Source organism: Nesoenas mayeri (genome assembly GCF_963082525.1).
Source record: "Nesoenas mayeri genome assembly, chromosome: 17".
In the NCBI taxonomy this organism is placed as follows: Eukaryota; Metazoa; Chordata; class Aves; order Columbiformes; family Columbidae; genus Nesoenas; species Nesoenas mayeri.
The window spans coordinates 10071453-10188042 of NC_137565.1; the positions used below are offsets into that span (position 1 = coordinate 10071453).

At 47.0% G+C, this 116590-nt stretch overlaps 8 protein-coding genes across 12 annotated transcripts; 3 read left to right on the forward strand and 5 right to left on the reverse strand.

Moving 5' to 3' along the window:
* Positions 1-28641: 28641 nt before the first annotated feature.
* On the forward strand, positions 28642-30192 carry POP5 (POP5 homolog, ribonuclease P/MRP subunit). Its single transcript, XM_080355185.1, has 5 exons — positions 28642-28679; positions 28753-28895; positions 29008-29157; positions 29668-29751; positions 29925-30192. The coding sequence occupies exons 1-5, from the start codon at positions 28660-28662 to the stop codon at positions 30026-30028; spliced, it is 501 nt and encodes a 166-aa protein (XP_080211311.1). The 5' UTR covers positions 28642-28659; the 3' UTR covers positions 30029-30192.
* A 350-nt stretch (positions 30193-30542) lies between these two features.
* On the reverse strand, positions 30543-49482 carry RNF10 (ring finger protein 10). 2 transcript variants are annotated; one of them, XM_080355183.1, is made up of 17 exons: positions 48937-49482; positions 44144-44346; positions 42962-43161; positions 41883-41973; positions 40684-40868; positions 40468-40604; positions 38913-39073; positions 38223-38351; positions 37811-38069; positions 37484-37617; positions 36298-36415; positions 35866-35967; positions 35227-35361; positions 34360-34457; positions 34072-34132; positions 33747-33905; positions 30543-30757 (listed from the first exon to the last, which is right to left on the reverse strand). In XM_080355183.1, the coding sequence occupies exons 1-17, from the start codon at positions 49097-49099 to the stop codon at positions 30585-30587; spliced, it is 2508 nt and encodes an 835-aa protein (XP_080211309.1). In that variant the 5' UTR covers positions 49100-49482; the 3' UTR covers positions 30543-30584. The 2 variants fall into 2 exon arrangements, with proteins under 2 accessions (XP_080211309.1, XP_080211310.1); XM_080355184.1 differs by having other exon boundaries at positions 30543-32851.
* Positions 49483-53063: 3581 nt separating this feature from the next.
* On the reverse strand, positions 53064-55988 carry LOC308047232 (dynein light chain 1, cytoplasmic-like). Its single transcript, XM_080355578.1, has 3 exons — positions 55851-55988; positions 55072-55209; positions 53064-53755 (listed from the first exon to the last, which is right to left on the reverse strand). Exons 2-3 carry the CDS (start codon positions 55201-55203, stop codon positions 53618-53620), a joined length of 270 nt encoding a protein of 89 aa, XP_080211704.1. The 5' UTR covers positions 55204-55209; positions 55851-55988; the 3' UTR covers positions 53064-53617.
* Positions 55989-57130: 1142 nt separating this feature from the next.
* COQ5 (coenzyme Q5, methyltransferase) lies at positions 57131-62050 on the forward strand (the record flags this gene model as incomplete). The annotated part of the gene is made up of 7 exons (XM_080355061.1): positions 57131-57284; positions 57665-57814; positions 58275-58499; positions 59474-59580; positions 61153-61241; positions 61726-61837; positions 61949-62050. The coding sequence occupies 7 exons, from the start codon at positions 57131-57133 to the stop codon at positions 62048-62050; spliced, it is 939 nt and encodes a 312-aa protein (XP_080211187.1).
* A 1146-nt stretch (positions 62051-63196) lies between these two features.
* LOC308047116 (dynein light chain 1, cytoplasmic) lies at positions 63197-67920 on the reverse strand. Its single transcript, XM_080355376.1, has 3 exons — positions 67799-67920; positions 64676-64813; positions 63197-63396 (listed from the first exon to the last, which is right to left on the reverse strand). Exons 2-3 carry the CDS (start codon positions 64805-64807, stop codon positions 63259-63261), a joined length of 270 nt encoding a protein of 89 aa, XP_080211502.1. The 5' UTR covers positions 64808-64813; positions 67799-67920; the 3' UTR covers positions 63197-63258.
* Positions 67921-67925: 5 nt separating this feature from the next.
* GATC (glutamyl-tRNA amidotransferase subunit C) lies at positions 67926-71064 on the reverse strand. Of its 3 annotated transcripts, XR_013922980.1 has the most exons (5): positions 70908-71064; positions 70464-70630; positions 69983-70086; positions 68936-69604; positions 67926-68082 (listed from the first exon to the last, which is right to left on the reverse strand). XR_013922980.1 is itself a non-coding variant. In XM_080355374.1 (4 exons), exons 1-4 carry the CDS (start codon positions 71019-71021, stop codon positions 69549-69551), a joined length of 441 nt encoding a protein of 146 aa, XP_080211500.1. In that variant the 5' UTR covers positions 71022-71064; the 3' UTR covers positions 68851-69548. The 3 variants fall into 3 exon arrangements, 2 of the variants coding, with proteins under 2 accessions (XP_080211500.1, XP_080211501.1); XM_080355374.1 differs by lacking the exon at positions 67926-68082 and having other exon boundaries at positions 68851-69604; XM_080355375.1 differs by lacking the exon at positions 67926-68082 and having other exon boundaries at positions 68851-69604; positions 70464-70627; positions 70908-71058.
* On the forward strand, positions 71004-72376 carry TRIAP1 (TP53 regulated inhibitor of apoptosis 1). 2 transcript variants are annotated; one of them, XM_080355378.1, is made up of 3 exons: positions 71004-71274; positions 71700-71797; positions 72345-72376. In XM_080355378.1, the coding sequence occupies exons 1-2, from the start codon at positions 71128-71130 to the stop codon at positions 71781-71783; spliced, it is 231 nt and encodes a 76-aa protein (XP_080211504.1). In that variant the 5' UTR covers positions 71004-71127; the 3' UTR covers positions 71784-71797; positions 72345-72376. The 2 variants fall into 2 exon arrangements, with proteins under 2 accessions (XP_080211504.1, XP_080211503.1); XM_080355377.1 differs by lacking the exon at positions 72345-72376 and having other exon boundaries at positions 71700-72319.
* A 1012-nt stretch (positions 72377-73388) lies between these two features.
* Positions 73389-74736, reverse strand: COX6A1 (cytochrome c oxidase subunit 6A1). The gene is made up of 3 exons (XM_080355409.1): positions 74555-74736; positions 74128-74267; positions 73389-73634 (listed from the first exon to the last, which is right to left on the reverse strand). The coding sequence occupies exons 1-3, from the start codon at positions 74655-74657 to the stop codon at positions 73554-73556; spliced, it is 324 nt and encodes a 107-aa protein (XP_080211535.1). The 5' UTR covers positions 74658-74736; the 3' UTR covers positions 73389-73553.
* Between the last annotated feature and the right edge of the window lie 41854 nt (positions 74737-116590).

The window sequence follows — 116590 nt, forward strand, 5'->3', positions numbered from 1 at the left end:
AGCGCCCCGGCGGTGCCGCAGCGCCGGGAGAAGTTGTGCAGGGCGGGCAGGCAGCAGTGCATCCACAGCCCGGGGCGCGGGGGCTCCGCAACCGGGAGCCGAAGGTCTGTGAGCGGGCAGGAGGAGGGGGCGCGACGGGCGGGCAGGGAGGGAGGGAGGGGGTGAGAGGCGCTTCGCCCCTTACCTGGCCGAAGACCGAGCTGAGCATGGGGTGCAGCTGGTGGAAGAGGGGGTCCGCTTCCACCGACCGATCGCTGCCGCTGGACTTGGTGGAGTACTTGCTGCTGGATTTGGACAGAGGTGAAGCGCCTTCCGAGAGCTTCAGGGACTCTCTGCTGGACATCTGCCTGTGACTGTAGAAAAAGTCCTCCTCTGCCTCCTCCCCATCCCTGTCTGAGAGCTGATGCTGGTCCTGGGGGTGACCGTGGCTGGCGTGCGGCGGGAGGTGGTGGTGCCTGGATGTCCGCACCGGTTCCTTGCCGCTGCCTCTCCTTGGACCTCCTTCCGCCAGCTCCGGCTGGCTCTCCCCCCATCCATGTGACAGCTTCCCCGCGCCCCTCGCTCCGTCCTCCCGGGCGCCCGGGTGGCAGAGCGGCCTGCGGGCACTGGGCTCCCCGGGGAGCGGCTCCTGGCTCTGCTCCCTCCCCGCCTGCCCGCCTTGTCCTTTGCCGTCCCGGGCGCGGCTGCCGCGGGGCTGTGCTCCCGCCGCCCTCCGGCTCCCTGCCGCCTTCAGCAGCGAAGTGCGGGACTCGCTCTTCGCCATGGAGGAGCCGCTCATCGCGGGGCTGCTAGAGCCGCATCCCCGGCCGGGCGGAGCGCTGCCGCTGCGGGCAGGGCTGCGGCGCGCCGCTCACGGCATGTCCTGCGGAGACCCGCTTAAATCCCGCACCGCGGCCCATGTGACAGCGCAGACAAAGGCCGCGGAAGGGGCGCTCCGGCGGGGGCTGGCGAGCACCGTCCCCCCCGCAGGGGCTCCCCCCGCGCCGCCGCCGCCTCTCCAGGTGAGCCGGGGCCTCCCCCCGCCGGGGGCCGGCTCAGGCCGGGGCGCGCCGAGAGCCGAAGCGGCGCCGCCGAGGGGGTGCGGGCGGCGGCGGGCGGCGCTCCCGCAGCGCGGCGGGCGGGCAGGGCCCGGCGGCCCCGGGCCCGGCGAGGAGGGGAGGGGGACCGCAGGGCCGCAGCCCCCGGCGGGTCGAGCCGCGGGAGCATCGCCCCCGGCGGCGGCGCGGACGGGAAGGGCGGGGGCGGCATCCCGAGGGCGCGGGGGGGAGGCCTGACCGCCGGGGATCCCGCATCTCCCAGGGAAGGAGCTTCGTGCCTCCGAGGAGCAGCCCTGCCCCGTGGGGTGACCCTCTGCCCCCACGCGTGTCCCTCGGATGGTGCCTCCGCTCCCGCACCAGGAATTCGTATTCTGCGGGGACCGGGGCCCACCTGAGTGCTCGGCTGGGTGCTCAGCCTACCGAACGGGACCAGGGTGGATACTGGCTGTATAGGTCAGCACCTACGGTTATAACAGAGGTGATTCAAAGCCTTGATCCAAATCCCACGTTTCCCAAAGTTCAGGAGAGGAGGCTGGGTGTTCACCCTGGCCTGTCTGACATAGCCCACAGGAGAAGTTTTGATCCAGCCTTTGAGGTGGACATGCAGGCTTCCTTAGGGCACATCATAACAGGATATAAAACTGAAGGAGCTTATAACTAAGAAGCCGATTACTTAACATCTTTGTAATCAAACCCAGGTAATGAAGTGGCAACAGGTGGTTCAATAATGACGTTCTGTTTAAAAACAGTAAAAGATAATGGTGTCAAATCAGACATATATTCCCAGTAAGGAAAGAACCTGGTTCCTTCTTGCTCATATTCAGACAGTGATTGTGCCTCACTGCCAGACTTGGATACCTCAGCAGTTTATGTACCCAGAAAGATGAAGGTGCGATTATCGCATAATAAGCTTACTCATGCTAGCTCTGCTCTTGCTGGCACATGCACAGCAGTTACTATGCTGTGATGACACAGTCTTCTCTGCAACAACCCAAGTGCAACTACTCTGCAGCGGTGTCCCGTTGCAGCCGGTGCTGCTGTGCCCCCATTGCTATGGTCACACATGCCAGCCCAGGCAAAGCTGCCAGAAAAATTCTGCTGCAGCCCTGGCTTGGTGTGCTCTGACCCCTCAGCTGCGCTACCAGCACCAGATGCGCAGTCGCCATGTGCAGTTCCTGTACGAGGTGCCCTCCATCCATCCTCAGGATGGCAGAGAGGAGAGGCTGGTCCCTCTGCCCCCTTCCTGCTTTGGACACTTGGCAGCAGGTGTTGTGGTGGCTAAATGGGCTGTTGAAGGGGTTTGCGGTGGGGACATTTGTCAAGCAACAGTTTCCCATCCGTACCTTCAGTGTCATTTTGGCTCCTAATTATAGTCAGGGTACCTTTTTGTCGTTTTGTTTTGCTTGTGGTTTGTTTTTTGTTTGTTTGTTTTGGGAGAACAGGCTGGCCATGTTGGATAGCAGCTGTGCAGAACCGCTGCTCATGGCTGGATCAACACAAGCCCTGACTTTCCCTACTGCAGCTGCATTGCTGGAGAGGTGGCTGCTGCAGGGGCTCTTCTACCAGGCAGCTCAGAGGCAGCAGGAGGCTGAAGTGTACATTTCTCAATACCTCTCTGTCCCAGGGAAGTTAATTCCATCAGGATGTAACGTTGCTTCTAGAGAAGTTGCCATTTCTGGAGTTGCAGCTGGTGCTGACGAAGCATCGCTGTGAAGAAGTTCGCACAGATAAAAATTCCTGTCTAGCCTGACTAACGCTGCCCTCGCTCTCCTTGGGGTCTTTTGAGCTATTCCTGAGGACTGCAGTGACACTGCTGGCTACAGGTGGGCTGTCGCTCCTTGCCTCGATTGACTGAGCACTGCAGAATTTGGAGCAGATGTCTCATTAGTGAGAAGGGACTCACTAGTGCAGTTGTGATTCATCACTTTGGAGAGCACTTCAGGGATCAGGGCAAGAAACAGCTTGACTAACAGAGGCAATAACAATGCAGGCAGGGGCCATGTTACAGAACCGAGCAACGAAACAGCAGCAGCAGCTGAAAATACTATGAAATGGGACAGAGTGAGAGCACAACCAGAAACGTGGCTGTCCACGACACCTGTATTTGGGTTTCAGCTGTGAACAAACTCGGGCTGTTCAGAGAATCTGGAGTGCATCCTCCTCACAAATTCATTTTGAAGGTTCTTCATCTATCTCTTTTTCTAGACAAATCAATCTTGGGATCACAGTGGCTGTGTAGCATCCACTGCATACTAAAGAGCTAGCTACTCCGGAGCCAAATGCTGGGGAACAACAGCGCCCGGCTGTAGAGAGACTCACATAATTCCAGCACGGCTGAGCAGCGATATGCGCGGGGACATCTCTCCAGAGAGAGCGTGGCTCCTCTTCCATCTGGCAGCACAAAAGAGGACAGGCCTGAATCCTCAAGACATGAAGATTACATTATGTAATGTGCACGCTCACGGCTTCTGGAGACAGAGCTAAGTAAAAACTACTCGTGTGATTCAGAGGCCAAGCCAGAGGGAAGCTGCACGTCCCTCCCCAGACCTGCTGGGTTCTGGAGCGAGTGAATAGCCTGGGGGTGACAGCCTGGGGGAAGGTGGATCCAGTTCCATCGGGCAACGACAAATACGGCACTGCCTGTAAGTGCGAAATCCTGTGTTTCCTTCAAAGTGCTATCAAAAAGCATGCACGGTAGCAAATGTGTGACTGTTTTTGGGGAAGGAGTTTAGTCGATTCTTTTTGGCTTCACTTGTGTAGAGAAAAATTTTGAAAAAATTGAGAATACTGTTCAAACAAACAGGGGCTGCATTGGCTGCCCTCAATGCAGAAGAGTGTATTTTAATTTCAGTTAAAGACTGTGGCCTAGCAAAGGAGTTTGAGAGTGAAATGAGTGAGAACTGCCCATGGGAAAAAGTCTCCATGAAGCTGTTGACAGGAAGGCACAAACAGTCTGTGATGATTTGCAGCAGTTCTCTTGGTACTGGTTTCTTAGTATTTATTATTTCTGTCACCTGCATTTGCAAAAACATCATCGTCTAGGGTAAGTATGATATCATACAAACAATTTGCCAAAGCACTATAAAATCTGAGCTGGACTGGGCTGAGAATCAGGATACTCATCAGGAATCCATCCTGTAACAGAAGATGAACTGTCTAGCTCTCATTTATGGCCTTTCCTTTCCCTTTACTATCTCTCTATCTCTTTTAAATGGTTTCAGAAACATGCCATGTTTCAATAGTCATAAAGGTGCCAAGTATCGGTCTTCCGGCACGTTGTATTTGGACAGGCATGTGTCTGCCTCCAGAGGAAGCAAAAGCATTGACAGCTGGAGATTCTGTTCGCTTGACGACTTGGTATTGCTCTTCAGGTTTTACTCCACGGGAGAGGAATAATCCCGACAGCATTACAAAGGCATTATTGTTCTGGCTGTAATCCCCATGTTCAAATCCACCCTGGTTACTTGCATCCTGATTGCAAATGGAGAACTTCCCTTTTGGATTTGCCAGGACGAGACGGGCAGATGGATTGGAAGTCGCTGTTTTCTACAGTCAAATGGCATCGAAGCGGGGAAAGGCCCCAGTGTGATCCTGGAATAACTTATGGGAATGGGGAAAGGGGACGGAGGGCAATGGAACAGAAATAGCACTCCACAAGAGGAATGGATGAACTACAGGAAGAGCACAGTTGGAGGAAAGCAAGATAACACAGAGATAAAGGGACAGGAAAGTGGGTAGGGATAAAGGTGAAGCTCCCTATACATTGTAATAAAAAACCACAGAGCTCACCAGCAGGCCAGGCCATGCCGATGGAGCTTGCAGTGGGAGAAGCAGGTAAGAGCAATCATCAGCGTGTGTTGAGGAAGAAGAGGGGACGGTTCCCAAAGTGAAGCGACAAACCTTTTCACAGCAATATTCCATGAGGGCACAAACCTTGGCTTGACTCCGCAGCTCCACATTGTTGCACGTGAGAGGCCCGTCAGAGCAGGAAACCACACTTCACATGGAGATGATGCCCCAAACCTTTCTTCACTCGTTAAACCAAATAACATGAAAGAAGATGCAATGGAAGCTCTGGTGCTCAGCAGCACAGATATGGCTGAGCTTCCCGAGCTAACGTGCGTGGCCTAACTTTAGTCAGCTCATGAGAAGAGACCCAACCATCCCTACTCCAGGTGTCTACCAAAACAAAATAGTTTTCCTGGAATTACTCCTCACCCTACTTCCTTCTCCCACGCACTTTTTGAGTCTCTGTCTTCCAGTTCACATGGCTGGAATGCAATTAATTAAGCTGATACAGCTGGCTCAGCTTTGCAGTTTTAGTGCCCACAGCTGGCAAATGCCACCTCTTTCGTATCAGACATCTCTGCTGCCAAACTACAACTAACTTGACAGTCACATCTATGTAGAGAACACTGCTGTGCAAGGGGAGCTGAACCACGAGGCAGGCAGGTAGCACATTGAAGTGGAGATCCCAGTACAGATTATAGGAAAAAACATACTCTGAAAATCACTGAAGCAAAACTGGTGCTTCTCTCCATTTGATGCAGCCTCAGTGCATAAAACAATAATGCGCCAAAGAGTAAATAGCACAGGAATGCTCAATTGCTTGGCTTGTCTTTGGCTTGTATTGAAAGCAGCATTTAATATAGGAAGGAAAAATTAAATCACTTTATAATTTTCCACTTTCAGATGACCTGAGCTCTCCTAGATAAGAGCAAAGCTTTTTATGAGCCCATGCAGACGTTTTACAGTCACAATAAACTATGTGTGTGATGAAGTCATCTCTTTCTGAAACATGATCTGGACCACAGGATTATGGCTGCTTTTCACTGAGATAGGTGGACTCTTCAGCTGCATTAAAAAGGATCCCCGATTATCAGGTAAAAAGCCTGCAATTCTTTTTCTGACTAGGAACATTTAATCTTTGCCAATTTAAAAAATAAATAAAATAAATAAAAGGTTATTGATCAGCTGACTAAATAATTAGTTTCAGGGAACGGGCAGGAAAAAGAGCAGCACTGAAGGCCAGATACTCGTGGTCTGGTTGGCAGCAGTTCGGGGACAAGCTGAATGAATTGCTCTTGCTTGCTCTTTGCCTGGCAGCCTGATCTCTGGCCAGTCTCCTGGCAAAGAAAACCTCTAGTGTTTATTTTGGGAGAGGGCTCTTTCCACTGGGAAGGGTATTAAGGAGTCCAAAGATTATTGTACATCAGTCCTCATATTTTATTCTGCCACTATTGATGCACCTGGGAAATCAGAATAGAATTAGCTGCTGCTTTTCATCCTTTGACCCTTTCACTATCACCACCTAAAATATGAGCTACCGTCATGTGACAACTCAGTTACACAACATCAACTCGGTTATACAACAAACAGGCAAGAGTATGAAATAGCTACTGTGAGTTCAAATTCATTTGGGATCGGCTGGAGTGAATCACTTATTATCTCCAGGGCAGCTGTTCTCTCTCCATAGAGCTGCTCCCTCCCAAATATTTTACGTAGAAGACACAGATATTGGTATATAATGTGCACAGTTCTGGTAGAAAACAGCTCTGGGGAGACACGGGGTTTGGCACAGCTGGCTTGGAACCAGAAAGGACTCTGCATGAGCTGCAAAACATGGTCAGGTCTCTCATGACAGCCAGTAGTCCCTTTCAGATGAAAAATTATAGCCCTGGTACTGAGACAAGAGAAGAGGGTCAGGATCCGCGGCCAGCAGATGAAGGACACCTTGATTCAGTAGGAGACACCTTGTTTCAGCTGCTCAAAGCTCCTGTGCAAGCTGCTGAGCCAGCAGAGGGAGGAAGGGGCAAGGTGCTGCTGCCGGTGCCATTGGCACCAGAAACTAAACTAAAACTCTGACGATTCGTAATCTTGGAGATCTGGTTATTATTATTATTTTTTTTCTGCAAGAATTTAATAAAAGCTCTCATGTCCTGAACAAATTGCAGCTTAGGTAGTTACATTGTGCCCAAATTACGCTTTGATTTCAGAGAAAGTCATTTGTCAATAACACAAATAAGTTAGTTGCAAAACGCTTTTTATGCCTCATTTCAGAGGGGTGCTGCGTTTTGGTAGCTGGTGTGACAACATCTCATTAGGACAATTATCAAGTTGTATTGAATAATGTAGGTTTTTAGTAATTTCCAACAAATCCTGTTAAACAACTAGAGAAGCATTTCCGTTTCGTACTTATTAAAGGATCAAATTAACCCATACAGAATGAGCACTTTGTCTCATGCGGTAGCAGAAATCAGCTGTGCAGATTTCAGGCAGGCAGCGCACACTGGTCTATAAGCAGGGAGCTGGGTGTCCAAATGAGAGTCAACGACCACTGTGACTGCCTGGGCTTTTATTTGCATTTCTGAATGCTAAATCCTGACATCTGTCCCCCCAGCAAAACGTACTGACGGGATTTGAGCTTTTTGCACCATGCTGTGGTTACTTCCCATGGGAAGTGCAGAGTAACGCCTGTTTTCCAAAGGGGTTCTCAGCTCTTTGGATTTAATTCCTGTCCACGTACAAAGTAGAAAAGTTGCAACCTTCTAAAAATAATTTAATGCAACATGTTCAGAAGCTGGAGAAATCAGAAATCTTCTGCTTCTGGATTATTTATAAATGCAAACTGCAGACATGCGCTGGTATGTTCTTTATCTTTTGAAGTGGGATTTAAGGAGAGGTTCATATTCGCTATCTGAAGCTCAAGTTCACATCTCTGCTTTATCTGCTTATTAATAACATCAAACTCTATTAAAAGTGTTTGTTTCATGCATTAGTTCACCAGGAAAGCTCTCTGTTTACTCTTTGGGCTTTGTTCAGTCTGAGCAATCTATGTGTGAGCTGAATCAATCTCCTGAAGAAAATCTCCTTAAGACAAGTAAACGTGAAGGTTCATATTTTAAACGTGCCAGTTTGTTAGTTTTAAGTCTTTACTGAAATATATAAATGTTGGGAAAAAAACTGGCAACTGCCCGGAATAGCTGAAGGAGTATAAGAGGAAAAGGGATGATCATCCACAATGAATTGAAACCGTAAGAGCCATACTTCATTAATGCTGATTACGGATTAGCAAAAATGCTTCTCCTTTCTTCCTTTTCAGTGACTTCCTGGGATGTTCACAGTGAGGAAACAAGTAGTTCCCAGTTTCCAAGTGCTCTCATCTGTTTACCCAGCTCAAGAAAAGCTAATGCATAGTAGAATCTTATCAGCATTGGCACTTTATGAAATATCTTAGTTCTCTCCATTTCCTATAGTTTCTTTCACTTTCCAGATGATTTACAGCTGCAAACAAGGCTCCTAGAAGACTTTATAGAGACTTTGCTAACTACGTCATTGAAATGCATACATGACAGCAACTCATACTCTTTCTAATAATATCAAATATTTAAAAATATACATTGGCTGAGCTTTGACGTTTGAAACGTATTGTTAATTTCTAATGGGTTTTTGCATTAAAGGCATGAGGACTAATGACAGACTAGGCAGATCAAACAGAGGTTTTTCCTGACACTCCAGCTCTGAAGGACTCAAGTGTGGATAACGCTGTTATGTAAGACAGGCTTTCAGATATCACTGAAGTGCTTTACAATTAAGATGGAATATTAATAAAAGACTTAAACTGCAAACCTCCAGCTATTAGAAGGATTAGGACTTTGCAGTGGGCTAGGGGAATATACACAATGTCAAAGCCGTCTTCTTGGCGGTGATCAAAGGCAGAAAAGGCTCTGGCAGAAACAGCATCTTGAAGGGAGGTGAACAGATATGCAGCGTCACGTAATAATAATTGATAATAATAATCGCAACAGCAACAACTTGTGCAGAGATTGCAGCCCACAGCAGCAGAAGACAAGAAACTAGGAGTGCATCTCCCTGTGCCCTGGGACCGCGGGTGTCCCCGCGGCTGGGGAGAAGCTTCGCCCAGCTACACGATGTGGCCGTACTGGCTTTCTGGGAAGAGCGTGTGAGAACAGAATCCACACCCAATGCCTTTGTAACCCAGCGGCATCATCTGCTCCTTACACCTGTGCGCTGGCTGGGAGGAATGAGCACCAACGCTCACAGGCCTTAGCAGACTGGGCTTTATAGGATTTATTTTCTGCGGATTTATTCTTTTTTTTTTTTTCAAAAATAATCTCTTCAAGGAATTGTCCTGAAGGGTGTTTCCCTTAAGAGCCATGGCCATTTCCCTGTGATTCTTGTGGGAATAATTACTCTGATAGTTTCATTCTTTTCTACAGGAATATATTTTTGTAATATACTGTAATCAGGCAAATAATATTGACTGCATTCTGAATGTACTTATCAGGTATACTCTTTTTGGAAAAGAATGAGGACTGACCGCTCTGTCAAGGTGCCGTTGCCACACCATCCCTTCCGCTGCCTGGACTGCAACCCCCCCAAGCCCTGGCAGCTCTATCTAAAAGTGGTTTAGTCACCCAGGCTCAGGAACAGGGACGTGGCAAAAGCCTTCATGCTGACTAGAGACAGCTGGAAAAGTGTCATTAATAAAGAATAACTTCTAAAGCAGTTTGGGTGCAGAAGGATTAAGGAATGCCATATGGTATCAGGAGTAAAAAGATGCCAAAGAGTGTAACTTGAATGGAACAGAAGCAGCTACCAAGATGCCCAGAAGAGCTGAAGTCTGGAATACAGAAAGCGGGTGTGAAAATACTAAAATTCATGTGCATGTGCTAGAAGTCCTTCTTTATCTAAACGCCATATATGTCAGTAAAAGGCAAGACAATCAAAAGCTTCATTTTTCTTAATACTCAGCTTTGATGCATGTGAAACGTTTAAAAGGTTCCAGTATATTGTGGCAGTGAAAACCCCTTACAAATCCTAATACATTTTGTGATATTGCACTTCACGTAAAAATGAAGTGTAAAGGATTTTTTAAAGGCAAATATAAAAAAGGAAAGTGAAACTGAAGAAATGCATGTGCTTGGCCAGTTCTTACCTTTGCAAAGGTTACTAAGGGGTGTCTCAATGGAGATTTTGCTAAAAACTCAGATTATGCTCTGGCTTCTCATTAGGGAATTGGTTTTCCCTTGAAATTTTCGAGACTGATAGAAGATCATTAAATCTATGGTGATCATCCAGTCCAGAATTAAGTGCGAGTCAGACTGAAACACAATGAAAACACAAAATACACAAAGCAGGAGATCTGAGAGAGAGAAGCACATTAAGCTCAAAGATAAAATCATGTAGAATCACACAGGTGCTAAGACAACCAGGACGGAGCAAGACAATATTTGGTATATGGAAGAAGATGCTTCACAAATTTTGGAAGCAGCAGCAGAGCGTTCCTGCCTCAGATAAACTTACATAGGAGGAAAGTTCAGTGTTGCAGTGACAAACAAATATGCTATCGGCCTGAAAGGAAATGAAACACTTATTAAATTGGACAACGGCGTACTATGTATGATGCTAGAAACAGTCTTATGTCCAATTAAAACAAAACTAAACAAGCAAAACGCAAACACAAAAAACCCCAACAAAACAAAACAACCCCACAGAGAGCAAGGGATACCCAGGTAAAATTCAGACATCACACCGATAAGCCTGTCAACATTAAAGGATTATAGAAACTAGATATATGAGCAAATAGGAGATTAGGAAAACATTTCAGGGTAGTGGCCAAGAGTACTGTTTATGGTGCCAAAGGCGCAGCAAGCCCTGGGCTCGAGCAAGGGCAGCGCACGGGGAGGTCAGTGCAACATGGATCGGAAAGAAAAGCTTGATAATGGTTTTCCAGCCATATCTCTCAGCCTTTCCAGTGCAGAAAGATTTATTGGTCTCAGAGTCACCAACTAAGTAAAGGAGACAATAAGTGAAACAAAACACCCAACACGATGCTTTCCTGGGGTACTGACACCGTGTTCTGTCACTATCGGTAACTGTTAGTCCGTGTTATCTTCACTCCAAAAATGTGGTGGAAACCGGTATTAAAATAAGTTATCCAGTTATTGGCAAATACAGTCAGATGCTAATATGTATTTAATATTAGATAATTTGATCTACAGCAAGGAAATCCAATGGGTATCCAGCTGGATTCACACCTCGCCTTTGTCAAAAGGAACACACTGGTGACTTAAGAAAATGTTCAACCAAAATATTAATAAACATTATTAATAACACACAAGCAATCCAGAACATGGGCTGAAATGACAGTATTTAAAAACCACATTTTCCAGATACTTTTCTACTTCCTTTCTGTGGTGACAAAGCACAAGGTTAATGAACCATTTACTTCTGCAGTAAAATCTCCATGTTTTCCAGCACAAAGACGGAAATTTAAGAATTCTGGTTTTACTCACATTTAATTCAATTTCTTATCGATGCCCCAGAGAACGTCAATTAGATGTATGTTTTTACAATCTAAAGATATGTAAAAAAGGTATTGCCTATCCTGTTGCTGCAATAAGTAGCAGAAGCTTTCAGGCCAGACAGTATCTACTACTCCATAAATTAGTGTCCTCTTCTACCTAACAGACTTAGCATGATTTTATTAATGAAGTTCCAAATTTCATTAACATTCAATTTACTGCCCCTGGCTCAAAATCTTGTGGACTATTGACAAAGTTGTAATAAATATACAATTACAATCAAGAATAAGTGAATCATCCCATTACTGTATTTACAGCTAAAACTTCAACATATGCTTTATGTATAGTTTTGAGTATTTATAATGCAAGCTAATCGTCTCTGACACAACATAATAGAAAGCCACACTGATAAAACAGGGTTTCTCACCTGTAGATGATGGATTTAACACAACAAAGGATGAGAATTAGAATATTTATACTGAAAAAAAGTTAGAGGAAGTGGGGGTTTGCAGTAGTATAAAGAGACAGATAAACCAGAACAAACTCACAAGCTACACCTTGTAGTCCCTGAATCCATCTGCTTTATCAGCATGACACAATACACATTATTGTGAAAATCAATAGCTCTAAACAAGCATTCACAGGAGGCTGTGGACATAGGAGGTTGTCCTAGAAGACAGACATACGCTGGAGGGGAACACAACACATGTCCAACTCCAGGAACAAGGTTTTTACCTTCCCTGAGCAAGTGACAGCTTGGTAGCAGTTATAATAACCCGAAACAACTTAATCTAGATATGGTATCACCAAGTGGGCTTAGCGCACCCTAACAACCATAATTTTATACACTGAGAGATGTTGTCGACTTCATGCAACTCTCCAAATCCCTCAGAGAATGAGGATCTTTAGCATGCTCATGGTATTTATTAGAGCAATGTATTATAAGCAATTGCTTTGTTAATTTTCATTTAAGATGAAGATTTGGCTTGGATAGAAGGGTGGTGAGATATCAAGCATTTAAATACAAGAGTTTAGCCTCCCAGACACAGGAACTCTGTGGAAGAGGCCCAGCAGAAACACACAGTGGCTGAGCGACTGAAATTCTGACTGATTACTGAATACTGTGCCAGCAGAGCCCTCGCGCAGTTCCCTGCAGTGATTTCTGCTGGAAGGAGAGGCTGGAAATTGTAATAAAAGGCAACACTTCTCCATTACAATAGCAGTATGGTGAACTGTACGCGTATTCAAACAAGACGTTTATGGTAAAGTCTGCTGATTCCCCAGACAACGCTTCAGCCACTGACCCCATCTCTCGGTCTGTGGTGCTGTCTCCCTCCCAGCTAGACCTGGGGAATATGAACGTTTTCCCATAGTTATTCCCCCAAGCCAGTGCTATTCCTGGAAGCACAGCCTGGTTATATTATTTGAGTCCCCACTTGCAGCAGAAACACTGATCTGGACCACTGCATCCTGTACCTCTTGGAACAGCACATATTTTACGGGCTCTCCTGTGACCCAGGAGCCAGGAGGACAGCATGGGAGGAATCATCAGCAAGAAAGCCCGAAATGAAGAAATGAAATACATTTCCCTTGGAGAGGAGGCTTACTGGAGTGTAACGAAAGCGAGTCCCATCCCTCCTCCTCTGTGCTCACACACACACACACCCTAGAGGCTTTTGCAAAGCCACAGGAACGGAAATAATTTCGTTTGAATCCATCAAGCATTAAAATCCGTTCGCTGAGGGATTGAAGTGAAAAATGAGCCGGAGACAGGAATTAGAAGCTCACCGCCTGGGCTGTCAAAAGGGATTTTCCCCAGATAGAAAACAAGCAATTGGAAATGCAGGGAGGTAAATCCTTTCAGTCTCAGAGGTAGGCACACTCCTGGTTCCCCTCCTGGCCCTCCTGGTTCTGGGTTCGTGGAGCCGAACCTGGACACATCTCCCTGTGCGCTCTCTGGCCATAGCGCCCGACCTTGGGATCCCCTTCCAGGGGTTTGCTCAAGAGTGTCATAAGAGTGTCCCCTTGGGCAGAGGGAGGTGGTGAGACACGCAGGGAGCCGGGCACCACTTACACTGCACTCAGGTGCCAAAGGGAAGACAAGGCGGCTGCTGAAACGATACACCAACAACTCTAAGAACCATTTTATCTACCGTGCAAAATTTGCTGAAGAAAGAGGCGAGGAGCAAAGTTGCCATTAAAGTTGTAATCACTGCATATCTTAGTTTACCACTCAAAAAACCCCCCAACCACGGCAGTCCACACCCCTGAAATACAGTCTCTTTCTCTCAATACAAATACAACTATCTCTGCACCAGCTACATTTTGATGACGTTCCAGAGGCTTCTTTGGAACCAAAAGAGCCAGAGGTCTGCTTCTTCCAAAATCAAACTGAGATTCGGGAAAACAACATGGGGAGGGTTGGAGCTACAGTGCAGAGGCTGCCTTCAGTCCAGATTATGAGCTGAAGCACATAAGGTACGTCTCACATCCACAAAGCTCTGCAGTCTTATAACTGGGCTTTGAGAAATAAATGATCATCACAGTGCTCTTCGGTTTTATGCAGGGTGGGCATCCCCTTTAGTTGGTTGCCAAAACTGAAGGCGAGAATTATTAAAGTACAGATTCTGCATGAAGATAATAAACACTGTATAAAAGGCCTGTACACCTCTGTGTCCGTAATGCAGCCGAAAGAGAGAGCACCAAAGATCCCATGGATCTACCAAATGGCCTTAACAACCTACACAGGCTTTATACTCAAACTGTAAACCAGTGGTATGCCGCAAAGCGAGTCGTCTGCTCAGCAAAAACAGGTATGAAGGAAGAAGTAGAGAGAAGAAAATGAAGATGAAGGGCCAAATATGAAGCATTTAAACTATGGGAAGAAGTGTACAGAATGACAGGAGCCAAGGAGCCTTCTAACTGCAGTCCGGTTGCAGACACGTAAATTGGTTTAAGAACAGGGCAGAGGTAGGACCAAAACAAGGTAAGCATTCACACTGCAGGAGCCCTGGCACCATGTGGCTTTGAATTCAAAAGCCAGTTAAGGGAACGGAAGACTTGAAGAAGTTTAGTTTAACATAAAATTCAATAATTTTAATGTATGCTAATATGCTTCAAGATAAAGGCCACAGTTACCTAGATACAAAGACGTATGTATTCGTAGTAAATATTTTCTTTAACACATGCTGTCCTCGACTGTTGTGTAATATGCTTTCCTATTGTTCTGTGACTCTCTCTGGTAATAATACTACCACTTAGGTGGTGTTTCATAGCTATAGATCACACTGTGCTTAACCCAGGGGGTGTCATTATCTCTGTTTCACATATGGAGTCACGGAAGCACCTAAAGATGAAACGAGTCCATGGCAAGATCGAAAAAACAACTACAGTTCCATAAATTATAGTGTTAGCTTGTATATAAGAGAAACCTCAGGAGGTTTAAATAGGATTTGCTGGCAGCATAAAGACTGCTTGAAAACACCCATGCAAAGAGCTCATCTTAGTGGCAAGCCAGGGATAAACATGGAGAGAGACAAAGAAAGATAAGGTGACAATGCTATGGCCATGGGTCAGAAAGAATCAGCAAGAGCCAGCTTAGCAGCGACAGCAGAAGGAGTTTGTGTTGTGTTCACACTGACAATACAGTTGTCTCCCTGCTCTTTGAGGAGCTGATGAGTTATCAGCAGGATCTTACACCAGGGCCAGTGCGCCCAGGCAGCTGAGCTTGGGAAAATGGGCTGGCTGAAGCCAGCTGGGGCCCACAATATTGGGGTGGGGGTTCGATCTGTATGTGAAAGATCTTACGTGCCATCCCCATCCTGTCCCCCTCCTCCCGATGCTGCTGTGCTGAACCTGAAAGGTCTGGTTATAAATAGCTTCTCCCTGCAGCTCCTCAATGAGCCACTGAGGTGGAATGAGTCATCTCTGCCGGCTTCGTGGCCCCCCCAAACCGACTGCGTCAGGTTGGGAGCACGGCTGCCAACAGCAGTGGTACGCGCTGTTCCCTCTCAAAGGGCAGTGGCCTTGGGGGACAGGGACGCTAAACAAACCAGCTCTGCTCATTACTCATAAGCACCCAAAAGCCGCATCGCTTTGTGGATGAGAATAATGTGAAATCCATCAAAAGTGCTTAGAAACCGACCCCGGCACCTCAGCCCCCTCTGTCCACACCATTACCCACGCCGACCTGGTTCTCAACTGGACCTTCCAACCCACTGATGGGTTTATTATGGAAATGATCGAGCACATCTCTGAAAGTGAATGCCTCATTCCACTCACAAAGAACTTCTCCTTACCAAGGCTTGGTGACATTGCTCAGTGAATGGGCACAGCAACAAGGCGAGGTGTGACACCAGGGACACCTGTTCCCTGGGAGGAAAGAAGATGAGAATTTTAACAAGAAAAGTCAGGCTTCGATTTTCTCGTTCCGTTATGAGAGAATTCACCCAGGACCCGCATCCTCTCCTAACCAAGGCAATACACAGACCTGATAGACGCTGTATCTCTTCTGATCCTGCCGCAGCAAAGCAGAGCGATCCCCTGAATTCCTGAACTCACATTGGACATCGGGCACTCAGAGAAAAGGAATTCTAGCTATTATTTTCTTTTTTCATGTGGGCCTTATTCAGAGGCAAATGGAACTCTCCCGAAACACCTCCTTTCTCAAGCCTAAGACAATGTAAATGTTTTGCGAGCTTTAGGATAAACAACTATGTAAGTATGTAAAGCACAAGTACTAGCCAAGATAAACATACCAAATCTACTGGGATTGGCAGAGATTGGAGGTGTTAGGAGTGAGGACTTATGGTAGGGGAAATAACTTAAACCAATAATGGGTTAAAAGGAAGGTAAATAATATGAAGGAGGGAGGATAATACAAAGTGGATGTCAAAGAAGAACACAAGCAGGGTCTGGAAGCCAGTATTACTGTTACCAAAAAAAATAAAAGTTTGGAGATAGGAAGCAAGGAAAACTCCTACTGCTACATTTCTTTCAAACGGAGAAGTCAGGATGATGTGATCAAAGCGATTCCGATATGTTTTCCATAAACTAAGTGTGATGGCTGTGACCTGTGTCTCGCTCAAGCCGCGTGTAGGAGAGCAGGCTCAGGACAGCAGGGCAAGCCACCAGGAACACCGGACGGCTCAGTGGAAGCCAAACCTTTGCAAGTAGAATGTTGAAAAATACAATTCATACATAGCTATTATTGGAACTGAAAACTGGTAAGGCTGATGAAGATCCACACAAATAGAATAAAAAGAGCAATATATTTCAGTTCCCTCGGTTTGTCAGAGTTCCGCAGAGCTGACAAGAGCAATGTTCCCCAGCTATATGGCCGCTGTAGTTGTGCAGGCGATCCCTGGCACGGTGCTGTGTGACGGCTGAGGGTACGTCTGCTTTTGGGTCACACTGTGATGCAAAACGATGACAAAGCCTGACAGATTTTTCGCTGCCAGCAAAGGTGATGCAGTGTTGTCTCAACAGAGGCAGAAGATGATGCAGCTTTACATGAGCTGCCTTTTCATTTTCCCTCCAGTTCGTAACTCATCATCAAATCAACAAAGTACATTCTGTTAAAAGTTAGAGACTTTGTTCTGATAGAGCTATAAAACCAACCTATTTCAGAATTTTAAGTTCAGCATGTGCAGCCTCATCATTTCTGTATTTACGTTGTCTGGGAATATTTTGTCATTGATGATTTTTTTTCTAAGCAAAAGGATCTTGCTCTACAGAACAACCCAAACCTTGAAAACACCCCTGTTCTGCTTTCTACCTTTTCAGCACTTACAAAGTTATTTACTAGTACCTGTCACTGAGAAAGGAAAACACATCCCAGAACAGCCTTTCAGGACACGAAAAAAACAAAAATGAAACAAAACAATGCCACCAACAGGTGTCCTAATTGTCCAAAGGCTGTAACGCATCCTCTTGTTATTGCACAAGGCAAAACCGGGAACTAGAGATGCTGAAACCAATGCAAATGAAACAGCTACTGCCAGGAAAGGACGAGAACTTTGGCAGAGCAGCTGAAGCTGCTACTGCGTGGAAACGCCTGCTGTTTGCAATCCTCAAACAAGAAATGAAAGACCAATAGTATCTCTGGAGGTAGTTGCCTCTGTTGAACTGGTGTTTTCAGAATCCTATCTATCGCCTTTCTCACCTGAGATCAGGGGCCTCTCCAACCTCCAGGTCTGTTTCATCCTCATCTCTGGCTACCTCGAGCATTCTTTGGCTACTCCAAGCATGGGCAATCACAGCTCCTAAAGACAAAAAGTGAAGAAGCAATCAGTCCAAATTCATTCATGGTATCAAGTACAACTGCATACGGGTCCTCTGTCTTTTAGACCAGGATTACTCAAAGTATTATACTCATTCCCCAGAAAAGCAGAGCTTTTTAAGGCCCTATAGGTTGCCTGCCAAGCTCTCCAGGAATTCATACAGACTTTCCTTAAACGTCCCAAGGGAGCAAGTTTTCTGTGGCGCTTGCACTGATCTCTGGGGTTGTGCAGTTTCCAAGGTCACCCCGTGAAGAGTGTGGCATACAGAAATGAACAGAGATAACCGGATGTTTGTCATAAGCAACATCCACTGCAAGAGACAAAAACTCACAGTAGTCAAGTTCCAAATTGGACACCACACTTGAAAACTGGCAAAGGGTTGAATTTTAACTGAAAACTTCAAAGTATAGGGGAAACAGTTCAAAAAAAGCCAAATCAACCCAAGGCAGGTTCAGGTAAGAATAATGCAGGGCTCATAATTCAACTCTATTTTATTTTCTGCATCCTTTCACCATCATACTTTTCCTCCTTTATGACCCACTGGACCCACTTTGAATTCCATTCTGCACATTCTACTGCATTGATAAGAGATGTAGTGATTATGCAATGAGAATTTTCTTAAATTGCCAAGTGGCATAATTAAATTGTGTGTATCAATAGAAGACAAATTCTCCCAGTGGAACTAAAAAGTCAAGCACAGTCAGTCAGCTGCTGGTGCCCATGTCCAGCCGCTTGGCCATGCTGCATGGGAAAAGCCATGGCTGAGCTGCACTCTCATCCCACCCAGTTACAAGCACGATTTTAGATAACTCCAGGGACACAAGTATTCATATCTGCTGTCATCGTTGCTTAGCAGAAAAAATGTATTCCTTTGAGGCTGTCCAGACATTTCAGCTTCTCTTAGGATCCAGTTTAAAAAAAAAAAGTGAAATCAACTGATTATTCTGCTGTGGATAGGAATATGGAGGAGGTCACCATATGTGTAGGATAAATATCCTCCTGTTGCAAACTTACATCAGTCAGTCACCATCATCTGGTCTGTGGGATAAAAATGTCTCAGATGCTGCGCACTCAACCATCAGAATTGCCCATCTCGTTTACAGTGTTTGCTGCTGTGCAGAAGGATCAGCCATGAAGTATAAGGTGATTTCTTGTTCAGCCAATCGCCCTTTTTTTAAAAAAAAGGTAAAAAAATCTGAAGAGACTGCAACATAGTAATGAGAATTGCAAAAGAACTGATTGTGCTCATGTTAGGAAACTGAATTGCTCTGCAGAACTTTCAGCAGATCTTCTCCAATGCTGCTTTTATACCTGTCTGTCACTGATTTTGTTCTGCAGTATCAAAAAGATACTGTAGACTCACATTTGAATCCAGTGCCAACGCAGTGAACAAAAGGTCCATCCATCCCAAGGGAGAGGAAAAGGAGTGGGCAAAGAAGGGCAATGAAAGGGAGAGGAGCACAGGGAGGAGGAGAAAGGCCAAGCAACAGCTGAAAATAAAAAACCCTTTCTTTTTGCTCTGCGTACCTTCTCATTTCTTTCTCACGCTCAGGTTCCCCCCTGTCCTCTCCCCTGGGCAGTGGGATAAGTGGTCTGCAGGACTGAGTCCAAACCCGACTCCTCCATTTCCAGAGCTCTGGAAGGGAAGGGCAGGAGGTAAGAGCATCCCTGAGGACTCGAGGCTTCTCCGGCAGAGCTGCTGCAGCAGCAAAGCTATTAATAAATGTTTGCAATCTTTTAATCGTTCTGCTAAATTGCCATCGTGTTCCTGCAAACCCCATAGTGTGTCAGTGCAGCTGCCTCCCCCCGCCTGCCTGCCCGTGTTCGCACATGTGAGCGAGGGGGAACATCGGGAACACGCTCGGAGCCCAGGGCTGCCGCAGCGCTACAGGAAAACGGCTTTGACAAGTGACTTTTTAAATCTTCCCTGTTCCAAAGAAAGCATCCCTATTAGTTACATCTATAGAAACCACACTTCCACCTGGTTTTCCTTCTCCAGCAAATCCTGCCGGCTCATTCCAGACACTAAATTTTATGAAAATATCGCATCGGATCTGTCATGCCTTGGGACCCACTACCCAAAAAGCCACATCTCTCGTGATGTGACAGCACCATAGTCACATCGGCTAGCAGTCACTCTGGCTTAAGCAAAGGTATTCTCAGCAACAGAACATTTCTGGTCGCTTTATCCGACCCACCATGAAGTTGACAGTCATCAGAATGCAACACATTATATATACAATATATATTGCTTTTCAGGCTTTTTCTACAGGGTCAGTTAGAATGTAAGTGGACAGGAAAGCTGTGATGCTATTTACAGCAAGAGATACCATTTCAGGATAAAAAAGATTAATACTTTTAAATAAATTGTCTATTTGCCTCTTCATGTGCCTAAAGTGTGTCCATTATTGTCCAAAGTAGGATATAACAGACAAAGCCACCTTCTAACGTCATGGTAGAGATCAGCTTAAGCCTTTGTCTGTTCCCTCCCCCAGCTCAAACTCTCTTCTTTGTCCTAATTATAATAACATTTGAAATTATCATGGTTTAAAAAAAGATGCCAGCTTATATAATATTCTTATTGCTTATTAATGATTTCAGAAGGGAGAGCGAGCTGCCTTGCATTCTGGGAATTATGCAAACGAAGGCTGAGCCATACCTCGCCGGGCTGCACCGCTTTCTTATTTGGAAGGCTGATGCGCGAGGATTACCGTGTAATAACAGATGTTCGGGCTTTTAGTGAATGACAGGCCTGCCGCACATACTTGAACAAGAAGACATGACAGGCGTCACATCTCGCAGCGATTAGCCTTGGGCACTTTTCGGAGGCAGAAGACTCGAGGCTAAGTGACTTTAACCGCCCCACGAATGCGATAATCCCCAAGACGGCACTGCCTGAAGAGTTTGATTGCCGTTTGGCATGGGAGCTTATGAATAATAATAAAGGAAAACATCAGACTGGGTATCGGTGACACGGTTACGTGCCGCTGACAGACAGAAAGACAGTTCGCTTGGGTATGGAGTCATTAAGTCCATTACTTAATATGAAGTTACTTATACCCTGCCCTCCAAACATCACCTCTATCAAGCTATAATGTGTGAAAGACACTAAAGAGCTGAACTTAAGGTTCAGTACATGTCCTTCAATCTTCTGTGTTTGTCGCTGTGGTGTCTTTCTGTCAGAGAACACAGAGTAGAGTAGGAGGGAACATGAATGGGAGCAGGAGCTCCGTATCCGTGTTATCCACTGCTGCAGCTTTATTGGAAAACGAGCTTCAATATAAGGTGACACCATCAATCTCTGATACTGAGACTATTAAAAGACTAATGAAGTTGTTTGCCCCCGCGCTTACAGAGAAACACCTGCACCCTGCAAGCCCCCAAAATAAAAGAGCTCAGTATGTATGATTTAAGTAAATTAATTAAATAAAATTATTTTGTTAATGTCTGTGATCTGACTCACAGATGTTGAGCTTACAATACTGGGTAGTACAATAACAGAGAAATAATAGAGAGTATATGTGCTTATTCAAGCAATAGGTTTATCTATGTAGTAATATACATAAAAATGGGGAGAGCTAAAGTTGAAAGTATGTTTTAGAGGAACCTAAAAAACACTCAAAATCATCATCTTATGCTTTTAAAAAATCTTCTATTTTACCAAAAGGAACTGAATAATTATTGCTTAAATAGCTGATCCTCTGTGTGCCACAAAGAAAGCTGAGGGAGTTTTGCTTTGGCCGGGTGGTTGGGGTGCGGACGGGGAAGGAGAAGAAGAGGTGGAACAAGTTAAAAGAATCAACCCATCCTCTAGAGACAAAACACAGCATGTAGAAAATCTCCCATCTCATCATATTCAGAAATAAACAGAGATGTCCTGCAGGCAGCGCTGGACATTAAATTACAACGCTGGGAGATCACAAAACCCCCACACTTAACTGGCTCCAGCTTAATTCCTTGACTTGTCAGCAGGTACTGGTTTTAAGCTACGCACAGTCCACAACCTCAGCTCTCGATGCGTCCCGTGTCCTGTCTCTATAGCACCTCGTACGTTGCTGGCTGGAGAGCGGTGCTGGGCTTGGCACGGGCAGCCCCGGGTGCTGATGTACAACAGGCATGTGCTGAAATGTGGAGAAAAGTGAGCTCCCTCAGGAAAGGTGGAAAATGAAACCAGACGCCACCAGCACCGAGAGAGAGAAGAAACCAGATCTGATCCTTTAGATGACTTGATGGAAGCTGCTCGTGTTCAGAGGCAGTAGGACCAAATTCAGCTCTAATTAAGTCACTAATGTTACAGCAGGATGAACATGATCTTTTAAGCATCACAGGTATGAAAAAGCGACGGAGAAGGTCACATAGCAACAACTGCTTCAGTTCCAGCATATGAACAATGGAATTTTACTGAGGTGGCCTGAGGGACATGCCCTGGGTCAAATGCCCCCAGATCATCTCACTGTGGCAGATGCCACCAAGCGCTGCAAGAAGGTTGCTATGTGCATCACCAGGAGCTCTAGCTTGGGACCAACCAGCAGCAGCAGAAGTCACCTCCAGTGCCAGCTGCAACCCCCACGCCCTCAGGGCAGCTGGTGGAGTCAGCCTGGCAAACACTGCAAGAGATGTTTTTAGTCTGCTTCTGTCTTCATGGTGCGCACAGTTAGGAAAAGCAGCAAATATTGACGGTCTCTTTGACTCAAGCACATCTTTAGAAAAAAAAATATTAAATTCAACAAAATGAAAGCAAAGAGCCCCAGCAAGCTTCCCAAAATAGGTCAGATGCTTCCAGAGCTTTTTGTCTTCTTCAATCTATAACAACGGTTGCCTCTGGAAATGTGTTTGCACTTATTGGTCTTCGTGAGCACCCGCAGTCAGCACGGCAGAAATACAAAGAGTCGCTGTTGATTCCCCCACCCAAATCTGTGCTCATACACGGCACCCTGCTCTGCTTTTGGGGGGTTTTCCCTGTGCCGGGCGGGGATGCTGCAGATAGAACTGGATCTGGGCAAGAACGAACGGGTGGGGAGGTTTGTGTTGGAGCGGGTCGGGCAGGGAGTGGAGACCCGTGTGCCCCAGCCAGGCAGTGACTGACACACTCTTTGCACTGAGCTAACACCAGGACGAGCACAGACCCTGGAGATGCCACGGGGAGCGCTGAGCGTACCCACCGAGCAGCCCCCTCCTCCTGCGGGGCCACGCAGGGATCCGCACGGTCACCACGGGATGCTCGTCCTCCCACCAAGTGATGGATGCGCTGCGAAATGTTTTCCATTGCCTCCCTCACTGGGGAGACATCTCTTACGCTGCGCTGCTCCAGGCTGCTGGAGTTAAAACATAAAGACATGTAGGAAAAGGATTGTTCGGCGTATGGCAACATAAGCAGATACATCTTACTGCAAAATAGGACCCTGGCGTAATCCGCACATGGGAATTCAGGGGAAGGAAAAAGCAGAGAGCAAAGATCTGCAAGATGAGCAACACCAGACACATCGTTGTTGTTTCAGAGTAGCCTCTACACCAGCTCCTATGCAAAGAAGGTGGCTCAGGGCACGCTGTGTTTATGCCATAAGAGCTTCTATTATCTCAATTATTGTATTATTTAAGTGCATAATAACTCAATAATTTATTTGTAACACTCCCTGAAGTAGAAAAATGTTATTATCATCATTTTGCCAAATGAAACTGAGGCTTAGAGAGCTTAAAGGCCAGACTATTATGCATATGAAGGTGCCTAACTCCCCCTGAGATCAAAGGAAGTTATGCACATAAGTATTTTGAAAATGTATAATTATCAACAGAAATCAGTACGGCAGTCAGGCATTTCAGGTCTCGGACGAGCCAATCCACTAATCGTATATGACTGAAAATGCCCTGCCCTTGTAAAAAGTCTTATCTCCTTTCCTTTCCTTTCCTTTCCTTTCCTTTCCTTTCCTTTCCTTTCCTTTCCTTTCCTTTCCTTTCCTTTCCTTTCCTTTCCTTTCCTTTCCTTTCCTTGTTCTTTTCTCTTTTCTTGTCTTTTATTTTCCTATATTTTCTCTTTTCTTTTCTCTTTTCCTTTCTTTTCTCTTCTCTTTTCTTTTCCTTTATTTTATTCTTTTCCTTTCTTTTCTTTCTTTTCTTTCTTTTCTTTTCTTCTCCTTTTCTTTTCTTTTCTTTTCTTTTCTTTTCTTTTCTTTTCTTTTCTTTTCTTTTCTTTTCTTTTCTTTTCTTTTCTTTTCTTTTCTTTTCTTTTCTTCTTCTTTTCTTCTTCTTTTCTTTTCTTTTTTCTTTTCTTTTTCTTTTCTATCTTAACTCAAATATCTCAACGTGGCCTCTGCTCCACTGTCTGTGCTGACCCACGCATGATGTTGGGGTTACTAAAGCATCATAGCTTGTTTTTTCACTCTTTCAAAAGCTTCCTCCCCAGACAGGCAAGCTCAAGGGGTTGTTTCCATTGTTATCATTGCTCCTTTATTTCTAATACTTTCCCTTTGGTTTACCTTTGGTCTTTCTACAGGTTTCTGGAAACTTACCGCAGAAAAGTCTTGCAGCACCATCGGTGACAACCAGCCTTAAAACTGCATCGCTATTTAAGTGCTGCTCAGCACAGAACCAAACACCGAGTCCTGTCTTACCAGCGGGATCTGTTATCTCTGGAAATACTGGTCTCAGGTGTGGGCTGGAGGCTGAGTAAGACTCTCTGGGGCCATTCGTACATGCATGGCAGTCTTTGCCATAACATTATGGAAAGTTGTACGCCTCCCTATAGGTAGCAAGAAGTTAAAACCCCACTAATGCTATTGGATTTTTTTGTGAAGGAGCAATTTTTCAGTTACACAATAGTAATTACCCTTTATCTTCAGAGACCAGAACAAAGAATAATTAATCCATCTTAATGTCCCTGTTAAGGAGGTATTAAATATGAGGGTTTTTACAAAGTAGATTACGTAGTAACTTACGTGGGCTACTGTTCAGTCTGTGTTCCCTAATGCAGAAAGGAAGAGAAATGAGAATCCAGAACTAACTGGCCTAACATTCTAGTTTTTGCCTTAATTAACTAGTCTGGAAACAGCTGTTTGCTTCTTGCAGCAGCTTGCTGCAAATGAAAAGCATACTGCCGACAGATCTCTCGTATATATTTGATAATTAACAACACTTGAGTGGAATTTTGACTAATTTTTAATATGTATCTATGAATAAAGTATTTGCGACTGTTCCCATAGCAGAGCCGGGTTAAACAAAGCTCAGAAATTCAGTTCTGTGCTCAGGCAGCACGTGCCAAACTCGTGGACACTTACGCCCTTTATCAGATCTTAAACTTTGACTTCAATCTTCCAAAGTGGCTTCCAATTTTCGATATCTTAATGGAAGCTCACTTGGGGTGTCTCTCAGAGCAGGCGGTCACTATTAATCTGAAGCGCCATTTCCTGTTCTTTACTATTAAAAAAAATAAATGAACTTACTATTTTGATCTGAAGCAGGCAGAGATCGCACCACAAGCCACTGAAAGAGGCAGAAGCAGAATTTGCTTCAAACGGGCGGTTTTGCAAGACGGATGTTCGGGGTGGCAGGATGAGCAGGGACAAGGGCAGCGCTGCGGACAGACGGACCCACAGCCGCGACCACCCAACCGCACAGACAGCTCGAGATTAGGGGTTACACATCAAAAAGCTTCTATTCCTACACGTATGGATCTGAGGGATCCTCAGCTCAAAAGCGGGGAGCAGAGAGAGACAATGGGGGAGTCAAAGGGAAGAGATCGTGGGAAGAGGAGGAGGGTGTCCCAAATATTAAATGACAGCATCCACATGGAGGGCTCCAGGCCAATGTGCTCGGGGAATGCGCTCTTCTGTCTCAGTGACCTTGTGAAGATAAACTGAACAAAAAGCTTCAGGCAACATCAGATGGAGGATTTAAGAAGCAGTTTTAATTTTAGCCAGATTGTTTTGTGTTTTCAGTTGCGGGGTTATCTGGGGACACAATGTGCCTACAATAAAACAAAATAGAGTTGTCTTCTCAACGCCGATACCGCACCTGATGGCAAATGCAGTTTAGTGCTTCCAGGGGGAAGTGAAATTGTTGTTTTGGATATGCAGGGAAGATGAAATTGTGGTATCACAAGGATGGAACATCAGTGCATCCTAATTTTACTCCAGAATGTAATTACTTGGTTACCTTATGCATGAGAAGCACACAAGACATACTCCAACACAACATGCACTAATACACTGGTTCCCTCTAATCACATCAAGTCCTTGCTCTATGTCTTCAGACTGACAGCTATTTAATGTGAACAAATCATTTAATCCGACTATACATGAGTTTCCTCATCTATAAAATGGAAACATCATACCTACAAAGAGTGCAAAGATTCACTAACTGATCTATGTTTTTTCAGAGAACACATTTGCTGTTAATTGTAATTGTAGCAAATACACACAAACTCTAAGAGCTGGCTGCATAGAATAAAATGTGTGCATTAATCACAATGTCTATTGCAGCTTATTAGCACAATACAAATGCGAACTAACCCACAATCTGGAGATTACAAATCCCATATAAATCCAAAATAAAGGTCTAGATCTTAAAATCTGTAGTAAAATATCAAATAATGAACTAAAGTGGTTATAAAACCAGCCTGGACTGATTGGGAATAACCCCTCCACACACCTGCTACCACATGTAACAAACACAGGCTGGGAAAACGAGACCTTAGTGTTCTTCCTGTGTCTCTCCAGCATCACCACTTTATTGGGCACCACTAACGAACACTGATAAAGAATCTTCTATCCAGGGTTCTCAAACTGCTTTACAGATTGTTTCTAATGTGTATAGACAGTGCACATTGTTTCCCCCTGTCCTCATGTATTCTGTCCTCCATAATTTCAGTTTGATGAGCTATCCCGAGGCCACGTTGTCTCTCCAAGTCTGCAGGAGAAACATCCATCCTCTCTCCTGGCAGGTCTCCTGACCCACTCTTCAATCTACATGGCGTTTTCTGACATTTTCTCTCTCAGATCTTTTCTTAGGAGACGGCTCTTTCCCACCTTGACTGCATAACTCACCATCCCTTGCGACAGTTTCTTGAATCACTGACGCTGGGATCAATACAGCAAAGCTGGCAGGAGGGCGGGAGTGAGGAGGTGGGAAAACACATGTGAAGATGTTGTAACCTTTGAGTCTGTGCTGTCAGCTCGGCACACCGTGATGCCTGACCGGGCTCACACGGCTTGTACCAACACAGGCGGTGACCGCGCAGGGAGCTGCGGCGGCTCGGGGCTGCTCTGCGCATCCTCCAAACCAACAACGCGGCACAGAAGGGAATATTCCACGTGAAATGAAGCAGGACGGGGCTCTCTCACAACACTGCTCTCTCTTTGCGTCGTGTCTCTCCTAATCAGCCTCCTGGACCGAAAACACGGGGCTCCGCTCTGCAGAGGGCCCAGCCTGTAGCGTGCACAGCGCACATGTCCTATTGCATTACAGGGCAGAATGCACTCGTGCTGTGCTGTCAGAGACCCAGCCGTGCCTCTGACACCAGGAGGACACGGGGGAGGGCAGGAACAAAAGCGACCCGAGCAGCGCAGCATCAGGGGGATGCCGCCAGAAAGATGGGGGCAGCAGCAAATAGACCTTGGCGGGCAATGCTGAGAGGATGAGGGACCTCGCTGCACAAAGAGCACACATGGGAATGCGTGTGATATCACTCAAAAAAGCCAGAATAGCTTAACAACCAGGAGCTCACTGCATTAAGTGGAACAGATGACAGTTATAGCACAGTTTGGATATTAAAACATAAAGTAATACAGCAAAGTTCAACACAATGCCGCCTCTCCCATCAAGAAAACGCTCCTGTCTGCATCAGCTTCAGAAGCTGACAAGCTTCCTCCAGTCCCTTTGATCGTAGCCCAAAAGAAAAGGTCTCTTGGCAAGTCCATGCTGGACCTTGCATTTTATTTTCTCCCCAGGCAACTCATATTCTGTAGTTCTCAGAAAAACATGACTCAAAAATGTGATCACAGGTGAACGAGAGAGGAGTTAAGAGACAAAATGAGAGAGGAGCAGAACAGCCATCTATTTCAGAGGGCAAAAGTTTATCACCCAGGACAAGATTTCCACTGGGTTTATCGTTGTTTTCTGTGTCTAGAATTAAGGTCATTAAAGAAGATGTTTCCACTCTGAATTAGCAATGAGTTCCGATCATTTGCAGTGCCCCAGCGCTCCCGTGTGACTCGGTTCCGGGGACCCCAGTGTCACAAAGCGCTTCTCAACGCCCCAGCCGGCTCGTTCCCGCCTCGCTGCCCACCCCGCCCCTCCCCCCGCCCCGCTGCCCCGGCTCCTCCCGGGGCCAGGAGCACCGCTCGCCTCCCCAGGTAACCCGGCAGAGGGAAGGGCTTGGAGAACCGCCACAGAAATCATCATGAGAACTAACTCTGTTGTGCAGCTTCCTCGGCCGTTTGCATTTATGGGTCCGTGTCCCAAACCGCCCCGCACCCGCAGCCTGAGCAGCTGTAGCTGCTGCAGAGCGGTTCTGTGGGGCAGGCGGGCAGACAGCCCCGCCAGCACAGGGCACTCAGCTGCAGCCCTCGGCCCGGGGTGCCCGCAGCACCGGGACCGTCCTCGCCTTCCCGCGGCTGCGGGGCGATGTCCGGTCGCCACACTGAGGCCGGAGGGCACTGCAGGGCGGCGGGGCGGCAGAGCGGGAACGGCCGGCCCCGCGGTCCCGCCGCCCTCGGCCCGGCCCGGGCAGCCGCGAGGCGCGAGCGCCCCCGCGCGGAGCGTGCGGGAACGCGGCGGGGTCGCCGCTCGAGCCGCCCGGACAGACCCGCTGCCGCGCGCGGGGGCGAGGGAAGCAGCGCGCATGCGCACGCGCTCCGCGGGCAGCCGGCGGAGGAAAAGGCGAGACCGCGCTGGCTCCGGCGGCCGGGAAGTCCGTCCTCTGCCCCCGCCTCTGCGCGACGGCGATTGGCTGCGGTGCGCGGAGGCGCCTCGCCCATTGGCTAGGAGCGGCGTCCGTCCGGACGGGGCGCCGCCGCCGCCATGGTTCGCTTCAAGAACAGGTGAGGCTGGAGGCGGCGCCGCGGGGCCGGGCCGGGCCGGTCCGGCGCACCCCCTGACGCCGCGCTCCCGCAGGTATGTGCTGTGCGAGGTGGTGTCGGAGGACCCGCGGTGCCGGCAGTGCATCGAGGACCGCGCCGTGGCCCTCGCCGTCAGGGACGCCATCGGGCGGGTGCACGGGGACTACGGCCTGGCCTGCTGCTCCATCTCCTTCACAGGTGCGGGCGGGACGCGCTGCCCCCGCTTCCCCGAGCGGGGCGGGGGGCGCAGGCGGCTCCTCCGGGCAGGGCCGGGGCGGGGGGTCCGGGCTCACCGGTGCGTTCCCCGCAGTGAAGTACCTGAACGCCTACACCGGGACCGTGCTGCTGCGCTGCCGCAAGGACTCGTACCGGCTGCTGTGCTCGGCGCTGCCCTTCGTGCGGCAGCTGGAGAGCCGGGGCCAGCGCTACCCCTGCTGCCTGCGCACCCTGCACGTCGGAGGTCAGTCCCAGCACCGCGGCTGCCCGAGGGGGAGGCCTCGGAGCTTCATCGAACCTTCCCGGCCCGCTAGAGAGGAAAAACCCCCCTTACTGCTGCGTTGTGACAGACCCACCTTCTGTGCCACTGACTTAGTGGATCTAAGTAAGAAACAGGCAGCAGCAGCTCGTTGTTGAGGCCCTCATTAATTCTGCTTGAATCAATATTTAACACAAAACCAAAGCAGAAAATACTGTATTGCATTGTTTTCTTTTTAAAATATATTTTTAAAGTATCATAATGTCCTGAAAACTAACCAGTTGGGGCAAAAAACAGGCACTACATGTTCAAAATTACTATTCCACCACTTAACAGTGGGGAAGTGAAGTCTACAGTCCCTTCTTAGCACTTGTAGAATAAAGTTGTTGCCTGGGGCATTTGTCACTTCATAAAATCATCCTTAGAAAATATACTAGCAGCTCAGAAATGCTCAGTTTTGTATATTGTTACATATTGCTCTTGTGACTCATACAGGTACCATAAGAACATGTCAGAAATTTCTAATTCAGTATAACAGAAGACAGCTACTGGTGTTGCTGCAAAACTGTACGAATGAAGGTGAGTTCCTCCAGCTGCTTTCCTAAAAAGTGGCCTCAGTTCCTGGGGGTTTTGTAGGTTATGCTGGGCTAGTTCTGAATTCTTGAACTGAGAAATGTTCTTTAGAAGTTGAGGATATTCCAGCATATGTGAAGAGATCAAGTAATGAGCCTCTGTTGCTCTCTCTATTGCAGAGGAAAGGCAGTGTATACAGAAGTCATTGTTGAGTTGTTCCCTCACAGAAGAGCAGTCTCGAAGTGGAGATGAAGATGATGATGATGGCACAGAGACAGACTGAACGTTACATTTTACTGCTCACCTCTGTCCTGTACTTGTGTAATCAAGGTGTTACCAGTTATCTTCAGTGTTAAGCAAAGCAGGGGACAAAAAAAAAAGCATCTGTTCATATTTACACTTCATCCCCCCCATTCTAAATGTTCTTAAATAAATTTTTTAAAAGTATATATATATTTATATATATATGTAAGTAGGTTACTTGCCTGTTTCACACCAGGAGTCAAAAATCACCTGCAATCTTAAGGAAGGTAGCAGCTCAATGTGATCTTTGTGCTGAGGTAGAAGTGAGCTTTAGGCAGTCAGCATGGACAAGGAATGTAGTTATTCTCTTCCAGTACAGAAAAAGCATTAACAGTGTACTGGTTTTTACCTTATCTTCAAGTGCACCTGTTACCCATAGGGCCGTCTGTTGAGTTGCAAAAGCACCAGTTGTATACACAGGAGCTGAGATTACAGGGAACGCAAGGCAGAGCTGTAAGGCTCATCTCCAACTGACCCATTATAAAACTCATAGCTACAAGGACTGCTTAGATATTTATTAAGTTTACACCCATCAGTTACAGGAAAGTAGCATTGCTGGTATTCTCTCTGGAATCCATAGGAAAACGAGAAGCGACTGTCCTTGCGGAAGGGACAGTCACTCCCCTTGTCCTAGTGCCTGTGAGACGCAGAGGTGAGTTACACCAGCTCCAGCTATTCTGCCTCTCTTCCCAATGCAAAGAAAAGTTGACTATAAATGTGTAGAGATAATAGAACACAACAGATACTGGTTAGACATTAAGTAGTTACTCCTGTTCCATGGCTTAAAATGTCTATTGCAAATAGGAAACAATAGTACTGTGAACAGTTAACTGCATACTTGAATCTTTCTTACCTAGTTACTTTATCTACCCTCACCAATAGTTTTCCAATGTGCATATAAAGCGTTGACACCAAGATGTGTTACTACCTGCAGACATCTTACATTTCTTTGCACTCTCTTGACAAGCTGTACTGTCTTTCCATCTAGTATAGTTAATTGTGACCAAGCGTGAAGTCAAGCAGCTTTCAAATAATGTTTTGCAAGTGTTTCCTCTACCCTCCTGTAGCCATAGAAGCATTCTTTATATCCCTGCTCTCCCCCTTCGTTCTGGTTTATAGCCGCACACGGTTTTGTGAAGTACACTCTTTGCTACTAGATTCCCACGTGCACACACTTAAGCACCTCAAGGAAGCGCTTGTATAATGTGGAGCCTCCTGCTTTGAAATCAAGCGTCAGTGTATTGACATCAACTTTTTAAATAGGGACACAACCAATGGATTTTCCAGCAGTGGTGGAATATCTGGCTCCAGGGGTCTCAACCACATGCTGCCTTGCTTAGAGAGCACATCCCTTCTCTAAAGCACGTGCAAATGCAGACAGGACACTGGTGCACGTGGGGCTGTAGAGAACTGAAGGCACCCGGCAGTTGGGTGGTATAAAACTATACACCAGCTCCCCAGCACAAAAATCTGTTGGGAAGATTTGACTCCGTGCAGCTAAGTGGTCTGTTCCACGCTGATGTGACCGTTACAGCTCAGGAAGGGTGCAGGACTGTAAGCGCGTGTGCGTATGATTTATTGCAACTGTTGGCCTTGACTGGTACATTACACCTACAGTTCATTTTATTCAACAAAATCCACACCACTTAACTTATTAGTTCAAATCAAACCGCAAGCAGTGCAGAATGTGGCCACCCAAAGAGCGGGGAGGGGTCCAGAAGAGACATGTTTACAGCCCGAGGTGCTTCGTGTGGATCAGATTACATCCCAGAACTAAGCGGATACAGGCTCTTCTCCCAGTACAAGAGACCCCAGTTTCTTGCTGGGGAATAACAATTACCTACAGACTCTGGCTATCAGTTGTTCTTCCAATTCAAGAGCAGCCAGTGCCAAAACACCATTCAGGTAGTTACCAAGAGCCCTAGGGTGGAGTGTTTATTCTAGATGATCAGGTTACAAAGAATGTGTAGCCCATGGTTGGCAAAAAAAAACAAAACCAAAACAACCTAGCAGCCTCACTCACCCACATTAAAACAGAATCGAAGAACTGAGAGAAGTGAGGAGGTTCCTTCTATCCCTAGTGCCAGTACACATTTTGAAATACACAAATTCATCAAGAGTCACTTCAAAACCAAGTACCCAACTTCTGCTTTACACTCACCTCGGCTTTAAATCTTTCCAAGCCAGGAGAACAGGAGGAATTCTTGCTCTTTAGTAAAAGCACAGAGAGAGCAGCTAACACTCTAAAGCCAGGAAGCTCTTTTGCCCATTTCTAGTGCAGCAGAAAGGAGTTTCTCAAGAGAGCAGTCAGACAGCATTACCGAGACAGCACGGCTGTCAGTCAGATGGACTACTGCAATTAATACTTGTAGGGAAATAAAGGCTCTCTGCCTCTTCACTTGGTGACACTGCAGTGTTCTGGCAGTGCCACACAGCTGTGAAGACTTTCATGCTGCTTCTTAGGCCAAAAGAACTGTCTCGGCACATACTAGAAGCCTTGGCTGATTTGTCTCTGTGTTGTTTCTTTCAAAACTTTGTTTCAGTATAAACTGATTAAGCAGCTGGAATGAGAAGATCTTACTTCAACATATACTGTCATGGCTTCCTCCTGAACCCCCTAGAAACACAAGTTTAGTCTGTTCAAATTTAAATACTTAAACTATAGCAGCAAAACAAAGCAAAATTAAAAGAAAACCAGGAGAGGAAACTTCTCTTGAATAGCAGAATCACTTTGTGTGAACAACAGAGGTGCTGAACAGTAGCTTCTGCTTCTGTTTCTTTCTTTTCTTGCCTCCCTTTTCCTCTGTGAAGGATTAAAATGATACTGTCATTTTCCTCATGGAACAGGAATTTCACATAGAAATGATAAATGGTCTTCCCTACCCTCATGACTTCTACAGGACCATGGTACTGTCAACTCACTGAGCACCAGCTAGTTTAATCTTAACAAAAAAATTACTGCAGACCCACTAAGGGAGACTCCATCACACCTAAAACCGTTCCAAACACACCTGGGTCTACAGCTGCTGTTGACAGCAGACCCCAGGACTGCAAATGTGCAGCAGTCCACCTTTCAGACAGGTATCGCTTTCATCCACATCCAAACCCCATTACAACTGGAGCCGATATCCATTTCACAGAAACTCCCAGCCCCTCCTGTCCAAGTCTCCATCATTCAGTACAGCCAAACAGCAGCCAAAGCTAAACCTCACAACTGAGCATTATACATGAGTTTTATCAGCCAGCACCAAACTTAAACCTTTAAGTTCATCTCCATTTGTTTCAGAACCCCTCCTTCGAAATCCTAACTAGCAGTTACCTTGACATTTCTGTCAAATTTAAGTGGTAGTTCAGCAGCTCAGGTATTTTTAGTTTAAAAGTGCATAATCTGAACTTCCTTGAGATAAAGCTTAAATTAAGTTCCAGTACAGACATGGCACACATGATTGTCAAAAGCCATTCCTTGTCCTAACAGGACTCTTTGCTAGTTGGAGATCTCGGCTCCCACTAAGAGCTTTAAGCTAACAGGAGCCTTAGTCAAGCTGTTCAGAAACCACAACTCGATAATTTTCAGAACTGTTGTGGCCAATTTTTGGTCCCCAAAACTGCTGCTCTCACTTCTCCCAGAAGAAGAATGGGAAATACAAATGTTTTTTTCACTTCAGAAGTTTTTCATGCCTTCCCCCCCTGCCTTTTACCTGATAAATGATCAGCTGTGGACGGTTTGTCCAGTTTCAGGAGGGCTGCCTCAATAGCTTGGCTGAAGGAATTCTGGAAGCTGGGCACAGGGATGCGGTCAGAGCTGTCACTTTCTCCATCACTATCTGCTGGCGCGGGCAGTGCCAGAGTGTTCTCATCTGAAAGAAAGAAAGAAAGAAAGGACCCGGAGAGGCAGAAGGTTGTCTAAAATTTTCACAGTGCAAACGACCCTGGACACTCCAGATGCTACTTGTGAAGTTACAAGATTTTTTACATTTGGATGTATGGGAACGAACTTGAAGTAGTAATACACCATTTTCTTACCTCTTGTCTTTGGAGCAGGTTTGGGCCATGTTTCTGGTTTTGCCTTTCCAACTCTCAACATCTATCAAAAAAGTTGTAAGATATGATTAAATCTCACATACTGGAACAATCCTGCGTATGCCTTAAGTGGCAAGAAAATTTAAGAACCCCTTCAAAGGCTCAACCCTACATTGTCTCCCTAAGATTCACCCCATGTTGTTTTTGTGGGGGAAGCAATTGTGTTCTCAGATTGATCCCCAACTAGGACACTAGTAATTCTGACAAGATTGACTGTGCCACACAGCTTACCTGGGCAAAGGAAGGGAAGGGAGACTCTTCTTCCAAACTCCCACAGAGCAGCGGGCTGACCTGGCTGGCACCAGGTGACAGTGGAGCTGCAATAGACTCTATGGAGAAAGCAGCAGATAATTAAAGCCAGTCGCATTTGGCAAAGGCACTCATTATGTTGCTTAGCGGGATGAAACAGAAATAAAGTTTTATTATCTTATGTAATTAACCATTTCTATCTCATCAGTTCCATCTGTTAGTCACACAGTGGGACCTCTCGAATTTCCTCCATCTTTTTTTTTTAAGGGGCATTTAAGTTTCGGGTGATTTTTTGTTTGTTTTGGGCGTTCTGTTTGCTTATTTTGGGGTGTTGTGGGTTTTTGATGTTTTGCTTTGGTTTTTTTTGAGAAAAAACATCTAAGGATAGTTTCTATTTCATACTTTTTATTAACTGCAAGATAAAATGTTTGTTAAAGCATTGCTGGACAACAACCTAAGTGCTCATCAACCACATTTTATTTTAGTATAATGTGGTGGAGAAGATGGAGGGGGTAGAAGAAAGAATGCCAGTAATGTTTTCCTAGCATACGCTCTTTTCTTCTTTTTTGGGAGATTCTTTTTCTTCTTTCTTTTGCCTCAGCTAAGACTTACAAAGATGGGGATACTACAGTGTAGATCTCATATTGTCACTAAAGTAGAGGTAGTAAAAAGCAGACAAAGGACCAGAACGCTTCTTTGCCTGTGTGATCACACACAAAACGATAACACGGTTATCTAGGAAAGTAGCAGTCTTTGATTGGTATTGAGAAAGTTTAGCGTGATGACCTGAGCAGTAGATCCCAAAGAATGATCAAGAGCTGGATGTGACGTGTTTTTCCAGATGCTCACCTGTCTGAAACACAGGGCTTCTGCCAAGAGGAGACAGACAGAAGCTCTGATGATCAATTCTGGTAGTTTCTCCAGGGCAAGAGGTAAAAGCAGGGAACTGCTGCAGATTCTCTAAAGCAATATGGACCTCTGGATCTAGAAAGAGGTTTTAAATTAAAGCACTACACAATGTGGGGGAAGACTGTCAATATGCAAGTTGTTTCAGGAGTCTAGAAGGTGCAAACTCAGTTTTCTTTCCACCCTCTATTTTAGAGACCAGTACAGCCCTGCTACTGGATGGAAGCAGTTCCTAGGCTTTTATTTTTCCTTCTTTATTTTTCACTCTTTATTGTGATTACTACAAAAATAGAAATTAAGAATCCCAAGGGCTATATAGACCATGGAAATAGCTGTGCCCTCAAAAACCCTCTGTCTTGCCCATAATGTGCAACCACACAGGAATTGCATAACATCATTTAACACCCTGACTAACACAGCTTATATCTTTCACTCTAAAGACATGGTTTCTAATACCTTGTAATCTTGTTCCAAGTGCACAGTACAAACTAAAGGCCTTAGAGTTCATCCTGTAGCTCAAGAAATCAGCCCAGCAACTAAAGAGGACTAGAAATCCACCACTTATGCTCAATCACAACTTACATTTGCCCTGTTTCTTGTTTTCTTCCATCTCAATTCTGCGTTCACGTCGCCGTTCATCACGAGCCTTTTTCTGCCTCAGACGTTTCCTCTTTTCGAGGTCATCTAGGAGCAACACATAGCATTGGATATCAAAAAACCCTACGCCAATACTTTGGCAACGTTTTCTCTAGCTTTGAGAGCAATGCATTCAGTTATAACACACTAGTAACAAAATATGCTTACAAACGACATATGCTCTTCCAGGCAGTCACGCTTCTTTATTATTTGCGTAATTGTTGTCTATAAAACAGTGAACTGGGGTTGTTCTGTCTAGTTGCCGCACGAGCAGTAAAGCCGCTACGTATGTTCTTTTTTCTGCCATGAAGGGATAAGAACTACTTCCCCTTCACCCTCACAGATACATGACAGACCTACTAGAAAGGCAGTACCAACCTGAAAACAACTCTAACGTCTCCTTAGAAACGATGGGCGGCTTCAGAGCCAGCTCACAAATGCTGAACTCACAGGTGAGAGGCAAGTGACACAGGTAACGATGACGCTGTCTTATATCCTGATTAAAAAAGAGCAGATATATATATACACACACATATGACTGCAACAAGGTGCAGAGGTCCATAGTGATGAACAGCTTATGGAAAAAAATAAAAAGTAGGAAAAAATAGCAGCAGTGACACAATAATTGCTTTATAAACTACAAAAACATGAAGGACGCCCTGGGTCAGAACCAAATGCTCCCAAGATCTCCACCAACCACATCATAAGCAGATTTGGATGCAGTTACTCCAGTTCAGTTACTGATTTTCTTGTTATTCCTCCCTTCTCATTCACACCACTGGAATAAAATTCTACAATACCAGTCCTCTACTGCATTTATTTTTGCACTGGACCAAGTGTGCCTTTACACTCTGACCCACAACCACCACTTTACTCAGCTTTTTTCAGTCTAGCTTTGTATCTTTCCTCACAGAGCCAAAAAACTTGAAGACAATTCCCTATTACCTCTGCATCCATTCTTTCTTGAGCATATCCTTTGTTAAAGATGAATTAAGAATCACGTATAGTTGTTACTGCACATGTCAATTCTTACAGTTGTCTTTATCTGCCATAAAGGAATTCAAGGCCCATCACCTCTTCCAGAACCTCAGTGCCTTCTCACTCCATCTCAAACAGCAAAGTTTCTTTCCATCCTCTTTATTTTCATAGCATCCTACCTCTGCCCTTGATGCTCAGAAACAACTGTTTGTTCAAGACAGAGGCAGAATGCTTCTTCAGGTTAAGATGATAACCTGTCCCGTTCAAGCTACTGTCTTGGGTGAGAAAATAATTTACTTTTTTTTAAGACAGCTTTAAAAACAAACCAACCTTCAGTTTGCAATTCTCTTACTCACAGAACTTCCTACCTTCTCAGAAAAAAGCACACTAGACTGGAGTCTACTTATCACAACTAACTTAAGGTACTGCATCTTAACCAGGTGCTCTTAATCATGCAGATTAACATGCCTACCCATTCAGAGTTATTATTTCTTAATACTGAAGAGAAACAAGTTTCACCTGTCAGCCACAATGATCGATCTGCCAAAACAAGAGTCCTGAATTAATAAGGAGATAAAATAACTACCTCTGTCATTGAGTAACCAGTTATCTCCACTACAGCTGCTGTTATCTTCTCTGGACTCTTCTCCAAGCTGCCATATTCACGAACAAGACATCGAACATTCACAGGATGCAGATACATACACTGTCCATCCTCCGCTGTAAGATAAGATACCATCACTTGTTCTTTGCCCATAATTTTCAATACCCTTCTCCCCACCTCAGTACATTCTCCAGTAATAAAATTAAAGCTCCTTTCTGAGTTTCTGTGGGAGTTTTATCTCACAGGGTTTAGCTGCATCTAATGAAGTGACCAACATCTACCATGATTCCACAATTTCATTGTACTGACCTTGATAGAAATAGTAAAACGGAGAGCTGTTAAGATGTCCACTGCTACTTGTATCTTTAGATTCTTGGTAGCTTGTTTCAGCTGGATTTGGTTCTTCTGTAGTGTTCAGATCAGGTTCCGCTATGGTGTCCACCTCAGGTACCTCCTCTTCATCCAGCACTGCCTCTTCTGCTTCCACAGGAGGCGAAAAGGAACTTGCCAGATCTGAGCAAGGCTCCACAAGCTCCTCATCAAACGCAGAGAGATATTCCACACCACACTATCACCGTGGAGAGCATACAGTTAGTACCACATCACCTCCAAAAGATTATCATCTCTGCAAAAATCTTTGGCACCAGTTCACCATACACTACAGTGTGAAGTGGCAGAATTTAGGACTAACGAGATCTGCCAGAGCAGAGCTGTCACCCACCTTTTTCTCTTGGGAAACTGCAGCCTCCACAGCCTTGGAGCTTTCTAGGGCCAGTTCTTCCACAGCTGCGCTGATTCCAGCAATGCCATGGTTTTTATCCTGGTCAGCAGAGAGTGCTGTTTCTCGCTCCTACAGGTCATTCAAAGAGAACAAGTTCCAATTTCCTACTTAAGCCAGGAGACTATCACCATAGTTATTTTCAGCCTTGCCCTTATACTTCAGGTTTTCATAAATCTGTAATTCATCTGTGACAAAGGGTGATCCTTGAAGAGAGCTCTTCTCCTTATTAGTGGAAAGTACACCCATTGTAGGATGCCTAAAGGCTTTGAAAACTAATAATCTACAAGTTTACTCATGTTAGTCTGATAGAAGTTATTGCAGAAATTGCTGGATCTGAAAGGGAAATACATCTTCCTTCGAAAGCAGAACTCCTTTACATTTATGGAATGAATACTATTCAGTAAAAAGCACTCTGTTATATCTTGAATGTCATGCCAAATACCTGGGGTCCAAAGGCTACAGTCTCCTCCAAGATTTAAAATGCTATTCAAGCAGCAAACATCAGCACCTTGCTAGTATGGACATCATGGAGACCAGAATAACCACACAAAATCACTTTATGAAGCAGAACATGGAGCACTCAGCACGCTGTTAAAAGTAGTTACTAAAAGCCTCCCAAAAGGTTCTCACCTTCAGTTCTTCGATAGCTGCCTCAATAAAGCAAGCCTCCGGGGTGTGTTTTTCTTCCTCGTACTGTTTTAGTAACGCTGCTTTCTCCTCCAGAATCACCAGCTGCAGGACCTGCTCCCTGGATGCCAGAAGCAGCTTTGAATAGTGACTCTGCTGGTCATCTGCACAGAGGAAGCACCAAATCATTAACATCCACATGCAGAGGCACCGGTTTGAACTGCTGTTTCTTCTGAAGTTTTGTTCCTGCTCAAGTTAGTGAGTTAATCTACTCCAGGGTGGACAATACTTTGCAAGGGTTTGATACAGACTCTGTGTATTACTGTTACATCACTGGTGCCACATACACCTCTGCTACACACATCTCCCCCACACAGCAGCTGGCTCCTTTTCTCTATATACTCAAAATACTGCAACTGGAAAGTGCTGCAAAAGTGACCTCTGTTGGATCTCAAATTAGTTCATAAACCCACTTGTATTCAAAATCCGTACAAAACATTACTACAAGTTTTATACAAGAAGCACAGCAGAAATAGTACACTAAAGAACTGCAAGTTTAGCAAAAGGTAGTCACCTTCGTTACTGTAGAGCTTATCTTAACTATAAACTTCACAGCAACCACAGCATCACATGCCAGTACAGTCCACACGCCCACTGGTCCCCAAGGGTCCAACCTCGTCTACAGAACACCAAGTGCACGCTGAATTTCCTGGGTTTAGAATGATCTCAAACCTCACATTTGTTCTTTTGTTAGTTTCATCAAAGGGATTTAAAGCCTTTTACTCCCAAATACTGAGGAACATGTATGCACAGACCCTGCACGCTGGATACCCATCATGCGTTAAGAGACTTGACTTTTTACAGAGAGCTGAAATGCAGGCAGCCTTTTGCAAATGCGACTGCAAAATGGAGTGAGCCAAGACAGCCCACAAAACAGCAACGTTCAGTAGAATTATTTCTTTAGTCACAAAATTTCGAGATACTAACAGATAAGATGATGATGTGTTAAATCACATTACTCGACTGGAGAAAACTGAAGAAGTCAGGCAACAGATGTTTGGAATAGGTTTGCAATAATTTTGATTATTTTCCCCATACCATTCACAGATTTTAGTTGATAAGGTGATGAAAACCCTGTTCAAGATTACATCCTTGAAATAGCTTAGACATAGAGACAGATATTTTTGCTAAACTGTGTAACAAGGAGCCAGGAAGAAAAAGTTAAGGACACTGAAGAGCCAACAAGAGCATCAAGAGTCACACCAACAACTGTACGATACAAAACACACATCCAACTAACAACTGAGAAGGCAGGAGTCTGCAGTGCAGTAACCTGAAGGGAAACAGCACACAAGCTAAAGCCTTACAAAAACAAAGCGTGGGTAGAAAGCTTATTATTAACATGTGTTCATTAAGTTTTTCAGTGCTAAACCCCATGTTTGGTAGCCTGGTCTATTTTGAGGTGACAGCACAGCATTGCTATGGCAAACCCTCTCTACACAAGCCCTACTTGTAGTTAGGAGCAGGATCCCAACCACCAGCACTCAGACACACTCACCTCTGATGTAAACGGGCTGCACCACGTTCATCCACTGAGATTTGGGCAGTGCTATCAGAACACCTTTCTCTCTTCTCATAAGTTGCATCGTAATGACATCACCGATTGCATATTGACGTGTTTCCATAGCGACAACACTGCAACATAAGGAGGAAGTCAGCAGGGTAAAAGTAACATTTCAAAAAGATATATCATTTAATAAATATCAAGTCTCACCTCTTGAGGTCCTTCTTGTGAACAGAGCCATAACAAATAGGGCACTTACTCCAGGCCTTTTCACTCAAGGAGAGATAGTGCAAGATGCACGCCCAACAAAAGATGTGCCCGCAGCGGGTGATCTTTGCTGCGGTAGGTGGGTACAGACAGATTGGGCAAGAGGGCACCTCATGGCTACAAATTCGCTGAAACGGCACATGAGAAGAATGGTGCAAGTTTTAGAGTCAGAAATCAGTTCCTGTGCTACAGACTAAGCCACCTGTAAGACCTACTCTAACATAACTAATCTTCCAGCTCTTTAAGCTCTGTTTATTTACCCAGAGATTGAGTACACTGTGAACTCAGTAACACCTTCAGATTTCACATGGAATAACCTTCAAAGCCACCCATTTAGTATTTCTACTTTAATGGCATTTAAAAAGTGACTCTTCTCACACATCCCCTCATGTATTCATCATATCTAGGAGTTGGCTGCATCTTCATCATCCAAATTCAGGCACTGAGAAGACAGCAAGTGAGCTGTGTCTTCTCATACAAGCAGACATATGCAGCCCTGAGACTGAACTTACCTATTTCTCTGAACATGCCAGTTTAGTCAAATGCTTTGTTAGCATCTGTATGTTGCAGAGACGTAAATGCCAAGCAAGCACCTGGGTTTTTCAGCTCCCTCAGTGTCAGGTAACAGTAAAACTACCTTCTCTCCAGCTACACCATACAGCAAGACTAGTCTTGGCAGATACGAAGTTTCAGCTTGAGTCAACTGAAAGTTCTGACCACAGTTCTCAAGAGATTTTCCATTTTGTTGCTAGGCAAGATGGGCAACCTATGCACAGAATAATTATTCAAAACTCTACACTCTAGTCCTCTTCCATGGACTCGTGCCCAAGTTTTCTGTTAATATCTCGATCACAAGGACTCTGTCTACAGAATGTCAGATACTATTTTTGATGAGCTCCCATCTGCGAAAGCAAGAAGCTGCTAATTTTCCTAATAGATTTTAGCACTTCTCTTTTCCTGTCATGAAAGTATTTCATAATATATTCCATGACAGATCTTTCCCAGTATTGTGGGAGTGACAGAAGAGGCCTCAACTCAAAAACAGCTGAGTTTTACGTAACATCAAAGAGATAAAGAGGCAGTTAAAGACAGGTTGAGCTTCTTAATTAGAGAAGAAAAAAATCTAGCCCATCACAACTGACCACTTGCTCCACAAAGTCCCAGTTGACCAAGGTATCTGGATCAGCAAAGTGGACTGTGTAGTCCTGTTCTTCAGAGACAACAAACTGGCAGCTGGGGAAAGGCAAAGAGACAGATGATCCACTCAGTTGTTTCTAAAAATTCTTCGAGAACTATCCTATAGGATTATTCTTCTTTGTCCAGCAGAAAACCGCCGGATGCAGTCACAGTAACTTCTACCAACAAAACCCAAAAGAGTTCCATTCACAATCAGATTTCCAGAATACAGAGGCATCTAATTTCAGACAGATGCAACATCACATAGTAGCTACAGAATGAGCCAGGCAGAACGGTGTTCCAGAAACATGTAAGAAACAGCCAGCTCCCTCAGGGATCTATTAAAAACCAGGAACCCACAAGTGGGAAAAATATGCTCACGAAAACTAGAACTCCTGGAGTTCCTGCAAAAAGGCTTCACTACATTAAGCCACAAATCAGAAGCATCAATGCTGAAAATAGCTTTTCTTATCTTTGACATGATCAGATACAGGAAGTCCTGAACATCCTTCAAATTCCAGTGAAAAGCAGCCATTATTTCCAGTCACAAGCAATTTTGCTGCTGGATTAATATATTGATAATTTATTTGGGTTATGCCACACACCTAGGGGCCTGTGAAATAATCAGCTCCTAAGACTTACAAATTCAGATTAGGTTTGTTCCAGCAACTGCAACCCCTACCAGCTCAACATACTAATTTTTGGGAAAAAAAACAACTATTATCTTCTGCAAGGGAACTACATAGGGTCTTCCCAAATGGAGTGTCATATTCCACAGACGATGCTAGAAAATTAGAGCAGAAGACTAACTGGTTTGTATCTCAAGGACTCACACCATCAGACACCTTCTAAATAGGTAAAGACAATTTCATGTTTTTAATCCTTACAAGTATAGCCATTACCAATAAAAACGCTGTGGAGAGGTAACTCCACCCTAAAAAAGTGAATATGAGTAGTCAAGGTCAAACACAGTTCCCTGGCTGACCACCCCTTACAGCTCAGAGTCTCTGCACAAGTCTCAGAGCCCTACTAGGCTTCCACTCACTTGGCCTGGAGGAAGAGCTCCTTGTTGAAAGGCTTATGTCCCCACTTGTTCCTTTTCCCCCAGTTGCCATGTCCATTCCCATCAAAATGGGCTGCTTGGCCACGGGGTTCAAAAGTGAAGTTCAATAAGTGGTTCAGATTAATCTTCTTGGGACCAGAGAACTGGGCAGGGCTGAACTCTGCCCGCTGAGCCTCTGCTACCTAAGAGACAACAGCATTTGTTAGAATTTGCTAGAATTTACTGCAAAAGCACCAATACAAGTTGATACCCAGGCCCCAGCAGCAATTATGTACAGAATAGGCAGCATCCACTCACTCACCTCCTCCCATTCCAGTTCTGTAAATCAAGCAGTGCAGCGTTAGAAGTGCATGAGAACCTGGAATTAGAACTGAGTGGTCTTACCCCACACTGATGGAAAGGAGGAAAGCAAAAAAGATCCCACATAAGGACAAGTAAAAGCTGGCAAAACCTAGTAGTCAAGGTTAACAACAGAAGAAAGTTGTTTGAATCCTAACATTCTTTTAGATGGTGAATAATAGCAGTCTCATCACTATTTGCACAGGTTGTACTTGCTTTAGTCAGTTTTCAAACAATGAAGCAAAGAATGAGAATTCAGAGACAGCAGGTGAGTTTTAACAGAGTCAGCAATTTAGGTGAGCAGTGTTGCTCATCCACCAAAACTGAAAAAAGAAACAATCAGAGTTCTCTTTGTCAATGAAAACCCATCAATAATCTACAGTATTTAAACCCACATCAGCCTAAAAGCCTTAGTCAGGTTTTACTCTGTTTTGATGTCACCAAGTTAATAAAATTCCTTTCCCAATACTGCTATTCCACGTAAATTAGTACACTGAAGCAGTTAGACACAATCACCTCAGCTAGAAATTGTATCACTGGATATTTTCCTGAAGGACCTCTGTTTCATGAGATATATACATGCCCCGTCTAGGTACCAACTCCTCAGAGAGTATTTTTTATTTCAAGTCTCTCAGAGCAGAGAGAACTCCTGATGCTGCAAAGTTGTTCTGCTCACACTCTGGCACCTCAAAGGCGTCAGCACCTCTTACCGCTCCTTCCCTTCCCAGCCCAGGAGCTGAACACAGCAGACCTATCTAGGCAGGTCAGAGTGATCCTCTCGTCCCAAGCAAGAAGGCCTCGGAGGCACGGCATTACAATTCTCACCTCATCTCGTCTTCCACCATTACAAGAGCTAAAAAGTTTGCCACTTCCACCGCTACCTCCCCTTTGAGGGGGCATCTTGTTAAAAGCTTTGCTTTTCTGTGAACTGGAGCGACGGGACTGACTAGAAAAGTTCTCATTTTTGGAATATGAAGTTTCTCTTTTACGGTTATAACGCTGTTTGGATCCACTCGCATTCTTTCCATCTGAAAGAAAAAAGAGGAAAAAACCAAGAATCAGACGAGCAGGCTCAGAGCTGTTGACACACACTGCACCTCCGTCAGCTTGGCCTCTGACACAGCACCGTGCTCACTGCTGCCCTGCTGGTGTTTATCAGGACATCAAATCCCCCCAGCAACCCAAACTGCTCCATTCCTATCACTGCCTAAAGAACTGGACAAAGAGCACAAAAGAAGGATGTATTTGCTGTGCTTTATGTTTTATTAGAATGGCTGAATTTTTCTTTATCCAGACTGGGAATTGCCACCACCAGCCATCAGTGCGTTGCCTGGTACCTAAAGTGATAAACACCAACACTACATCTTCAAACCCCTTTACAAAAACTGACACCAACCAGTTAATTTTTCATTCTATTTTCTGAAAACAGACAATTTATCATATATTGTTGCCTCATATAAATCTATTGCTGCCTGTGTTTGCCTCAAGTTTTCCCACTTTGCAAGACCCCGTTCCCTGTTTTCACACTGTTCTGCCCCTTACACTTAAAAGACACCAACAAGCTTTATCCAGTTTTAAAAATACCCTTTTCTTTCACAAGGCAAACAAATGCTAATCGATCCTGAAGCAGGGCACATACCTAATACCTATTATTTAAGTACTAAGTCCACCAGCTTACACGACATGGACTATTTGCCTGAACGCAGGCTGAGCCTATCACTGACCCTAACGCAGGGCACAGCGGTGAAGCACAAAGCAAAATACCACAGAAATGAAGCTCACAAGAGCCGAAAAATCAGTCAGGCTGTTGAGAGGTTTCCTGTGCTTAAACAGCTGCTTCATGAGACTGCTAGAACAGAAAATTAATACTATTAAGATACGTCTAATAGTCTTAATGTAAGATCAGAGTTGCCTCAAGGACACAGCAGACTGCTGACCTGTCCCTCAACTTCCACCAGCCTCTCTAAGCTTTATGTGTAGAAGGGTTATGTTGAAAAGCTTGGAAACGAAACTCTGCAGGCCCAGCAAGACGTCTGTCCACACCAGCCAGCCCCATAGTCACTCAGGACACTCAGTGTTACACAAACCATAATGCCTCGGACAATATCTAGATCCATGTTATAAAAGCCCACTAGTTCCCTTTTCCCACTTCGGCGTCCTCCCCATCCCTTCATGTAAATCTTGCTGGGTAGGCAAACACACCACTGTGATTCCGGATTGCGTTGCTCTTAGTTTTCATCACCAGTGTCTCCAGTTTCCCCCTTCCCCAGCACCGTTGGCGATCTACCCAAGCATTTAAAAAGTCTCACTTTTTTGTTATTTTTAGTTTTCTCTCCCACCTGCACCCCCAAAAAGATGGGGCAGCAGACTAGAAAGTCTGCGTGTTATTGTATATTACTGAAGATCTGATTTCTTAAGAATAAGTTATAGAAGTGGTCTGACTGGGTTTTGGGGTGATCTGCTGTTTCTTGCACAGACTTCAGTCTTCACCTTAAACTACAGCTATAGTGGTAAATGGTCACTATCGCTCCTTTCACACGATGTGACAGAGCCATTTTGCAGACAAACTTTGTCACCAGAACTGGTCACTTACTCTGTTAGTCAAAAGGCTGATCCTATAATTCAGAATTAAACCCAACTCCATTGGAACCACAGCTGTGTGACTCAAACACACGCTTGCACAGCTTGCAGGGCTATAACGCACGTCAGGCTACAAAGATACGGGCTGAGCATTATCGGGGAAAAAACATACCAGACATTGCCAAGTACCGAGGGTGTGACCAGGTCTGGCTCAATGATTATTTAGACAGACATTTTTTTTTAGAGTGTTTGTAGGGAAGAGGCTCTAATCAACAGCACTGAGTCTCTGGTCAAAAACCAAGTAATTTTGAAGAGGTCTGGACAACCACTTGGGTTGTTCAGAAGCAGAGCTTGTTGCTTTAGAGCTCAAACACCCGCTTAAATTTGCAATTTCAGTGAACGCGCTGCAGAGGCACGTGCCTATTGTTTCTATAGCAACTTCACAGTTTCCCTGCAATCAACTGCAGAAAACAAAAAACCCCAGAGAAGTTCAGTCTAAACTGTGTCTTTACAAGGCCCAGGAACAAGGAACAGCTTGTACCTGCAGCTGACAGAAGAATTTCCTACCACTTACCATTTCAATCAAGTTAGTCACCATCAAATTTGTCAGTCAGCTGGGTTACACACATTCCTGTCATACTACCGGTCCTTTCATATCAACTCCTAGAGCCTTTGGGAGTCACTACAATGATTCTCCTACTTTGTAGGAAAGTCCTTTAGACTTGTTAAATCTCAGTTTTAAGTAGCATAGGTTTGGATTTGGGAGTTTCTTTTTTCCTTCTTTTTTTTCCAAATTAGGAATGAGCATCAGCAATAGTGCTGGTGAGGTACTTACTCTTCACTCAGGTCCTCAGTTAGTCCTTTTGCCACTCTCACAAGATCTAGCCTATAACAAATGTATCTGCCCATCCACACACCAAGAGAACACAGACTTATAAAAAATACTGTCTATGTAATTTTATAAAACCAGCAACAAAGCCGTTCTTGCCTTTTGGAGCAAGGCCTGACATCTGCGGTTTCTCCTGCTGGATGCCACGTTCTGTTGGAGGACCCGTCTCCAAAGATCCAGAGAGAGAAGACCAAATTCACAGGACTAAAAGCAGCTCTAGGTGACTACTTCAGTGCTAGAGCGGCAGTACTGCTTTGCTACTGGGGTAGCAAACTTCCCATCTTTGTTTGCTTTCTTCTCAGTTTCAGCTGAGCCGTGTTGAAACCAATCACATTGCAAAAGGGATTTCGGTGGTGGATCATACTTAAGACATAGGGTGGTTTCATAAATACACACTGAAGCTGTTCCTGCTGCTACAGCAAACATCCCGATGACCAAGAGGTGACTGGGCAGTCACACACCCCAGCTAAGCACGCTCACACCTTCAAAATAAGGCCCAGGAACATTTGTGAAAACTAATGTCATCCATCAGGTCTCAAGGACTACAGAGATACCCAAAAAGCCGATTTTCCCTTAGCTACTTTAGTCCATCCTAAAGGGACGTGACTCCTGTTGCCGCACTAATACAATCAAAAACTTTTCTGATGGAAGCGTCCTGGTTTTAGTTTCTAAAGCCAAGTTTTCAAGATAGCTGGAACCCAACTTCCACAAGTACAAGAGCTTACAGTTTCCTCTTGAGCCCTTTTCAACTGTGCTGCAAGAGAAACATGGAGAAACTAGCCCCTCACACTGCCTCTCACAATACATGCAGAGTTGATATACTTTGTCAAAGGTCTGGTTCTGAAACTCTTATTGAACACCTAGCATATGATATCCCCTGCTTCCATTGGCCTATCCCTTAGAGGGGGAAAAATATAAGAGACTGAACAATAACAGCAGTAGCTACGGACAGCAAAACCCTCACATCAAATCTGTTGCTGACGCAAAAAACTTTGCAAATCAGGTAGGAGTTCTTCCAGAAATTACTGGCTAAGAAGTTCTTTCTAAGAAGACTTTCATGTGTTTGAAGTTAATGCTTCACTACAATCGCACAGTTACACCACAACCTGGGGAGCTGTGACCTCCCACGTCACTCACTTCAGCCTACCCCTGGAAGATCAGTTAATACAGGTGAAAAGCAGGTAATACGTGGTTACTCAAGATCCAAGTGCATTTAGAAGGTCCAAAAACAAGTCAAAGCTTTCAAGATACTCATTTTGTTAACCCTCGGGAACACACTGCTGCTCCCTCAGAGACCTGAAGTAACACAGCTGAAAAAAACAGCCCAGGAGGAAGGAAATGAGTACAGCGATGGTGTTGTAGCAACCTGTTGACAGTCTCAGATGTACTTCCAGGACTCAAACCACTAATTTTAATCACTACTGCCCTATTTATAGGGGGTTTTTTTGGGGGGAAGGCAGGTTGGCAGGTACACTCTGCTCCCAAACAGCTGCAGAGAACTGGAGGTGGCTCAGGTCTTACCTTGATAAGACAGATGACAGGAGCCATAATGGCTCTTCATGAACTGTCATGTCAGCAAAAACAGCTGTTTGCTACGACAGACGTCACGCTTTGGGTTAAATGCCAGAGGAACAAACAACATGTAACTAACTTTAAACTCCTCCAAAATATGTTACTGAAACACAGCCTGTGTGTGTCGATACATGACCTCCTTAAGCAAGATATAAAAGCACACAAAGCTTAAGTACAGAGTTAAGGTTTCTCTTAATAACCACTGGGAAACATATATTCTTACAATAAAACCCAAGTTTTGGCTCTCAAGTTGATTACTCCAATGCTAATGGAGCACTAATCCTTAGAGGAAGAGGAGAGCAGAAGCCACAGCCCAGCGAACAGCGACCGAAGCCGGAAGAGGAAGGAAAAAGAAAGCAAAAACAAGTAGTGACCTGAAACGAAGACCGTTAAAATGCAGACAAACAACCCCACAAGAAGCTCGGCTTCACCACACAGCCACCCCAGCGCAGGCCCACCGGCCCCACGGCTACCCCGTTCCTCCCGCCCGAGCTCCCCCGCTCCCGACCCACCGCCGAGAGCCAGGAGCCGCCGAGCGGCGCCGCTAACGGCCCGACACCCCCTCCCCGGCTCTTACCGCCTTTGGGCTTAGACTCCCCCGCGGCGGGCCCGGCCGAGGCGGATCGCGGCGGCTGCCCTTTGCTGCCGGCCGAGGAGCCGGGCGCACCGGGGCCGCAGGGGCTGCTCTTGTCCATGGCGGGGGCTGAGGCGGGGGTCGCGCCGGGCGGGCTCTGCAGCATCAACGGGCGCCCCGGCGGGCGAGAGGCGGCCCTGAGCGGGGGGGGACGACGGGCGCTGGCGGAGCCGGCGGGGGCCCAGGCTCATGGCCCGCGGGGGCGACCGGCGGGGGCGGCGCAGCGCGGACTCGGCCTCCTTCATGGCGACATCTTCTCGCTGCTCCGCTCGAACCGGGGAAGGCCGCGGGAGGCCGGGCCGGGCCTGCGGGGCTCCGGGCTGAACGAAGGAAGAAGCTGCTCACGGAGCCCCGCGGGGCCCGGCACTGCCTGTCGCCCGAGTGGTCGGGACCACCCAGGCACCCACCGGCTCCTCGGCGCCGCCCCGGCCCCGGCTCGGCCGCCGCTGCCCCGTAATGGCGACGAGTCGCCCACAGCAGTGGCGGGGACCCGGATGGAGCCGGTCGCGGGCGGGGCCGCGGGCACGCCGGGACTCGTAGTCCCGCCCGCCGCGGGGCACGCCGGGAGCTGTAGTCCCGGGGGCGCTCGGTCACGGGCCCGGCCGCCCCCGGCCCCCCCGCACCCAGCCGGCCCCCCCGCACCCAGCCGGCCCCCCGCAGCCAGGGCTCTAGCGCCTCATCTAACCGATACTTCAAACTCCTCTTTCAAAGCAAAAGGGAAAAAAAACACCAACAACAGAAACAAAACACAGGCAGAGATTCTAAAGGCATTTTAATTAACCGTTACAATAACATTCAAAGATCTTAAGTGTATCTGCTGATCCCTTTCCCATTATTTTAGGGATGAGAGCTTCCAGTTTCATTGGGAAATCAGTTCCCAGGTTTCCTACAAGAAAAGTAGGGGTGGAATGCGAAAGGGCAGAGCAAATCAATAGTATTTTAGGAGAAGCCTCATAAAAGGCCTCCTTTTAACTCCTGTTCACTCCCCGTTCAGGTCTATTACTCTTAGAATTACTGACCAAATTATAAGGATGGTTAACAAAGTGTTCAGATGGTTTGGATTTGAGAAAAGAAACTTTCTAACAAAGTTAGTTGTCCACATTCACAGGAAACTAAGAAATAGCATGAGCAATACTAGAAAAAGAGGGTAGATAGCCACAGAACTTTTAAAGGCAGAACATAGTACTTTCACTAGCAAAGAAGCTGGCTGTGGAAAGAAACTTAGGGGAAAAACAGCAGAAAAAAATCCTTAATTAAAATAAAAACATCAATCATTCCAGCAAAATCCCTGCCACTGCCCTTGAAGGCCAAGGTCTGCTCCCTCAGGAAGGCTGAAGGCACCAGGCTTTGTGCTGTTAGCACATAACTGACTAACGAGAACAGAATCTGCAAAAAAGTCCATGGCTCTAAGCACCCTCGAGGGTACAAAGGTAACAGGACCCAGGCAGACCAGGATGAAGCGGTCTAATGAATCACTAAATTCCTTCCCATAGGGCACTGTCAGGTAGGATTATATTTTCTGTCAAACTCCTGCAGAAGACATCAGCAGAACTCAGCGTTACTATTCAAGTGCTGTCTTTGGAGAGTAAAGGAAAGGACTTAAATCAAAGGACTTGTGAAAGAGGAAGAACCAGAAAAATGCATGTAAGGGGTATATAAAAAGGAACATCAGGACACCAGTCTGCAGAGAAAGTCTGACTGGATTATCTAGTGTGCACAGAACTTGCTTCTATAGAAATAACCTTTTAGCTTGATTTTTGAAGTCTATATACCATTCAATAGGAAGACATTACAATTAAACACTTAACCACTTCATATGAGCTGTAATGCCATGCTTAACGTTGCATCGCTCCAGAGACTGAATGGCACACTCCGCAGAGTCTCGCTACATCTCTTCTGACACGTCTGTGTCCTTTATCACAGCCTCTGATCACCCATGGTTACCTGTAATAAACAAAGAAAAGCATTCAAAGCTGCTGGAGTACCTACCCGCCAGGATGACCTGCCAAGCACGCCACAGGTACCACCGCTCAGAGCCAGTTCCAGGGCCCGCACCTGCCGCTCCAGCCGAGGGGAGTAATGAAGCACAGCGGCGGCTCAACACCCCCCAGCCCCGCCCCCTGCGCACCGCCCGCCCGCCATTGGTCACCGCCACCAGCCCCCCGAGCGCTCATTGGCCAGAACGCGGCCCGCTTGGGGGGTGTGTTCCCGCTGGGACCAGCATGCTTCGCGCCTGCGCCCGTTCCCATAGCGACGGGGCCGCGCGGTGCCGCAGCAGCCGCTTCGCTCCGGCGGGGCCGCGCCCGCAGCGCCCTCTCCTGGCGCCCCTCAAGCAACGGCCCCGCCGCCGCGGCTGCCCACGGTAAGAGGGAACACCGCGGGAAACCGGCTACAGCCTGAACGCTTCACAAAACTGTTGTAATACTGAGGATGCCGCAAGGGAATAGGAAGGAGACATCGCTAAAAGGCGCCCCAGTGCTCTCCGGTAGTTGGATTTACTGCCAAACCGAGCCCGGCTGAGCGCTCCCCGTACCTCCAACCAGACAAAAGCTTTGGGTGCACGCAGGGAAGCAGCTTCTGAGATTCTTCTCAACAAGCTGCGATCAGCAGGAACTTTCTGAAAACACATGCAGGGCATCGAGCTTATCTTCAAGGCTCCAGACGTCTACCAGCACAGCCCTTAACCACATCAGGTCACTGGGATTCAGCCACTGGGCAACCGGGCTGCCCCCCAGCCAGGCCTAGGGCCAGCTGTGACTCTGCTTGTCCCTGACACCGCAGGGCTCCTCTGTGTAGCTCCAGGTTACTGACTTAATCGTGCATTTAGCTCAGCATTCAGATATTCCGGATTTGAGATTTCTTTGGAAGGTGGTTGTTCACAGGGAAATGAGGAGCATGAGCAACATTAAGGAAAAAGAGAAGTCTCATGTCCACAGAAATTGTTTTTCCAAAAAGTGTATCAACACCCACCCAGCTTGACTTCTGCTGTGAACAGTGTTCAACAAAAGGATATTACAATACAACATCTACCCTATTTATAATGTTGAAAGAAATATTGCAACCCTTATATTTCTCTGTGGCCAAACATCACACTCCACAGGATTTTGCTGCATCTCTTCTGACATTTTCATACCCTTTATCACAGCTGTCTGATCACCACTGGATGTCGTATCCAACAGCAAAAAACATTCAAAGTTGCAGGAGCAGCCGCCTGCCCAGCAGCCACACAGGTACCATCACTCCCAGGCGGTTCCAGGGCCCACGCTGTGCCCACAGCCGGGGCTGTGCAGCACTGTGACCGGCTGTGGCAGAGGCTCAGGCACAGCCTGTGCTCACAGCCAGAGGAACGGGGGTCTCAAACCCGCTCCCGTTCAGCACCTGCTCTCCAGGCGCTCCCGCCTGCAGCCGTACAAGCTCCGCCGCAGCGGTTTCAAAGCCCGCCGGCCGCCGCCCTCCCGGCCCCTGTCCAGCTTGGAGACGCAGGCCGGGAGCCCCGGGCCTGAGCGCGGTCCTTCCGTACAAGGGGAGGCGGCCGCTGCCCGGCCTCAGCCCCACGCTCCCCAGCCCCTGACCGCCCGGCAGGCTCTGGGACCGGCCCTGTGCGGGGCGGGCGCGCGCTCCCCCTCAGCGGCGGTTTAACGGCCCCGCCCCGCCTCAGAAGGCGGCCAGCGCCCCCGCCCCGCCCGCAGCGCGACCCCCGGCCGCTCGTCCCGCTCTTACCGCCTGCGGGCTCACGCTCCGCCACGGTGGGCCCGGCCAAGGCGGGTCTCGGCTGCTCCCCTCAGCTGCCGGGCGCAGCGGATCTGCGGGGGCAGCTCTTGTCCACGGCGGAGGTCACACGGGCCGAGCGCTGCGGCACCAATGAGGCCACTGGCAGCCGCACACTGCCCCGTCACGGCGACGAGTGGCCCACAGCCGTGGCGGGGACCCGGATGGAGCGGTTCCCCGCCCGCCGCGGAGCACGCCGGGAGCTGTAGTCCGGGGGGGCGGGCACCCCCCCGGTCCTCGGCCACCGCCCCGGGCGCCTGCTCTCCGCTCCGGCCCCGAGCCCCGCGGCCTCCTCCAGCGGCGCCCCTCGGCACAGCCGGGCCGGGCCGAGTCACCCACTGCCACCGCCCAGACCGCACCAAGCAGCCAGAAGTAACAACCTGTCGGCTGGGATAGGTATTGTCATTTATTTTCCAAAGCAGTTCTCCAACAGGCATCAGCAGAAAAAGAAAGCTCAGACTTTGGGGTGGTACATCCAGCAAAACAAGAGGGGAAAAATATTAAAAAAAAACATATGAAAGAGAGGTTTCAAACAGAAAGAACTAACAGTCAGTACTTACATAGCACAAGCAGTAATTGGGCAATACTGTAGATGGCTATAAAACTCTCAAAGGAAAAACTGCTCCAAGAGCTCTACTAGCAAAGAAACAGCCTCTGAAAAAAAATAAATACAAGGAAGACTCTTTTGTACTTTTTCTTTTTATATCCACTATGTATCATCATCTGCTATAGCATAATCCCTGCCATTGCCCTTGAAGATCAAGGCCTGCGTCCTCAGGAAGGCTGCAGTGACTAGTCGGAGTCGTCAGCACACAGTCCTGTAACTGGATGCAAGTTTCAGTAACAGTCCGTGGTTCTACCCAGACTTGAAAAGAAGAATAGCGACTTGGCCGAGGTAGAAGTAGATGAAGTGCTTGGTCTCATGAGTCACGTAGCTGCCAAAGTTCCTTCCCACGATGCAGTGCCAAGTGGGATTGTATTTCTTGTCAAACTCCTGCAAAACAGATAACTAGAAATTAAGAACTCTTCTAAACAGATACTCATTTTCTGACCAAAGCAATTAGAGGAAGAGCAGATGCTTTTAAGTACCAAGATTATCTTATTTGCATGTTATTGTTCACCTGCTGCTTAGGCAAAAAAATCCACAAAGAAAAGCCACCGTTCTTCCAGTCTGAGCAGCAGTAAGTTTAAAACATCACCCTTGTTCAGGAAAAGTAGTCTTTCTCCCCCCCAAATTCATCTGAAACTACAGCCCTTAAGAAGAAGCTTCATCACTAGTTTTATACTCACACAGATTCAGCTGTTGGTTATTGCATTGGTTATCTACAATACAGGTGCCAAACAGACTCGCTAGAAAATTCTGTGCCACATGCTCTGTAACTCTAGTGCCATCAAGAACTCTAAGAACTTGTGTTCTACACATTTCAAACAAGTCATCTACAAATTCCCAGTAGTTGCTACAAAGAACACCTGAAAAATATTAGACTAAACTCCTTCATTGTCATAGATAGCCCCTGCATCTGGGGAAAAAAATGCCCTTCTCTATTGTGAGCACAGTAAACCAAGATTTCTCTAGTGGAAGCAATCATTCTGCTTAGTTGAATTATTTTTAAATAGTTCTTGCACTTCAGTTTAACTTCCATTGACACTCGGATTTCTCCATTCTCCCGAGTTGACAAAGCAGGAAATATATTCAGAAATAGATTTTTCCTGTGTTCAGTATTGTTAATCCTACATAAAGGATGACACAGACTTTGCAAACAACAGATAATCAGTGCCACCAGAACTGTTTTGGTTTGTTGTCTTTTTTTTTTTTTCTTTTTTGCTTATGTCACTACTTAAGTAGAGCTGTGATTACAGTAGACTTATAGAAAACTACCTTTCCTTGCAAATTTTGACCCAGCTGGACAGAACTGCGAACAGATCCTTAAGATTAAGTTCAATAAAACCGAAATCAAGGACTATGTAAAACAGGCTTTCTCTCAGAGGAAAACCGTAGGAGCTCAATAGAGCCCCTGTGTTTTGTACCAGCTCACCAGGCACCTGCCACTCTGGTCACCTGACAAGGGGACAGTGGCAGAAAAGGCTCGAGTACAAAGTACCGCAAGAGAAAAACAGAAGGACCTGGAAAAGTCCACATAAAGGGTGGGGAAAGGAACATAAGGACACCAGCCTGCAGAGAAAGTCCAACTTGATTATCTAGTGTCTCTAGAACTTGTTTCTCTAGAGCTACTTGCCCAGCAGCATTCCCCTTGCTTGATTTTTCATGTGCATAGATATTTCAAAAGGACAGCACAAGTAAGCAATTACCTTCTTTATGTGAGCAGCAATGTCCTTCTCAATGTTGTACTTCTCCAAGGCCTGAGTAGCACACTCCACAGCGTCTTGCTGCATCTCTTCTGACATGTCCGCATTCTTGATCACTGCCTTTCGATCACTCATGGTTGTCTGTATTGAGCAAAGAAGAGAATTCAAAGTTGCAGGAGCAGCCACCTGCCCAGCAGCCACACAGGTACCATCACTCCCAGGCGGTTCCAGGGCCCACGCTGTGCCCACAGCCGGGGCTGTGCAGCACTTTGACTGGCTGTGGCAGAGGCTCAGGCACAGCCTGTGCTCACAGCCAGAGGAACGGGGGTTTCAAACCCGCTCCCGTTCAGCACCTGCTCTCCAGGCGCTCCCGCCTGCAGCCGTACAAGCTCCGCCGCAGCGGTTTCAGAGCCCGCCGGCCGCCGCCCTCCCGGCCCCTGTCCAGCTTGGCGCAGCTCGACGCAGGCCGGGAGCCCCGGGCCAGAGCGCGGCCGCGCCCGGCCCCGCCGGTGTTTCCCTGCAGGCGGGAGCGAACGAAGCCCAGCGCCCCCCGCCAAAGGCTCGGAGCCCTGCACGGCTCCAGGGAAGACTCCTGCCTGCAGCTCTCGGGGATGTGGGAAAGGGGCGGCAACCGCTGGGGAAGGGGCTGGCCACGGGGGAGCCGCCGCGGCGCCCGGGTACTGGCTGCTCGGCCTCAGTCCCCCCGGTGCCCGAGCGGGACCTGGCCCCTCTCGGGAGCTGCCCCACCACACCGTTCGAAGCCCTCACGCCGCTCTCCTCACCGTTTGGCAGGTGCCGCGGGACCAGCCCTGTGTGGAACGCAGCGGGCGGGGCACTGGCGAACCCGATCACACTGCACGCTCCGCCGCCGCGTCGGTTTAACCGACCCGCGCGCGCCGCCGTCGCCTCCAAGCGCCCCCAGCCCCACCCCCTCTGTACTGACCGCCAGCCATTGGTCACCGCCACCACCCCCCCGAGTCCTCATTGGCCAGAAACCGGCGCTCTCGTAGCGTTTTACTCTTGCAGTTTCTTTCAGACCGTCATGCTTTGCGCCCGCACCCGTTCCCATAGCGACGGGCGGCAGCGAAGATGCAGATGGAGCTGCGGCCTCGGTGGGAGCGAGGCCTCTGGGGTGGATCCCAGGGGCGAGCCCGGTGTATGGCCCATCCGCAGCACCCTGTGTGTGGGTATGTCTGGGTTGGTTGCTCTGAAGTGGTGTGCAGCCTCTTCTCGGCCTTCCCATTTCTTTCCTCATGGCTGAGCTGCCTGAACGTGGCTGGTACAGCGGCCTGTGACTGCAGCGTGAGAGGCTTTCTGGGTAACTCCTCTGCTAGACACGAAAACAACAAACAAAACAACTAAAAAGCACGTGTGATGCTTTAAGGCATCCTGCCACAAAGAGTATAGAGCAAATATCTGAACTTCAGGTTTTGCCTAGTTCTGTAGATGAGAAAATCATGCTAGAGCCTGAGGATGGCACTAGTAAGTCCCAAAGTGGGAAGATGTTGGCGGGGGAGGCCCACTCGTGCTCGGGGAATGATGTGATGTGAACCTCACAAGAAAGGGTTAAGTAACCTCTTTGCATATACAAAGCTGTCAGGAATTTCTGGATTATTCAAAGAATGCCACAAGCAGGACAGCTTTTGCAAAACAAAAATAGAAAAGGTCTCTAATTTGTGCCAGCGTTCCTGACGGGAATCAGAACCTTTCCCTCTTCCCCTCAGGTCATCAGTGCGCACAAACCAGCCCCCTCCTGCAAAACTAAAAATCTGAAGAAGTCAGAGAAAACTATTTGCAAAATTACTCAAATACACTGTGTGGGCTTTGGGGGTTTCTGGGTTAGTTTGTTTATTTTTTCCCCTGTCAGGTATGTTCTGCCGGGCGGGACTCAGCTCGTAGCACCGGGATTCCCCGCGGTTCTGCGGGCCGAGTACGGAGCGCGGCCCGGCCCCGCCCGCGGCCGCGCCCTCCGCCGGTGCGGCGGCTGCCGGAGCGCGGTCCCGAGCGGCGGGCGGTGCTGCGGCGGGGCCGGCGGGGCGGGGGGAGGTCGTGCCCTTGCAAGATGGCGGCGGCGGGGCTGTGTCCGGCGCGGGCGCTGCTGGGCCGGCCCGGCGGGGCGCTGCGGGCGCTCTGCGGCTCCGTGCGGGGCCTCGCCGCGGGGCCGGAGATGCACTTCGGCTTCCAGACCGTGACGGAGGCGGAGAGGAGGGAGAAAAGTGAGAGCAGCGGCGGCGCCGGGCGGGCTGGCCCGGGCTGGAACCTGCCGGGGCTCCCGGTGCCCGTGGGGGCTGGAGATGGGTTTTGGGCTGGGCCGTTGGTTTGAGACGTGACCGGCAATCTCGGTGAATAGTGTCAGTGTTACACCTACCCGATTATTCCCTCAGCTCCGGAAGCGCTACGGGAAGAGGCTGTTTCTCCAAAGAGATGTATGTCAGGCAAGAGGCTCAGGATTCTGTCAATTATAAAGAGTTTTTGAGTGGTATTTTTCAGTTCCACATGGTGGCAGACCTCCACGAGGAAATAAATGACACTTTTCACTTCCACAGGAGCATTTTTAGGTAATATTCCGTTTAATTCTCATGTCTTTTCTTTGCAGTTTACCAGGTCTTTGAAAGTGTGGCCAAGAAATATGATGTAATGAACGATTCAATGACTTTAGGGATTCATCGAGTATGGAAGGATATCCTCATCCATAAAATGAACCCTTCCCCAGGAACACTTCTTCTTGATGTTGCTGGAGGAACAGGTAAATAGTTTTGGTGAGTTCCACGTGACAATGCCATGCTGGATTTCAACTCTTTCAGTCTGCTCAGAATTGAGTTGCCTGGGCTTTTTTTTCACCCTCAGTTCTCTGTCTTTAAAACTAGTGAAGCACCTACTTGATTTTCCAGGAGAAGGGCTGAGAGGTAACTGCTATGTGTTTTGTAATATCTTGCTTCAAGGCTCTGAAATAGTTATAGTACTGCTATTGTATGTTATGGAAAACTCTTTCCATTTATAGGAAGTCATGGACTCTTTGCTCTTAATACATTCCCTTTCTTTGTTTTGTTTTCTTTCCCCCTTCTTTCGCTCCCACCCTGTGTGTGTGGTTTTTATTTACATATATCTAAATAAAAACTCAGTTTGATGTTCAAAGCCTTATGTTCCAATTTCTTATAGTCAGAAAACATTCCAAAACACGTATCTTTCTTCTAATACAAATGCAGGTGACATCGCCTTTAGATTTATTAATTATGTTCGCTCTGTACGAGAACGTCAGCTCCAGCGGAAGCTTAGGCACCATCAAAATTTATCATGGCAGGAAATTGCTGAGAGTTACCAGGAAGACAAATCAAAGTCTTTAGGGGATTCCCAAGTGGTGGTCTGTGACATTAACAAAGAAATGTTAAAAGTTGGGAAGCAGAGAGCACAGCACCTTGGCTACACTGAAGGTAAGTCATGCATTGTGGCCTTTGCCTGACAGCAAGAATTTAACATATGGTATCTGTCAGGTAATCACCACTTCAGGGTTACAATGCGCATTATATAGCCAGGGTGTATACTAGAGCTGTGCTTGCGTATTTGCCAGTGTCAAATAACTTTTTCAGTGAGCATATATGTAGTATGTTGTTCAGATGTACAGTGATCTTCTTGAATAATACTTAAACTTTCAGAAATGCAGATATGGAGGTGTCCACAAGGTCTGATACGAAGCTATCCTTCAAAATTGGTTAAATAACCTAAACCTGCTCTTTATATCCATGCAAATGAATCTGATTTTACTAAGACATATAATGCAAAAAAGTTCAGCCTTTGAATGATTACACTGAAGATCTTATAATGGGTACTTAGGGAATCAAGGCAGGAAATAATAAATGCAAGAACTAAAGTGTATTATGAACCTATAAAACTTTCCACAGTTAGAACATATGCTAATAGTACTCAGATAAACTGAAACTATTGAAGCTTTCTAGCAAAATGTGTTAAGTGTTTTGGCCATTGTTGAATGGCGAGACGTTAATCATTGTTTATAGTTACTCTTTGAGCAGAGACTCTTATTTTTGCAACTTCACTACAAACAAATGGCAGCCAGTTTCTGGAAAGCCAGTTGCTTTCTGCTGCAATGCAAGATTTGGGTGAAATCTTCTTGGCAGCCTAAGGCATTCTGAGCACAATGTGCATATATATGCAGAAGAATGCTTTGGCTGATCTGCAAAGTACTTTGCTTGACAGACAGCTGTACAATACAGGGCCTTGAAAGGTTTGTGAGTATAGACTGAGGTGTCTTTCCACCAACAAAACTGCAAAATTGAATTATTAGTTTTAAATATCGCTTTATTAATAATAATTTCCTTCTGGAATAGATAAGTTCTAGACTTTCAGGAGCAGTCTGAGTTCAATTCTGTGTCCTTGGGTTTTATTACAGGCCTGTCCTGGGTACTTGGGAATGCTGAAGAGTTGCCCTTTGATGACGATAAGTTTGATGTTTACACAATTGCCTTTGGAATCCGAAATGTAACTCGTATTGATTTGGTAAGTTGTTGTAGTGTATCCTGACATGGGGTCCTTACAGTTCACCTGAGGTTTTTCATTCTAGCAGAGGAAGCAATAAGTGGCATGTAGTGTGCAACTTGTTTGGATGAATAATGTAATTAAATGCCCCACATTTGTCATAAAAGGTTAGATTTATACTAGCTGTGCCCAATCCTTCCAGCTCAGCAAGACAATCACTTCCGAAGACAAAAAGGGCTGAATGCTACAGTCATTCCCCACTTCTCCTCACCTGTGGTGTGGCTGCATCTACACATGCACAGTGCAGTCACTCTGCATGTCTCAGATCCTCCTGGAGCATATGATCTGCATCCCACCTGCAGTAGGTCCAGCGCCTCCTGCCTGGTTCTTTTTCCATGCCTGAGCACGCAGAGCTCCCAGGGCAGCATGGGAAGCAGCTGCTGCCACCACTGCGGCTGCGCAAACCCATTCAGCCCACTGCTGCTCAGTATCTTTACATGGGCCAGCAGCAAGGTTTCCTGTGAAGAACAAGCGTGATTTTAATTAGGGTAAGGAGTACCCTTTGTTCTAAACGGTATCTGTCCTTCAAAAACAGCTAGACTAGTTGTCTGTTTTGGAAGAGTGTTACAACCTTGGCAATACTGTTCTGTGGAAGGTGTAGCGTTTGGATCCAAACCACCTGGTGCCGTATGCCTTTGAACTTCTCCTAATGCAGATGTCCTTTCACAGGGCTTTGTCTTGCACCCTTCTGAAGCACAGGCTGTCTGTCTTAATACCCCTTCATGGATGCAGCAGACTGGTAGCATAGCTCCCTGGAGACTTGATACAAAACACATCCAAACCTCCAGTTGTTTTGCAGAGCTCCCTTCATGTATGTGTGCCGTTTATATTTTATTCCTTAGGAACATGACAGTTGAAGCCAAGCAGATGTACAGCCTCCAGTGATTCTTGAATACAACTTGGCTGCGCTCCTTTGTGAAAAAACATACAGTTATAATCAGAATTTTGTCTTGGTTCTTCTTAGGTGTTTTATTTTGCATATAGGATGGAATTTTCAAAGTAGCCAAAGGTTTTCTTCTTCCCTCTCCTTCCTCCCTGTTCTCACGCATTGCTCATCTAAGACCCGGTATCGCTTCTGCTTTGATCCTTTGGGTGTGCCTCACAGTGGAGTAAAATCTTTTGATTAGAAAAAAAAAGCTATCTTGCCTCCTTTTTATTTTCAGTTTCTTGTAGCTGAGTCACCTCCTTTTTGGGTTTGGTGTGTAATTACAAGAGCTCTGCTGGCAAACATTCATCAGCTCTGAGTAGGGAAAAGAAGAAGAAAAATTGCAAACCTGACATCATAGTTTCAACACAAAGCCTGGTATAAATCTATTTATGTAGCAGCAAGAGTTGTTCTACTTTGGCTTTGTTGTTTGTTTGGAGGTTTTTTTGCACTTGTCTCGAGCTGCTTCTCCACAAGCAAATATTGGAAGTTGCCAGTCAGGATTCTCTTTACCTCTTTCAGTTCATCACTGAGTTGCCATCACTTGGCATGATAATAGGCAGGTGCTGTTTTACAGAAACAAACCTATTCTGTCTGCTTTGTCTCAGGCCCTTCAGGAGGCTTATCGTGTGCTGAAACCAGGAGGAAGATTTCTCTGCCTTGAATTTAGTCACGTCAGCAACCCTCTTCTTTCCAGGTGGGAACATGATGACACTTAATGCCATGTCACAGGGCTCTCTTATTTGTACTTAGCCAGAATAGGAGATGGAGACACTTTGAGGCCACCTCATTGTGCCCTTCTAAAATCAGACACAGACTGCATAGCATAGTGGTGCCCAGTAACAGGGTGAGGGGCAACAAGCACAGACTGAACCACAAGAGGTTCCATATGAAGATGAGGAGAAACTTCTTTACTTTGAGGTGCCAGAGCCTGGAACAGGCTGCCCAGAGCGGCTGTGGAGTCTCCTTCTCTGGAGACGTTCAAACCTGCCTGGACACATTCCTGTGTGATCTGCTCTAGCTTTACCTGCTTTAGCATGGGTGTTGGACTAGATGATCTCCAGAGGTCACTTCCAACCCCAACCAGTCTGTGATTCTGTGGTACAGATACCAACTTGTCTTGAAGAGGGTTTGTTTTAAACTTGTTTGTATTAATCTGTATTTACTTTCTGTCTGTGCAGTCTCTATGATCTGTACAGTTTCCAGGTTATCCCTGTGCTGGGTGAGGTTATTGCTGGTGACTGGAAGTCTTACCAGTATCTTGTGGAGAGCATCCGACGTTTTCCCCCTCAGGTAAGACAGTATTTTTCTGAATTCACAAACACACAACATGGTCCCAGTATGATCTTGCAGTCAGCTGGCTTATAGGCTTATAGTTAAAATTATGGAACTATTATTTTTCAGGAGGAATTGAAGGCAATGATAGAAGATGCTGGGTTTCTTAAGGTGGATTATCAGAATTTAAACTCGGGCATTGTTGCCATTCACTCTGGTTTCAAACTGTGAGTCTACCATGTAGCAAAACGCAGGAAGTGTAATTTTCTTGAGGAATATGAAGGCTGTGTGGAATTTCAATGCTCTCAAGATTGAAGCGGAGTTTTAAGAACTTATGCAACAGGTACTTGCTCAGCAGTCACCTGGAAGAACATCAGCTACCTTTTTTTGCCCATGAAACCTGTAGATGAAGTGACTCCTGTCGTGTTCCTTACACTTGCACTTGCCTTCAAGTGCAATGCAAAGGACATGGCCGAAACTGAGCAATGATAACAAATGAAGCAACTTCAGTTACCAGAAATAGACTGACTGGTCTTCAAATAAGAATCCTCCTTTTTTTTTTACTAAGCTTCAAGGAGGATATCATGCCAGTGAGAAGTAAGTTGGATTTATTAGATTTTTATTAAGCTGATTATCTTTGTTATGTGGACTCTTAAGGGATTTTTCCCCACAATTCCTTCTTTTGAGGGCAGATGGAAGGCTTGTGAAATAAAACAGCTCTGCATCAACTTTTTTCATCTAAGTCAATATTTTAATCTTTCTAAGAAGGTATATTTTTAAGAAAGGATTTTTTTTTCTAAGGAAAATGACTGCATAACTGTATTCTGGGATGACATGACATGGGATGACATTGTCTCTTCTGAAAACGGGGAGACGAAAGGACTGTTGCTTTTAGCTCACCAGCTCGCTTGAAATCGGAAAAGCGGGATCTAAACTCCAGAATTTGTACTGGAGGTTGTACATGCTGAAAATATTCTTATCGAGAACTGAAAACCAGTCTCTTTTCTCTCAGGGAAAATATCTCCTGTTGTTCTCAGTTACTGAATGATGACGCATTTCTAGATTAGCTCAGGCTTCAGCTGCTGTGGACTGGGGGGGTGAAAAGGAGCTGGGGATGTTCATCATTCATGGTGGAATAGAAGGTAATGCAAACACTAAGAGGGCAGAAGGGTAGAGAAAACTCCTAAAGGATGAACTTGTTCCAACAGTTTTATTAGCAAAGAAGCCATCTTTTGAAAGAAAATAAATACACGGAAGACACTTTTGCCTTTTTTATAGCCACAATAAAAATAGCAGCTGCTACAGCAAAATCCCTGACCATTAACAATATCACAAAAGACCTGAAGACCAAGGTCTGTTTCCTCAGGAAGGCTGAAGGCAGGAGCCTGTTTGGAGTTGGTCTGCAGTCCAGGTGCAAGTTTCAGTAACAGTCCGTGGTCCTACCCAGACTTGAAAAGAAGAATAGCGACTTGGCCGAGGTAGAAGTAGATGAAGTGCTTGGTCTCATGAGTCACGTAGCTGCCAAAGTTCCTTCCCACGATGCAGTGCCAAGTGGGATTGTATTTCTTGTCAAACTCCTGTAGAAGACAGAACTAGGAATTCAGCATTTCCGTGAGAATTGTACTAATATAGTTCAACAGGGTTGTTTTTTTTTTCAATATGTCACTTGTTAGCGAGTATCACTTTTGGAAGAAGGCAATTAAGGAACAGCATATGCTCTTAAGTGCAAGGATCATCTGTCACTTTTTAACTCGCCTGCTGCTTACTCAGACTAAAAAAAAAGTGCTTCCAAGCTGAGCAAGAATAACCTTAAAACATGTTTGGGGAAGTAACTTTTCTTCAAATTCCCATGATCTCAAATGATAACTTTTAAAACTTCACTGCTTGTTCTGAATCTATACAGACTAAGTTATTATTTTGACTTGCTTAGAGGTTTTCAAGTATGGTGAAAGGACAGTAGATGGAAAACTCTCTGCCACTTCTTTGATACACTGTCATGAGACCATGTTTTTCCCACACACTGTAGTCAGGAACCTGCTGTGACAACCCCAGAATTCACACCATCTGAAGGTTTGTCCAGTCTCTTCTTGAACACTGTCAGGCTTGGGGCTGTGACACCTCCCTGGGGAGCCTGTTCCAGTGCTCCACCACCCTCTGGGTGAAGAACCTTTTCCTAATGTCCAACCTAAACCTCCCCTGGCACATCTTCTTGACCTTCTCTTGGGTCCTAACTCAGGTGTACAAGTCTACTCTGAGTAAAACCATGCAGGCAGTGGTTATACACTGCACTAGCTATAATAACAGCTGTCGGCTGAAGAGACTTTTTGTGAGAGCATGCAAGAGCTTGTGTTCTGCTCAGCCAAACCCTTGAACTAATTGCAGCTCAATCTGGCTCCCAGTAGGAGAGAGAATGTGACACATTGGAAGCTGAGAACCATCTGTTCTGCATTAGCCTGAACAGTTTGTCTTACATTTAGTGGGGGAAAAAAAAAAAGCCACAAACCCACTGCTTATTACAAGGTCGGAAAAACACCACTTCTCAAACAGGCTCCATGGACCCCCTGTGTTTTGTACCAGCTCACCAGGCACCTGCCACTCTGGTCATCTGACAATGAGACAGTGGCAGAAAAGGCTTGAGTACAAAGTACCGCAAGAGAAAAACAGAAGGACCTGGAAAAGTCCACATAAAGGGTGGGGAAAGGAACATAAGGACACCAGCCTGCAGAGAAAGTCCAACTTGATTATCTAGTGTCTCTAGAACTTGTTTCTCTAGAGCTACTTGCCCAGCAGCATTCCCCCTGCTTGATTTTTCATGTGCATAGAGATTTCAAAAGGACAGCACAAGTAAGCAATTACCTTCTTTATGTGAGCAGCAATGTCCTTCTCAATGTTGTACTTCTCCAGCGCCTGAGTAGCACACTCCACAGAGTCTTGCTGCATCTCTTCTGACATGTCCGCATTCTTGATCACTGCCTTTCGATCACTCATGGTTGTCTGTATTGAGCAAAGAAGAAGAGAATTCAAAGTTGCAGGAGCAGCCACCTGCCCAGCAGCCACACAGGTACTGGTACCACCATCACTCCCAGCCGGTTCCAGGGCCCACGCTGTGCCCACAGCCGGGGCTGTGCAGCACTTTGACCAGCTGTGGCAGAGGCTCAGGCACAGCCTGTGCTCACAGCCAGAGGAACGGGGGTTTCAAACCCGCTCCCGTTCAGCACCTGCTCTCCAGGCGCTCCCGCAGCTCTGGGGGGACACGGGAAAGGGGATGCAGCCGCCGGACACTCACTGCTCCCGGCAGTGCCGGCTGCCAGTGTGCCCGGGCACCGGGCAGAGTGGGGCACCGTGAAGAGTGAGGCACCGCAGCCGGTCCCGGTGTCTCCCGAGAGCCACTCCCCTCACCGTGTGTCCGGCGCTGCGGACTGACCCTGTGCCGAGCGGAGCAGCGCTATGGGATGCTCGGTGCGCGCCGCGACCGCCTCCGAGCGCCCGCAGCCACGCCCCCTCCGCACCGGCCTCCGGCCATTGGTCACTGCCACCGCCCCCTCTGAGCGTTCATTGGTCAAGGCTGGGGCGCTGCCGTAGGTTTTACTCTTGCGTTTTCTTTCAGCCCGGCATGCCCCGCGTCCGCGTCCGTTCCCATGGCGACGGGCGGCGGCGGTGGCGCAGCCCGGGTGAGGGTCCGGCGGAGCGCACGCTGTCGGGGGTGTGAACGCAGATGGCAGCTGTGTGTGGACAGCCTGCAGGCCTGGCTCTCTGATACTCGCCGCTGGCATTATCTAGTGATTCTGAGCCAGAACCCCTGTTCCTTAAAGTAAACTGTCTCCAGTACATTAAAACACCCACCAGTTTCTGTAAAACACCTTTCCGTAACTGATATGTGAGCCCCAAAGGCCGTTTTGTTATTCACCCCAGCCTAGATCACAGGCACCGAATTTAACCCAGTATTTTCTGCAAGTGGCCCTTGTTTCTCTTTGAACTGGGATAGCTCTGTCAGTAAGATGCTCCTTACTGGCAGGAAAGCCCACCCATGTCAGACAAAATAATTTCATAGTTTAAAAATGGCACTTGATCATCTTTCCTATTAACGTGTCTGTTTTCCATTTGTCTTTCACTCAGTGATCTCTGATAGAAATCTTTTATCCATGTTTACCACATATGATCAAGTCAGCTCTAATCTTTGTTCCTCCTGTCAACTAAATCCACCAGACTTCTTGTGTCTCATTTAGGGCATCTTTTGTGGATCTCACAATTTCTGCAAAAAATGTCTTTTTTGCATTTTCTCTTTTGTTTGTTTCTCTGTTTTGTTTTAAATGAAGCAAGATGTTTGGGAGATCCCCAGTGCTCCCTTTGGTTAGTTTCACTCTGCCTGGGGCTGTTTCTGCTTTTACTGTCATCAGCAGCTAGAAAATTGCTGTTGATTTTTCTGTAGCTGGTGATCTGTTAATAACATGACTCTGAACCATGTCTATAGGCAACAACACAGGATGACTTAAAAGTTTTCAAATACTAATTGGTTGGACTGCCATTTTATTGTACTAATAAAAAGCTCAAAAGCACTCATACACCTCACTGGAAATGCGAATATTTTTCATGTTAATACAGTATAGTTACCTGCTAAATGTGACTCATAGCAGAAGTAGCAAAACTGCAAGGAACCTTTTGCTTTTGGAAGCTCTGAGGCAACCTCAGAAGGATGTACTGTGCCCAAAATGTTAGAACAGGATAAGGTAGCCCTTTTGTCAGTCTAGGGTATCTCAGAAATAACTTTTGACTTTAGCTCCCAGGTTTTGGCATTCCAGTTAGAAGAGATGCAATTCACAGCTTTGCCATCAGGCGTGTGTGATAGGGACAACTCTGAAAGCTATGGAATTAAGGGAATTTTTCTGTTTTAATGCAGCAGATTAAAGGGCATAAGAGACCTTGTGTGCTAGGAATTTGAAGCTTTGAGTAGTCTTGGGACCACAGTAAGCAATTAATTTACAGAACTGTGTGTAATACCTGCAGCACCAGCAATGGTTCTTTTGAGTACTGGACGGTTTTGTGCTGACAGAACCAAACCATTTAACAATCTTCTGAGTGCTTACAGTGAACTTCAGAAACACCCGTGAATCTCTGCAGAGGTGGCTGTGTTTGGTAGCTGCAGGCAAATTTCTGTGCATTTATTAAGAAATGGTTAGCTGAAGGAACAGATGTGCTGACGACTGCAGGAAATGTCAGTGTGGGTGAGATACCTGTCATTAATGAGAAGCATTAAAGCCTGAGATACATGGCTTTAAAGAGAAACATTAGAGTCTTACTTGTTAATCTAGAATATAAAAGGATAGTTTCCCTCAGGATAGAGCTGCAGGGGAAGGCAGAACAAACACACATAGGAGATGATAGCTGGAGCAGACCAGGTGTCAAAGAAAATTCGGTAATGGATAAGACATATCATGAGATTCCCCTGCAGATGCAGATTAGATTGTAAGCACTTTTCAGATGAGGCCTTTTTATTTCCTCTGTGTTCAGTACTGTATCACTATATCTAATCGAGATTTTTTTTTTCTCAGGCTCCTACTTACTATAAAAACATAAAATAATCATTACTAGCAATAAAACATCTATTTCCTTTTTCCCATCAAGCTGAAGAAATCTCCATCTTGAAATTTTCTTTGTAAACCTGGAATCTGTATGCTAGGGCTTCTCATCCAATTTTATATGGTACAGATGTACACAGTAGGGGAAAAAACCTTAGCAGGTGTAAGTCAAGTTATCTCCATGGTCTCCAGGGAAACTAGATATATTGACGTCATCTTAGAATCTGGTCTTGTTGTTTTCTTTTTAACCAAATATTTTTAAGATTATTTTTGCTCTATCTATTAACCACTGAGAAAAGATGAGTTATTTCACAAATACACATTATGTTCGCCAAACCACAGTTACAAGGAATTTACAGGTAGTGATTTTATTACGATTCCTTAACTGTATCTATTCACATACCTCAGTTTGTAAGTTGCATTGTGGTAGAACCACATGAAGATCTGACCCAGATCCAGAGGCTCTGCAGTGAAAGCAGGTGAACCAGCACCACGAAGGGCGTCTTGTCCCCCCTTCAGGGTGCAGCCGGGGCCTCACGGGGCTTCAGGCCATCCCATGGGGCACAGCACCCACCACCTTAGACATGCCAAAGACAGGCTGAAGCGCTAATGCGTTCTACCCCACAGGCAGCTCATCTGGTCTTTGCTGGGCTTTCTGTTTGGCGGCTGGAGGTGTCTGCGTCACAGCTGTAATTCCCTCATTAGTGGTGAAGTTGCAACAAACCCCTTCATTAAGGAAAGGTGTGTTTTCCACTTTAACTGCAGTTTGGGGTGCAGAGAACAGGCATCTGTCTGTTCTCTGATTGGAGTGTGTGGGTGAGGATGGTCATGTCCAGACCCCCCGGCACAATACCTGGAATTGTTGTTTTTAAGCCTAGCCTGTGCTGCACTGGGAAGGTGGGATCATCCTTGTCCAAATTGTTGGTTTAGTTGTTGCTTTTAAATAGTTACTTGATATTTTGGGTTGAAAGCTCCTGAGGCCATACAGTTCACTCTCAAATTCCTCTTCCTATGTAAGTAACAGTCCTTATTTTCTCTGATAGTCAAAGGAGGAGGCCCAAATGGATAGAATAAATGGGGATTTCTCAAACTGGAAATCTGCTAACACACTTGTTATATGGCATGACTTGAGATCTTTCCTTGTCATGATGTATGTATTCATTGTAAATGACTTTTAGGCTGAGCTTGTATATTTGTAAAACTTGGAGCATTTGCAGGGTCTGAATCTTGAAAAGCCCGAAACCAAAGCACTAATACAGCGTCACTGAGACTAAAGCACTAATACAGTGTTGTAGCTTTGCAGAGAATTGGATTAGTGGGGTTAAATAGAGACTTGAATTCTTTCAAGGGTGTTGAATTAAAGTATCATAATAATTGCATGTTTTATGCGTCTGTGTATATATGTATGAGCATATGTTATGGAAGCTTAAACAAAGAACAAAGTAACTGCACAAATAAGAGTCAGACAAGTGTTTACTTTCTGGCAGAAAAATATATATTAAAAAAATCAGTTCCAGAAAAAATAGAGTTCAAAGCTTACCAAACATGCAGCCTTGCAGGTAGAGTGAAAGTGGATCCTACCCAGTGGCTGATTTCTTCTGTGACCGAAGGCAGCCGCTTTCCTTTTCACTCAGCCTGTTCTCCATTTAATATGTGGCACATAATGAACAGCCTGAGAGGGAGCTTGTCCGAGCAGTTTGTACACAGGGTATTAAAGAGCAAGTCACTAATGGCTGAAGTTTGTGCCACTATTATTCACACTCTTTAGTATTTGTCTGTGTTTCTCAAATGATGATGTTTCCAATATGCTTGGTGGCTCTTTGAGATGTTAAGAAACAACATGTGTATTATTAATCTCTATTTTATATTACCTATTGTTTGCCTTTACACCAGTCAATATCTTAAAAGTATAACATCAAATTTGCTTTGCTAAATAAAAGCCCTGAAGTGATCTGTCATGCTGCCTTTCAGCTTCATAAACATTGACATTTCAGTAGCACTACTAAACATTTTATACCTTCTTTCTTCTGTAAATTGTCTTGCAAGTGCTCTTTTGACCAAAACACACACCAGGGTATTTCATCTGTGACTGCACAAACCTCTTTTTCTGCTCAAATAAAACACTGATTTTGTGTTTGGGTTCTGGGCTTTTGCTAAGAGCCCTGCAGAAAAGTCTCTTGGTCTTCTAGCTTTGGTAAAGGGATGTTACCTGATAGAAAACAAAAAGAAAGTTGTGTGAGACCAGCTGTAAGGTACCTTCTGGGTAGTACAACTCAGCACAAAGGTGTTTCTCCAGTTCGTTCTAAGTATGAACAGGCAGCTTAAGTTTTCTGAGTAAGTAAGGAAAGCAAATTCTGTCTGACTTCCTGTAAATAATCACGCAATGTGTGCTGTAACTTCAAAGCAAGGGCAGCTTCGGTCCTGCGTTTGGGCCAACAGGTTGCAAACCGTCATGTTCAGATGGCTACAGGTAGTTATTTTAGTCCTTTCCTACTACCAGCTAGTATTTCCAAATGTAGTTCTGGCAAGTTACATTCCTCAGTTTAATTCAAGCAAAGTTAGGAGGTTTTTATAAGCAAGACAATACCTGGTGGGGCTACAAAATATTCCTCCACTTTCTCTCTGGCGTTTTTCAGCAGCTCTCTTGTGCAGTTACCTTCTGTAACATCATCTTCCCTGAGATACAGACACCTGAAGAACAAAGATTACTTGTCTGTTGTAAGCTATTCTGTAAGGTATGGCTTATCTCTAAACGTGGTCTTCAGCAAGCAGTAAGACAAGTATTGGAACACTCTGAGGCAACTAAGAATGGTATCAATAGGTATTTGGGAAGCAGCGTGTGCGGATCATTCATGACAAGTCACAAAGGAACGGGAGCACATCTTACACTACGTGTAAAGGCCACAGTGGCCAAGGACATCATCATTCTACAAAAAACATGATAAAAACTTTTCTGTAAGCAAAGGGGTCAAACGCATCACTGCAGGGATTCCCAGAAAAAAACAATAATTACAAAAGCGAGTAGTTTGATACTTGAGCAGTTAGAGGAGGCTGCTGTGGTTCATCACCTGTCCTCCAGGACCGAGTCCATCGGCTCCACCCCGTCGGTGTTGACCTCCCGCAGCTGGTCCGCAAACCGGATCGCTCTCTGCAGCCGCTCCACGCCCTCCGCATCGCGGAAATCAACCAGCGCCAGGTGCTCCAGCCGAACCAGCACCTCCGCAGTCACCGTCTGCTGCGCAAACACCGACACCAAAGGCGAACGTCACCAACTTTAATACGGCGCTATTTCTGCTTTTTTAACCAAAAACCGGTTACACGGCAAAACCTCGAGTCTACACCTGCCGGGACACGGTGATCCCTTGCGCTTTCTTACAAAATTAACTTGAACCGAACTCTCTATTTTCCTCCTCCTTCCAACCTCCCGCCGCGCCACGGGCCAACCGGAGCCGGCGCTCGTTCCGGCCCGGAGCCGTTTGGGGGCTGCCCGTTCTCCGGCCCAGCCGCCCTACCTGCGGGCCCGGGCGCGGCTCGCCGTGCTGCCAGGCCGGCCGCGGGGGCACCGCGCTCCGCAGGGCCCGACCGGGAGGGACCGGCAGCGCCCGCCACAACCGTAGCGCCCGCATCGCGCCGTAACGGCGGCGTCTACAACGTCACCTCCCCGCGCCGGAAGCGCGTCAGAGCGGCGGCGCGGGGCGGGGCGGGCCGGTGACGGGAGCGGGCGCCGCCGCCATGAACAGCGTGGGCGAGGCGTGCACCGAGCTGAAGCGCGAGTACGACCAGTGCTTCAACCGCTGGTTCGCAGAGAAGTTCCTCAAGGGGGAGAGCGACGGGGACCCCTGCGGGCAGCTCTTCAAGCGCTACCAGCTCTGCGTGCAGGTGCGTGCGGCCCCGCCCGCCTCCTCCCGTGACAGCAGCGCCGAGTTCCGCCTGTTCACTTGCTGCTGCAGCTGCTGCAGCTGCTCCTGCCCGCACTTCCTCCCGTTACGGCCCCCCCGGCACCCCCTGCCCGCAGCTCCATGCCCCACCGCGCTGCTCCACATTTCCTCCTCCTGCCAGTCACCATACATAATATTTTACAGGTGTCTCTTAGTGTATTTTTCTCGTTAATGTAACTACTTAAGCCGGCTGGTCTAGAGGCTGCGCTGTGTTCGTAGTTCTGCGTGAGCATCCCTGGTACTGAAGCTTTATCAGGGTGCTTTTCTAGATAATGTTTTGTACCAAACCTCACACTACATAGCACTATAAAGACATGTCAAGTTTATTTGTTTTGGTTTGTTTTTCTTTCTTTTTTTTTCTTTCAGAAAGCAATTAAAGAAAAGGACATACCCATTGAAGGCCTGGAGTTCATGGGCCCAAGTAAAGGAAAAAGTGAAAACTCCTCTTGACATCAGCTGTATGGGTGGAGTCACTGATACGAGCCCTTGGACTAAGCAACATCTCCAGGCATAAGACTGGATGCCGCCTGGATAAGACCTTTGTTATGCTGCTTTTTTAGCAGGAAGAAGTAAAGAATCTTCCCTGCTTGTAAAAACAGCCACCAAAAAAACCCTTAGTGGATTATGTGGTAACTGCTGCTTCCTTTTCAATGAATTTTGGTGGTGGTGGTTCAGCATCTATCAGCGCAAAAAGCCGTTTGAACTAACTTTCTGTTGAATGATTGAATGCACTGTAATGGGAGAACGCTTATTAGAGTGGGCTGAGTTCGTAGCTGCTTTGTGACCAGTTTCTCTTGCTTATTTATATAACAGAGTATGAAGGAGGTTGGTTTACTTTATCTCACCTCTATGCTGCTGAAATTTGGTGAAATTTGTTTTATACGATCCTGAATGCTGAGGGACTAAAGCATTATTTTGTTATCAGCAACAGAGATGATATAAAAGCACTCTATTGGACCTGTAGTAACTCAGCCAAAATAAATATAACCTGGTTCTATTTTGTTCAAGTAGATAACTGTGCAGTAGAATCTGATTATGACCAGGAGGGATGGAAGTGGCCTGCAACTGAAGCTCAGAACACTTTTAATGCAGAGGCTGCTTCTTCAGCCTTTTTTGAGGTACTGAAACAATCCCAAAGCTGATTGTTCTTTCCTTTAGCGTTACATGTTCCTGCAGTAAAACCACAGCGCAGCCCTGGCCGTCCTTTTCCACGCCACCACAGAGCATCAGGCCGGCCACGATCACTGTTAGACTTTTGCCTGTGGTAATTAAAACGTGTTGAATGAGGGGAACATTGGGTAGAAGTGTGACAGCTGATAATGTTAAAAGCCCCAGCTGCCCCTGGGGTATCTCACCACAACTGTTCTGTGATTCCGTGACTTGCAGGGAAGAAGAACTTCAAAATTAACATTGTACTTAGACAGGCTCAGGGCTTTAGAATTGTTTGTTAACTATGGAAGGTAATTAAGCTCTTCTAGTTTAAGAAGCTTCTGAGTGACACATATTACACTGACACATGCGGTGGAGCAAAAATTTTCATTTCTAACACCTGTATGAGAGACTTTGTACAACCAGACTGCAGCGTTACAAGAAAGAGTTGTGAGCAACATACATACTGATACACTAGACAACTTGGGAGCTGAAGATCAACATTGTGAAGGCACACAGCTTAACTACACATCTCTGCTGCCAATAAGGGCCTAAGAGAAAATTGCCTTCATGGCTACTAATAAATATTGCTGATTATAGAGAACATGATTTAGCATATATCAAATCTGAATCTGCAGTATTAGCCTGATACCTGTTCATGTGGCTGTTTGCTCTGGGCTTACAGTGATCGGTTAAACCAGACATGAAGAACATAAAACCCCACAGCATCCTACGCTGGATGCGTTCCTGTTGGTGTTATCAGATACAGGAGCAGGTATTAATGTTCAAACAGCCAAACCCCCCAACTCCTGCACTGTAACCTCAGTGAAGCCTCAATGTTTTAATCAAACACCAAACTAAAGAATTTCTAAGGATTCAGGTTAACAAAAAAGTCAGATATTCAAGTCAAGTTCAGAGTTGTTTATTTAAAGGGCCTCTACACAAGCACAGACAGAGGCCACAACGCCACTTGGCTTCATCGCAGAAGGAATGTGGAGATTAAGTAATGGTTCCCACACAACATTCTGGTCCAAGACTGGAAGAGCCAAAGTTCTGGCTGTGGTCAGGATCTCAGTCTTCATAACCGGTTGGGAGAGCATTAACATGGGGGTTGTGGAATAGAGTTTTGTTCCCGTCACCCCAGGGGAAAGGCTGTTGGAAAAAGAAGATAAGGCAGCTGCAGATAATGAACTGATCAGCACAGGACACGAGCAGCAACAGGGACTCAGGCATCACACAGCTTGACAGGCTGATGAATTAAGCAAGTTGGCATTTCTTTCTGGGCTACAGGCAGCAGGGGATGGAAAACAGTCCCTTACCTTAAACATCGACGGCTACAGTGTGAGGGGCCCAGCTTCGAGAATCTGGGATCACCTCTGTTACCTTTTAGCTCTATATTAGTTTAAGTACAACAGCAATAGGACTGAAATACTTTCAGTGAGACACTAGCAGGATTCCTTGGGGGTGGGATGGCCCGTGAATACCACAGGTACTTCACCTGAGCTGGGAGAACCTCCCGATGCCTCAGAAACAAAGCCATGAGTTAAGATCACAGCTTCATATGCAGGACCTCACATAGAGGATGAGGATGCAAGAGATGCTGCAGTAACGCCAGGAAGCAAGAGGCTTTTAGAGCAAAACGTACCTTGGTCCTGATGCGCAGGTGAGCGTACGGGACAAACTCGGGTCTCTCGTGCTCGTGCTGGGCCTTCAGGTAGCAGTTGAGCATGCAAACCGCCACCCCGGGCAGCGCCACCACAAACGTCAACGTCTTCCACAAGCGGGCTAGTAAAGAGCATTAGAGTTACAACAGTCACCGCTTCCAGGAGCGTTAGTGACCTGAGAGCGCGTTAAACGCAATTAGTGCATTAATGAGCAATCACGCCGTGTCCCTCACCACAGCGAGCGCCCCCATCCCCGTTCTTAACCGGGAGAAGCGAGAGCTCCCCTCTCTCCCGGTTCAAGCCCAGCGCTCCCGGAGCCGCCGCCGCCCCGGGCCCGCAAGGGCAGCGCCTGTCAAGGGCAGCGCCCGCGGGCCCCGGCCGCGCGTTCGCCCTGCAGAGCCCCGTTACCTCCGCCGCCCTCATGAGCCGCAGCCGCCATGCTCCGCGCCGGCGGGGAACGCGGGCCGGCGGCACCGAGCAGGAGCCGAGAGACCCTCCCGAGCGCCGCCATCCCCTCCGCTCCGCGTCCGGAACCGGAACCCGGAGCGACGGCGGCCGGGAAGGGACACGCTGACCTTGAGCTGCGAGCGGCGGGGCCGCCGGCTGCGCGTGCGCCATCTGGGGGCGGGAGGAACCGTTAGTGACGTCACGGGGGGGGACCAGCGCCATGTTGGGAGCGGGGGGTCCGCAAAGCCGGGCTGAGGTGCTTTTATGCAACAGCAGGGAAGGGCTGTTGGATTTGTTAATGTGATTTTATTTTTCACATTAGAGACCGATTCCATCGCTGGGATATAAAAGTTGTTTAAATCATGGCAGTAAAACGATCACAGGATCCCAGAGTGTCAGGGGTTGAAGGGCCCTGGGAAGCTCATCCAGTGCAATCCCCCCATGGAGCAGGAACACCCAGATGAGGTTACACAGGAAGGTGTCCAGGCGGGTTGGAATGTCTGCACAGAAGGAGACTCCACAACCTCCCTGGGCAGCCTGGGCCAGGCTCTGCCACCCTCACCCCAACAAGTTTCTTCTCAAATTTAAATGGAACCTCCTGTGTTCTGGTTTATACCCATTGCCCCTTGTCCTGTCATTGGTTGTCACCGAGATCAGCCTGGCTCCATCCTCCTGACACTCACCCTTTACAAGGTTTCATCATAAGATGTTTGTTATTAATGAAAGGCAATTTTGTAACCATTAACGTGTTTTTAATTATATGGATTCCTGGGATGATTCTGCTGAGTTAATAACGTCATTTGAACAAACACAAGATCTCCAAGAAAAAAAAAAAAATCATGATTAATCCGCAAATATCTAGACCGTATTTCACTATGATTTTTAATTGGAGCGTGATAGTTGGCTGTTGGCAGAAGCTGTTTAGATGAAGAGCGGGTTTGGAATCACTTGAACCGCGCAGTGAAGCGAGGATCCCTGTAGCGGATGTAGAGACCGAAGGAGCGAGGAGCAGAGAACAGCCTCACGTCCTCAGTGACACCGGTGCCTCCTGGTGCACCGTGTGTGCCCACAGACACGTCCCGTCTGCACAGACATGGTGCATTTCTTACACACCCAAAGCTGCAGCTCGAGGTGCACACACACACCTGCTTTGCTGAATGGGGGGGGCGTTATGTCATTCTTGGCTGCACTGGAGGTAGATTTTGCCTTCCCCCACCTGCATCCTTTGGATTCGGGCTTATGAGGTCTGTAACATCAGACTTCTTAAAAAGAACTTGCATGGGAATTTTCATGGGAAAAGAAGATGCAAGAATTATTTTTTTATAATATTTAAGTGATGAAAGCACCCTAAAGCAAATTACAGTGTTTATAGCAGAAAGCTATGTAAACAAAACCAGTTGTGTTTGTAGCAATAAGAACTGTAAGTAAACATCAGACACTGATGTTTACAAAGGAGAGAAAACAAAAAAGGGTCAACAAAAGAAGCAGCAAACTTCTGTTCAGGGTGAGGGAAGCATGAAGCGGTGTTCTCTGCAATAAGAGCTGTGCTGCTGCGGTAGCCTCAAAAGACACTGTGCAAGTGTTGAGTGGGAGGTGAGAGCAGCCAAGGTCTGCTTGTGCCTTATCCTCCCCAACAGCTTCACTCTGAGCCTCAAAAATGCTCTTCAGAGAAGAAAATGCCCATAGAGAGCAGTGTGTAATGGTGGCAGCTCTTGGCACAGCTGCCCCAGGTTAAAAGAAGCTCCTGTGAGCGATTGTTCCACCTGTGGAGCTCCAAGGTGCTCCTGAAATTGGGTTTGGGTCTGACCTGAACCTGAATATGGTGGCAGTTTCATTAGTCTGAGTTACACTGATTTAAAACGGGACTTTCTTAGGCTTTATCATCCCAACAGCTGCAATTAGTCTCTGTATTAGGTGTGCCAGGAGTCTAATGGGTCTGATTCATCTGTTCTTAAAAGGTGGTGTAAATTGAGAGTGACTGTTGGAAGATGCAAAAGTTTCCATGTGAAAAACTTCTTGTTGAGATAAGGCAGGTATTTGAGTAAACGCATTTATTTTTAAAAGTATTGTGAAGAATGTTTTGATATAGTTGTATGAAATATGTTTAACTGTGTGATATGGTTATTGTCATTGTGATGTTTGCACTCATCCTGACAGTGGGTGTTTTTACAAAGGTGTGGGGAAAATACTGGTGAATTAACTCTACCACTGGCCCAGTAGCTCTGTCTGGATCATTGATTTGTGGGGTGGGAACCCCCTCTTGCACCTCCCAGTATGCACTGTTGCCTTGCAGAGGTGATTTAATGTGAGCTTTTCCAAAGCTGACCTATTGAAGGACCTATTGCTTAATTTAGAAACCAGCTTACCACCTTTAAAAATCTGGTCCTAAATTCAACACTTTGAGGAAGTTTCAGTGTATGTTTTTCTAAAAGACCTGGCACCCTAGGAGGGTTCTGAGTGCAGAAATGCCACCAAATTAGCTCTGAGAAAGGATTATAACAAGAAAACGCAAAGAGCTGGCGGCCAGTCCCTTTGAGAAGGCTGTTTTCAGTGTGGAGGTCAGGCTGGAACTCCTGTGATCTGCCTTGGTTACTCAGTACGTGTCTCCTGGTGGATGTGCAGCAGTGACATGCAGCGCCTGATTTGAGCACTTTGGATCGTATCATTGTTCAGTGCAGCATCTGCTGTTCAGGAGAGGTGGAGTTGACTCACTAAGCTGAAAAAAATGTTTGTAGCACAGAATAAAGCTTGGATTTACATGTGCTGAGCACAGAAATGCTTGTGGATGGAGGAAGCTTTAGCCTTCAGGTAATGGCCTGAAAAGTTGGGGAGTTTTGAGAGCAGGAGGTTTCAATGCGATCCAGAATCAAAGGCCGTTTTCCGAAGACTCATCTTTCACCTTTTCCTTGTTTTTCCAGCTGCAGTGGTGGCTGGTGGAGAGACGAGGACACGGATAACAGCACAGACCACTGACGCGGCTGATAAAAGCCTTGGACGCCGCCAGCCGAGGCCGAAGGCTCTCAAGGCAATGCCGGGCCAGCCCGCCTGGTGGCAAACTGCTTTCGCTGACGCGCCTCTTCGTTTAGCAGGTTTGGGAACAACAAACGCGCTCAGTGGGATTTCAGACTGTAATCTCATCTCTGCGCATTTTCAAGTTGTCAGGGACCTGCTCGTCCCCCTCGAATAGCAATGTCTCCTCCATCAGATACGGCCTTAGCAAACGCGGAGTTCGTGCTGCAGAGATAGTGCCCGTGTCTCGAACTTCACAGAGTTTCTGGGGGGTTCTTCATCTTCTCCCTGTAGTCCTCGAACTGCAGAAATCAATATTCTGCCATCTGTAAATCCTTTGTTCCCCTTTTCACCAGGGCTTTATCAGCTTTGTAAGTGAAGGAGGGAGGGGAGAAGAGGGCACTGAGAGCGCCATTGTCCCTTCTCTGGGGAACGGTCTGGAAGTGCGATGCAAATCTTCATTTGAAGACCCTGGGAACTAGGGGAGGGCTTTAGCTGCGGGCTCGGTAGGAGGGAGCTCCGCAGCCCCCTCACACACCCCTGCCTGCTGCAAGGAGCTGGGAAGAGTGTTTTGAACCGGCACAAGAGGCGTTTTGCGCTTTGTGCAGTTGTGCAAGGCTTTGCACTCCTTATGTCTCCTGCTTTGTGCCTTTCTCTGCTTGTTTATTCTCCGTGTTTGCATAAGAATTGGGCAGGGGAGAGATCTAAGAGCTGCGGTGAGCAGTGTCGGGTCAGAAGGGAGCAGCACCCCTTGCACCGCAGGGTCTCCCCCAAGCAGCAGTGCGGCTCCAGCGCTGCCAGCGCACGTACAGCCCGACCGCTGGCACTGCCACTCAGCACGGGCACGGTTCAGGAAGGAAATTATGCAGCTGGGCAGGAGCAGTGCAGTAAAACAGTTTGCAGTTCTCAAATTATCACGTCGTAGCCAGGTTTTAAAAAGGCTTCTCTTATAGCGACAAAGACCCACAGACCGGTACCTGCGTTGTGAAACCCTGTGCTCTGTCCTGGCTGGGCTCGGAGCTCCCTGTCGACTCCTTTCTGTTAGGCAGGGTCACAGTGACTGCCAGCTCCCTGGAAGCTGTGTTGGTTCTTCTTAGGCCTCCTGGAAGGGGAAATGTCCTGACTGCATAGACACAGGGGTGAACAGGGCAGCGGGAGAGTACAGGTTCATATCTATTTTTATGTTTATAAGCTACTGCAAAGGCAGTCGTAGTCTTTTTTGATTTTTCTGAACTTCATTTTCATGGCATCAGTCCCATTGTTTGTTTTTCAAACTTTGAGGAGCTTTGTGTTCCCACAAACTGTAAAAATTACTTGTGAACAGTGATGGCCCTGGAAAATGCAACACTGGTGCTCTGTCCTGGCTGCTGAGAAGATGCAACCTTTTAAAAACCTCAATTTCTGTCAAAGCTGTCAGAACACACACCACATGACCTGATTCTGTTGCCTCCCATGTTATGTTCAAAGCAACATAAAACACAAGTGTTTTGTTCTGCAAGTACTTTGCTGCTTTGTGGAGTGAAGGTGCACCACAAGCTTGCTCTCATGTGCACAACTGGGTCTAAATCTACTCTCATTTTTCTCATGTGTAACTCTAGGGTCACTCGGCCAACTTGGGCGAATGTCCCCTGCAACCATGTGAGCTGGAAACCAGCCTGGACAAGCTCTCTCGCTCCTGTAAGTGCTCCCAGCTACCTGTGCACGCTCCCGCATCCCTGTAGAGCAGCCTGTTTGCGTCCTGGTGTATGAATGCACATTCTTCTCGCCCGCTCTTCACGTATGCATGCAAACACACAGGCACTCTCGAGTGCACACATCCATTCCCTTTCTCTCCTATACATTTGCACACATACACAGACCTTTTTGAAAGCTCCCGTTTTCAGAAAGGTTTTATTTATAGGTTCTGCCTGGTTGTGAATGTGAAAGGGAGAAGGCCCCTCAGAGGGTTCCTTTCATGTGTAAATCAGCCTAGGCTGAGAGCATTGGGGTCACTGAGAGGAGGATTTCACTCTTAATTACTCAGAGAGAAAGCAGGCAGGGGACTTTCTCAAACTATTATAATAGGGTTGTTCTCTGCCGGGGAAAGCAGCTTGAGACGCCCAAGTTTCTCTTGCATCAGACTTCGGGCTCTGATTCACAGGCCTCTTCTGCCAGTAGCAAGAGCTGGTGTGTATGTGGCACTTGGAACAAACAGTTCAGCTTCCAAATGGGCTCGCTTATTAAAGATGGTTATGTTCAGGCTGATAATTGGGTGTTCTTTGGAGACCAGTGGAAGAACTGACCTAGTTTGCTTTATTTTTATGCCACTTCTATTGAAAAATTATGTTAGTCTGTGCTGCATATATCTGTGACTTTATCTGAGGGCCTTAGTATTCTTCCAGATATACTTGCAAGCTTCCAGCTCTCTGCCAAGTAGAAAAATGTTATTGTCTGGAGATTAGTCCAGTGAGCAGGGCTCTGAACTTCAACTTAAAGCCAGCACTAGTTTCCCAGTTCAGCCACCAAATGCTTTAGTGACCTTTGACAAGAGACTCGCTACCCTGTGCCTGGCTGTGAAACGGCATAGTTGTCTCTCTAGAATGGGGCTGTTAAAACCAAAAGTCAATATGGATCGTGATGCTCCTGGTAATAAGGCTGCAAATGCCGAGGTAAACGTGGGTGGTGAGCGTGGCTGGAGAGATGTGTCTTTTTCCTGGAAGGCAAGGGATGCGCATGGACTCCCCTGCTGAAGGAGCATTGTCACCTTCCATCCATCCACACAAAACTGAATCTGGAAACCTGCTGCAGGGACGGGAACACCCTGGTCACAAGGCACTCGTTTCTCTACAGGAACATCAGGACTTGCTTGGACAAACACACACTAGGACAAAGTGCAGCTGTCAGTAGTTGCAGGGAAGAGATCTGTGTTGTCAAGCGCACACACACACACAAGTATATTTTTTAACTTCAGTTGACTCAGTTAAAATTACATCCTTTCATCTGCACTTCTTTTTCATTTGGCCTCTGCTTTTCTGGATAGGAAATAAATGCTTTGAGGGCTGAACATTCCCCGCCTGTGCACGAACAGTCCCCGGGACCCCTGAAACAGGACTCTGGACGCTGTGTTGGTTCAGGTTTTCATCCGGGAGCACCTGTTTGAGGAGCCGCAGTAGCGGTGGGGCCATCGGTGCTGAGGTCAGCAATCTGAAGTGGCTGCAGAGGTCAGAGCGGAATGAATGGGTCATTTCTTTTGCAAATGAAGAGCTGCAGCCTGGAGCAGCCTCAGCAGAGCCCAGCATGTGGGTCCAGGCTGTTCCTTTTATGAGCTGATGGAAATGGGGCCCGAAAGGACTTCCCTGATGGAGTTCTGTCACAGCCTTTGTTATCTGTGCCTCCCGCAGCACGCACTGGGCATAGATTATGGATTGGGGGTTATCCCGGCTACCAGCACAGTCCAGAGGATGAAGGCTTTCTGGCTGCTTAGAAAACCCAGGGCTGCAGGGTATCCTTATTGCCATTCCACAAGGAAAATCTTGGTTTAAGATGGAGAATACATTTCTTTCTGCTTTAGTGCTCCTTTTTACCCACCCTACACTAAAATGAGTAAATCCAAGGGCTACATTAAAATAATGTCTGTAACTGAGTAACAAGGGATTAAAAAGCCTGGATTCTCTTCTTCGTTCTGGTGGTAAATCGTTGATTACTTTGACAAAGCCCTGTGAATGCCTTGTGCCTCACTTTTTCTTTAAAACACTGAAGAATAGTAGTATATTCCTTTTTCCAAAACATTTTGAGGATTTGGGGTACAGAGTGCTTTATAGATGCAAAATATTGCTGTTAGTAGCACCATCTGTCAGTGAAATAACTATTTTTGTCTACTTTTTTATGCAAGAATGTTACTTTCTCTGAACTGTTGATTTAGAATTCATTTTATGTTATATAAACAATGTCAGTCCTGTCTTGCCATGTGCTTCTTTGCAGACCACCAGGGAACTTCTTTCGCTGTGACATTGTAATGGGAGGTGGAGACACCTCGAGGAGAAGGTCGAAACAGACAACAGCAATTACAGTCAATGACATCTATCACTTGAGAAAATCTTGCCTCAATTACAGGTTTGTGTGTGATCTGTCCATGCCATCTTCCCTATCTACAGGTATTTAAAATAAGGCAGGGCGCGGAAATAACTGTTTCCCTTGTAGGGGCTCTAGGAACAGCTTCCTGTTGTTATTTTCTTTTCACAGCCTCAGATAGAGCAGGAGAGGGTGGGGGATTCAAGGGCAAGGCAGCTAAGCTTGGACTAACTGCGCTCAGGGTTTTTCCTCACTGCTGTGATGTTACAGCCATGACAAGCAGCTGGAAGTTAGAACAGTCCTGGGACTGCCAGAGCTTGTACTAAAGAGAAAAATGAACTTAGGTTTAGATTTTAGTTTTCAATATGCTATGTGTGCAGGATTGTTTTTTATGGCTTTTATCTCAGTTTTCCTTTGGAAACCTCAGGAGGACTGTCCACCCTTCAAATCTGTTTTGATGTGGTTTAAATGCACAGCCACTCTCGGTATGTTGCAGAAAAAGGACATATCATCATATGTCTTTGGAGGGATAGGCGTGTTCTTTATTTCCTAGAAGCATCAGCCAGGTTCACAGCACATTGTAAGAAGAGCTGCAAGAGAAGATGGATGTTCCTGAGGGCTTGGGGACAGTTTGGTGTTTGGGGTAAGGCTGAGGTTAACCATGGAGCCTGCGTCCAGGCGGTGATTTGACAGCAGACATGGGCACATGGTAATGCAGTCTCTGAAAATCACAGAAGCCTGCTGAGTTATTGTGAGCTGGAGGGGCTTTTCTGTTTGTGGGCACATGGGTCTGCCTGCCTCATATTGTGAAGACATAACTGAGACATAAAGGAGGCTGACAAATTGCAGAACGCTGATGGAAGGGGAGACAGGGAGCAGAAGAAGACAAGTTAAGAGTTTGTAGACAAAGGGCTCAAGCCTAGTTGTGAATTCCTAGCAGGTAGTTGGTCTTTAAATGAAAGCATTTGTCAAGTAATGTACTGATTTAATGCGGGAATTGGATAGACACCTGCAAAGGTTTTTGCACCCTGTTTGCAGTGTGATTACAGGTTTTAACAGAGAAAGTGGTTTTACTTTCTACCAAGGTGTGTATTTGTTCATGTACCTGAACTATATAGGGCAGACAACACATGTGATATCACAGAAAATGAGACGTGGATGACACTATGGGCTATGGGCACATATGTCCCCACAAATTATGAGTGGTTGCAAATAAGACTTACAACTTGCTTTCCTTCTGTTAGCACCCCTCATACTGTGAGCGTCGCTGCTGGATTATCCAGGGCCTTACACCGGCCACGCTTTGCTGTACCAGCTGATGGTCTGTACCCCATCCCACAGACCCGCTCCTGTTCCCCTGGGCAATGCACCCTGCTCCGCATCTCCGTTACCCGTTGTGCCTCTCTTGGGCCTTGCGCTGTCTCCCTTCTCTGCACGGAGACCTCAGTGCCGTGATGCAGCTGCTTGGCTGTGCCCAGCGGTGGCTGTGATCAGGCTGCACGTGCACGCTGTGCCCGTCACCGGACGGATGGAGCCGACGCGTTCCACAGAGCACAGCCAGCAGCCACACATGGTCGGTGTGTATCTCCTTTTGCTCCTGTTGGGACTCTGGAATGCAACAGGCTCTGCCTGACAGGTTGTTAGGCTGTCCCCTACACTTCCCCCAGTATCCTACCACAGCTCTAGCTGGTGCACAGGGTTGTAATATTTTGAGATTGATCCCTCATTTCATTCGTTTTTTTTAACTTTTAAAATCCTCTTTTTGAGCCTTGAACCATTCCCATGCTGGAGCCTTGTGAATTAATTGCTAAGGCCTCACAAGTTGCTGACAGCTGCGTGCAGAAACTAGCTACGTGGTTGGCCATTCCTGTAAATCATCTGACTCTTCATAAATTTCATTCTGGGCTTTTCCTTAAAAGCCCTCTTCCAAACTGGACACGGGACAATGGACACCAGCAGGCACGGCTCCCAGTGACAAGGATGTTGTCACATATCCAAAAGCCTGGTGGGAGGAGCAGACGTTAGGTCTGAATTCATCCCGGCAGGGAGATTCGGCTGAGAGAGGAGAAGAAGGTCAGAGGCAGCTCCAAGGAAACGGCTTTGGTTTAAAATGTTCCATTGGAGTTTTCACACTGGAAGTATAAAGTATGGGAATACAATTGCTTGGCAGAGGAACTACATCTAGGAACAGTCCTGTATACATTCAGTACCCCATACAGAAGGAGACAACATATATCCCTGGGCATCTCGGCAAAATGAGGGGTCCCTGTTGTAAATGTGATTTTCTTCCAAAATAACTCATATTATCTGGAGATGTGTTTTTATCAATATTGATCAAGGATGTTCTTTTTCTAGTAGGCCATTGCTCTCTTCTCTAGCCAAGCAGCCTTTGCAGGTCAGACCAGCTTTATCTAGGCGGTGTATCAGTGTCAATCCAGCTGGGAGCACTATTGGGATGCTCACTTGTGTCTGTCTTTGTTTTTTTCCTGTTGTAACACAGTAAGATAGTTGTGGTCACCCTTTCCAAAGGCTTGGTCTTCCCTCTGTTGATTTGACAAGCTCTTTTTTTAAGATCATTCTCACCTGCCACTTGAGCTTTGTTGCCTCAGGTAGTTTTACCTCCTCCTTGTGCAGGCAGGGTTGGGAGTTCAGACTGCACATCCCTGCCAGATGTAGCCAGTGCAGGGTTATGGTAAATGTCATCAGTGCGGAGGCAGGAACTGGGATGCCAGTATGTCTCATTTGCTTTTCTCTTTTGGGACATGGCTTGACCGAAGAACTGAGCAGTTGAAATGTCACGGAGGAGTATGTGATGTGTTAATGAGAAGCCCAGATTAGTTTACATTTGGTTTTTTTCTGTTTTAAGTTATAGGTGAAAAACTTGGAGAGGCTTTGTCATTGTGTCTCAGTGGAAGTTTTATTCTGGCTTAGAAAGAAGTGCTTCCCAACAGACTGGCAAAACAAAAGCACACATCCCTTGCCCTGCAAAAGTCATTCCTGACCAGAGTCTGAAACAGCTGGAGTGCAGATTGTTGATCTTTCACACTGCCAGCCCTTGTGCCATGTTTATACCCAGGTTCTTTTGTCAGCACTTCAAGTAATATTTATGTTCTTCACTGGCTGTGCTGGGCAGTGTGTTGTGAGGGCCCTGGTGTACTCTGCAAGCTCTTTCCACTGTCCTGCAGGTTTGGCTGCCTGTGTTCATGGTCTGCCCTGATACAGTGGAGTGTAACCTGGGACCAGAGTGCTGTGGAAAGAGTCGTGTGCCAAAGAGCGGAGAGAATCCTGCTGGGGCCTCCTCGCTTCCCTTGAGAGCCACAGCACAGAGCTGCCCTGGTCCTTGGCTCTCGTTTGGGGTCGGCTGTAGAGATGTGTCTGCCTGGTTATGGACCTTCCTGATCCTGACCCTGACCTGCTCGCCTTTGTTGCTCGTGCTCCCCAAGCTCCTCTCAGCATCTGTGCAGCTCTGCTGCCGGCGCTGCCGCAGCCTGTTGGACGCAGCATCTCCACCTGCCTGAGGAGTTGGGGAATAAATGGGCACTGATACAAGAGATGCTGTGGGATCATGCTTGTTTATTACTGTGACAAATAAGAAAAATGTGGTGTTAACTTTGCCTCTCCTCGTTTCCAGCTTCCTGAAAAGATAAACCAAAAATGGGGTCTATTGGCAAGAGCTCAGACTGCTGAGAAACAGCCGGCAGGAGGAGCCATCTAGACATTGCGACGGTCATAGCTGCATGTTTCAAGGGCATCACTAGATCTGCTTTCTTGGGACTTGCAGACAAACCAGCAGCAGCAGAACACAGAGGTAACTTTGTGCAACTAAGCAGTTATTGCAGCTGAGCAGCTCTAGTGATTTTTACTTTTTGGAGACTTCCCGGGTTCCTTTTCCCACCACAATGTCTTTCTCTGTCATTGTCTCAGAAACTTAGAGTGTTGCTGAAGATGTTAGGGATTCTTTTTGGTCCCTGGAAGGGGACAAGTGTTTTATCTTCCAAGAAAGTTAGTGTAAGATTTTATATCCAGCATCCTAGCCACAGAGTAAAGAATTCCAAAGCAATGCTTGTTTTGCATAGAACGATATCCTCCTGGATTCCTCCTGACCTCTGAGGGGACCTGTAAGCAAAGAATCTCCGAAACATATCAGTACCGCTCTGAATGTTGGCCTGACAATGTTTTTCAAGCAGTTCTGCCTCCTTGTATACAGTTCATCTTTGCCTTCTGTGAGAAGCTCAGAGGACAGCAGTCACTCTTCTGCACAGCGCTGTCTTCTCATTAGTTGGGTGCAAACTATCACCCTGCTTCTTCTGCCAGTCCTGCAGCCCTGCATTGCCCGAGCCCCACGGCTGTGCCTCTGCAATGCCCGTAAAAAAGAATCAAGATTTTTTTTAATTTGTGGTGAATTCTCTACTTTTGTAAGTCTGGCCCTCATTTAGTCATTTAAATGGGAACTAGGTACCTTCTGGTCTTGAATGTTGCTGTAATAATTATTTTGATTCTGAATGTGCCAGAAACTATTCTAATGCATATCAGTGTAAATTAAGTCAATAGAGATTCTTCAAATTTATCCTGGTGTTCAAGAGAATGGAATTCATGCACTTCAATTTACAGCTTATTAAGTGATCAGAATTAATGAACTCACGTCAACCTTTTCTGTTCTTGTTTACACATTTTCCTCCTGTTCACTCATAATGTACATGATTTGGAATAAGCAGAGTTGAAAAGGCAGCGTGTGGGTCAGATATGTCCCATGGAGCTCAGCATTGTGCTTCAGGCTTTAACCATATTTGCAAAGCTGCTGTGTAGAAATGGCACCGTCTGACTCAGTTGATGCACAGAAACACGGCTCCATTTTTCAGAACTCTCTCTGCATTCTGAAAGCTAGAACAATATTTGTACTGAGGAACAGACAAGGTGAGCTTCAGAGTCACTGGAGGATGATAAGTACAAAACAATTCCTCCTTTTTTTGAGAGTAATTTCTCAGTGTAGTACCGTATTTCAGGCTGGTTGTTGGGAATAACACAAATCATTGGATCCACCTTTCCTTTTATTCTGAGATTTGGGAGACACTTGGGATGTCACCAAGAAAACTTCGCATAAACCCTCTTTTTCCCGAGTGTTCTTCATTCAGTTCAGGGTTGGAGTGACGAAAGGATCACTTTGATTTTCAAAATGTTTAAGTCTAAACTTGTGAGGCTACATGCTCATCTTGACATCATTTCTCTGTGACATCATAGGATAGGACAACTTCTAAATGCTCCATCTATTACATTATTACTGGGAGCAAAAGAACACCACTAATTTGTGAAAATAGTAGAAAAATAAAAAGGGAAAAATAGGGGAGCAGCAGTAATTTAGATACCGCTGCATTTGTAGCCGAAGCAACTGGGTGATAGCACTTGCATACCAATATCTTTATCTCATCTCTGTCTGTCACTCTAGAAAAGTTATCATGTGAGCACACTGCAAGATCTGTCACCAGATAAATAATATTACAGGGCTTGTATGCAACCTCGGCAGAACGGGAGGAGAATGAAGATCCAAAGGTAGAAGGAAAAAGGACAGGGGACACACAGCACCACCGATATGAGGGACTTGAGGGTACCCTGGTACAGCCATAGTGTAGGTGAGTGCAGAAACCCTGATAGTGGCATTTAGAGGACTTGTTTACACAGGGAAAGGAGGTAGATGGGACATTAAGTTGCTGCTGTAGGAGAGAATGGGGGGCTCCTGAAGAGGAGAATGTTGGGATCACAGCAACCCATACACAGTTTGCTTGAGGGCACCAGCACGTGCCAGGCATTGCAAGGGGAGTTGGGAGGTTTGGAAACGCAGCATATGAGGCATTTGTGCAGGTGTGAGCACAGCTTATGGAGTAAATCCCTGTATGAGAGAGCAAAATCTTCAAAGGGACAGCTGTAGATAGCGAACTGCTCCAGAGAAATGAGAACTAGAGGGCAGGCCAGCCTGCTGGCGCTGAGCAGCTCTGCTGAGAGCAAGGGTGGCCAAGGCAGCAAAGGGGAAAGGTGCTTTCGAACTGTGTGGGCTGGTTCTGGCTGATGTCTGACTTGCTGAAAACCAGAGAAACTGGTTAGTAACTCCGGCAGCTGGCTGTGAGCTTGGTCCCTGCAGAGCTGGCACTGCCCGTCCTGCTGCTCCTCTCCGAGCTGGTGCGGAGATGGGGCATCTTGGGGCTACTGGGTGGCCCTGGTGTGTGAAAGTACGGTGCAGAACCAGGTAGTCTCTGGAAGTTGATGTATGGCAAGTTCCTAGCTTTTTTAATCTCTTTTGGCTTATGTACTTGCATACCAATGTTAAATCATGAGAAGGACCCTGAAGAAAGAGAAGTGAAGCAATATGGGGCTCGGATTTGGAAGAAAGGAGGGGAGAATAGCCCACAGTTGCATTTGAGGAAGGTAGAGCATGCTGGAGTCACAGGACTCAGATTTAAGTAAACTGACTTAAAACTCTGATTGAAAAACAAACGTGCCTTAATACAAGTTTCAAGTACTGTTCTGTTTTCTGAATTTGTTAGCTTTTTTCCTTCTTCGCTTTTTAGTACTGAGCGTTCAAGCCTGCAAGGCAATAACTTCACAGCACTGCCAGTATTTCCAAGTTCTGTTTCTTTAAGAAGTTCATAAAACTCGTCACAATACTCCAGTAAAGCTCCTGCTGCTGTGCTATCTAATCCAAAGTAGTTTGTATCAGATTTATGTTCTGGCAGCTCCGTGGTAAACTTGGACTCTACCACATTACAAACACAAAAGATTACTTAAAGTTGTTGTTATTGAATCTGAAGGACTCTTTTGTTTCATGGAGTCCTGCACCCCGTACCAGGGTTGTGGTCTCCATGGCACTGCACCTCATACATTTACAAATTTAGGCAGCCTGGAATGAAGACATTTCCACTACTGACAATTTAATATTTTGGTAGATTTAATTTCTTATTTGCGTTAAAATTGTGCATGTCTAAAACAGAGCAGAACGCATAAAACACTGGAGAATTCAGTGAGGTCTGGTATTTTGACCAAAGGATCCTTGGGAGGTAAATGTTGGGTTTCTCCTCTCTCGTGTAAGTCCCCTTAAAGTTGATGTCTCAATTCATAATAAGGCTTCCCTGACAACCTGGATCCACCTTGTGAAGTTCCCAGGAAAAAGACAATTATGCAGAAAATTACCAGACGCTCAATTCCTCCGGTGTGAGGCCTCCAAACCTGAGCCTGAAAACATGAAAGACTGAAACTCCGATGTCAGTCACACCCTTACCACAAAGATTATAGGTGTAACCAGAGGAGGAATTCATCACAAAATCCCTCTGGTCTGAAATCACGCAGAACCCTGGAAACAGCTGCCAAATACTCAAGGCCAGAGACCTTCATCCTGGGGCCAGTTCTTGTGTTACCCAGTGCCCTAAAGCTTGTTTTATCCCCGGTTTATAGAAGGTGGAAAGATTACTGCCATCCGCAGTAGAAGATGGAATATTTTATTTATCTTTTTGTTAAAATGCATCTACATTTGGCTGAAGGAACAATAATTTTTCTTACTATGGCTCCAGGATAAAAAGATATGTACTGTCTCCACACTTCCAAGTGAGAAGTTACCTTATAACATCGGGTGTACCCTTGTGACTACTATCACTAGTAGTGTGATGGTCTGTACTGTCTAACTGCCCCTGGAGCAGAAGATCAGTTTAATCATTAACAAATTCATCTTCAAATTACTTGTCTTGAAAAGGTTATATATTATATTGCTTGTGTGGGACCATGCAACGTGCTCTGTAAATTGTTTCTGTACTCATGACTATCGCTCTTTTGTGTGTTCATTGTCCTATTCTGCTGACATGTGTAAAGCGTTCCTGCAATTTTGGGGGTTTCTTCTAATGTTATATCCCAAAGATGACGCTGTAGCTTGGTGGGATGCTGGTAGAGGGTCACTGCGTTGCTCTGGGACCTGTGGGAAGCCCAGGAGTGCAAAGGCAGCAGCTGAACAGGAACAGGCAGAGGACACCATGAACTTCTCATCTGGCTTCTTGTTTCCAGCCCCGTGCTCTTGTACTGTTGTGTTTCTGCTGTGAGAATCCTTCAATTCTTCCCTTTGGGTCTTTATGCTACCAGATGGAAATCCAGCTCAACTTTCAAAAACTCTGAATAATTTATTAAGAACAAAATTGTTGGGTCTGAGAGCTGGTTCCTTCTCTCTCTCTTTCTCCTTTTCTCTCTGCAAACTGCCTTTCAGAGGCAAAGTTTCTAATTACAGGTCAGGGAGGCAGGTTTAATCACACAGCAGAGCTCTTGATGCAGCGTTAGAGAGTGTTATTTATACACCTGAATTAATAGGGATGCAGCATTTCAGTTGAGAAGAATAAGGTGGTTTTCAATTTCACTCTTTTTACGCGAAACAAACCACATCAGATTCACCGGGGTTTTTGACCTAAATTATTGGAATCCTGAGTAACTAACAAATAACTGCTGGGCAGAGATAGAGCAAAAAGATGTGAGGACAGAGAACTGCACACATAGCAGGGGAACAACAGAAGTAGGATATATCAGAAAGCCAGGAAGAGATAGAAGGAGGAAGCCATTGGGAAAACTGAACAGGTAAAAATACAAATACACAGCTGTCTGTCCCAAGGAAGACTTGGAGCGTGGTGGCATCCACAGAAACCGAATGCTGCAGTGTGTTGGCAGGTGCCCAGCTAACTCAAAATATTGTTGCTCTTTTAAGGCCAAGAACAGGAGAGGTGGAGATGAAACCTGAAGCGTGTGAGGAGTCCCTTGTACTCTGTGCTGCAGGGAATGGGATCCCTGCACCGTCAGCACTCGGAGTCGCCATCAGCTTTGAATGGAGGTGTTGGTTCTACAGCACTGCAAAGAAGCGAGCAGACCTAGATGGGGTTGTTCCTGCGGTGTTGTAGGCGGCAATGTGACTTATTTACAGCAGTACAGAGATTAATTTTCTCTGCGATTTTAGATACAAAACTCGCAATCCCTGTGGACTTTCGTCCCGTTTTATCTCCGTCTCTAATTTTTGTAGTTTGGCTTCGTGTTTAGTGTTTGCTTGGCTGTTTGCAAAGTCTGTGAAAATTTCTAGGAGCTTTCTGGACTTTTTCCAGAGTTAAAAAAAATGGGAGATCTGTGCCTTTGCATCTGATTCTCTAAGTTATGGAATACACTGAGTTGACTGAGATCCTGATGCCCAGAGTCATCATTTGGGCTCTGTGATAGGTTTGTGTGTCTCCCACCAGGTTGGTGTGATGGAAAAGGGCCCCCAACACTCGGCTGTTCCTTCTACCAGCACTTATGGCTGTGGTTCGTGGGGGAAGCTGCTCTCCCACAGGGCTACGAAGCTCACTGTGACCTACCAAACCAACATATCTGCCATGATAAAATCCCAAGGCAACAGAGGGACTGAGATGCTGTGCTTCAAAACAGGTAAAATGCAGGTTCTGTGGGTACAGAGCAAAGCATAACAGCCAGAATATTGGGGTTTATGCTCAGTATGTGAGACTTGGCATGGCCTTGAGCTCCTAGAAGTCGTATTTTGCCGCAAGTGGTATATTTCTAGAAGCTGTGCTCAGCTGTCTCTAAGCTAAGCTAGGAGACAGATGAATGCAATGCAGTCACTACCTATATGATGTATTACTTAAGGAAAAGAAGGTTATCTACTTTTGTAAATTTACTTTCAATCCTGAGATAATTTTTTTGTTTAGATTACCTATACCGTGAACCTTGTCCTCACGTATGTCTGCAAATCATTACCGCAGTGCTGGAGCAGCGTGTGCAGGGAATCAGAACTGATCCACCAGGTACAGAGCATCACAGCGCTCGGGATCCCTGGGGCTGGGGCTGCAGCGGTGCGGCGGGACCCAAAACCCGCTGCAAGCTGGATGGGAGCTCAGCTGCAGACAAGGGGTCACAAGCTTGAGAGGGCGAGCAGAAGAGAAGCCTTCAGCAGAGAAAAGTGGAAAACGCTGCTCCCCAGGATGCAGCCCAGCGCGCTTGCCAGGGTTCGCATTGCCAGCGTGAGGTTTTCTGCCAGGCTGCAAGGGAGGGGGATGCGCGGTCTGTGCGCGCTCTCCCTGTGACACCCCTGTTATTACTGTCACACGCAGATGGCTGACACCCGCCGTGACAGAGGCGACCGAGGGCTTGGTGCTGCGCTGCACTCGACAACTTGTCGGGTGTGTGATAGTCAGGCTGCCCTTCCTGTGGGAGGAGATTTAATGGGAACTGTTGCTTTTTGGTGTGTTTGTGGTTTTTCTCCTCCAAAAATAGCTATCTGTCGGAGTGGGAGGATTTCTGAGGTGGGAGAGGATTAGCAGTGATGACACGGATGGTCATATTTCAGGACAAACACCTGTACATCAGTCTAAGCCTGTAAGTAGCAGCCTGTTAAGCTGAGTTCACCTCGGCAGCACTCGCCCTGTGTCTGGAGCCGGGTGCCCACCCTCGGAATGCGGCTGGTGCTACAGGCTCGGCCCTTTCCCATCCTCTGCACCTGTGCAAATGGAGGAGCTACAAATGTTTACACCTGACAAGACAAAACACATGACAGAGGTGATGACATCTTTTTAATACACCTTCTGCATTTCTGTCTTTTCCTATTCTTGACCCTTCTTGGAGCTTTTCCTTCTTGGTTTGTTTTTAGGGGCTTTTTAATAGAGAAATTATTTGTAACGTTTGAGAGGGCAGATCAAGCCTTCAGTGCTGCCCCTTCTGTTCGTCAGAAGAGCTGCTGGCAGGGATGTGTTGCCTGGTTTTCCAGAGATGAAGCATACAGCTGTTCCAACATCCCACGCCCCTTCCAACCCGCAGGTGTGCACTGAGAAATCAGGATGTTAACTGGAATCCCCTGTTATTGCCACTGGCTTCTCCTCTTTCAAAAAGGACTCAGCCTCCTGGAATTTCTGAATGAACTGCTGCAAACTCCTGTTTCGTGAACATTGCATTACAAAGTGTTTGGAGAACATTTCCTATAGATTACATGGCTTAACGACAAAGTATTAATGATTGTTAAAATTACTTTGTGAACAAACACCCTGCACCTGTGACCTGGTGCTGAAAATGCTATAGGGTCACAGAGCCCCATCCAGTCCTCCCATCAACTTCCACTGCGATTTCTGATGTTACAGTATTTTTGTACCTGTTCCACTATTCCATTATCAAGGCTTTGAAGATACGAGATCTTTGGCTAGTTTGTGCATCCAAAGAAATCAATGTGAAGGTAATCATCCTGTTTTACAGACGCAGAAACTAAGATTTCAGCAGGGATTTACGCAAGTGAGAGGAAAATAGGACTCAAATCTTGTATAAGGACTCTCTTGTAAATACATGTCTTGTATTTCCACTAATAAGTGTTTGGAGTTCCTTCTGGCTTTGGCGTTTGGGAATTACCGGAACAAGCATCGTGCCTTTGGGATGCTGCATTCACCACTTCAGGGTTGTGCTGATCATCACCGTCCTTGCTGAAACACGTCACCCCAGTTTCATTCCAGGAACCAAGAGTGTTAATTTCATAAGAAATTTTTGTTAATTGTCATGTAAACAGTTTTGCGGGAGGGGAAGAATCAGCCGTATCAGAAAGACAACCCAGTTCTGCGTGTACAGAACCATAGAGGCTGTGGCCAAACCCCGTTCCCGAATCTTCTCGAGTGCTTTTGGGAAAGGCTGCAGCTCTGTGGAAGCGCGGCTGGGCTGGGACGCTGCTGCCGTACAGCTGCCCCTGAAAACCACAGCGCCTGCCATTGCCCCAGCGAAGAACATGGCATTTTCCAGCAGGCATAAGGAGTTGCCAGTGTCATTGAAATTTTGTAGCTCTGAATAGTTGCTGTAAATTTCATCTGGGCAATATCCCCAATTGTGTTGGATATAATTACATTCAAAGTTCTTTTTAATCATTTCTTTGGAACGTGTCCCAAGATTCAGCAGTTTTGGATTGGGACAGAAATTGAATTATTTATTATCAATTAGAGGTTGTCAGAGCCTTTGACACCACGTCGAGCTGGCATTGTTTGGTATCTGTATTAATGATCGTATAGATAAAAGCATGAAATTATTGGTTAGGAAGCTTTTATTCCAGGCTGAGAAGGCTAGTTTGCATACTTGGCTGGATGCTTCCCTACACTCACTGTCATTATGGCCCTGTTTAATCAAGTCAATGTTGCCTGTGGAATCGCTTGCCCATAAATTGATGAATTGAGTGTAAGAATAATTCCCCCTAGATGGAACCCAGTTGTGACTTCCCTTGCCATCCCAGCCCAGCGCATTCAGACTCTCATGCTTTGGCTGTGGTCTGCGACAGACCCTGGAACGATCTTTGTCACATCTGTTCTTTTCTTATGAGAGCAGTTTATTGATGGCTGTTGGTGCTGTGCTAATGCTGGATGCTGAGCTTTTGTCCCCCCAGGTGAGGGGAAGGACAGGACAACCTCACAGGTGTCCCGAGCTCTGTTCACAGCTCCCTTCTGCACCCTTCTCTCTGACAAATAATTGTTCTTATTGCGTATTGGCACTTTGCAAGAAACCTCAGCTGGAGAGGGAGATCACATAACAGAGGGCAACCCCAGATACGCTGGTGCGGAGAGGGAAAGGGGCAGGAAATCAGACAAAAGGAGCAGGGAGAAGATGCCGCTTGTCTCCTCCAGACACCAAAAAAGGGGCTGAGGAGAAAGGATGCCCATGTCATGTTATATGTGGATTTGGCTGTTGCCAGGGTTAGTAAACCCTTAGTGGGAGAAAGAGGAAAACAGCCCTTCTGAGGACATATTGCACAGTCTTTTGTAGCAAATACATGTTTTTTCTGCCCGCGCTCTGAGGTGCTGGAAGCGCCGTGCACCAGCGCAGCAGGGGCTGACCCAGCGCCTTACGAGACATAATTTGAACACGGTTATAAGAAGTTACGCGCTCAATCCAGGGAGAGAGCAGGAATTTCTCAGGTGATAGATCCAATAATTCGTGTCACTAGTTTTACTCCCCGTTGGGGTCAGTTTCCCCCATATCAGTCTTCTGTATCCAGTATCGCTTCTTGAAATGTATGTAAATCTCAGTGGAATTACTGATCTGTTTGGGTTTTTCTTCTGATTTCCACTTCACACAGGTTTATCGGAGCAGGGCTGTCCCGCTCTCACAAGGAAAGCAGCGCAGACACCACTTTTCCAGTTATTTCATTACAGCAAAGGAAGCTGGAACGAGCAAAAGACACAAGTTCTCGTTTTACTGCGCAATGCTGAGATTTCAAAATCTTTTCCATTCCAGAATGAATCATGTTTGAAATCAAACTTTCTTACAAACGAAACTCTGGAAACATTGTTTTGTTTTGATCAGAGCAGTTCCTCTGTTTTCAGTGTCTTTAAACTGAAAACATGTTATTTTATAAAGCTTTATGTAACTCTTTATATTTGTGTGTGCGCGTGTGTTTGTTTTGAAAACCTTTCTCAACAATGTCCAATACACTGAAAATACCAAAGTAGGCCTTTTGGGCATTATTGAAATACCTCATTTGTTTTGTCGAACAGCAAAATCACCGTGTTTTTCAAAACAGGTGGGTCTCAACAAATGCATTTTTCCTTTAGCATTCCTCCACACACAAACACTCATTATCTAGACAGATATTTTAATACTGCGTAACTCCCTTATCAAATTGGTGCCTGCACGGTAAGAAGTGCCTCTTGCAGCTCATTTGGAAGAGCTGGAGCTGCGTGTATCCAACCTGGGGCTCAGCACCAACGTCCCCAAAGGAAAGCATGCGACCGGGGTTCCCGGAGCAGACCTTCTGAACCGTGTGCTGTGCAGCAAAGGTGCTATTTCTCAAGGGAAAAAAACAAAACCCAAGCCAACCAAAGCTCGGCCCATAACAACAAATCAACAAAACTGAAAGCGCTGTTGTTATAAATCAGCTTTTGTCTTGACTTGCAGAAGGTGCAATGGCCCCTTCATCCGCTTAAATCCTTCTACTTAGGGGGGAAAAAATAAGTGGGAATGGAGAACGTGGGGTGTGGAGCTGCGAACAAACCGCCTCGAACCCTGCGAGCAACTTTTCCCAGTCTGGTGGGGATGTTTCTGATTCCCAACCTCCAGCAGGAGCCGGCAAGCGGCAGACTTGGGAAATGACTAATTAAGCGGTGATTGCAGGATTGCTTCCTGGCCTGGGCATCAGGCCACAGGGGTGAAGCTCCGGCACGATGGAGCCCTGCATATTTCCACAATGGGGCATTCTGGAGACATGCCCGGGAGGAATGGATCCTGATACCATCGGGAAGGGAGTACCTGCAGTTCAAAGCAAGCCTGAATGCAGGTTTTAATCCCTTCTGACAATCGTTGAGAGGAAATGGCCTTTCCTCTGACCTTATCGTTGTAAACAACAACTAGTCATCAGGTTTGTCCTGCTAAGGGAATAGTCAAGGTCTGTGCAAGGATTTTACCTCCGATTTTTTTTTTTTCTCCTTCTCTGATTACAATGGTTTAATTCTCTAGACCTGAAATGCATTCTCACCCCTTAATATACTGGCTTCAGGTACATTCTTTCTTAATGATTGAGTCCATACAGATCGGCTGGTTCAAATTAGCTTCTCGGAGCTGAGGGCAGACGTCCCATGGCCAGTTTCGGTACTCAGCCCTGCGGCTGTTTGGTTGTTTTTGTGATGGCTGTTGTGAGATACCTTTTGGATACACCAATATCCCCAGAACTGGGTGTGAGACAAGCTGACAAACCCTTCTAGTATGGCAGAGAATCACTTAGAGCTGTTTTCAGGTGGCAAACAGGCAGGATGGAGGACTTGCTGCTGGGTGCCATTAGTTTTATTATGACAGAAGGATGCACACACTTCTGGAATTGCAGCAGTGGGTGGATTTACCCCTGTGGATTCATATGGCTTTTAGCGCTAAGGCAATACAGATGACAGAGGAAATGAGACAGTCGCTTCTGCTGCTCCTGGAATTAGAGCCGACTGTCTGCAACCCGCAGGACAGAGCGGTGATGCAGCAGAGGGCTGACCCGCCACACCGGTGGGATTTCAGGGTGATGAAATCCCCTTTCCCCCAGATCTGTGCAGGACTCTGCCACTGACGGGTCCCTGGCGTTGAGAAGCACATCGCTGTGGCCACCTGTGAACATCCCCCTCCCAGTTGCTGCTCATCAGGTGCTAAGTGGTGTAACAGAGATCGGCTGCCGCAGCCTTCCTAAAAGGGGATTTGCAGAGCTGCCAGGAGGGCGCTGTGCCTGGGCAGAGACCTTGGCAGGAGTCACTGATGGCTTTGTGTGAATGGCTTTTTAATGCTGGTGGAGGTTATGGGCAGCACTTACATGTCTGCTCTTTGGTGCCCCATGTGAAGTCAGATAGCAAACCAGAAGAGATTTCTCCCTCGTACTGCCCAGCCTGGCTCATCGCTGCAGACTGAGGGGTGTGCTGCAGGGGTCGGTGTGCCTGAGCTCTCTGCACGTCACGGCTTTTTTGCTGTGCCAAAGAAACATTTCACCCCTAGGTAAAGACAACAAATTGTAGGGTTTTTCTTGTTACCCTGGTTGACCCAACTTCTGCTTCTCTAGCTTGTAAGGATTCTTATTAGGTCTTTGACAAGAGAAGTGTATATTTTTAGTAGGCTAAGTTCACTACATGTAGGTCCATATTTTTGGTGAGAAACCTGTATGGATCTGCAAATGAGAAAAGGTTAAAAGCCAGTTTCCCTGGTTTCGCAGGAAGGTCTGAGTGGGCTGTGGCGGGCTAAGGGGAGGCTGGTGGGTTTTCACAAAAAGGATGGCTGTCTTTCACGATTAGGTACCGCTTGTGGTAAATTTGGGCTGTGTTTTGTGTAACATATCTGTGAGCAAGGGGAAAAAAGCCTGAACACTGCGGGGAGCAATCTCTGAACACCATACACATCCTCTGTGAGGGGATGGTTGGGGTCATGGTCTCAAGTGGTGAAGGAAACAGGGTTGGATCTGCTCTGTGCTTTTCTGTGGTACCGGCACGTGCTGTGACCATGGACTGGCTGTACCCAAGGGGGTGGCTTCTCTGATTCTTTGTCGGGGTTCTATGGCTGTGGATGGAAGAGGATGTTATATAATAAGTATTTGCAGTCTGTCCTGTAAGCACATGATGCTATTTCACTAGATTATACCAAAATGAGTTGGAATCGCCTCTAGTTTTGTTCAGAAAACAGCCGTACGGGGCTGTGGCCCACGTGTGGGGCTGAGGCATAAGTGGGAAGCATCCCAAGAAGCTCTGACGTGACACGTCTGAAAGGATTTCCTTTCCTCCCGCCCTGGGTGATGACCCAGGTGGCAAGGTCACCTAATTAGGCTGCCTGGAGATCTGGTCACTGGTTACGTGTGCGCTCTGCACCTCGCGGAACACCACCGGCTTGAAGCAGGAGGGTGATACCGCCGTCCCAGTCACTGGGTGCTGTCTGCATCACTTGTGCACTGTTTGCATTGGGGTGACATTGTCAGGAGCCCGAAAGGATGGATGTTAGAAGTATTCCCCTTTCAGTTGGGATTAATGCAGTAGTTCCTGAAAGAAACGTGCTCTTTCCAGCCCACTCCTTCTCCCCTCTGAGATTTACTTGCTTATATATTTGCAGGTGGTAGCTCTTTGCCTTGTTGTGGTGTTACCTGTGCTAAGGAGAATCATAAAAAGCTCAAGCACTTATTGATTCACTAGCAGAAGCCACTTCAACAGTGATAAAACGCTGCTTCTCCCTCAGTTATGGAATAGCTATTACGTTTTCTTTTCCCACCCCAAGGTTCCCTTTAAGACTTTTTGAATTATTTCCTCCACTTTACAGAGCTGTAACAAAGGATGGGTGGCTGGATCACTCTGCCAGCTCTACCTGAGTAAAAAGGGCCACAGAGAGGCTGAAAGGGCCCCTGTCAGCAGGCTACTAATTGCACATGTCCGTCAGCAGGTTGTCCTTCTGCCGAAGAATGTTATCTGGAGATGAATCCATAGGCAGCACAGAGGGGTGTTGTTGAGGCAGACCAGGGAGCCACGGAGCCCATGGGACGGTGTCTGCGCCGCAGGTGCGGGGGCGAAGGGAGCACACAGCTATGTGAGAGCTGCTTGCCTTGCAGGGGTTGTCTTAAAAGGGAGTAGCTTTGCTTTTCGCTCCCCGAAGAGACCGCTTGGCTTGTGTTTTGCGCTGCTCTGCAGCATTTCGGCGAGTCTGCAGTAGCTGGTTTGCATTCTGTGGGGCTTGTTTGTGGGGAGCCAGTGCTGCTTTTCCTGCTGGTTTTGCCCCGTGCGCGTTATGCTGTAACGCTCCAAATGCACTGTTTGTAAAGAAGCAGGTGTTTTGGTTTGGAGCTTAGTGAATACCATAATGCCACCGTCTTGGCAGTTTTCATACCTGAGGAGTGGTTTTGTTTGTTTTCTCCCTGTGCGGGAGCAGCACACTTTGCTGTTCTGTACAGCCTGAGCTCTGCAAGTGTCTAAATATTCTTGTCCAGTTCAAATGTTCCCCGTGGAAGCCCTGGGAGCTTTTCACTGAGGCCAGGGGAAAGGACACTTACTTAAAGATACACGTGGTTAGACTTTCTTCTGATCTACTGTGAAATAATCACAATCACTTCCAGATTGTTTCTTTGATTCAAATAAGTCTCGCCAGAGCTGACAAGGTCTCACTCTCAATATGGTATGTATTGTAACTAGGATGTATATTGCTATCAGCACCCCAAGACCCTGGGAGAACATGAGAGGAGGATTTTGCTTATCTGCTCTTACTGAATGCATGTGAGAGCCTCATGAATATTTTTGAAGCAGGTCAAATACTTGCCATCACAAATCTAAAGAGGCCTCAATGAAAGCAATCCTTTGAGCAGGAGCGCAGGTGGATTTCTTCTTCCTTACGAGAAGGCTCAAGAAGCGCTGGAACAGTTTTGAAGCAGTAGGTAATGCTTGTGGAGTGAGTTTTCACTCCAAAGTTGGGGAGGGAAGGCTCCTGACCTTCATTAAGCTGCAGGCTGGCACTCAGCACCTGTCTGGGGGCAGCGGAGGAGCCAGGAAGGGCTGGGGTGGCAGGGACACACTCGATAGGGAAATGGAGATGCTTCCCAAGAGCAGGTTTGTTGATTATATGGCAGTAAACAACTTGGTGCTAAGGAGACTTTGGGATATGGTAGAATCCTGCCCTTCAGTAATTGTAGTTATTATCCCAGGGTTCAGCAGCAATCCTGGGAATAGAAACAGGTACTGGAAGAAGAACTTGCTGTCTGCCTGGAGAGCCTGGCTGCAAGTAACCTTCACCTCAGAGCACCTGGCCATGAGGACTGAGAAGTCTGTATTTATGTTGTTTGTGTCTTTGGCTGTTGGAAGTGGGTGGGAATTAGCCTGTGCCATTGAGCAGGTGCTACGCCTGTGATTAGAACCAAGTTTAGTTCTGTTTCCTTGAGCTCACACTGCCGTTCACGGGACTCATGGTGCCGGAGCTCCCTTTGAGTTTGCTCACATCCTGAATCTTCCTGTGGGATCCCAAATGTCACCATCTTCATAACCAAAGTTCTCTCCTCTTAAGGGGCAGGTTGAATTACTGATGCACACGTGATGCCCAGAGGTCCAGAGCTGAGCTGCAGCCCCTACCACTGCATTTTGGTAGCAGTGTGGAGGAAGCAGGTGCCCGGTTTCCTATTCCTCAACCGCCAGAAGGTTTTTCTGTTCTTCAGGGCTACATGCATCAAGGTAGAATTTTATTCTTTTTTTAAAGAGACAGACTGATTTCTGCTCTGGCCTCAATGCAGGAAAGCTGCCCCCAACCTCTCTCTCCTGTTGGCTTGCTTGGTGTTGCCTTAGAGCCGGGGAGGACCTTTCCTGTAAACTCCTGCACAGAGGAGGCCTGTTGCTGTGAACTCTTGCATAGTAATTAGAGAAAACAACTTTGGGCTCCCGCCACTGGTTATGCAATGGGGCTGGGTTCGATGCTGTTTGTCACCACGCAGCCCAGCACCCAAACCTTCCTTCACCTCCGTCCCCCCCGGCGCCACTCTGCACATTGTGGGAGCTTCTGACCCACAGTCGGCCCCCAGGTAAATCCTGCCTGGGACCTATCGAGGGAAATCAAAGCTCCTCAGCAGAAACAGTCCAAGTTTCCAAGGCAACTGTCCTCTAACCCCGTTTTGAACGCTGCCTGGTTCCCATAGAAAGTTGCCCGTTAGTCTGGTCAGCAGCTGCCGCGGGGAGCGCGCCACCTCCAGAGAGGCTGTCCCTCGCTGGGCTCTTTATTCCCGTAATGAGCAGCCGGGGGGTGCGGGTGCCATGTGCTGCCGGCCCCGCCACGTCCCGCCCGGGCCCTGCGTTGAGCCAGCGCGGGGTGCCCGTGCCTGCCCACCTTCCCGGGCAGGAGACGTGCCTGGGGCTCCCGGGAGGCGCACGGGGCAGAGGGCTCGGCTGCGCATGGGGCTGCTCTGGGGTTGTGGGGCTTTTTGTATTTCCAGTGAGCGGGAAGGTGACAAGTGAAGAAAAAGGACATGGCGTTTTATTTAATTAGAAAAACCAAACTCCCTAAAACTAGCCTCCGAAGGGCCTCCGTTGTCATCAGCTGCACAAAGAGCTGTGACAAATGAAAGGAACTGAGCAGAGAAAAGGCTGCTTTCTCTTTGTGTCTCTTTCCCAGCTTCTGTTTGCTTTGCTGTCTCCCTTGCTCCCATTGATCAGGCATGTGGAAACATTCCTCCTCCTGCGCTCCCATTGTGGCCGCCCGGTTGCCAGGCTGCCGTTGGCTTGAATAACTTCACTAAGCCAGGCCTCTCCAAAACCATGCCATCCGGTGCGGGATGCGGGGCCAGACGCTGCCCTCCCGTCCTCCTCCTCTCCCTCCCCCTCCCCGGCAGCGCAGTGAAAAAATGCACCAAAGAACAAGGGAGGGAACGTGGAGCCTCAGCTGGCCCGACGCGGGGGAGAGGAGCGAGCTCACCCTCCGAAAACAGGAGCAGCGTGGAGGGGACAATGGCCAGCCTGGGTCGCTGCCTTAAGAAGAAGGTGGGTGGTGGTGGCAGCAGTGGAGGCTGCAAGCCTAAAGTTTCTGAGCAGAGAGGGGACAAAAGGCACGTTTCCAGGGAACACGAGCTAGTAGAGCGCAGTGAGGTGAACCCCAGCCTTGTTTCCCATGGAGGGGAGAGATGGCGAGGACACAACAGAAGGCAGCTGGCTGGGGCTGGGAGCCATTCATGGCCAGCTCTTGGTGGCTGTGTCACGTATGCGTCCCTTCAGCAAACACAGCACCCTGGGCCAAGCTCACCATCACCACCGGCTCCCCTTGGTTCGGTGGTGTCACACCAGCTGGTGCTGGAGGTGATGCTGGTGCAGGTGACAGCTCTGGTGCAGAGCATGGCTGCACTTCTGCGGGGAGCGCAGGGGTGGCTGTGCCCCCAGGACCTGCCCCGAGATTAACTTGGGGTCGTTCTGGCACTGGAGACACTGGACTTGAGCACAAGCTGGCTGCCCAGGGACCTGGGCAGCCATTATTACACCCGATACAAATCTGGCCTACTGTTCTAATGCTATTTTTTCCTCAGTGAAATAGCAGTAAGTGATCTGCACTTATTGACTCAGCACGGCCGGGACTGGATCCTCAGCTGGTGTAAAGCAGCCCTGGCCTGTTGGCTCTTGGTGTCACCTGTGACCCCTGCTGAGTCTTCACCTGCCGGCAGTGTGGCCGGTGCCCTGGATCGGTGGAGCTGTGTGACCACGGCCGGGCAGGGGCTGCCCTCCCGGTGATGGGTGGCCCCTGCATCCCCAGAGAGGCAGAGAGATGTCCTAGGGCAGCTGGAGCCTGAGCGCGGCTGGGTTTGCTCTGCAGAGGGGTCCTGGGTTTGTACTGGGTTTGTACTGGGTTTGCACTGGTTTGAAGGGCAGGGACTGCTGAGCTCAGGTGATTAACATAACAATCCTGGGGCTCTGTCTTCATCCTGCGGCTAAAGCCTGGTTTGCTCAATCCAATTTCCAGCCTCTGCCCTTTCTTTAGCAGCCTAATTACACCGACAGGACAGTGGAAATGACCTTCTTAAAGACACAGTGCCCCTCGTCCACTTACCTGTCAAAACACAGCACTGATATAATTCAGATAAATAACATGTTTAGGTACAATGAGCAAACAGGCTGATGTAGCAGTGAATTCACTGGTACCCTGAAGTTCACAGCGGTAACTTGTGTGGTGTTTATCAGCAGCAATGTGCATTTGAAAAGCTCTTTCCAAGCAAGGTCTGCTGGCTGGTAGGGCCATGAAGCTGTGGGATTGTGCAAGTTTAAGGAACAGTAAGTATGCAGTGCTACACCAATAAATGTGCAAAGTGTTACCATTTCACACAAGAACCTGTGAGGGCTCTGGGCTGGCAAGCTTCTGCAGCACTGGCTGCTCTCATCAGTCATCCCAGCCTCATTCTGTCTCTGTAACGTGTCCTGCCCAGCTCTGCCCTCCTGCGCAAACTCAAACATGGCCTTTGGGCCCAGAGAACCTGGGAGTGTTCTGGTGTCCAGTCCTGCGGCAACTATGGCTCTGGTGTGTGCCGGGGGCTGTGGGTTCGGCTGCTCACTGTCCTGCTCCAGGCGAGCGGCAGAAAACCCTTGGGCTATGGAAACCCTTGGGCTATGGAAACCCTTGGGCTATGCTTAGGAGGCTGGTGTGGCCAGGACAGAGCAGAGGATGGGTGTTCCCAATGTCCTTGCAAGCTATTGTCCACTGGAAAAGAAATAGGTGATTTCCCAGGAGAGCAGAGCATGTTTCTGTACTAGCATTTGGATGAGCGTTGTAAAGACTTGTGCTGTAGGTGGTCTTCATGTTCTAGCTCTTGAAACTGTGTCAGCAGCCACATGGAACAGGCTGCCCAGGGCAGTGGTGGAGTCACCATCCCTGGAGGGGTTTGAAAGATGCAGAGATGAAGTTCTTAGGGACGTGGGTTAGTGGCAGACTTAGGTTATGGTTGGACTCAATCTCAAGGGTCTCTTCCAATCAAAATGATTCTATTTGGTTCTAATTGGTGAAGCAGCCACAGCTAAACTTCTTCTGGAGCCAAAAGGATAGTTTTGCTTTCTCTCCTGCTTGGGAAGTTGGAAATGTGGTGAGCATCTTGAGGTTTAATGTAACGAAACAGGCCGGGAATAAAATTGACTGGATAGCTGATACAAACATGTCAGTCACACTTTGCCCCAGAGCCACTGTGATTGCTGAGATACCTGTTCCATCAGGCATTGAGAAGAGGTAGGAAAACAATTTTCAATTCATGGCAGTCTTAAAGAGACCTGCTGCACACAGCAAATTTGATGCCGTGGTAAGTGACACTGTTTGTGACAGACAAATCTGTGGCTTGTGTAGCGAAGCAGTTCAGAAGCGCTTGCTGTCGCATACCAAAAGGCTGTGGAAATGCTACTTGCTTGGAAAAATGTTGTGAGAGGAGCCCGACTACCCAAGGTGGCTACAGAAAACCATAGGAAAGCAGCAAGATAATTGAGTATAGTGGGAGGTTTGGTGTGGCCTTTTGTTTGTGGGGTTTTGTTTGTTTGGGTTTTCTTTTGTTTCCAAAGGCACAAACAACAGCATTTGGTCTGATCCTATTGGAAGCTACGAACAGGAGACTGTTGAGAAACAAGGTGGTGTTGGGAAAACCGATACTCCAGCACTGAAGTGTAAAGATAAACTGAATGTATCTGAAAGAAAAAGGAACAATTACAGGAAAGGCTGTTACTAGAAAACTGCTGGGAGGAGAGCAAATGCATCCAGGGCAACAAGTCTAGGATACATACTCGGAACAATCTCGGAGGCATGACCTTGCCCATCCTTACCACGACAGCCTTTCTCTGCATTTTGTTGCTGGGAAGACAGTCAAAGGAGTTGCTCTGTCTCTAACCTTGAATGCAGGGTTGTGGGAAACAGCGCAGCCTCTTAGTCCTCTGCGGAGCGATGTGACTTTCCAGCGAGGCAGGGACCGTGTTCAGAACTATGCGCAATAAGATGGACTCGCAAATGTTACCGTCAATGATGAAGAGCAGCCGGTCGCTTCAAATGAGTCAGATATCATTTGAAGTGATGCCTTTATATTAATTAAAACTCATAAATAATGAAATAAATCTATCTGCAATGTGTGTGCTACCTGTAATGCAGGTAGCATGAAAAGAGGGAAACTCAAGCAAGCAAGAAACATTGCTTAGAGGGGGAAAAAGCATCTCTAACATGATTTTTGCGGGGTTTTTTTGTTTGTTTTTCTTACACGAGCCTTCCAGGGCAGACTCCCTTGCTGGGGAAAGCCCTGTTGTTCCCGCAGGGCAGGGCTCTTGTGGGTTGTCACTGGTCAAGTGGTGACAATAGCTTGGCAGAGTCAGAGTGCAGACTTCGCCGTATTAAAAATCAAGGCAAGTAGTGTCAGCTCCTCTCCAAGTGTGGTTAAACGCTCCCTGTGTAGCTGGTGCCAGGCACTGTCGCGGCTCACTGCTCACCAATGCCTTTGCCAGGTGGAGACCACGTCTGCTTTTCCTTGGAGTTAAGGACCAAAGGAGACTTCAGTCTCTGTGTCACTTCTAAATGATGCTTAGGCTCATGTTTCAGGGCGGGAGTTTGGAAAACTGGATCCTCTGACACTTTCAATGGGTGAATTCACTGATCTCTCTTTTTTTCCTGTGCTCTGAAATACATGAATAACCCACGTGTATGAGAGAGCTGCCCTGTGCCACCATGTCGGCGGAGGATCTTGTGTTTCCTTCAGGTTTCACACCACACTGGTGACGTGGGTCAGACGTCTCTTATGGAGAAGCCACTATGGGAATGCTGTTTTCATCACCCCACACTGTCCTCAAGCAGAGCTCTGTGACCTCCCATTGAGTCTGTGCAGTGATGGGTTGCAGTGCCTGTTTTAGGGGAGATGAGGGTCACGGTGAAGTCTGCAAGTGGAAATTGTGCAGTTTAATGTTGTAATGAAGAATTATAGTAAAACAGTAGGCAATGCTTCCTGCAAAGAATATCTGCCGTGTATGGCTTTATATAGGATAAACTGTCTGGCTTAAATATAGAAGCAGTGTTCTGTTGGGAAATCTAAAAGAAAAGTGTTTGAGTTGGTGTTTGCTGGCAGTGTGTCTAGTATGTCATTCATCTATCTAAATTCCAAATGTAATAGGTAAAACAACATTAATTCATTCTCCTATGATGTACTGGACTGATATATCTATGAGATGTGTGTCCCCCGTCACAGCGTAGCAGTTTTATGTCGGGGTTTGGCTTGCAGGTACCTGGGGTCCCTTCTGTGAGTGGGGCAGTGAGCTGAACCTCCTACAGCGCTGACCGAAATCTCAGCTCCCGGTTCCTCCCTTTCTTTTTCGCTCACAGGGACCTTGACTCGGCTACGTCTGTGGCAGACTCCTAGTAACAAAACTTCTGTCTGAAACGTGCCGTGTCTGCCAAAACAGGCAGCAGCTCCTTCCAAGGAGGTTTCTCTCGCACCCCCATGCCCGTCCCAGGATTTGCTTCCTGCTTTGTAGTGGTCGACTCTTATTTTGGAGCACAGAGCCAAGCTAGAGGATCTCCAAGGGCAGTTTTAGGTATTCAGTAAAAGAAGGAATGCAGTGAGAAAAGAAAGGCCGGACGGGAATGGCATCATTCTCTCTCCCTCATCCCTTTGAGGTTCTCCTGCCTTCCCTGCCTGCATGTGACCTCCCTCTTCTCCCAACCAGCCTCTTTCTTTTTTCAGTCTTGCTCCTGCCCCTCACCCTCCTCCTTCATTGATCTCCCTTTAGGCTTTATTAGTGACTCCCCTCCCACCCTTTCTCTCCCTCAGTTTTTCTGATTCTCTAACATAAGACAAATGAATAAGGCCAGACTCCTAAGCTGAAGCTGGGGGTGAGAGGGAAGAGGTGTTAAGAATTAATGATATTGCCTCTTTAAGGAATTCCTAATTCCTAACACCCATCTCCTCCCCCACCTGAGAACCAATTAAAACTCAATGAATTCAAGTGGAGGCTTTTGTGCATCACATGTGCTTGACTAACAAAGCCTTCTCCATGCTGGAATAAAAGCTTCTATTCAGCAGCCAGTTTGTTCTAATTCAAATCACTTCCACTCCAGCATCCTTTCCTTCCTTGCTGCTCCTGGGTTCCCAGGCTGGGCTGCAGCCCTGCCCAGAGCTCCACCTTGCAAAGCCCGACCTTGGCGGTGGAGCGGAGGGCAGGAGATGACCTCCCTGCAGCTACCTGGGCAGTCTGTGGCCAAATGGGAGCCTGCTGGGCTGGGGGGTGACACATGTCATGTCCTGCTGCAATGAGCTCCAGCCTCGGGAGCTGCCTCTGCTGTGCCCTTGGAAACAGCTCATCTGGGCAGAGTCCTCAGTGTGTAGACAGAAAATTACCTTGTCTACAGGCAGAGCCCTGAAAGCAGTGAAAACCCTCTCCTTTCCTCTTCGCTGCGGGGGTTACGCAGGTGTGGTGACACCTGAAGTAGCAGGGGAGTCCAAAAGCACACAGAGTCTGAGTGTTTTGTACTTTCATCAGCCTCGGGGTATAAATTGCATTACCTGGGAACCAGAGGGTAGCTTCTGTCCTCCACCATGCCTTGAGAATAAAACTAGGGACTTGAATAAGGTCATTTGGGAAATAAAATACACTTCATGCTACTCAGCTTCCAAATTTAAAAACCTCACTTGAAAGCTTTGCAGCTGCAGGTTTGGGTTTTGGGTGAAGGGAGGCAATTCGGTGTCCAGCTGTTAGTCAGATAATCTCGGTGTCAAACAGGCTCTGCCCAGAGCTTCTGCCTGTCCTTCGCTGCTCAGCGTTACCCGACGTTCTCAAAGCTGGACGCAGGATGTTAACTGGGTTATCTTTTCTGTTCCCACAGCCTCCTATTTGTAGAAACACTTCTGGATTTTTTAATTTTTTCTTGCTCTTGTGCGAAATCTCTGGTAGGAGCAGGTTGAGTGCTTTGCTCTGATGGCAGTGAGGTTTTTGCTCGCTCTAATCTCTCCTGGGAGCGAGCTCCAGCGCTGTGGGCCAGCTGCCAAGGCAACTATCTGCTCTGCTCCAGAGCCTTCTCCTGGTACATGGCAGTCGCTTCGCTCCCAAAACAAGTGGCTTTCTGAGGGACTCGCGGGGAGGTACCCAGCTCTTGGGTAGCTGGGCCCTGTCCCACCAAGAGCTCTGGTGATTAAGATGAGCTCTTGGAAGCTGGTTTGATATTTGTGGAGGCAGGAATGGTGAGAGATGTGGGTTTATGTGTACGTGGGGACCTGCGGTGTTTGGCCAGGAGAATATTGCATTTTGAACTCATCTGGAAGTCTGTAGGACTGGTAATTCTTCCTCCGTGCTGCCGTGCGGCTGTCAAGCGTGGCAGCGAACAAGTGTTAACGCACATCAGGGTGTGTTGCAGTCTTCTGGTCATCTTCTCTGAAAGAAAGATCTGAACGTCCCGTAAGATGTTCTCACTATAGCTGTGGTCTCTTGCATCTCATCACCAACCCCAACTGTGGGCAGCATCTAAAGCTGAAGATGTTTTAGTGTTCCCAAAGATCATGTTTGGGTCTAGACTCGTCTGTCTCATTCTTCCATTCATAGATTTGGACACAAACCCCTCCTTTGCTGTCAAGAGACTTTTACAGTTCAGTAAACTGGCACAAATTTTTCATACAGCATTTCTCCTGTAAGTGCAAGTTGGCCTCTCGTCACACTGATATGCAGAGTTGAAAATATTTGTGCTCTGGGTAGGTTTTCTTTAGCAAACCCAGTCCTATATCTGCATAAATGCAGAAGAGCAGGGACTCTGAAAATATGCAAAATGCACTGGGCTCTCAGACTAAACCCCAAATGGTAGAGAACGGTTCTTCAAATGACAACTTAATTTCAGGTAATGCTGTGCAGTAGCATGACAGTATAATCTCTGATCATGAATATGATGGGGGTGAGAAGATCAGATCAAAATGTGTTGATTTGAAAAAATCCTTCATTGCCTGTGAGTTAGACAGTGCTGATTATTCGGAGGGAGTTAAAGAGTATTTCCCTTTGCAGCTTTTGGGCTGTTTTCTGCAGCGTGTTCTCTCTGAAGATCTCAAAGCATTTCTTTTTCTGAGGTAAGGAAGAAAAATCCGAGTTTTCAAGTGGCAAAATGGAGTTTCTTGGCCCAAATCACCCAGCCAACCTGTGAGAAGAGATAGGAGCAGCACCAACAACTCGTGCGCTTCGCTGCAGAGCTCGCTCCTCTTTCCCCAGCCTCCCGCAAAGTGCAGCCGCCGCGGTGTGAACTCTCTAAGGTGGGGGCTGGCACAGCTTAGTTGGTCCCCAGGTGTTTTTTGTACTAAATAGGCGTAATTGAAGGGAGCAGAAGATGTGAGCTGACGCGGCTGGGCGGGCAGAGCGGCCCCGTCCTTCGCCAGCAGCCGAGCTCTCCTTGTGTCGAACACTGACCTTTGTCTCCGGGGCTCTGCACTTTGTTCCTGTTTCTCGTTAGTGAAATGAGTTTGGTGGTCTCAGACTTGCTAGTAAATGGTTTCTACTTCAAAACAAAGTGCAGTTAGTTTGGCAGGCGAGTCCCAGGTCTGACCTAAAACTAAATTACATCTGACCCTGAGACAGTGAGGCCCCTCCAGGTCAGGGACAAGGGCATTGTCAGGACACTGGGAGCTTGCACTGTAATTAGCAGCAAAGGTATCAAATACCTCCGTTTCCAGCATTCCTGTCCTTAAAGCAACACAAGCATAAAATCCCCAAATTTCTCCTACTGCAGGCTCACTAAAAAGAAACCCAAAAGGGAGGTAAGGCTGAAGAAACTTTCATTGATTTGCTTTTTCTCTGTTCTGCAGTAAGTCCCTCCCCATCTCGAGCTGTCTCACATAATCCCTTGTTCCCCCAGCATCTGGGAATGAATTTACCAGACGCTGCTTTGCTTTCAAGGCTCCAGAATGACCAACGAACTTGAGAACACTTTGTCTGACTAGCAGGAGCGTGTAAGAGGAGCTTTCCTACTTCAAACCCTTGCTTGGCTCCAGCGCGGCCCTTGCAGCAAACGTCTCTGCTGTCCCCAGGTCTGTTCAGACACCAGAGGGGCTCGTTTAGATTCACCCTCCAAAATGTGATTTGTTTTAAATACACGTTATGTCACAGGAACGTTATAACTTTTGAGACAGGAAAATGTTTGTATTGGTTTTCTTGGTGTCTATTAGAGTGCAAGTAAATGGAGGATGGGGTGCTATTGCAGCTAAAAACATGGAGAAGGTATAGGTTATCCGAGCGTTACGCTTTTGACCTAGTCGGCTATGTCATTGCTTATAGAGAAACACAGATCTTGAGTGTGCACCTTGAGACACCATGTGCTTGCTTTGCAGAAAATGGCGTGTGCCCAGAGCCTCCCCAGACCTTGAGTGGAAAGAGGAATGTGTTCTGCATCTCCAGCTTTGGACTCGGACACTCAAAATGGATGGGAAGTTTCAGAACACTCCTCACTGTTTCCATCCGTCACAAATGGGCAGTTTCCAAACCCCAGGGGTGTCTGTGAAGCAGCGAACTTGATGATCCCCAGAGGGGAAATGTTGGAGCCGGGCAGGACGTACTAAACAGGGCTTCCAAAAACACCCGTGTAATCAGATTACAAGTCCAGTGAGTCAGGATGTCACAAGCCTGAGAATGATCCCACTATTTCCAGTGTAACTCATGAGAGTCCCCTCTTATGGTGTCTCCAGAGCTGCACTGCTCATTGCTGCAGACAGGAGAGCAGAACCTGCTCCTTGATCGATCAGGGATGGGGCACGTAGATGGAACTGAAACCTTAAAACATTTAACTAGATTGAATTTTTGGAGGAGCCCGAAGGTGTGGTTTTGTTTTTTTAAATTAATGTTCCACAGTTTGATACATGTATCCCACAGAAACTTTGAATTGGAGAGGTTACTGTTTCATTGCTACTTCTGGTAAAGGGATGTTCCAATATAATACTGTGTAGCTCCACTGTCTGGGGGGTTTCCTGCTGCTCCTCTGCATCCCCCACCTTTTGACAGAGTATCCCCACGTTGTTTACATGCCAGGTTTGCGCTTCAGGATGCCTTGGACAGCTGTTTCGGAGGGAGCTGGTCCTGCGCTGTTGCAGTGGCTTGGCCACCGGCCAGCTGGGAGCTCCGAGGAACATGGTTTGTGAATCACCTGGTGCCTGGTGGGAAAAGGGTCGGCCACTCGCTTTGCTTCAGCTTGTGCACTGCATGGGCATGGGGTAGGTGGGAAAGTGCTGCCTGGGAGCAAAAAGAGGAAAGAAAAAAGGCATAAGGACCCTGACATAGCAAAATCAGCCTTGAGGGAAATCCAGAGCAGGCAAAGGCGTGAAAAGATAAATGCTTAAAGGCTGTGAAAAGTGAGCAAAAAATACAAGGGCAAGAATGGACAAGTAGCAGCAGGAACAAAGTATTTCCCACTAGACTATGAGCAGTGAAGAATCAGAGCTTGTCTTCAGCGAGAGGGTAATTCAGTGGGTCTGTGGACGGGGGAATCACTGTGTCTTGGGACCGAAGAATGGATCTTGAGCCTTTTCCAGTTCCAAACTCAACATGTTTAAAAGCTACTGTACATTGCTACAGCTGGAATCTTTGGTAACAGCTGTGTCATTTCACATTCCCTCTCCTGGAAGGACTGGGAGCCTGTAAGCCTGAGTGAAGATGCTGTGCCCTGGGGGATACGCTCCCTCTCTGGAGGAGACACCGCTCTGTTCCTGGGGCACTTCTGCAGCAAACCAGGATTTCTTCTAAGTACAACACCCACTGGGCAAGTTTGTGCCTTGCCTTAGACTTCTTTTATGGAAAAACAGGCGAACAAGCAGAGATGACTACAAGTGCACCGGGAGCCTCGCAGCCTCTCCTGCCTCCCCCGTTGCGCAGGGGGAGGCTCGGGCAGGGTTACGTGTACAGAGCAGCTAAGCCGCTCCCGCGGCCCGAGGATGGGAGCTTTGCCTGGGAAGACACCGGTGTCCGTCTTGATTAGGATGTGCTGCCTGATGTAAGTCATGTGACAAGTACAAACAAAATACCTTGGCAAAACCTTGAGGAACCAGGGCAGGCTGAGCTGCTTAAGGAGATTTACAGTGTGTATTTCTGTCCCCTACAGTTGCCTTGGTCTGAACCTTTCCCATCTCAGGAGCTCCAGCGTGCACCCTGGATTTTCAAGATGCTTTTTTCTGTTCGTTCCTCCAAACAATCTGTAAACCTTCTCGATTTTGTGCTGTTAAGTTTAACAGTGTAGTCTCAGTTACTTTACACCACCGTAGTGCCAGGATGCTATAAAGTTGTCTTCTGAGAAGTGCTGTCGGGATTTGTGGAGCAAAGGTCCCGTCAGTTTAGATTAGAAAATAAGTCTTGAAGAAATGGGAGAGTTAAAAGCCAGTGTGAGTGTTGTGGCAGAGGTAGGAAATCGATTATGTCCTGAAAGAGCGAGGATGAAGAAGCAGCTTCTGCTTGCTCAGCTCCTGTTCGTGTGTTGAACCAAAAGTCCTCTGCTCCTGTAAGTGCCTCTTCCTTCTGGTGCTGCTCTGTAGTGCTGCCAGCACCCAGATTTCATGCTTCCTGCAAGCATCTCCGCAGAGGATCCAGTCCTCCTTCCCCAAGCCCGGCTCTCCCCTTGCTCCCATGTTCCCTTGGACTCCGCTGTCTCTAAGGCAGATTTTAGAGGTCCTTGACATGGTGCTGACTTCAGCCCCGGATGAATAATTCACACGTGCGTCAGACCTGCAGAGGATGTGCAGTTCGACTGATAGTGCAGCATCACTGGTCCCTGCCTGAGAAGATGGTTACTGGGGGCCCAGAGCTGAGCTGCAGGTCACCAGCACTGTCACTGCAGGGAGACACTGGAAAAGCCGTGTTTGGTGTGGTGATGTGTTTGGTGGGTTTGTTTTATTTGTTTTCTTCTCCACTGGGATACAGGATTTTATTTTCAGTCCTGAACTTTAATACTTCTTAAAACTGTTAAAACAAAAGCCCCTTTTGCCTAAGATATCTGACAGACATCGCACTGGCTGATGCTCTCAAACCTGACCCGGACCTTTTTCTGTGGCTCCTGTTCATCCAACTGAGCCCCAGACCTTCTCTCCAATCCTGCTGCTGTTTGGTGCAGCCCAGCCCCATGCTGTTCCTTGCCTGGACTTGTGCCCACGGACCATGGCCTTTAAATTTCCCTGTTATTCCCCTCTTCTCTAGCCTCCATCTGTGCACTGGGACACAGTCAGAACTCCTCTTTCCATCAGGCAATCCCTTGCTTTTGCCTCCTTTACTCCAAGCTCTTTCTGTCCTTGCATCTCATGTGATGAAGAAACTGTAGAAACTGAGGACTGAACGTGTTGCCAAGAGGCAACCTCTGCAATAGGCAAAGCCAAAATAGAACTTAATCACTGAAGTGACATTTGCTTAACTTGTTCTTAAAACTCTTCATGGATGAGGATTCCTTGGCCTTCCTGGGCCAACCTCTCCCATCCTCATAATAGTTAAGTTTCTCCTAATATCTAACCTTTTTCTCCTTCTGTGCCAACTGAGCTAATTGCCTTATCCTCAGTGACCATGGGGAACACTTTAATCAGTCTTTTTTAAAACAGTCTAGCACACCTGGTGGGTTTCTGTTGCATCCCTCATCTCTCTTTTCTGACGGTGGGGAAATGGGTCCTTCTGTGTCACCCCACAGGATGCTCAGAGCTCCCAGGTGAGGAGGGGAAGGGCAGGAGGAGCTGGGGAAGAGCCTCCTGGCAGCAGGGAAAGCTCTTTACATGGGTTGCTGGAGAGAGGACTGGAGGGGTTGGGTAGGAGCGAGGATGGAGCAGAAAGCAGCGACTGAGGGAAGTCTGTTACAAACAGTAACTTGGAGTGCAGAGGGAAGGTGCAGCTCATGGCACTTTTCAAATCTGTTGCTGCTTTCTGTCACTTTCTGTGCAATCTTTAGAGTGTTGTGGAAAAAATAAATAATGGAATGTGGAAATGTGTTCAGCTCCCGTTTGCAGAGGAGCTGGTGCCACAGGGCTGGTGCAGTGCTGGGTGCTCTCGGAACACGGAGCAGCTCCGGTGTTAGAGCTGAGTGGTTGGTGTGTCCTCCCACGTTTGCTGGACTGCTTTAGAGAGGATCATGGAGACTAGACACCACGTAGTAGTCTCTAAAGCTTGTAGAGAGGGCAAATAGCAGGAAAGGCTCTCTGACTTTTCCCTTAGCCATCATTTCCAGCACAGCGAGTGGAAGCCTGCAATCTTCTGCCCTTCAGAGACCTCACCTTTTTTGCTGTTTTATGTGGCATCCCTATTCACTATTCTTCAAGTTCCCTTGATATTTTACTTTTCTTTTCCATCCTGTGCAGACCTCTTTCCCATTCTGTTTCTAAGGCTCCAATCCCTCCTGCAGTTTTGTGGTGGTTAGGGTGGTCTCCTCTCCTCCCTCACTCCTTTCTTCCAGTTATCCCCGTTGTTTTTACTTTCTCCTGCTCTTTATTCACCCCCACCTATGTTTCTCTTCTCTGTCCCTGTCTTGCATGCAGCCCTGTTCTGCTCCTCTATTCTTTCCCACCCTGTTCTTCAATGCCCTGCACCACGTAGCCTGTTTTCCCATTGCAAATGTTGCTCCATGACGCTTCTTATGTAAAGCAAATAAATCCTTGGTGCCTTTGCAGCCATTCCTCTCTTCCTGTTGCTCAGTCTGTCCCTCCCACTCACCTAAGTGGAGTCTAAATAATTCAGTTTCTCTAAATAGCTCTTTTCCCGCATGTGCCTGACTCCTGTCCCGAGCCAGCTCCTCCGGGCAGGGGGTGGCAGGGCAGGGGGTTCCCTTTGGGGCAGACCCCCCGGCTGCCTCCTGCGTGGGCCCGCGGGAGGTTTTGCCATCAGCCCCCCCAGAGGGTCAGCATCCCTTCCAGCGCCGGTGCCAGCGGCAGCTGCTGCCGGAGACCGGCATTGTCCCCGGGCTGCCCACCGAGCTGCAGTTCACATCTTCCCGGTTTGCGTGTTCGGCGTCGTAACGCAAATATTACGAAAATGATTTGAATTCCAGTTGAGGTTTGTTTACAAGCTGTCCAAACTAAACGAAAAGCAAAACTCCTTGTAGTACCCGACTGCCAAAACCTCCTGGCTAGAGACAGGTCTCCAAGACACAGTCCCTCCTTAAACCTTATATGATGAGGGAGGAAAAGAGGTGGCTGCTGCCCTGCCCCTCTCCCAACCTCCACTTCTGGAACCTCCCTCTCGCCATGAATAACTCCAGTGTTTGGCACTGGTGCTGGGCAGAGCTTTGCCAATCATCCTCCTCAGCAGGAAGTGGACATGATTTTGATAGTGTCACTCTACCGCACACGAGACGCTGAATAGCAGCAAGAAAACTGAGCAGTTTTGTTAATCTCGGTGGTGTTTGGCAACCTCTCAGCAGCAGCCACAGAGGCACTACAGCTGTCTGTCTGCAGCCCCAGGAATACAATGCTGCATTATTTTATATTGGGCAGATCATCTTTCCAATCATAAGGTCTGGAATGTTTTATATATTTACTTCTCTGTGAGGAAAGCTTCCTACTGTCACTAATCAACAAATTTTTTTCAAGACCTGCTGTCTTGTGTGTTACAGAGATAAATGAATTGATGTTTACAAAGCACTTTGGGGTCCTAAGGTGGAAATACAAAATATTGTGTGTATGTTTTGGAAAGGGCCTCGGAATAAGTTACGTGGTACAGTGTCATTCCCAGTGATGCAAGTCGGTCACTTCCTCCCTCCAAACCCTCCTGAAGGCTCATTTTTTTTTTTCCTCTAACGCTCACAGATGCTAACTCACATTTATCCTGTTATCCCTTCTTCAATATTATTTTGGTGGGAAAAAAAGAGAACAAAATAATAAGCTTAATGGAAAAAATATGTGATGAGTATTTTAACACTGTGTCTCTCAGAGTGCTCTACTTTATCTGTCTCATAAATAACACATATTTAAAATTATACCAGTGCACTGGTAGTAAACCAAGAGCTGTTATCTGTTAGTGTATCCAACACTCAGTTCTTGTTTCTTTTTTGCTTTCTTGTGTTTAATTAGCACTAGTATTGTGCCTAGGTTGGGCAATGATGGAGCACAAAAAGCTGTGCCAGGTGACTTGAAAGCATCAGTTCCCCCTTTGGCATATTTGCCATCGAAATGGGAGAGAGCAGGTGCTGGGAGGCAGCGCAGCGACAGTGACTTTGGGCAGCGGTGGCTTTCTGACAGCCCAGCTATTGCCCAGGTTCCTCGGGCCGTCCAAGGGGAGGTGGCTGGGATGCTCCCCCGGGATGCACAGCCCGTCCCCATCGGCGCCAGCTGCAGTGCCACCTCTGCGCATCATTATTTATATTCCTCCTCTGCACCAGCCCAGCTGCCTCTCGGGGCACCTCCACCCAAAGTGGTGACTTCAGCCCTGCGGAATGATGAGTTGGGTTATTCTGGAGAAGCAGCTCGGTCAGGACTGGTGGCAGCTGGGATGCTGAGGTTGGCAGGGGTGGCTGTCAAGTGTATTGCTGTGCCCAGGTACAGGGCCAGGAGACAGGATGGTGTCACTGACCCAGCTCAGGAAATGGAGTGGGTGAATGGTGGTTTGGCAGAAGATGAATTTAACTCTGAGTTGTAACCTCAGGATGAGCCCATGTAACAAAAGATACTATTGCAAAGTATTGCTAAAACAAAGGTGTCTTGGTTCCTCTCCAGGAGGGAGATGAGGTGCATTGGCATGTGGAAAAGCAATCAGAGAGAAAGGGAAGGAAAGTCAAATGAGGATGGCACAGAGCTGAGAGCTGTCAATACCTGGTGCCGGAAGGTATAGAGCTAGAGAGGTGTGCGGGGAGTATCTGGCAGCACAGCAGCACACACGTGCCCTGTGACACCCCCTCGCAATGAGAGGGGCTCACAGCCACTGTCACCAGAGGTTTTGTGCACGGCTGTTCTGATATGCCACAGCCACAAACAAACACCTTCTCTCAGAGCAATGCTCAGCATAGTCAGGAGAGGCTACAATTCCAATCTGACTACAGCTTTAC

Excerpts from the sequence above, each read along its gene's own strand:
- LOC308047116 (XM_080355376.1), bottom strand. The coding sequence starts at position 64,807 with ATGAGTGATCGAAAGGCAGTGATCAAGAATGCGGACATGTCAGAAGAG. Across the intron at positions 63,397-64,675 it reads TTGCTGCTCACATAAAGAAG|GAGTTTGACAAGAAATACAA; the intron begins GTAATTGCTTAC and ends TGTCTTCTACAG.
- LOC308047232 (XM_080355578.1), bottom strand. The coding sequence starts at position 55,203 with ATGAGTGATCGAAAGGCAGTGATCAAGAATGCGGACATGTCAGAAGAG. Across the intron at positions 53,756-55,071 it reads TTGCTGCTCACATAAAGAAG|GAGTTTGACAAGAAATACAA; the intron begins GTAATTGCTTAC and ends TCTGTTTTGCAG.
- GATC (XM_080355374.1), bottom strand. The coding sequence starts at position 71,021 with ATGCGGGCGCTACGGTTGTGGCGGGCGCTGCCGGTCCCTCCCGGTCGG. Across the intron at positions 70,631-70,907 it reads AGCCGCGCCCGGGCCCGCAG|CAGACGGTGACTGCGGAGGT; the intron begins GTAGGGCGGCTG and ends GTGTTTGCGCAG. Across the intron at positions 69,605-69,982 it reads ATATTTTGTAGCCCCACCAG|GTAACATCCCTTTACCAAAG; the intron begins GTATTGTCTTGC and ends GTTTTCTATCAG.
- POP5 (XM_080355185.1), top strand. The coding sequence starts at position 28,660 with ATGGTTCGCTTCAAGAACAG. Across the intron at positions 29,158-29,667 it reads GCGCACCCTGCACGTCGGAG|GTACCATAAGAACATGTCAG; the intron begins GTCAGTCCCAGC and ends TGACTCATACAG. Across the intron at positions 29,752-29,924 it reads GCAAAACTGTACGAATGAAG|AGGAAAGGCAGTGTATACAG; the intron begins GTGAGTTCCTCC and ends TCTCTATTGCAG.
- RNF10 (XM_080355183.1), bottom strand. The coding sequence starts at position 49,099 with ATGCTGCAGAGCCCGCCCGGCGCGACCCCCGCCTCAGCCCCCGCCATG. Across the intron at positions 44,347-48,936 it reads GGAGTCTAAGCCCAAAGGCG|ATGGAAAGAATGCGAGTGGA; the intron begins GTAAGAGCCGGG and ends TTTTTCTTTCAG. Across the intron at positions 41,974-42,961 it reads GAGCTCTTCCTCCAGGCCAA|CTGCCAGTTTGTTGTCTCTG; the intron begins GTGAGTGGAAGC and ends GCCTTTCCCCAG.
- TRIAP1 (XM_080355378.1), top strand. The coding sequence starts at position 71,128 with ATGAACAGCGTGGGCGAGGCGTGCACCGAGCTGAAGCGCGAGTACGAC. Across the intron at positions 71,275-71,699 it reads GCTACCAGCTCTGCGTGCAG|AAAGCAATTAAAGAAAAGGA; the intron begins GTGCGTGCGGCC and ends TTTTTCTTTCAG.
- COX6A1 (XM_080355409.1), bottom strand. The coding sequence starts at position 74,657 with ATGGCGGCGCTCGGGAGGGTCTCTCGGCTCCTGCTCGGTGCCGCCGGC. Across the intron at positions 74,268-74,554 it reads GGCTCATGAGGGCGGCGGAG|CCCGCTTGTGGAAGACGTTG; the intron begins GTAACGGGGCTC and ends GCTCTTTACTAG. Across the intron at positions 73,635-74,127 it reads ACCTGCGCATCAGGACCAAG|CCTTTCCCCTGGGGTGACGG; the intron begins GTACGTTTTGCT and ends TTTTTCCAACAG.